General features: G+C 38.5%; 5 protein-coding genes across 5 annotated transcripts; 4 read left to right on the top strand and 1 right to left on the bottom strand.

Moving 5' to 3' along the window:
* Positions 1-3,274: 3,274 nt before the first annotated feature.
* LOC139730354 (syntaxin-17-like) lies at positions 3,275-17,874 on the bottom strand. Its single transcript, XM_071641219.1, has 7 exons — positions 17,803-17,874; positions 15,072-15,252; positions 14,165-14,230; positions 12,419-12,659; positions 6,577-6,800; positions 4,463-4,549; positions 3,275-3,523 (listed from the first exon to the last, which is right to left on the bottom strand). The coding sequence occupies exons 2-7, from the start codon at positions 15,228-15,230 to the stop codon at positions 3,275-3,277; spliced, it is 1,026 nt and encodes a 341-aa protein (XP_071497320.1). The 5' UTR covers positions 15,231-15,252; positions 17,803-17,874.
* Positions 17,875-19,023: 1,149 nt separating this feature from the next.
* Positions 19,024-40,719, top strand: LOC139730361 (uncharacterized). The gene is made up of 10 exons (XM_071641230.1): positions 19,024-19,225; positions 25,800-25,819; positions 28,002-28,245; positions 30,384-30,527; positions 31,309-31,380; positions 37,086-37,212; positions 37,684-37,817; positions 38,406-38,632; positions 39,413-39,559; positions 40,540-40,719. The coding sequence occupies exons 1-10, from the start codon at positions 19,024-19,026 to the stop codon at positions 40,717-40,719; spliced, it is 1,497 nt and encodes a 498-aa protein (XP_071497331.1).
* A 7,224-nt stretch (positions 40,720-47,943) lies between these two features.
* On the top strand, positions 47,944-49,269 carry LOC139730360 (probable G-protein coupled receptor 21). The gene has a single exon (XM_071641229.1). It carries the CDS (start codon positions 47,944-47,946, stop codon positions 49,267-49,269), a length of 1,326 nt encoding a protein of 441 aa, XP_071497330.1.
* A 7,070-nt stretch (positions 49,270-56,339) lies between these two features.
* On the top strand, positions 56,340-65,818 carry LOC139730352 (peptidyl-prolyl cis-trans isomerase FKBP14-like). The gene is made up of 5 exons (XM_071641218.1): positions 56,340-56,590; positions 58,406-58,557; positions 61,716-61,849; positions 63,925-64,088; positions 65,678-65,818. Exons 1-4 carry the CDS (start codon positions 56,382-56,384, stop codon positions 64,084-64,086), a joined length of 657 nt encoding a protein of 218 aa, XP_071497319.1. The 5' UTR covers positions 56,340-56,381; the 3' UTR covers positions 64,087-64,088; positions 65,678-65,818.
* A 35,311-nt stretch (positions 65,819-101,129) lies between these two features.
* Positions 101,130-119,988, top strand: LOC139730359 (uncharacterized). Its single transcript, XM_071641228.1, has 2 exons — positions 101,130-101,328; positions 119,708-119,988. Exons 1-2 carry the CDS (start codon positions 101,130-101,132, stop codon positions 119,986-119,988), a joined length of 480 nt encoding a protein of 159 aa, XP_071497329.1.
* The last annotated feature ends 1,717 nt before the right edge of the window (positions 119,989-121,705 follow it).

Below are 121,705 nucleotides of genomic sequence, written 5' to 3'. Positions count from 1 at the left end.
CTGTCAGGCAGAACATACATAAATTCAGCATGTACTAAGTTTCAAGATAACTTGAGCCACTTCCGAGATATGGAGAAAAAAGTAAGTTCAGCACTTTCACTTGATCTTTGACCTTTTGACCTTTGACCTTCTTGGCAAAAAAAAATCCCAGAGAATCTCTATTGGGTTAGACATGCATACATCAAGTTTTAAAAAAAATATATCCTGCTGGCATTGCATAAATATAAGGAAAATAGTAAGATTTTGAAGTATTGCCCTTGACCTTTGACCCCTGACCTTTCACCCCATGAACCCTAAATTCCCTAGATAACCACTGCCAGTCAGTAGATGCATATACACTATGTTCCATGAAGATACCTTGAACAATTTCCAAGATACAGAGAAAAAAGTGAAATTTTAACATTTTACTTGACCTTTTGACCTTTGACCTTTTGACCTCATGACCCCAAACTTTCACCAGAGAATCTTAATTGGGTAGTACATGTATACACTAAGTTTCAAGAAAATATCTTCAGGCATTGCATAGATATGGGGGAAATAGTAAAATTTTAAGCATTTGACCTTGACCTTTTGACCTTTGACCTTGAGCATGTGCACCCAAAAGTTGATAGGCACAACTTCACCCCCTAATACACATACATGCCAAGTTTCATTAGGATACCTCAAAAGGTTTTGGTAGTTACCCTGTCCACAAAATTCATTACGGACGGACGGAAGGACGGACGGACGGACGGACGGACGGACAACCCGAAAACATAATGCCTCCGGCACCACTTCGTGGCGGAGGCATAAAAACAGATACTGCGACATCTCATAGGAATTATATCATCACAAAATCAAGCTTGTATAATTTAATGCATTCAAGAATTTCTGAATGAGGACGGTTTCACGGCAGAACTGTGGGCTGTGAATGGTTTTGCTTTCCACTTGATATTAAAAACCTACGAAGATACAGATTCATGTCATAAATAACTCTTATCATTCTTTCCTTCACTATCTCTCTCCCCCTCTCTTTCCACTTATTTCCCTTTCAAATACAGTAAGCTGTGTTCTCATCAGGCATGAATACATCTTTATATATCACTAGAAGACATCAGGGCATTGCCAAAAATCACGCTGTCCTGAAAAGACTGAAACAGTCCAACACACGTGTGGTAGAAGCCACTACCCTGTATGTTTACGACGGTTCCCGATTCACCACCACTACAGAGCTCCTTCTATTAATGCCTTTGCTCATGTGTAGCATCAGTGTCCAGTATTGTCAGACCCATTTCAACAGCACCGTTCATTTACACGTACAGCACCTGGTTCTTTAGTGTACATAAATGTAATGAATGTACACTTTGGATCTACAGGGTGTAAGAGCCACTTTCAAATGAATGTCTTTTTAATTACCTTGATGACAAAAACATTCCAGAGAATTTGCCTACATTTTCAAACAAGAAACAGAAAATAACTTTTTCCAGACCCAATTTCCTGAGCTTGAATTGACAAACTATCCTTTACTTTTGGGTTCAAGAAATCAGGCTAGTAAAAAGTTAATGATTGCATATTCAATTGGTACAAATCATAATACAACAAGAGCTACCTCACAATGGTAGCTACAATTACAAAATAAAAAGCAACCCAAGAACAAATTACACAGTATGATAATATGTAGTTACTCTGAGATGAATATAAAACTGAAATACAGGGATGGTTTGAGCACAATAGCACTTGGAATATTTGGTGTAATAACTTACTATTTGCTTTAAAATATTCATGGATGTACACCAAACAATGCTGTTTTGCAATGTTTATGAGCAAAATACTACGTTATGATCAGGGTCGGGAGTTTTGGGAGGTTGGCAATTTCTTTGGAGAGCGTTAACAACTCCTGATTTCCACTTCTGTCTGACGTCTTAATGATATCTCAGATTTGAACCACTAACTGTGATATTTCAGTCCTGCACTGTCATCATCACTACCAATGGATTTGGAGTCCCAAAACAAATGATATTTAATAAATATGAATAATTTTTTACTCCTAAACATAAAGTCTTGCATTAATACAATGTTCTTCACATCACAACACACACATGAGGAGAAACATGTGAAAACTTCAGAACACATTTGCTCTGACAACGAAATTACAACGGAATTGATCTTGCTTGAAGCTGATGACTGGGTAACTTGAAACAATGCAGCCTCTACCTTCCAGCTTAAAGGGACAACGATGCCAGTACATGTTGATATTTGTTGAGTCATGATACCCTCAACATCATCTATGTTGTGAAATGAATACCTAGATACAGTCCACATATTTTGAAATAATTTTCCTACTATTTTGCAATAATTTTGTTTAAAATGACATTGGAATGTGTCTTCCACTAGAATGAGTTTAGTTACATGTTTTGAAGTTACTAATATGACTAACAATAGACATTGTAGGGGAACATGCATGCTACATGCATGCTCGGTCTTGGGGAAGGTTCATTCCAGTGTCTTTTGATTCAAAATCATACCAATACTTTAGCAATGATTGACAGATGAGATCACAAGCAGAATATTGGTTTGGAAGGTTTTTAAGTGGCATATCCAAGTAATCTGAAGAAAATAGCAGGAAATTTATTATAAAATATATGGAACGTATTTAGATATTTGTTTTGCCGCATGAAGTGATGTTAAGGGTAACATGAATCGACACAGGTCAGCATACATTTTGCACAACGTAGGTCCTTTAATGTCATGCACTTAATTTCCTTCCCTTGGTCTTTTTTCATGCTCTAGCAAAAGTTGCATTGCAATTCACTGCAATTTACTTGGCACCATATGGTTGGGTAAACATTATTCATGATATATATTCATGGGGCCAGACTGGATGCAGAAGAGGGGCATGCATTTCCCCATGTGGATCTTCTACTGCACTGGACCAAGTTTGGTCTCACCATTAGTCCTGGCAACAACCTGTTTGACTGCAGTACTGCTGCTCTGAACTCCACCTGCAAGTGATGCAATCATGCAAGGCAATAACCACGCCTTGTGTGAAATTTCCAACAGTAGTGAAGAATGTGATGAGAAATAGTTCTTTTTTTTCCTCTTTCTCTCTCTCTATTCGGTCTGTAGGACTATATCCTTTTGCCTGATGTAAACAAAAAGTACGCATTGCACGATCACTGTTATGCTCCGTATCATTCCTCCATTTTCCATGCTTACTTGCCGGCAGACACATCTCGCGGCATAAATCATGCGACAATTCAGGGTCCTATCTGTAATTGTTCGCTCCCACACCCGGTCACTTGTCCTTTCTCGATTCAACCAGACTGTCGGTCGTCGAACCGTTCGTCAGGACCGACATCTCCATCTGGATCTTTTGGTCCTTGCGTTTCTTGATGGCGCGGCCGCTGAGGAAGCCTATGGCACCACCCCCGAGGGCTGCTGCCGCGCCCACCTTGATACCCGCAACCAATCCAACAGGACCGCCGACGATTCCCCCCAAGAGCGCCCCTCCCAGTGGAAGCATGGCAGTTTTGAGACGGGATGCCTGAAATGGAAATAACAAAACACACTCAGAAGTCCTTTCAATTTCATGTCACATACACATTTTGACTTTGTTTCCCCATAGATCTTCCCCAAAACATTGTTTTTCTGCCAAATGTAAAACAGAAGAAACAAAATCTACTTCTCTTCTTCACTAAAACACATGATAGACATTAGCACATCTTTTTATAATTTTCACATCAATGCTCTTGGAGCTTTTGTAATATGAGGCAGCATTAACTACCAACGACAAGCAGTAGATAACTTAGTTTCATATCCAGCAAGTGAAGATCTTTTTTCTTTTCTTTTTATTGCTTTTTCAGCTAAATTCAAAATTAACAACTACCAAATTTATTGCTGTACATGTTGTATGAATTTAAATCAACAAATTCCTGGGAGGGGTTGAATAATCATATTTTCTTTAACTCTCTATGTGCCATGGTGGCAACCCCCTGTGTGTCACGTTATTCTAGGACACGAAGGTAGACATGCTTTGAGAAAGAATTCTGTTTTTCCAAAGTTAATAACTTCTACAAATTTCTGTTAAGCTGGGCATAATAGTGAGCAAAGTTTAAAGGAAAGCCAAACTTTGCTTCGATATAAATTGTATGACAAATCTATTTTCAATTTTTCTTTCGAATGACCAGTTTGCTACATTACTGTGAAGGCATGACTTTTGCACATAAAACCGTGACAGAAACTTAGAATGTACACGCAAATCTGGTTGGGAACATCGCTTGATAGTCAATCACCACATAGAATGCAAGCCGCATGTGAGAGGAACAAAAGCTCGAGAAACACTTTCATTGTACCGCGGGATTAGCGATTTATCGATTGGTTTTGGTGGCTTTGTTTGTTGAGCAGAATATGCGAAGATGGCACGCCGTCGACTGAGTCAGACGTGCGAACGTGGCACATAAAGATTTAATGGTTTCAAATTCACCTGTAGTAGATTCCTCACTCCAGCAGCCACATTCATGTTGGCGACCTCAATGTTGTTCTGGATGTGGTCCAGGGTCTCTTGCTGTGACTGAAGGAAAGAGCGAATGTAAACGATGTCGTCAGTATTGTTCTAGGGGCTCTGCCCAAAGCTATGAATACGTGTGAAGTCACCAAGTACTTCTACTGTATATCTAGTGAGTCGTAGTCGTAGTTAAGCACCGTGTGGACTCAAAAATCAATGAGCTCAAAGGGGCAAGAGTTTAACCTCGAGGTTAAGCTTTGTCATGCGGACGCGCGTCGAAGTTAGGGGGCAAGAGCTTAACCTCGAGGTTAGGGTTTGTCGTCTGAACGTAACTAATAATGTTATTATTTGTTATCAGGGATTAAAAGGTCCCCTCTTGATCTTGGCAGCAAACTCAAGAATGAGAAACTCAAGCTAGACTACAGACAACTCTCCTGATAACAAAGTCCTTGGGACAGGCAGTTTACTTTCTATATCAAAATCTTGTTGTAAATGAATGAATGGTAAAGTACATGTTGATAAATTGTTTACATGCAGTTGATAGTCTTGGGACCTGAATTTTCATTTCTTTGTAACAAGAATTTTATTATAACCGTGTTTGTCATAACTGGAGTGCACTGCAGCATTTGTTTCATTGAGGATACACACCTCACCTTATGTTCAGCAAAGTCTAGAGGATATAAACCCTGATAACAACCCTGCAATCACCACTGTCACTTCTTGTTTGCATACACAGCATATTTTGCAGCAATTTTATTCTTATGAATAAAGCAACTCAAGTTACATTTGCATAGGTAATGATGTGACAATTTGTTGTTTCCTATAACACTGCAAGGTATATCAGCTACGTAAGCCTCCAAAGGTTGGTAATCAGTACTTTTGCTTACAAAAAGGGATACAAACTTCGATGACATACAAATTTCACTTTAAAGAAGATGAAAATGTGAAATTTGGTCTCATATTTGATCCACATCACCCTCCCCCCCCCCCCCCATCCCACAAAAAAAGAAATAATAACAATACATCAGGCCCCTGGATCTGCTGCGAATAAACTTGAAACTACACATACCAACACACCCATAGTATTGACATAGCATCCCTTCCAACTGCATAGGTTTTTACCTCCGCCAAGGGGGGAGGTTATGTTTTCGTTACCGTTGGTTTGTTTTTTAGTTCGATAGTTAGTTCGTTTGTCTGTGTGCAAAATAACTTAAAAAGTAGTTAACAGATTGGGATGAAACTTGCAGGAAAGGTTGAGAATGACGCAAGTAACAAACGATTAACTTTTGGTAATGATCCGAGAAATTTTGGAGAATTTATGAAGGATTTTTGATATTTTGGCAGGTAGGGTCAATGAACTTGAGAGTTCAGGCTGCGCGTATTTGAGGTTTGCATGCGCGTATTTGAGGTTTGCATGCGCGCACTAAAGTGCGTGCTCTAGTTTCTGCAAGGATGAGGCGCGCCGTGCAGCTGAGGGTTTATGGCGTAACAAAGGCTTCTATATTGGGAAATCGGGCAACTTTCAGCACACATTGATATATATGTACGTATCGGTGGAAATCATTGATATCACTGACATCTCTATGGAAGAACAAGATCAATGGTGGAAATGAGTTGCATGCTTGCCGGAGGTTTGCGCTCTCAAGAGTGCTTTTCTAGTTTTGTTTTGTTTTGTTTGCTTTTTTTAGTAAAGACTGCTTATTTTGGGGGTGACAATTTGACAATGTATGGGTAAGGTCTTATTTAACCCAGCAGAACTCTCTATCCCAAAAACTCCTTCATACCAAGAATCACCAAAGACTGGAACAGATGACCCCAGGAGGTGGTCAAGGCCAATATCATGGACACATGATATTTGTGTCAAGAGCCTCTGCCAAAGATTAGTTGCTTAGTGCCAATTTTTCACTATTATTTTTATTGTTATTTATGAACTTTCCAGTTTATTGATTATTTATCTACTTACTTAATTGGGTAATGATTATTTGTGCAACTTGAACGCTTGGAAGATTCATACAACTTAGACCCCCTAAAAGTGACGGAATAATCAGCAAATTGACTGGAGTCACTCTCCCAGAAGAAGAAGGAGAACCCACCTTGACCTGGGCAGCAAACTCGTGGGTGAGGCTGTTGAGTTGGACCAGCTCTTCCTTGAGGTGGACCCAAGACTCCTGGGCCTCTTGGGAGGAGGAGTCCTCCTCATCCACTGTCTGTTGGGCCTGCTGCTGGAGGGCCCCACCACCTTGACGCTCACTCTCGTCGTGAGACAGGTGGTCTGAGATGTCTTCACTAGTGTCGCCGGACAAGAGAGGGCTCTTTGCTGCTGAGATGAAAGAAAAATATAACTTAGTACAGTGCACTCCTGTTATAGCGAACACGTTTATAATGAAATTCCGGTTACAACGAAGTAAAAATTCAGGCCAGGACATTATCCCTCTATGTTTTTTATTGTTTATTTGTTCCTTCTTGCCTTGGGCAATCACAGCTCACCACTGGGAAGACATATTATGAGGACACTCATCATCAGGCCTGCAAACCATTTCTTCTTTTGTGCAATGACTTCCTCTATTATATGCATTGGACAGTTTTTGCCAAAAATTAGCATAACAGGCAGTGACATACAATTGATTACTATCAGTTGCACAAGGATTGAGACAAAAAAAAAGAAATACATATATATATATATATATATATATATATATATATATATATATATATATAGATAAGTAACAAAGCTGCAACAAAGTTCATGCTGTATTCACCAACGGTTTATTTCTTCACACAAATTTTCGGGCGTCTCGCCGCCCTTTCTCAAGTGTTGATACTGAGAGAACAATAACAAAATTAAGCCATAACAATATATTGCAACCGTGTTACTAAGGATGCGCGCTTTAACGCATCCATGCTAGGCATCCTAACACCCAGCGCGCATCCTGGCAACAGTACAATGTTACGTCATAATGAAATTACAATGAGTATAAAGCATACATGAAAAAACTTGGCACGACTGATACAGAAGTAATTCCTCTGAATACGCAGCTGCGGTGGTAATGTAAAAGCAGTGCATTATTTCTTTCAAAATTCAACATACACATAAATTAACTTTAATTCTAGTGTATAGATAATCTTTACATAATCTGAAATTATCATGATCAATATAAACATTCGATTTTTTTAAATCAAACTGAATCGTCACACTGATGGTTAAATCAAAATGCAAAATATGTGCAAGCAGTTTACCATTCCTTTCAAACTTCAGCATACACATACATTAACTTCCAAATTCTGGTGAGTAGATAGTCTTTAAATAATCTGAGACTATAGCATGAATATGAAATACGTGAAAAATCATATTTTTCTTCTTTTGATTAAATAGATACGTCACAATACGTCTCGGAGTGGAAAAAAGACTGGTTCCAAGAAATGGTTAAAAGGAGCGTCAGCATTATATCACTCAAGCAATATAATGATAAGATCTATTGCAGCGGGGTAAACGGGAGAACATACAACAATAAGCGGCGCACCTACTTGTAAAAAGTGTAGTTCGTGAGCCATGATAGATCTATGTTCATGCCCTGTCCCTGGAAGCTTCGTGTGCGGATGATTGTTTTTAGTTCTTTCACGTGTCTTTCTTCAAATGCTTCCATGTCCTTGTATAAAATGCAACATTGCAGATCTGTTAGTGTGTGATTTGGTTTGTTGAAGTGTTGTGCGACTGGATGTTGTGTTTGACTTCTAATGATTGTGCTTTTGTGATTGTTGAAACGTTGTCTAAAATTTGTTGTTTCTCCGATGTAGACAGCCAGGGGACATTGCTTGCATGTAAGGCTGTATACTACATTCTTGCTGTTGCAGTCCCCTGACGTCGGATGGAGGGTGTGGCCGGAGCCAAGTGTGATATCTGTATCTGTGATTAGGTGAGCGCATATTTGACATCGTTTGTTTCCACATTTATGATTTCCAGTAGGATTGATTGTTCTGTTGACTCGAGATCGTGTAAGCAAACTCTTCAGGTTGCGTGGCTGTCGTTGTGCATGTAAGGGACGTGCTGTTAACTCGGGAGCTACCGATTGGACTTGTTTGAGAGTAGGCCATTCTTTCCTCACTTCCTTCATGAACTGTTGTGATGTGGGATGATATGTTGTTACAAAGACTTTGCGTGTGTGTGAGTCTTTGGGTTTCAGATTATCATGATGTAGTAAGGATGAGCGTCTTTTTGCTATCGCGCGGTCCCTACCTGCTTGCACAATGTCTAACGGGTACCCCGCTGCAACGAATTTTTGCCCCAGCTTCAAAGACGCATCCAGAAATTCCTTGTGATCAGAAATGATTCGTCTGTAGCGGAGCATTTGACTGTACACAATTGACCTCTTAATATGATTAGGATGGAAGCTGTTGTACTTAAGATACGTCTGTCTGTCTGTAGGTTTGTGGTAAACAGACGTGTTCAACTTCCCTCCTTCTTTGCGGATAGTCACATCAAGAAAGTGTACTTCTGACCTAGAGCTGTCCATAGTAAATTTGATGTCGGGATGAACCATGTTGAGCTTGGAGTGGAACTCCGACAGCTGTTCGTCAGAATGGGGCCAAATGAGAAAAATGTCGTCAATGTAGCGGACGAACATGCTAGGTTTTAGAGTTTCTTTCGAGAGGAATTCTTTCTCGAGTACGGCCATAAAAATACTGGCATACGCTGGCGCAAATTTAGTACCCATGGCAGTACCCTGAGTTTGTAGAAAGCATTCATCATCAAATGTGAAGTAATTATGTTTCAAGATGAACTGGGCAAGACGACAAATGTCTTCTATGGGCATGTCAGAAGAAGGGTCGTGTTTGGTCAAAAATCTACGCAATGCATTAACCCCATCGGAGTGAGGAATTTTCGTGTACAGACTGACGACATCCAAAGTGACTAGAGTGCAATTTGGAGGAAGCTGAATGTTGTCGAGTCTATTAAGAAAATCATTGGTATCTTTTACATAGCTCTCTCAGGGTACTGCCATGGGTACTAAATTTGCGCCAGCGTATGCCAGTATTTTTATGGCCGTACTCGAGGAAGAATTCCTCTCGAAAGAAACTCTAAAACCTAGCATGTTTGTCCGCTACATTGACGACATTTTTCTCATTTGGCCCCATTCTGACGAACAGCTGTCGGAGTTCCACTCCAAGCTCAACATGGTTCATCCCGACATCAAATTTACTATGGACAGCTCTAGGTAAGAAGTACACTTTCTTGATGTGACTATCCGCAAAGAAGGAGGGAAGCTGAACACGTCTGTTTACCACAAACCTACAGACAGACAGACGTATCTTAAGTACAACAGCTTCCATCCTAATCATATTAAGAGGTCAATTGTGTACAGTCAAATGCTCCGCTACAGACGAATCATTTCTGATCACAAGGAATTTCTGGATGCGTCTTTGAAGCTGGGGCAAAAATTTGTTGCAGCGGGGTACCCGTTAGACATTGTGCAAGCAGGTAGGGACCGCGCGATAGCAAAAAGACGCTCATCCTTACTACATCATGATAATCTGAAACCCAAAGACTCACACACACGCAAAGTCTTTGTAACAACATATCATCCCACATCACAACAGTTCATGAAGGAAGTGAGGAAAGAATGGCCTACTCTCAAACAAGTCCAATCGGTAGCTCCCGAGTTAACAGCACGTCCCTTACATGCACAACGACAGCCACGCAACCTGAAGAGTTTGCTTACACGATCTCGAGTCAACAGAACAATCAATCCTACTGGAAATCATAAATGTGGAAACAAACGATGTCAAATATGCGCTCACCTAATCACAGATACAGATATCACACTTGGCTCCGGCCACACCCTCCATCCGACGTCAGGGGACTGCAACAGCAAGAATGTAGTATACAGCCTTACATGCAAGCAATGTCCCCTGGCTGTCTACATCGGAGAAACAACAAATTTTAGACAACGTTTCAACAATCACAAAAGCACAATCATTAGAAGTCAAACACAACATCCAGTCGCACAACACTTCAACAAACCAAATCACACACTAACAGATCTGCAATGTTGCATTTTATACAAGGACATGGAAGCATTTGAAGAAAGACATGTGAAAGAACTAAAAACAATCATCCGCACACGAAGCTTCCAGGGACAGGGCATGAACATAGATCTATCATGGCTCACGAACTACACTTTTTACAAGTAGGTGCGCCGCTTATTGTTGTATGTTCTCCCGTTTACCCCGCTGCAATAGATCTTATCATTATATTGCTTGAGTGATATAATGCTGACGCTCCTTTTAACCATTTCTTGGAACCAGTCTTTTTTCCACTCCGAGACGTATTGTGACGTATCTATTTAATCAAAAGAAGAAAAATATGATTTTTCACGTATTTCATATTCATGCTATAGTCTCAGATTATTTAAAGACTATCTACTCACCAGAATTTGGAAGTTAATGTATGTGTATGCTGAAGTTTGAAAGGAATGGTAAACTGCTTGCACATATTTTGCATAACCATCAGTGTGACGATTCAGTTTGATTTAAAAAAATCGAATGTTTATATTGATCATGATAATTTCAGATTATGTAAAGATTATCTATACACTAGAATTAAAGTTAATTTATGTGTATGTTGAATTTTGAAAGAAATAATGCACTGCTTTTACATTACCACCGCAGCTGCGTATTCAGAGGAATTACTTCTGTATCAGTCGTGCCAAGTTTTTTCATGTATGCTTTATACTCATTGTAATTTCATTATGACGTAACATTGTACTGTTGCCAGGATGCGCGCTGGGTGTTAGGATGCCTAGCATGGATGCGTTAAAGCGCGCATCCTTAGTAACACGGTTGCAATATATTGTTATGGCTTAATTTTGTTATTGTTCTCTCAGTATCAACACTTGAGAAAGGGCGGCGAGAGGCCCGAAAATTTGTGTGAAGAAATAAACCGTTGGTGAATACAGCATGAACTTTGTTGCAGCTTTGTTACTTATCTTTTTATCTTGCCAACACGTGGACTACCTTATCAACATATATATATATATATATATATATATAGATAGATATATATAGATATATATAATAACATGCAAAACAGTATTATATTGACCATGATCAAAATCAGTATTGAAAACTGCAACTATATATGACTACCTGAATTGACATAATTGACATATTAGTATGTATGACATAACAGAACCTGTATTTGTGACCCACTACAACAAAAGGATCCTAAAGTCGTGGGAGGTAGATTTTCTGAAAATGGCATGATATTATTCCCTTAATGTTCTGCTTTAATTTCATATATCACACGACTCACACAAGTACTTGGTTGCAGAGATATCCATAATTTTATGAGAGCATGTTGAGTGGTCTAGGAAATCAGCATTTCGAGAGAACCGCCATTAACTTTTTCCTTCCGACACAATTGTGATGAAGGGGAGGCAAGACAGTTTTCACCTCTTGACAACAGAAGGTATATTTGCTCCTTGCAACCTCCACAATGTTCACTCAAGCCTAGTGCCAGCGGTCCATGCACAACCAATCAGTAACCAGGATGCCCCACACCAACCAATAAGATCACTCCCTTATTGCTAGGGGTGGAGTCTATCTGCAGCGCTAAATCCAAATCTTTGTACATGTTTTTGTTCTGTTGAAAACCGGAAAATCATGGCCCAGAAAAACGCTGATTTCTTGCTTTTCCTCTGATCATTATTCCAGCAGATGACAGCGGAAACATTAGACTACAAAATTATGCCAAAAGCAGAAACTCGATGGTTTTGATAAATTTTGATGAGTGACTTTCGGATCCTTTTGTCATGGCGGGTCATATTTTAGCACCATAAGCTGAAGAATACAATGTGGTAGCTATCTGAGAGCAAAGAGTTATAAATGCACTCACAAACTTCTCTGGTTACCCACTTGTGTGGTATGATAATACTATACCTTCACTGGAGCTGTTGAGACGAAATCTTGACCTCGTCTTCTCATCGGCATTTAGGAGGGATTGGGTCATAAGAGGTGGGTCCAGCGGTGAGCTCTCCACCCCGCATAGTTCGATGACCTCCACCACAGCATGGATGACGTCGTCCTTGACCGGCGCCATCTGGCCGTCAAACTCCTCTAGGTCTGCCTCGCACACCTGGAGCCGCACTTTCTCCATCTCCCGTACATTGGCCTTCAGTTGCTGTGATAACAACGACACAAAAATCTTATTACGACCAAAGCGACGATGAGCTTTCACCGACCTACAAAATTTGCAAGAAATTTTCACATGCCCTATGTGATACATCATGTACACTTGTAATTAGTTTGTTGATCACTGTATACTGTAAACGTCGATATTTTCGTGTGATTAATTTTTTGTACTGAGCTGCTCAAAAATATATTCGCGGGTCCTTGAATACACGTTGCACAATTGTCAACCTATTCACAATGTGCAGAGAAAATTGTGAAGATATTTTTGCTGATTTTAGAATTCACGCAAGACAGAAGTTGCACCAAATAAGCGAAAATCAATGTACCGCAAAAATTTCTGCCTGTAATACAGTACATGCATTGAACATTCTCCTTGATTACCATTTATGTATTCATGTGACTGATAGATCTGGTTCTGTATTTGCGAATCATATTGAACTGAGCTGAACCAAACAGAACTGCATACTGCACATCTAGTCTTAGAAAAGCAAAGTAAAATCTGATTGAAAAATCTTACAGAAAAATGTTCACATAAGTCTAGCTTGAGTTTAGGAGCTCCTGTTACCCTAAATGAGCCAATGTTGTACACTGTAGCTGTCACATGCTAAGCATTGCTTTTTGCATAAATTTAGGTTCAATGCCCTGTAATGTGCTCAAGCTAAACCTACTTTGGAAAATGATGCAACAGTCTAACATCATAGCCCATGAGATTAACCTGTGAGGATGGGCTGATTTTGCTACAACATGCATTTCCCATAGACACATTTCCGATTACAGTTCGACCTCGATTATCCGGCCATGTCGGGACCGGCGCTCATCCGGATAAGCGAATTGGCCGGATATGGGAGACACAATGTTAATGTACTGAGTATATAGCTGCCATCCAAGCTGCCGTCCCAGTGCACTGGCAGCAAGGCAGGTAGAGTACCCCGCAACGGTGGTGTAATCTATGCTAGCCTGCGCAAAATTTATAGATCACGACTACTTAATTTTACGATGATAATGTGGTGTGAATTTATGTTAGTTCTGTCGGGAATATTGTAGGTAAGTCGTGTGAGTTTTGTAGAAATTTTAATTGAGTTTAAAGTCACTGTTTTTTTCTCAATTTTTGGATGAAAAAAAAAAGTCCTTCACTGCGTGAACGCGTCCGGATAATAGAGATTTCCGGATAAAGGGAGGCCAGATAATCGAGGTCGAATATTCTGTATACTCGGAATAAATCTTCAACGGGTTAAACAAAGGAACAGAGAAGCAAAGAGAAACTTTGATCCTTGCTTTACCACAAAAATGATAAAATCTAGCTATTGTCTACTTGCTGCAACAGATCAGAAGTCTATGACATACAGCATTTGTATTTTCCCCTTTTTCTTTCATCTGGATTTCTTTTCACATAGCGAGTGGCATATCAAATATCACACAGTTTTCACATCAATATATTTGTGGTATGATACTCACATCAAATCCCTCAAAGATTACAAGGCTTAATTCACTCACTTGTACTGTCCTCCTGGCATTTATCTGCTCTGCTCTCAGCTTATCCCATTGTTGTTGTTGCTGCAACTTTTGGGGTAAAGAAAAAGGTCGAAAATCAACATGAGCATCGGTAAAAGGGAAAAGACACTATCACGAGGAAATTCACACCAAGACCAATACAAATACTATGCCTATCCAGTTCTGAATACTATAAACAGCCAAAAGATACACAAAATACGGATACCAGATACTCAAAGTTAGACAAATATATAAATAAACTACAAAAGCACTTTAAAGCGCAGACCTCAGCCAACCAGCTAATTTCTAGCCATGCTCACATGCTGAAAGTTGTCCAGTTTTCCAATACAGAAGCCTGTTCTTTACATCATCAGCTTCCAGCTGCGCAGCATCTCGCCCGAACAGAACTCGCTCTTAATAAGAGCATGTATGCAAACCTCAAATACGCACAGCTTGAACTCCCTAAATGATTTACCTTATCTGCAAAAAGATGAAAAGAATTCCTAAAAAATCCATAAATCCTCTGCTCAAGGCTTCATTATCAACTTTTCCTGCAAGTTTCGTTCAAATCCGTTCATAACCTTTTGAGTTATCTTGTACACAGCAAACAAACAAACAAATTAAATGCCAATGAATACATTTTAATAACCTCCATCCTTGGCCGAGGTACATGTAATATGTGGCAGTGGAGTCCTTCTCTGCCTACATAAATGTACTTTAAAAGCAGGTCAGATTGCCAAGGAAAAATGCTTCTTTTGGAAATGTATGATGCCACTCTCTCTTGTCAGTGTTAGGTATATTGACTTGATGTTTATTTTGATTGGCACAATGGCTTTGTCATGTGTTTGCTTGTTTGTTTGTTTTTTTTTTTGTTTTTTTGTATAGAATGGAGTGACATAAAGGTTGGTACCTTTTGAATATTCCTACAGTGGTTGCTGAGCCTGTCAAGATCCAGTGGAATGACGATCTTGGTGTATCGGTTGATCGCAGGTTCCAGCTTCTTAATCGGCTGCTTCATTATGTCATCGGGGTCGGGCACACTTGTAGGAGTCTCACCAAAATCTGCCATACCTCAGCAAGCCTTTGATTTCCTTGAAGACAACAAAATAAAGTGGTTGTGTAAAGAAGATATCAATCTACATTCCATGTATAATTAACTCTTTATGTGCCATGTTCGCACGTCCCACTCAGTCGACAGCGTGCCAACTTCGCATATTCCACTCAAAAGCACTAATCCGCTTAAATTGATCGATAAAGAGCCTAATCCCGCATTACAATGAAAGCTTTTCTCGCGCTTTTGTTCCTTTTACATACAACTTGCATTCTATGTGGTGATTGACTATCAAGCGCTGTTCAAAACTTACTTTGCGTGTAAATTCTAAGTTTCTCTCACGGTTTCATGTGCAAAAGTCAAGCTTTTACAGTAATGTAGCAACTGGTCATTAAACAAATAAATAGAAATGGATTTGTCATACAATTTATATCAAAGCAATGCTTGGTATTCTTCTTCAACTTTGCTCACTATTATTTCCAGCTTAACGGAAATGTATAGAAGTTATATAGATTGGAAAAACAAAATTCTTTCTCAAAGCATGACTACCTTCGTGTCTCAGAACATGGCACACAGGGGGTTTCAACCATGGCAAATAAAGAGTTAAGGAATGGAATATGAAATTGCTGTTACATTGCATGTGGCTAAACTATTTTACAAGAATTGTAAGTGGTCACTAATGCGATGTACAAGATTTTGCAGGATACTGAGATGAAATGATGAGGTAGGCTATTCCTCATGTGTGGGTTGTGACTCTCTCACACACAGGACCAACAGAAAAGCTTTATCCTAATAAAAGGTGGGTCCCACCTTTTATTGGGATCTCTTTGTTTTACTTTGTTTTTGGATATCTCAGCCATTCCAAAACCGATTTTCATCAAATAAACTGTGAATTCCTCTTAAAATGGTATGCTTGCCCTGTACTGTTTCACAAAGTGCTTCTTGGTGTCTTGCAAAATGTTAAAAGCCCAAACTTCATTTCCACCAAAGAAAAGGAACTGGACATCTCCTATAGAGATCAATGTCATGTCGTAATATCTGAGAGGGGTAGCATCTTTGGCCTGTTACTGAATCAGGAAGGCATGGTAGCAGATAACCGCAGCGGCGACCCCAACACGTACTGAGCTGTTACTGGTTACAGCGCCCCACTCTGGGGTTAGGTAGCAGACAACACTGCTCATCTGGAGTGCGAGTACCAACTGGTACTGGACTCACAGCGTCAAGTCACGACTAGCCTGACCAGACCGCTGTGCAAAGCACAGCAGTCTGACATCTACTAGTGTTTTACGTTGTATCAGCTACGACCGTCGCTTTAAAATGTCTTTTATTTTGTTTGATTTTACCAATAAGATGATTTTTACCACTCACCTACATCGTATTTTGCTGATGGTTGAGCTGAATTTGGTGTTTTGTTGGCATCCAGACCTTATAGTTGAATTTTTCGGAGTAAATTGTGCAACGATTTACAAAATCAACGAACTACCACGAATGCTCAACCGGAAGTACCGTGGTAGCATTTTACATATGCCCGTGCGTCTTGTGTGTTATGTAAAGTTTGTGGTTTGCTAGTAATGCTACATACATTGTACATATATCTATCAGCGTGTGCTGCTCTCATGATTTGACCTTTTCATGGGTCACTTCCGCTCTGACAAGGTCATGAACTTTTCCGACTCGCTACGTTGTAGTATACGAGAGTGATTGCCATTCAAATAACAAGCAGAAGATGAGGAGTGAAGCAATATGGACACTTACAGACCTGATTTTAATTACGGATTTCGGTGGGTTTTTGACGTAATTTTAAACAAAATCACATTACGGATTATTGAATGAAGACTATGGGGATCCCTTATATTTTAGTTTTCTACAATTAATAAAGATATTCAGGAAGGAAACGTACATCCACCGCTGAAAATGACAATTGCCTTAGCATAGCTATGTAAAAAGTGTCAGACACAAAAATTTGATAACGGGAATGATCGTCCATTCCCTCACAAGCACAGGTCCAGAAATCTAGAGCTTTCAGGGTTAGATCTATCTAGAGACTAGCCTGACCAGACACTGGTGTCGCTTCGCGACAGCGGCTGCGTGTAGTTATCTAGAGACCAGAGTCTAAGTTAGTGACAATCTTGACCGAAAGATTGGTCTGTATCTGGTTGTCGCGGATATGTTCCGCGGAGACTGCGTTTGGCTTCACGGATCACCTCCTATCTATAGATCGGAGCACGATAACAGAACGTCAAAAAAATAAGACTTCTCCGGACAGACAGATCTGTCTGTCTACAAGGGCAAGATACCTTTCTTTCGGCTCATGCGATTAAAGGATTGCTTACATTATAGTTCATACGTGAAGTTTATACTATGCTTGATCGTGTGATGTGCATTGTAGTATTGCAGAGGGTATTGCTACGTAACGATATCGACCATTCGACGACCATCAACCCCACGGCCGCGGCTACAGTACTGCCGAAATGTCCGATCAATGACCGGCAATCCGTATGGACCGCACCGGCGTAAAACACGGTGACGATACACGTCATGAGTGCACAGCAGTTCATTATTAGAAAGGGTTCCTAGAAAGTTCACTTACCATAAAAACATTGCAGGGTTGTCTGTGAATAACTGTTCATCCATCCTAGTCTACCTCACATTCAAATCGTGTAACGGTGTATTAACACCTAACACAATGCTTGTGCTACGAAGGTCGAGCCCGTTTCTCCAGCTCCATACGCCATTATTGCCTTCTGCATTGTTTACCAACCTATGTACATGTACTGTACACCGAGTATACTATGGGAAATCCCGTGTTGACATCGTACCACTCCAAGAATTATCTGCTGCCCGCTGTTGTCGGGTGACGAGAATTACTTCTGCTCACCACAGAGCTTCATGAGATTATACGAAAAAATAACAGGGCCTAATAAAATAAACGAATATATAGGCCTACAATGCGAGTTTTTAAAAAAAAAATCTGATTATATTCCAGCATCAGCAACAGAGGAATAACAAAAAGTTGATAAAAAACAAACTCGTATTGTTAATCTGGACCTCTTGCCAAAGGTTTATTAACACTCCATCAACAGCTTCGCTCTTATGGCCTGTAAGCTATCATTTTATAATCACATGTCAGCTCTACTAGAATTTGACAACAACAACAACAACAACAACAACAACAACAACAAAGAGAAGCAAAAAACAAAGAAAAAACGGCTGCTTTCGAGTCTCATTTTGAATCACGATTGCAATAATGATGAAAAAAATGTTGTCTGACAAAATCTAACATTTTTTGTCTCTTTACTGCCAGGGTGTAAGTATCACTGTTCTTCGAGAGGGCCCTCTCGATATCAGTGCCCGGACGCATTATCTTTAAGGCTGTTTTTATGGATTGTAGGCCTTCTCATGAGTGAAAAGGGACATAATGAGTCAATTATGACATGATTTTGACCCGGGATGAACAATCCAGAAAAGTAACGTGTCGCGAGAATATCCCACCGCAAAGCAAGAGGAGCGCGCACATAGTGATGCGCGTATTATGACATCATGCTTATTTGCATATCTAGGTAAGGGTCATCTGCGCTACGTCTTACCGTTTTTGTATTGCGTTTATATAAGGGGGGAATGTAAACATAAGGATGCTAAAGTACAGCGACGAATTGGCAAGCTGGGTAGCAGTGAAAGAAATCATGTACATAACACCGAGGTAATTCAGCCAAAAATGACACCCATAAGGTGATAAAAACTATAGACCATACATCATCTGTGGTCTATCTTACTTGATATAGACGCAAAAAGTGAACATAATTATTACATCATGTCTGGAACGAATCGCCGAGGGGCAATATACCTCCATCGCAGCGACATGGAAACGTTGAAGAACTCGACGAGCAAGGAGAAGTCGACAGCGAATGGCGCCATGCCCACGGCCAACAGTTCGGGAAGGTTGAGAAGTAGACCACAAAGAGAAGATATAGCACAGCGTCGAGCCAAGAGCACCACCCCTCCAACTGTAGTGAGTATGATTTTTGTTATCACGATGACTTTATTTCTCGCAATCTTGGATGATGATAGAGTCTTTTTGGCACCATTTTTATACTGTATTATGATTGAAGTGTTTACAATCAAAGAGATTGTTTGTTTTTTTTCACAGGAAACCCCCTATACAACCGACAGGTGTATAGTAATGTCTGATGAGCACAGTCAGACTCATGGGTTTAGTGGCATTTTAGTGCATCTCAAAAGTTAAAACGCAAACCTGTATTCAACAGAGACCAGCTGTAATACAACCAATCAAGTATTATGAAATGAAAAAAAAATGGCGTCACTCCCAGATATGAAGTGAATTATTATGTGATGTATTCATCTCAACTCCCGTCACCACCCCCCCCCCCCCCCCAAAAAAAAAAAAAAAAACAGGCTACAGGAAAGACATTTGATTTTTGGCAATTTTTCGTATATTCAATAATTACATCAGGCTCCACTCTGTCCCGTAAAATAAATTAGAAAAAAAAAACAATCACGAACGCGTCACGTGAATACCATTGTGTTTAGGGCATTATCCCTACTCAAAAGTTCGGTGGTTGCTGCCAGTGTATGGTAGCGTGATTGTAAATCTCACCATATGTCATGCTTCAGACATGACTTGCACACCTAGAACCTATACAAAAAGCAACCTATGTAATGTTAGACCATTATAGTAGGCCTAGCCTATAACGCTTGTCACGTCAAACAAGGAGTAGGTCGAATTCCTTTGCAGATATTTATGTTTTGTAGAGCCAAAGTCCCTTTACACAACCACGTATAGACCCTGTATCAATATTGCCCTATAACCGAAAATAAGTAAGGAAAATGAATGTCAAAGAACCAGTTTAGAAATCACAAACTAAATGAAGTCAGGATTTCGTAGAAAAATTGTCATGTGTGTCACTTCAAAGAATGTCTGGCATAGATTTGCGGTTGGGTTAGCCATTATTGTTAAATTATAATGTCGTGAAATATGAAAAAATACATTCGATTCAATTCAAATTCAACATAATTAATTACAATCTTTATGCTATGCTCGCAAGAATTTATACGCAGTAACTTCTTTCAATTGGCTTATGTTTTACACACAGAGTTGTTATTCCAAGACCATTATGACCATGACAATTTACATTGGTATAATACTGTTATAATAAGTGGTATGTGTCACAATCATGGGCGTAAATCCCGGGGGGGGGGGATGGGGGATATATCCCCCCTGAAATGGAGGAGGGGGGGATGGCCTGTACAATCATCCCCCCCCCCCCTGAAATTTGAGGGAAAAAATGAAGGAAGCAGAAATGTGATCGTATCAATTTTGGCATATTGCATGACGTTCGTACGCCCGCCTCCAGACAGGTAACAGAGCTGAACAGTCTTGTAGGATAATGTATACATAATTTTCTCAAGCGCTCGCTCGCTTCGCTCGCTCGCAAAGACAGTAATATTGAAATAAGGTACGGCCCAGACGTTGACAACGTCAAATAGTATAGGCCTACATGTAAACATGTAAATCCACAATTTCACCAAAAGTGTGCACCAAATCGCTTAATTTCAGGTCTGAAAATGCAAAATCTTCCTCGTCTGAGAGGGGGATATCACACCCTCCCCCCACTCGGTATTCCAACTCCAAGTCCCTCCCCCACCCACCATCATTAAAACAGAACGATGCCCCTGGGATGATTGCTTTATTGACTTAAATCAAGAAAATAGAAAAATACAATACCTACAGGAAGATAATACCGGTACGTTATTACATACAAAGAAATGGAGATCCATATTACCATTTTATTGAATATATTCGGGCATTATTCAGGACTATGCTACGTTTTTAAAGGGGTGGGGGGGGGGGGTCAAAATCACCTGTCAGTCAAGAAGAAAGAAAATCAAAAGATAAGAGAAACAACAACAAAAATTCTTCGTTCTTTCAAGGTCTGATTTTCCGCCAAAAGTCGGCTGACAAGCAAAAGAAAAAAAAAACCAAAAAAAAAAAAACCCAAACAAACAAAAACAAAAACAAAAAGTCTTCATATTTTTGCAGCCACTTCCCTCATACTTTATATTTCATGCAAAAGAGTGGTACATTCGATCTCTGTTAAGTGTGTGTGGGGGGGGGGGGGGGGCGCCAAGCTTCCCCCCCCCCCCCCCCATCCGCTGGTAAAAAAAAAAGAATAAAAAACTTACCAAAATGGTAATTCAAGGGTTAGTAAACTGCTCTTGAAATCGGCATGAAAGGGGGATCAAGAAATAAGATATTTTTCTAAGATTTCTTTTAACCATAATTAAAGAGGTATATATATAGCGTGAAACATTGTTCAAAAAGTCCGGAGCCGACAAAATATTGCGATTCAGAGTGATTCCTGGTTGGCATTCTGAATATAAGCAGGATGTGCGCAGTGTACTCAGAACATCCGAACGACAAAAAGAGTCGCTGCAATGTTGCGCAATGTGATGTAGAATGTACACCTTTGTACCTTACGCTTCGTTATATCAAAGCTAGATCATTAATGATTTTGCAGTGTTGCTTTACATACTATAGCCTATATCAAAATGCCTTGCATTGCCAATAATAAGACTTGACCTAGGCTATTTCCTAACTTTTTCATGTATATAAAACACACACACACACACAAACACAAACAATGATATCAGAGGATGTTCTAAAGTGCAGATTTTGGATATCCTTCCCCCATTTGGTCACTTCGACGCCCCCTCGATGGTCATACCTCCCCAAATCATGAACATAAACCGACACCCTTGTCTACCAGTGGCGGATCCGCCCCCCCCCCCCCCCTCTTAATATCCAAAGCGAAAAAATATAGCTACAAAAGGCAGTTTTGGGACTGCAAAATGTCAAAATTTTCAAGCTCGCTCGCTCCGCTCGATCGCATTTAATCGCTATGCCAATCTCCTGATATTGCTGCCAGTAATTGCCAGCAGTTGCGCCCGGTGCGTCCCCCTTATTCCAAAGTATAGCTAAAAACGGCAGTTTTGAGACTGGAAAATGTCGATTTTCAAGCTCGCACGCTCGCATTTAATCGTTATGCTATTCTCCTGATGCCACTGCCAGCATGCGCCCGTTGCACCCCCCCCCCCTTAATTTCCAAAGACAAAAAAGTATAGCTACAAACGGCAGTTTGGGGACTGTAAAATGTCAAAATTTTCAAGCTCACTCGCATTTAATGGCTATGCCATTCTCCTGATGTTGGTACCAGTAATTGCCAGCAGTTGCGCCCGGTGCGCCCCCCCCCCCCCCCCTTAATTTCCAAAGTGAAAAAATACAGCTACACAAACGGCAGTTTTTGGACTGTAAAATGTCAACATTTTCAAGCTCACTAGCTGCGCTCGCTCGCATATACTCTTTATGCAATTCTCCTACACTGTAAAAACATCGGTGTTAGATTTAACACCACGGGTGTTAAATCTAACACCGATCAAACTTCAATAAAGGACCACACCCACAGGTGTTAAAAATGCACTGTGATGGTGTTGAAAAGTGTTCACCTGACACTTCGTGGTGTTAATTTGACACTGTACCTGGTGTTATTTTGACACTGTACTGGTGTTAATTCAAAAATGACACCACATGGTGTTGATTTGATACTTGCTGGTGTTAATATCAATGGTTTAACACCCGTCCAGCTTCAATAAGGGACCACACCAGCTGGTGTTACTTTGGTGTAAATTTATTTTCACATTTTTTCAAAAATGTAGTATTTTAATGTAAAATTCTTGATCGTCTTGTTTAAATTAAAAATCAACAAGAAGTGCAGTTACTAAGAAACTCTTCAAAAAACAGTTTAAAATTTGGAAATGACACCCGTAGGTGTTAATTTAACACCATAAATGAGCACCGAAAATTTAACACCAGCTCGGTGTTCACTATTTAACACCGGACTTTTTGCAGTGTAATGTTGCTGCCAGTAATTGCCAGCAGTTGCACCCGGTGCGCCCCCCCCCCCCCTTAATTTTCAAAGCGAAAAAATATAGCTACAACCGGCGGTTTTTGGACTGTAAAATGTCAAAATTTTCAAGCTCGCTCGCTTCGCTCGCTCATAATTCGTATGCCATTCTCCTGATGTCGCTGCCAGTAATTGCCAGCAGTTGCGTCCGGTGCGCCCCCCCCCCCCCTAATTTCCAAGGCGAAAAAATATAGCTACACAAACGGCAGTTTGGGGACAGTAAAATGTCAACATTTTCATGCTCGCTCGCTTCGCCCGCTCGCATTAATCGTGATGCCATTCTCCTGATGTTGCTGTCAGTAATTGCCAGCAGTTGCTCCCGGTGCGCCCCCCTTAATTTCCAAAGCGAAAAAATATATCTACAAAAGGCAGTTTTTGGACTGTAAAATGTCAAAATTTTCAAGCTCGCTCTCATTTAATCGTGATGCCATTCTCCTGATGTTGCTGCCAGTAATTGCCAGCAGTTGCGCCCGGTGCGCCCCCTTAATTTCCAAAGCGAAAAAATATAGCTACATACGGCAGTTTGGGGACTGTAAAATGTCAAAATTTTCAAGCTCGCTCGCTTCGCTCGCTCGCATACACTGGCATATAATCGTTTTGTCATTCTCCTGATGTCGCTGCCAGTAATTGTCAGCAGTTGCGTCCGGTGCGCCCCCCTTAATTTCCAAAGCGAAAAAATATAGCTACAAACGGCAGTTTTGGGACTGTAAAATGTCAAAATTTTGAAGCTCGCTCGCATTTAATCGTTATGCCATTCTCCTGATGTTGCTGCCAGTATTGTCAGCAGCAGTTGCGCCCTGTGCGTCCCCAACCCCCCCCCCTTCATTTTCAAAGCGAAAAAATATAGCTACAAACGGCAGTTTTGGAATTGTAAAATGTCAAAATTTTCAAGCTCGCTCGTTTCGCTCGCTCGCATTTAATCGTTATGCCATTCTACTAGGATGTTGCTGCCAGTAATTGCCAGCAGTTGCGCCCGGTGCGCCCCCTTAATTTCCAAAGCGAAAAAATATAGCGACAACCGGCAGTTTGGGGACTGTAAAATGTCAAAATTTTCAAGCTCGCTCGCTTCGCTCGCTCGCATATAATCGTTATGTCATTCTCCTGATGTCGCTGCCAGTAATTGCCAGCAGTTGCGTCCGGTGCGCCCCCTTCATTTCCAAAGAGAAAAATATAGCTACAAACGGCAGTTTGGGGACTGTAAAATGTCAAAATTGTCAAGCTCGCTCGCTCCGCTCGCTCGCATTTAATTGTTATGCAATTCTCCTGATGTTGCTGCCAGTAATTTGTCGTTTCACACCGTCATTCCATAACCCATAAGGAAAAAATGACTGCGCAGTGGAATGTATCACATTCCGTTATGTATTGCAGTCCCCATTACAGTTTCCAGACAGCACACGCATATACGCGCACACACACATACACACGCACGCACGCACAAGCATGCATACACACCCTCAAAATTACTTTTCCACGAGGTGCCCCCCCCCCCATGTCTTGACCAACCCGCCACGGTACGCCACTGGCTGCATCCGTCCGGTTATGGGCTTGTTATGGTGATGGTGACTATCGCCGATCATCCCCCCCCCCCCCCACTCCTCAGCACGGATTTACGCCGTTAGTCACAATGTGATAATATACATAAATATTACCGCCATCAGTATCACTTGTGATGTCGCCACGATAATAAGTGCTAGAGAAGGTGTTAAAGTATCACAGAAAATGCAATGATGATGATTTTATCAGAAACACCAATGTTGATTTTCAGAATTATTCTAGACAGAAAAAAACCCAAAAGTAAAATAGATAAAGAGTTCTCTAGACACATCCAAAAGTTGCATTTACCTGTGACAGTTTCGACGACGGGCTGTCATCTTTCTCAAACGATGGCTAATCGGCAACTGATGATTTGGATATGTGTCTAGAAAACTCTTTATCTATATTTATCAACCATCATTACGAACTTATTTCGCAATACAAAGTAATGTTTTCAAGATTTTGTTTGCTCGCTAAATTGGCCCTGCCTGATAAATCGATTATGTAATGTCAATGTGCATAATGATTGTTTAAGAGTAACACTCTATAGATGTTTTATTGTCGATTTTTTTTCTTTTGTCCGTTTAGTCTGAATAAACTTTGTTATTTTGAGTTATGTGAGGGAAACCAGTGTCTCTTAAGATTTTTCGGGACAGATTGTCGTCACTTGCAATCATTTTTTTTTTTTCATTTGTAATTTATTCGGCTAAGGAAGAACCAAAGTGGGGATGTCAAAATTCATTGTTTTGACATAATTCAATTTTAATTTTTGACCCAATGTTTATAATAGGTTGAGGCCACTGGATTAATTGTGTATTGGATTGATATTCGGGAGGACTTGATGTCGGGCATGAGTTTTTCTGAGACGGGCTATCATTATAACATATAATTATGAAGTATAGTTGAGATGTGTGTAGGGTTTGCATTTAGTCGAGTTCATTGCTCTATGTGATGGGTGTGTTATGCCGTCGGGTGGGCTCTGGCTTGAGGTTTGGAAAGGGCTTTTTTTTTGTCCATTTAGTCTGAATACATTTTGTTATTTTGAGTTATGTGAGGGAAACCAGTGTCTTTTAAGACTTATCGGGACAGATTGCCGTCACTTGCAATCATTTCTTTATTTGTAATTTATTCGGCTAAGGAAGAATTAAAATGGCAATGTCAAAATTCATTGTTTTGACATGATTTTATATTAATCCGTGGCCCTTTGTTTAGGTTGAGGCCACTGGATTAATTGTGTATCGGATTGATATTCGGGAGGGTTTGTTGTCGGGCATGAGTTTTTGTGAGACGGGTTATCATTATAACACATTTATATATATATATATTTTTTTTTAATGTATATGAATATAAATTAAAGGTTTATAATAATGGTGTGTCCCCATCCGGGTCTGGGCTTTTCCAGGGTTTTTCCGGTTCCCCGGGGCTGAGTTGTCTCATGTGATATTAATAATTTATGTAATTTATTGTTATTGTTATGTTAATGTGCGCGGAATGAATGACCGTGTCTCATTGTGAATAATTTATGTATGCGGAATCGCCCCACTTTATTATATAGGACTCACTGGAATACAAAATAATGCAAATGTTTGTTAAAATTCAATAGGTATGTTAAATGCCGTGAAGAGAAAAGTGTATCATGTATGTACTACACTTGGCCGAGTTTTCTTCTTCTTCTTCTTCGTCTTCTTCTTAATGCTATTTTACTTTTCTCCTGTTTTCTTTCTATGTCTCCATTTTCTCTACTCCTAATCTTTCTGGTCTCATTTCTTATCCTTTTGCCTGCTTATACAATATTTTTCACACTTTGAATATGTGTAGGATTCTGTCAAAGTTATGTGTATTTATGTTCGTAAATCTTCTGTAACATTGTGTGATATTTATGTATATGCCCTGCTTATTCTGTTCATCCAGTTATGTCCTGGGCTTTTATGTTTTGTATTTATGTATTCCTTTGTTCGATTTGTATATCAATAAAGTGATGAAATATATAATATAAAATACATGTACCGTCATACCTCAGTTCAATGAAGTAAATTTCTGAAGTGCTGAAATCTTTCTTTTTTGGAAAAAAAAAAGCATTTTCACATTGTTTAATAAAAGGGCACGTGACTGTTGAACCTAACTGTAGATTTACACCAAGATACCTGTGGTATACTTCTGGTTATTTTGTCCAAACCTTTTACTATCAGGACTGAAAAGATGTGGAATGTTATTAAATTTGTATAAGCGGAAATGATAATATTATGAAAAATAAAACAATAACCTGTTGATAATTGATGATTATTCCCTTCTTGCAGTAATTATTATTGGCTGCATCATCTATACATCGCATAACTAGAAAAGCACTCTGAGAGCGCAGACCTCCGCCAAGCATGCAGCTCATTTCCACCACTGATCTTGTTCTTCCACAGAGATCAGTGATTTCCACCCATACGTACTTATAGCATTGTGTGCTGAAAGCCGCCCGATTTCCCAATATAGTATAGCCTCTGTTACGCGCAGCCTGAACTCCCAAGTTCATTGACCCTACCTGCTAAAATATCAAAAATCCTTCATAAATTCTCCCAAAATTCTCGGATCACTACCAAAATTTAATCATCCTTTACATGTATCATTCTAAATATTTCCTGCAAGTTTTTTGAATTATTTTGCACACGGACAAACTAACTGACTAACTAAAATAACTAACGAACGAACAGACAAACAAACAAACAAACCAACGGTAACGAAAGCATTCTCTAGTTGTATTAGCGATTAGAAAAGCATCATTAAAGAAAGATTATTAGAGGTTTCGGACAAGATTTACATGACAAACTGTCTGAATCCATGCTTGTTGTTGTTGTTGTTGTTGTTGTTGCTGTTGTTGTTGTTGTTGTTGTTGTTGAATCCTCATAAAGAACCACAAGGATGATTGACGCACGTCGTTGTTGTTGTTAAAGAAACACTCCTTATATGTAAACAATTATTACTCTAGAGGCTTTGTTTGAAAAAGAAATACATAGTAACCATGATGCAACCAGTGGTTATCAGCAACGTTAATCTAGTTAGTGGTTTGATGTGTGAGGTTCATGCATAATTTGCATGCCTGTACTACCGATGCACGACAATGAGCTCTCTTTACCCGAGTACAATATCTGTGCATTTGTAAAGTTGTCTTGTCGTCGTCGTCGTCGTCGTCGTTGTCGTTGTTGTTGATGTTGTTGTAGAGGATTGGAGCGAGTAATGGATTGAGGTGAAATCATAGTTATGTCTGGCTTCTGTACAGTCTTACCAGGAGATTCCGATGCGGCGCAGCAGTACGGTCCACGACAATTACCCACGACGCGGCAGCATACTCACCGACTACGGAGGTCCGCGACGCGGAAGTATGTTACCGGACTTTGCGCGCCGCGGTAGCAACTTTCCTGGAGACGGCCCCTATAACCGACGCGGTAGTCGGATGGTGGGCGACAGCCAAAGCATGAAGAGAAAGCCGAAACCACCGGAACCGGAACCCGCGCTCACCAAGGAGCAGGTCGAAGGTCAGTACAAGGAATCCTCACGGACGGCAAACTGCAGCTCGTGATATAGGCCCCTATATATTATGTATATTATTATTATTATATGTATATATATATATATATATATATATATATATATATACATTGTTATTATTAATATTATTATTATTATTATTATTATCATTTAATATCATCATTATTATCATGATGGAGATTGAGCTCTTTGATCGTAATTCCGGGTCAAAACGGTTACTTGGCACATGTGGAATATAAAGAAAATAGATTTCTAGCATAATCAATGAGCACTTGACTTACCTCTTTCAGGAGGTAGGAGAATTGATAGGCCTATTACTCTTTACATAATGATGCAGGGCAGGTAGAGGAAATGTGTACTTTGTATCTAAAAGAACATTATGGAATCCTTGCACATTATATTTTTTTTCTTTCATGTCAATATCATCACTTCCCTACACAACTGTGACGTCTTTAATTCTACTGTTGAAGCCTTCTTCTATCCAGCGACGCGCGATGACACATTTTGGTTTAACCAAAACGTTAAAAGGTTGCATACTATGATATCCCTACTGTCAACGAAACGAAATTTTGCATGAATGAAGAATAATTTCTCCTAACATTGGGTATGAGATCTTAATAAAAAATAAAAAATAAAAAATAACGGAATGTCATTCGAGAATACACTCCCCTTTTGTGCCGAGAATAACGGTTTGATTTTTTTTCCCGGGTCCGAAGAAATCCATGAAATTTATAATATTGTTTCCCCCTCTACAGTGAAGAAGTTTCTATCAAAGTGTTATTATTGTGTGGAAATGTCTTAATTACCTACCTCTACAAATTACCAGCCTATGAAAGGGATCTAATTGTCATCATCTGCTGGGTTGCAAAAAGGAAACACAAACTTTAAAAGCCATGATTCACGAGTTCTGTTTATTTGTTGGTTGATTTCAACTTTTGTAATGTTATCGGTCCTCCGCGGGATGGAGAAGAGGGGTGGGGATTCGATGAAGAAATGCTTTGCGTTTTTGTTCACACAACCACAGAATTGTCGAGTTTAACTTTTCCACAGTAATTAGAGTCTTCTCATGCAGGTGTCTGGACCACGTGTCTCTCACAATGATATAAACAAAGTGCAACGAAAGTACAGGAACCTTTGCTTGTTAGCCTGTCTCGTTGCTATTATAGTCCTTCCGACAGGTCGAACTAAATTTGACTTGCGCTTTTAAAATGTACAACGCCATCTTCCGGCACTTCCTTCTTCTTCTTCTTCTTCTTCTTCTTCTTCTTCTTCTTCTTCTTCTTCTTCTTCTCCTCCTCCTCCTCCTCCTCCTCCTCCTTCTTCTCCTTCTTCTTTCTCTTCTCCTTTATTCCCTCCTGCTCTTCTTCTTCTTAATTTTCTTCATTTTACAACAGAAATGACTGTTTCTGAAATCCTTTTTTACTTTCCCTTCCGCCTCAACTGCATGAGGCAGAAGAGCCCATGTATGAGAGCCCCATCTACGTCAAGCTCTGCTTATGATGACGGTCATCTGTATTGATTTCTCCCTTGTTCACGTACGATTAAAGTGTGCATTATTTATACGATGTTGCTATTTCATATACATGTGATGAGAGACAGTGTGGTTAAAAAAATAACAATTCCTATAACTGATTTCTATGGTTATTTGTTATACTCTGTACTCTCTAAAAAAATCGAGTGAAAATATTCACTCTTAAAGGAGTGAATACAAAAAAGAGTGAATTTTGAGTAAAATTAGAGTGAATTTTGAGTGAAATGTTCATTTTCACTCATTTTGGAGTGACGTCAGGGATCACTCGAAGATTTTGGATTGATCCCTGAGGTCACTCTAAAACGAGTGAAAATGAACATTTTCACACAAAATTCACTTGAAATTCACTCTTTTTTGTATTCACCCCTTTAAGAGTGAATATTTTTACTCGATTTTTTTTAGAGAGTACCAATTTGTACTGATTTGTTTCCTTATAATTATGCATTTGGAGAAAAAGATAGAGAAATAAAACCAAATCGAACTTGTTTTATATCTTGCCTTTATATAACCACATGAGAGGGAGAATGGGTGCTTAGTTGACATTAGATTGTGTTATAGTTTCATTGTACTGTATACTGCATTATATGTGAACAGCCTTCCAAGAGGTTTTCGACCTGTTCGACAGCAACGGTGGCGGAACCATCGACGCCGATGAGCTCCAGTCTGCACTCAGCTCCGTCGACATCCATCTCCCGGCACAGGACATCCGCGACGTCCTCGAAACCATCGACAAGGATGGTGAGCACGGGTTCGATGCACGCGACTATGCAATCGAGAGATATTTCTTTCACTTCCTCCGTGGATATTATCAGATTATAGCAAATATTAATTATACAATGGTTATCCGTGTTTTGTGAGCTCGAATGGCTACAAAATATATAGGCCCATACTTGTCCAAAATTTATCTGAATTTCTCCATCGTCATATTTGCAGAGTAGTTTTAAATCTAGGTGATAATCAATCGAATTTTGAAAGGCAATCCTCTGTCGCAAAGTTGTCCCTTGTTTTGGAATTTACGAGACTAGGTATCAATGCTAAAATGAGGACATTTTCGTAAAACTTCATTATATTAACATTTTGTTATAATCAACATATTAGTAAAACGGTTTCATTACATAGATACAATTTTATCATCAATGTACGACCTAGGCGTTGCTCACGGCTGCCACTCGATGCTAACACTTTGTTGTCGACTTTGCAGCATTCTTTAAAAAAAAAACCCTGATATTTGAAGGATTATTTTACGAAACAATAAGGGCGAGGTTTAGTTTATTGCTGTAAAACCGTCATATAATCAAAGTTAGATTGAACGTCGCAAGGCACGCGACGAACCTACAACACAAGTTAGATCTTCCGCTCTGTACCGAAGTTCTTGTAAATTAAAATGTTTCGACCGTTATGAATCTAAATACTCATATATGAAATTTCCCGGCAAGTGAACCAGGAAACAGTCTGAGGACACTTTCAAACAAACAATCCCTTGAGATCATCTTAATATGACACTTTCGTCCTTTACCAGGAAGTGGAGAAATTGACTTCGAGGAGTTCCTCCAACTGATGACCAGCACAGAGAAGTTCTTGGAGACATTTGGTAAGTCCTCTGAAAACTACTATATACCATAGCAAACCTAACACAGCCGTTTCCATGGTAACCATAACAGGTGCATCATGATAGCGAGCAAAGCGATAATCTATTATTAGCTTTTACGTATGCTATAACTATACTTTTCATGGTTGACTTTCAACCAGCCTCGCTTTTACGTAACTTTTCAGGAATAGGATTAAAAAAAACTATATAAATGGTGTATCCCGGTCTTTTCATGCAGTTGGTGAAGAAACTTATGCTATTTTTATTGAGATGACGTTGTAATATAAATTTTACCCTTCACATATCAAAACTGAATTCATGGCAAGATGTCGATAATTCGTAACAAGCTATCTTTGTCTGATGCGGCTCGGGCTGGATCTGTTTCGGATACTAAGATTTGACTAAGCTTAGTCGAGTAGCACACTGTGATCACTGGTGTAGTGTTGCCTCTCAAAAATGTTCTAACATCTGCAGAATCATTATGACGGTTAACACCCGAACTGTTTTGTGCTATATTGTTATTAGTCTGCATTTCCACTATGCGTAAATGTTCAATTATTTCAATCAATCAATCAATTGATCGCTTTATTCATTTTGTAAAATCACATTCAAAATATTCACAGAGATGTGTAAGAAAGGAAACATGGAATCACGCCACAGCGTGCCGTGGTTTTGAAATTGACATGAAATCAGAGTTTTAAATTAACATACAGTATTCATGTCAAAATATAGGCTTACATAGAAAACAACTGAATACAGATATCTACCAAAAAGACATTAATTTCAACATAAGACAAAAAATAAACTAAAATCTGAAGAGGACAAAACTAAACAAAACAAAAACAAACAAGCATACAGGATAATTGTAAAAAGTTTGTATGATTATTGCACAATTTCTTTATTATTCATGAGTATATAGCATGTATAGTAAACAACGCTTTAAACATGCTGCTTGTTTGTTATTAAAGATTTATTGTTTTAGTCGGTTTCTTGCTTGATAAAATTCCACAATTTAGCCCCTCTGTGCTTTATCGAGTTGGACTTACTATGTTAAAGAGGATATAATGGTAAAGTAAAACATTGATTGTTTCTAGTATTAAAAGGATGTTTTGTGGCATGAAAAGAAAAATGATAATTGAACATGCAGGCGAGACTGAGCGAATTATACATGAAAATACCAAGTTTGAATGATATGTTTTGTTTTGTTTTTTTTTGTCCAGAAGATGTAACGTTTTCGATTCCTCAAATAATGGAGGCGTGTTGGCAAGTTTGAGGGAATTTGTACAGAGGCGAATGGCTTTCTTTTTAAGGATCGTTCAACGGTCTAATTGTCGTTTGCTAGTCCCAGACCAGAAAAGATACAATAGTCGTAGTACGACAAGACAGAGGCATTGTTTTTCGGGATTAACGAGCGAAGCTTATACATCATACCAATTACAACACTAGTTCCATGGTTATGATTCTAACTGTTCCAGGATGACTTTTAATCAATATAAACCCCTAAAAAGTTAAATGTGGCATCCCTTTCAATTTCATGATTACAATTTTCTAAAGGAAAATTTGGAAAACGTTATTGTCTTCTGGAGGAGTGAAAAATCATTTTTTGCTTTACTAAAAAAAAAAATATATATATATATATATATATATATATATATATATCAATTTGTAATTTGTTCGCCTTGGAGCAGTCGCACAAGGACTGGGCTTTTTGATTGACGTTTAAATTAAGCTTTTTCTGATCGGGATGTGAGAATATGATATTGATGTCATCGGCATACATGACAAACCGAAAAAAAAAAGTTCACATGAATATGATTACATTGTTGGCACGTTTGAACTGCACGTGGAGATGGATGCCAAGCCGGCTTCTTTGTTAGTTTTATTTTATATCGTTCATGGTGTATCATATTAATTTGATTCCGTGTGAGATTGCATTCCCGACTCAATTTTCAAATATTATAGTCGTGGCGACCTTTCAAAGTGTAATTCAACGAAGTAGTTAGAGTTTGTTTGAGTTTTGTTTCGTTTTGTATGACACGCTGGAAGGCCACGACGAACACGTGGTACTGTGTCAACTTATTTATAAATTTTATTTTCCTTCTGTTAACCTTGAGGTTGTGACGAACACGTGTAGTGTGTTGTGACGAGCACGAGCACGTGTCGTGTAATGTGCCCATACATCTTACACTTGCTCTTTGTCGAATGTGAAGCTACGAGTAATGTTGTTAGGCATTGTCTATCAAAATAGTAGTAGTAATAGTAACATGTGGCTATGTTCCTCTCGCTTTTGATACGTGCGAATCATGACTCGACACTGAAAAGACTGAACTCTAGTATTAATGACCTTTTCGTCTCATGTGTGTCGAATAAGATGTAATTAAGCCATATCCGACTCTCTCTTTCTCTCCCCTGTGTGTCGACTACGAGTCACCATGATGAGCAATCGTAGAACAGTAAACTTAAACTTAAAGGGATTTTAAATTTGAAGAGTTCAAACGTTTGGAAACGCGGATGGCTGACAATGACTGAAAAATTAATTTTGATACAACTATTTGTATGTTATTTGGTACAAATAATAATATGCTTAAAATGCAACAGTACCTGAACGTTAAACTTAAAGGGATGGTGTAGTTTTGGTAGAGATGGGCTTCTGGTTTTAACTTCTTTTTTTAACTTCTTTGTGAGATAATGAGAGGCCTGTTACAAAATATGAAAAAGCATATGATTTTGAGATTAATTCACCGTTTATTTGATGAAAATGGGTTTTGAAATGGCTGAGATATCCAAAACAAAGCTGTCCTAAGAAAAGGTAGGACCGACCTGTTATTAGGATAGCTTTGTTTTACTTTGTTTTTTGGATATCTCAGCCATTTCAAAACCGATTTTGATTAAACAAATTTTGAATTCCTGTTAGAATATTGCATGTTCTTTAACATTTCATGAAGTGGTTTCAAAGTATTTCGCAAAAAGTTAAAAGCTGAATCTTCATCTCAACTAACACCAAACTATCCCTTTAATCTGACTTTTTTCATTTTTCTCGGATGTCTGATACGAATTACAATGGACAATCACAAAGTAATGAACTCGGGTATGACTCTCTCACTTTCTCGGATGTGAAGAAATGAGTTGTGGACAATCCTAGAATAACCTCAATCCTGTTCTACTACCCTCTCACTTTCTCGGATGTGAAGATACGATTTACAATGAACAATCGAAGAGTAGTGAACTCGAGTCTGACTCTCTCACTTTCTCGGTTGTGAAGAATCGAGTTGCCGTGGATAATCCTAGAGTGCAGTAACCTCAATCCTATACTACCATCTCACTTTCTCGAATATGAAGATACTATTTACAATGAAAAATCGGAGAGCATAGTTAACTCAAATTTGACTATCTTGAATGTGAAACCACGAGTCACCATGAACAATTGTCTTGGTTGTAGAGTGGTAGACTCAAGTTTGACTATCTTGCATGTGAAACCGCGAGTCACCTTGAACAATTGTAGAGTGGCAAACTCAGGTCTGACTATCTTGAATGTGGAACCACGAGTCACCATAAACAATAGTAAAGTGGTAAACTCAAGTCTGACTATCTTAAATGTGAAACCGCGTGTCACCATCAACAATTGTAGAGTGGTAAACTCAAGTCTGACTGTCTTAAATGTGGAACCACGAGTCACCTCGAACAATATTGTAGAGTGGTAAACTCAAGACTGACTATCTTGAATGTGGAGCCACGAGTCACCATGAACAATTGTAGAGTGGTAAACTCAAGTCTGACTATCTTGAATGTGGAACCACGAGTCACCACGAACAATATTGTAGAGTGGTAAACTCAAGTCTGACTATCTTGAATGTGGAACGAGTCACCATAAACAATAGTAAAGTGGTAAACTCAAGTCTGACTATCTTGAATGCGAAACCGCGTGTAACTATCAACAATTGTAGAGTGGTAAACTCAAGTCTGACTGTTTTAAATGTGAAACCACGAGTCACCACGAACAATATTGTAGAGGGGTAAACTCAAGACTGACTATTTTGAAAGTGGAGCCACGAGTCACCATGAACAACTGTAGAGTGGTTATCTCAAGTCTGACTATTTTGAATGTGGAACCATGAGTCACCACGAACAATTGTAGAGTGGTAAACTCAAGTCTGACTATCTTAAATGTGAAACCACGAGTCACCACGAACAATATTGTAGAGTGGTAAACTCAAGACTGGCTATCTTGAATGTGGAGCCACGAGTCACCATGAACAATTGTAGAGTGGTAAACTCAAGACTGACTATCTTGAATGTGAAACCACGAGTCACCATGAACAATTGATTGTAGAGTGGGGAAACTCAAGTCTGACTATCTTGAATGTGAAACCACGAGTCACCATGAACAATTGTAGAGTGGTAAACTCAAGTCTGACTATTTTGAATGTGAAACCATGAGTCACCATGGACAATTGTAGAGTGGTAAACTCAAGTCTGACTATCTTAAATGTGGAACCACCTGTCACCATGAACAACTGTAGAGTGGTAAACTCAAGTCTGACGATCCTGAATGTGAAACCATGATTCACCATGAACAATTGTAGAGAGGTAAACTCAAGTCTGGCTATCTTGAATATGGAACCACGAGTCACCATGAACAATTGTAGAAAGGTAAACTCAAGTCTGACTATCTTAAATGTGAAACCACGAGTCACCATGAACAATATTGTAGAGTGGTAAACTCAAGACTGGCTATCTTGAATGTGGAGCCACGAGTCACAATGAACAATTGTAGAGCGGTAAACTCAAGTCTGACTATCTTGCATGTGAAACCACGAGTCACCTTGAACAATTGTAGAGTGGTAAACTTCAGTCTGACTATCTTGAATGTGGAACCACGAGTCACCATGAACAATAGTAAAGTGGTAAACTCAAGTCTGACTATCTTAAATGTAAAACCGCGTGTCACCATCAACAATTGTAGAGTGGTAAACTCAAGTCTGATTGTCTTAAATGTGAAACCACGAGTCACCACGAACAATATTGTAGAGGGGTAAACTCAAGACTGACTATCTTGAATGTGGAGCCACGAGTCACCACGAACAATTGTAGAGTGGTAAACTCAAGTCTGACTATCTTGAATATGAAACCCCGAGTCACCATGAACAATTGTAGAGTTGTAAACTCAAGTCTGACTATCCAGAAATGTGAAACCATGATTCACCATGAACAATTGTAGAGAGGTAAACTCAAGTCTGGCTATCTTGAATATGAAACCACGAGTCACCATGAACAATTAGAGAGGTAAACTCAAGTCTGACTATATCTGGATTATGAAACTACCCGTCACCATGAACAATTGTAGGGTGGTAAACTCAAGTCTAACTATCCTGAATGTGAAACCACGAGTCACCATGACCAATTGTCGAGAGGTAAACTCAAGTCTGACTATCTTGAATATGAAATACAAGTCACCATGAACAATTGTAGAGTGGTAAACTCAAGTCTGACTATCTTGAATGTGAAACCATGATTCACCATGAACAATTATAGAGAGGTAAACTCAAGTCTGACTATATCTTGAATATGAAACTACCAGTCACAATGAACAATTGTAGAGTGGTAACTCAAGTCTGAATATCTTGAATATGAAACCACGAGTCACCATGAACAACTGTAGAGTGGTGGACTCAAGTCTGTCTCTCTCACTCTTCCTTGTGTCTGTCAAGCCGCGAGTCATGACGAACACGCGGCTGGAGAGGAGGAGACGCCAGGCGGACGGGAGACTGTGCTCTTCGACGCCCTCACCAAGTTCATGAAGACATCGGCCCTGAAACAGATGGATGTATTAGAACGGTATTTTACGTCTTCAGACTATCGTATGACTGGAGGTGTTGAAGAGACACCTCCTTGATTTTGGAAAGAGATTATAGTACATGACGTGGAAAAGCTCTGTGAAGGACCTCTAAAACATTAATTTTGATAATCATGCTGTGATATTATCATTTTGTATGTAATGTGTTTTGAATTTGTCCAATATTGTACTGTTCTCATTCTTCAACACCGAAATTCGTTGGTAATCCACCAACCAACACACCCAGAAAAGATATACAGTATGTATATATAATAATTATATCCATGATCTTCGAGGATACGGGCCCAGAGATTTTTCCAATCCAAGGGGGGGGGGGGGAAGAAAGCCATAACCTTTGACCCAACAACCCCCCCCCCCAACACACACACACACACACACACATAAAAGTTTACCGCGCCCTGTGACATTATGATATTAATTACTTCTCGGTGTCGTTTCTCTGCGTTGAACAGATACTTCAACACCAAGTACAAGCGGGCGCAGGCTCCTCATGTTGTCATGCACTATGCGGCTGGAGCAAGACTAATCGGGTTGACCGAGAAACAATTGGTTCAGCATCTCGACCGCCTCCAGGCAAGCAACGAAGGTAAGAAGAACTTGACAGATTTTGTGGAAATTTTGACGACTTCCGGCAAAATTGCTTTCTCCCAACCTTCCGCTTCCAGTGTTACCATGGTTACTTAAAATAAAGCGAGAAGATCATTGCTCTTAAATTTCGTCATCATTGTCTCTTGTCTACAAGGATAAGAGGTACCTTAGTTTTATTTAACGAGTTTTTACATTTGCGTGTATCTGGAAATAAAAACAACAACAACTGCTCAGGTGAATGTCATTCTTTCTACACGAGTTATCTGTAAACTTCTATATAGCCGGAAAACCTTTTGAAGTGTTTATCATGTTTTTAATATGACATCGTGTGATTACAAAGGAACTTTTATAGCTTTGTCTTCGCCATAATCATGGTAAAAGAAAATGGTGGAAATGATCATACGTACAAATGCTGGTCAGCGGTTATCTTACTCACATAAAAATGCGAAATTTGCGGAAAATGTTTTGCATTTAAAGAGTTCAAACGTTTAGAAACGCAATTGGCTGACAATGATTAGTCATATGAGTCGCTGAAACATGAATATTAACCCTTGATTTTCCTTTAACGAACGTGATCCATGCACAGGTTACGATTACAAATCGCCTTACGCGGAGCCTCTCCGCATCATGCTCACCCCGCAACGCACGCCCCGCAAGAAAAAGAAGAAGCCGAAGAAAGCGGTGGAGGAGGAAGCGATAACGGAAGTCCGGCCAAGACTGACCGGAAAGATCCGTATACGGGTTCACTTCCGGGAGGAGGATGAAACCAAGAAGCCAGAAGAGGTCAAGAAAGAGAATGACGCGTTAGCAGAGGTGGGTATAATGAATCCATGCACACCCAGGGCCCTGTTACATGTGAGTTGATGATGACGATGATGTCGAAACAGCATTTATAATATAGCTCCATTTATCTGTAGAAACATTCTCAAAGAGTTGAGATCAATAAAGGTCAGGATAACAAATATTGAGTTTCTGACTACGCGATTCTCATTGGCTGGTAACTGACTTTTTGGTTTACTGCATCTTATAATAATTTTCTTACGTCTTTTTATCAAATAGAGCCGCGGTCACATTTCTGAAAAAAATCTAATAAAGGATAAAGAGCACTTCACATACAATAACGTAATTGTAGATTGAATCCTCACCTCAACCAATACTATATCATCCAACTGAATGACGAAGTAGGCCTACTACAGGTTACACACACACACACACACACACACACACACACACACACTCACACACGAACCCACACGCGACAAACATTTGACAATGGTGAAGTTTACAAAATCAGTTTCGATTGGTCTTTTAGTCATTTTCCCATTCTGCTTATTAAAACAAAAATCAATAAAGCGATTTCATGTATGAGTTTCTTCAATTTAATTGTCTCCCTCTAAAAATTAAATTTGTTTAAGATCGCAACTGCTCATCTGTTCAACAAATATGTCAAACAAGAAAAAAAAAGAAGAACCAATTGGATTCGAACCTGTGATGTACTGCTTAAATTTAAACTTTCCCCCTCTCAATAATATCTCTCTTTCAAGAGATTTTATGTTGGTAATTGTTGATTTTTTTTTTTTTATCGTTTTGCAGGTGAAGGAAACGGACAAGAAGAGAGAAAAGGCGCCAACAGTTCCCCGTCTGGGCTGGGTCAAGTGCCGCGTCAAGAGTATAGCTGACAGACTGCCTAAAGTCAACACCACTTACACTATGGACGATTTGATGAAAATTCGAAAAGGAGTGAGTATACAGGCCTGGAGTATATAACTATGTATTCGCATCTCTTGTTCATGTGATGAGAGAGAGGGAGAGAGAGAGAGAGAATGAGTAAAATCACTTGTACATGGTATAGATATCATTACTATACAGTCAAATGGCTCAACGTGTATTCTGAGTCTCCGAAATTGTTGATTTTTGTTTGATTGGTTGCTTGCTTGTCTATTAATTCGACTTATTTGTTGTTCTTTTAGCAACTACCCGTTAGTTGTTGCTGGTAGACAGTACACTGGTACACATTAGTAAGAAGGCTTTTATGGCCGTTGTTTACAATTCTCCCTCGTTTAGGACAAGATAATAAGGTGGTTCGCTGTGGTTTTCTGCCTATGATATCCCACTTTTAATATAAAGTATCCGGAGAAAAATCCATACCTTCTATTGCACGTATAACCAAAGATGCTAGGTCTACCTCTATACGCTTTGAAGGTATGTATAGTTGGTTGAGATGAGGATTCAGGTGTTTACTTTTTGCGAGATACTTAGAAACCACTGTATGTTAAAGAGCATACAATTCTAAGAGGAATTCAATTTATTTGATGGAAATCGGTTTTGAAATAGCTGAGATATCCAAAAAGAAAGTAAAGTGAAGCTGTCCTTATAAAATATGGGTCCCATCCTTTATTATGATCGCTTTTTTGAATATCTAAGCCAATCTAAAACCAAGTTTCATCAAATAGACTTAAATTCCTCTGAGAAATATATGTTCTTTTATATATTTTCATAAAAGGTTTTTCATTATCTAACAAAAAAAAATCCAAATAAAACATAAACTATACTGTATTATACACGTGTATGTCATCCCTTTCCATCACTGAAGTATTACTAACACAACCAAAGAGTTGCGCAACACCAGATTCAAAGCAAGGTACCATTCCTTTTCGTTCCGTTTCAACTGAGAAACATTCCTTTAATGCTTTAATGTCATATACGTCCTCTTTGGGCAGATCCAGTACGCCACAATGGAATACCATCGGGACTTGGTTATCAGTCGGAGAGAAGACAACATGAGCTACTGGAAGACCCTAAAATGTCACCGGATGACTCCGGCGCAGCGGATGCGATTCAAGTCCGTGTTTCACTCGTATAGCAAAGCGGGACAGCGCTACATTGCTAAGGGTCTTTAATTGCCCTATACCCGAGTCAAGAATCGTGTGCATCTTTTTAGCTCTTAATCATCAAAAATATAATGGTTTAAATACATATTAGGAGCATTACAGTGATGAACCTGAGACCATGGCTTCTTTTATCAATTCTTTAACCGTGGTAATGAAATTCACATAGAGATGCACAATGCCTTTTAATGATACTCAGCTACAGTACGTTAAGAAATCAGAATCGTTTTGTAATGCAAACTTAAAGCGCCAGAAAATTATTTTGAAGCATAAAGTCATCTCAATGAAATCAAATATCAAAATCCCATCAGTTGGTAATTTCAAAAGGCAGAAGCGTGAGAGAACAGTAGAAGCATCCTCTATGATATTTTATGCACAAATGCATTAGAAGATGTGTTACGCAGTTCGTTTGCTTTTTCTCTCGAAATTAATGGCAATATTAAGAATAACCCCAAGTAAGATATCGAAATGAGCTGTTATAAATCTACACGTTGGACGCATTGCATACGTTACTTCATGCAAACAATAAAGTACATTTTGAAATTGTCTGAGAAAATTACAAAAACTGTTCGCTGCCCAAGTTGTTTGGTGTCGACTTCACCTTATGCAATACACAAGCTTATGAATATAAGATTATTTAAAGTAGAATTTCATACGATGCTCAAGTTCGCTCTTATGAATTGAAATACTTTAAGTGTTTTGAGTGCCGATGACACAGCAGAAACCCATATTAACCCGTAAAATTATGTCCAAAGTCCATGACACAAAAAAAGGTCCGCCCAGGTAAATCAGGCTGGCTTCGTGGTAATCGTGGTAATTGGACTGAAATAAAACTACCGAGCTTTTAAGTTCCAAATGTTTCCGTGGAAGAGTGAAATCAGTACAATAACAACCACATGATACGAATTGAAGGAGATTATGACGTCATACTCATGTGTGCAAACTGGCGAGTCTTTTTTTTTTTAAGGTGATGACGCCATCGTCTCTGTTAATATGAGTACCATAGCAGCCAATATCTTTACTCTCTAAAAAAAAAAATCGAGTGAAAATATTCACTCTTAAAGGAGTGAATACAAAAGAGAATGAATTTAGAGTGAAATTGGAGTGAATTTTGAGTGGAAATGTTCATCATCACTCGTTTTAGAGTGACGTCAAGGATCACTCCAAAATCTTCGAGTGATCCCGAGGTCACTCCAAAATGAGTGAAAATGAACATTTTCACTCAAAATTCACTCCAATTTCACTCTGAATTCACTCTTATTTGTATTCACTCTTTTTTGTATTCACTCTTTTAAAAGTAAATATTTTCACTCGATTTTCTTTAGAGAGTATGTGGTGGGGAGCTTTCAAACGTAACTTATTTTGTACGTCCGATTTTAAAACTTTTTCTCTGTTTGTCCGATACGACGTTCGGTGGTATTTGTAACTCGACTTAGAAAAATGTCATTAAATAACTGTAGTCATGGTAAGTAAAAACTGATCGTGTTAAGCGTGAAATTATAATGAAATAAATTTGTTATCCAGTGGAAACACCGTCACTGAGTTCTGACCAACTCAATGATATCGGTCTGATAGCACAGTCGCGAACGTCTCCACGCAGACAGACTGAAGCTTCGACAGTCCTGTCCAGACATTACATTAGAGCATAATTATCTTATGGAAGATGGACATTGTCTTCTTTGCTCTTTCTTGAGCAATGTCATGAAGATTCATCTCCCTCCCCATCCCCTCTCTGTATCCTCGCCTCCCCATCATTATTTTTTTTTCTCTCTAAAATTTTGGTGGCGTATTGTAATATTATACTGATAGTTAAGTCCGGTCACATGATTTGCCAGAGATGTGCATGCGCATTAAAGGGCCTCTTGCTTTCACCTCACAGTAATAATCCCCGCAGGCTTGGACGCCATGAATTACCCTGGGACTCTCCCACCGAACTACATGTACGATATACTACGAGTATAGAACAAAAGTGACGTAGTTCATCGAGCTACCTGGGGGTTTTACCTTTTAAAGCCCAGGGTATCATGTTGATTTGTCAACTCGTGGAGGTACCACACCTCCTTGTTGTCAAACTCTGGCAGTAAACACAGGTTCGTTATTGCTATGGCTGGCTTTGTACTTTTGAAAGTGCAAACTACAAAATAATAAAACAAAAAAAAAGAACGCGATTTCTGCAGGTTGTAATCTTAATATACATACCCCAAACACACACACATACACACACACACACACACACACACACACACACACACACACACACACACACACACATGTTATTAGGTCCGTGTATTGGCAGTAATAGTCACGATAGCAATGTCACGATAGAGGAATGTGTATAAAATGCCAATTGCTACTTGTTAAAATTTTCGGGGGCTCCCCTTCGTCAGGGATGAATGTGTAATTCTTTACATTCACAGTGATAATAACAATGATGTTTAAATCCTGTTAGCTTGCGCGATCTATCTTTATAATTATATTACATAATTAAGAATAGACAGATAGTATTCATACATAAACAGATAAATGAATTAATATTATTATGGATATACAACTACAGAATCGAAGACCGTAAGTCCAATATGAATGACTAATCGACAAAGAGAATAAAGAGGCCTATTAGAGGCCTATTAACTAGGGGCACAACTGCAGCAGCCATGCAGAGGACTCGAACCACGGACCTCGTAATTCGTGATCTCATCCACTGAACCACTACAGGTCCTCTAAGTGGAAAAAACAACCAAAACAAATACCGTGGAAAACTCTGCTGGATAGAACACAGTACACCCACACAATGTGTTCACATCTGTAGTCGACTATGTGAAAGCGCGCGAATTGAACAGTGTGAAGATTATTTCACACTGTGGAGTGGCTTTTCACATACGTAGGCCTATAATGTTCTATTTGACACCGCGAATTAGTGATTCACAATATGTTCATAATGTTAAAACGTTCGATTTTAACATTGTGAAGAGATTTCACACCGTGTTGACAATGTGTTCACACTCCGTTTCACATTGTGTTTCACATTGTGAGACACTGTCTTCTTTCCACCAGGGAAGATGACTTTGCACGAAAATTGCATCATGGTCAAGTAATCATACCAGTAGAATGGAAAAGTTAAAAGATTTGCATTCGAGACAAAATAGTATTAAAATTCAAAATGCTAATAAAAATCATTTTGTTTTTATATCTCTCTCTTCTGATTTTTAAATACTCTTCAACAGTTTTATGCTCGTCACGTTGGGGCATGTTGCCCTGTAATAAGGTAAAAACATGCGTCAATCATCTTTGTGGTTCTTTATGAGGATTAAACAGCAACAAGAACAACAGCAAATATGATGGTATACTCTTCATCCTCCAAAACATCCTTGAAAACTTGCGGGTTATAACGAACAACACCAGCTAGGCAGGGGAGGTTATCAACGGGTCTTGTTTTATTTTTGTTTTCGCGTTTTTTGTTGTGTTTTGTTGATAGTATATGCTCTTGTTAGAAGAAAAAAAAACGTGGGCACATACAATGTACAGGGCTATGACCTGACTGATGTACCCGCACGAATTCGAAGTTCATGATGTGCATGGTTGCGTTGATATTGTGATCTCAACCGGAACCTGCATGGAAAATGTGTGTGTGGTGTAATACGATTGCTGCAGATACTTGAAATGCTGACATGTCACAAGCAAGACGTGATGAAACATTATGACATAGTAAAAAAACAAAAACAGAACAACAACAGCAACAACAACAACAACAACAACAACAACAACAACAACAAACAATCCCGAAGACACGAAGGCCCTATTATACGAGAGAAATCTGACAAAATTTAATACAAAAAGTTATAGATGTTGTTCAGGCCTTGCTACTATAATATTCATGTTTCCTTTTCTTGCTCTTTTTTTTTAAGGGGGCGGAGTGGTGGGAGGGGGCTGGTTTACATCACATCACCCCTCCCCCCTTTTCTCCTATGAAACAAAATATCATCTGTGTAATTAATTCTACCCACACACATCCTATCATAACCCTACATAATCTTCGCATCACACTCTAAACCTAAAGCCTTATCACAACAGTCTTACCGGCAAGAATGTATTTTCCCTTTTGTTTTGCTTTCCAAAAGAGGTTGGGCGAGTATGGGATTGTGGGTGCATATGACACGGCATTTTGCTCCTCAATTACTCCGCCCTACTTTCTTTTTTTTCCCGGGGCTTAGGGTTAGGGTAAGATTAATGCAAAGATGGAACCATGAATGTTTTTGTATTGTCCTGTACAAGAAAAGTGGAGGCTAGTTCAGCAGACGACATTCAGCGCCAGGACCAACATGGTATACGTCATGACTCCGAGGTCAATTTGTTGCTAGCTCTGACTGATCTCAAGTTCGGGATTATCGCTGAATACTAGTATGTAAATAGTGCTGAGATAGCACTAACACCATCACATCACAAGCATAGAACTTAAAGTCCCCCAGAGTGGCAAAATATCCTGTCCAGCAATGAAAGTACGGGACAGGATTTGAAACCCTGACCTCTGATGTTTGTCGATTCAGAACCTTCCATTACATCAGTATGATGGTACAACGATCGTTTTTTCTATTGCTCAAAGATTTTAATGAGCCCATTGTGTAACGCATGCGCAGATAATGTAAATTTGTACGTAAACGTTAACATGATTGAAGCAAAGGGTTGACGGGTAGACAATGTTTATGCTTTCCTGTCCATTTTTTGGAGAATACCGTCATAACCTTTTTTTTTCTTGGGATAAGCTTAGATTTTTCTGTTCTTATGGCAAGAATTTAAGCAATATTTATTAGTTTTAATGGTTGCTCTCCCGAGTTTATGTGTAGAGAATTCTAAGTTTTCTTTAGGAGTGAAAATGAACAATAATGATTTTATCAAACAGTCACTCTCCTCATGTCTTTTCATGGGGAAGTGTATTTCCGTGAAACCTAAACAACTCTCAGACAGATTGCTACCTTGTTTCCATAACTCTACACCCATCATTGAAAATGTATTGTAACAGCTCCCGTTCGCAATCTCTGTATTTCTTCTCTCTCATTCTACCTCCCTCTCTCTTTATATAATATTTTCCTTTTTTGTTTGTTTATTTTCCCTCACTTACTCAAAGCCAATACGCTTTATATTCCTCGAGGTCGCCATCGAAATCAATCATCAGATAGAGGCGGGGGTGTCCTGCATTTTTCAATTATCATTTCCCAAGCATTAATTAAATGATTACAAGATTTGTATGATTATTATCTGCATTATTATAGTAAGGCATATTATGCTTGCTTGTCATTTCGCAAAATTATATTGTTTTACATATCATGCTTTTTATTGCGGTGTGTATCCAATGTACGTCACGTTACTTAAGTGTTTTGGTCGTGTTTTTAAATATGCAGAAATAATAAAATAAACCCAACCAAGCTAGTTCAGCTCGCTGTAGCAAAAACAGGATTGACGCATCTTCCTCCATCTTCTCACTTCTACCCCCTTCCCCATCTCCCCCCCCCCCTCTCTCTCTCTCTCTCTCTCTCTCCCGCTGCCATTTCTATGATCAAATTTCAGCCATTTTGCAACCGTATACATTACTGCGGTCCCAAGGCATGCAAGGTGTAAACGTGCATATACCACCATACCGACTATTATTTTTTTTTTCTGGGCCAATAATGACATTATCCCGGATGTGTACGCCCTGCATAGTGTGTAGTCACACACTCGACAATTAAAGCAATTCAGAAAGGTTGTAGGAAGAGTTTCTAAGGACACTGGGAAATTCCCTCTCTTCTATATCTTCTTTGTTTGCGATTAAGTGAGTTGATGATAAAAATAAATATTTTACTTACGCGTGGAGTAGTCACGGACCGTTGCCAAGGAGACTGGAGAAGAGAATAATGATTGGTCCTAATAATTTCTTTGCAGACGACGCTTACACTCAGTTTGATTTAGACACTTCGCGGTGTGCCATTTGATAACAACAGCTGTGCATTTGCGATACACTGTGAATTAGAACAAGAAGTCGGAACATTTCAGTTATACTTTATTGTAGACCATGCCACCTGCAAAGACCACTTCACACTGACGCCGTGCCATGAAAATATAGTAAGTATATTTGACTGAGGCTTTTGCATCATTTTTCCATCATATCTTTTTTTATAGAGTATTCAAATTATATTGAATGCTCTCCTATCGATGATTCATTAAATAGATATTCAGTGTATGTTGAACTTTGCATTTACTATGTATTATATATAAAAAAGGGAAGAAAACTGTTGCAGTTTATCAACAGGTCCACTTTCGGTACCTCTGGCCATTATGTCACAGGCGAACCTATACTTCACAAGCTATGCGTTTAAGGTCTCTGTCGATATCAATTTATCATACTCTTTTACCAGTTCAAGATAAACTTTTGATTATCATGCATGTGTTATCTATTCATACTGTGTTGTTTACATATTTTGTTCACTTTTTCTAATGTGTAATTTGTATATCAGGACTATTTCAGAAAAATGAGAATAAAATTTATTGAATTATTTTTTGAGACTTGATTCAGTACAATAGTTTGACTTATAATATTAATAGTTAAAGCGTTAAAACATCTAACTTAGTGAATGTCATCATTGTTGGTCGCACTTTCGTGTGCTACTAAAAAATCATTATTGAATCTTGAGAATTTCATAACTTTCTTGATTTATCTTCGATTCTGGTGACAGTCTTAGGAAAGTATAAAGTTTTGAATTAAGGTCAATTTAACAATGAAATGGCGTGTGGGTTAGCTAAGCTTGATTACACAGACTCACAAGAAAAATGTTAAGATACAACGAAATTGTTGTGATCAATTTATAGGTGTAAATGCAACATTGAAAGAAAATGTATCTCTCTCTAGCCATTTCATGAGGGGAAAATCATTTTGATCAAGCTGTTATCTACCTGCTAATGTTTTTACGGCGTTGTAAAGTGCCGGATACGAGTGTAACCACACTCGTTTGAGAGCGTCACAAAGGAGGTTGTCGAACGCACGAGACTCGATGACTCGAGTCATCGAGTTGCAGTACAGACAACGAAAATTGAAATACATTGTGGGTGATACAATCCGGCAGATCACTTTTTAACTGCTGTCGGACAGAAAGATACATACTATCTAAGCTTCTATATCAACATTCTTCATGTTTTATTTTGTTTTTCCTCTAAGGAATATTTTGAACATCCGATGAGGACAAGAGGAAGGGATTTCCTAACAACATGGATCCCTTTGTCGTTCCCGATGACAAGCATGACGAAGAATCAAAACCTTTGATCACATGTATCGCTGAGGTTGGGTTCCTATTTATCATAGCCTCGCTGGCTGTCATTGGAAACATCGTCAACTTCGTCGTGATCGGGAGCTCGAAATCACTAAAAACTTGTCAGGGATATTTCCTGCTGTCTCTCGCGACAGCCGACTTTGGAATGGGCCTCGTCACCCTAAGTGCCATCGTCCCGGCAGTCATACACCGTTGGCCGTACGGCGACACCTGTTGTCTGATCATTGCCTACATGTCGGAGGTCTGTTCAAGAGTATCGCTCATCACGATCATCAGCCTCAGCATCGAACGATATATCGCCGTCATACATCCCTTCCGCTATCAACGTTACGTCACAAAGCGCAAAATTGCGGTCATTATCGTTTCCACATGGCTCTTTTGTATTGCCTTCTTCTCCCAATTGTTCACGCGGTTATATGGCTTGAATTATGAATTTGACGTGGATAAGTTGGTTTGCTCCGCCGACTATGAAGATAACATGACATATTTCATAGTTGCCTTATCATTGCTCCTTGTCCCGAGTTTCGTGGTGATCACCTTTACATCTATTAGTGTTCACATCAGAGTCCTCAAAAGTTCGCATAGACGCGAAGTTCTCTTTGGCAGATCGTCTTCCGTGGCCATGGTGCCCCATCGATTGCCGACACATTTCAGACGCAATTTCAAGGCGTTCAAACTCCTTGTTATAATTGCCGGTGTATACTACATTACCTGGCTGCCGTACACAATTCTTGCCAGTCTTCTCACAACAGTCATCTCCCATACAACGTTGCCAACGTTTGTGGAATTTCTAACTTACTGGCTAACAATTTCCAGTAGCGGATTCAACGTTTTCGTGTACTTTGTGATGAACCAAAACTACCGAAGGAGGGCAAAGGATCTGTGGCTCAGATTCAGAGTTTCGTGTAGGCAGTGGTGTTGCCCAACCAAATGGGATTGCAACACACTGCCGAAGAGATTAGCCGATGCTCATTCGTTTCCTTCGACAGCTTCCGCCAATCATCGTTTCTATATCGGCATTCGCCGATCGGACGGTAACGTGATGCCGACTGACGTTCGGGTGGACTCGGGAAGGTTTAGTGACGAGTGCCTAAACGACTTCGTGCTGATTCCGACGGACGAGCACCTGTTCAGCATAAAGTCATTGAAAAGGATGAGGAGTGAACCGATGCGAAAGAGATCAGTCGGACAACCGACATTTTCCCTAAAGATAGATGCTCTTGTGCCGAGTGTTCAGCCTTCATTTGAACCTACTACGGCATAGGACCTCTTCCTGTTTATCATTTGGAGTCTTTACAAAGCCATGACATATTATTGTCCGAGTACTGTAGGTCGAAAGAGAGACATTGTATACTTCAGAATCAAAGCTCGTTTAACAACATAATCAGGCCTGAGGAGGGGCGGCCATATACTCTTCTGATACTGATGGTATAACATGTAAATGAATTAGAAGCAGCGGGTAATAGCTGAGCTATATATTGAATTTTTTCCCCTGTGCGGCATAGGCCTATCCATTAAGTTACTGCTCAAGATTAAAAAAGTAAGAACATTATATATACCGAGTACTGGAAGTCAGTTCCCGAACACATACTGAAGTAAGTTAGTTATTTCATCCGACGTGTACAACATGCACTTATAAAGTATATTCATAGTGACAATGGGTCTCAATTTCAAGAACCTGCTTCTCGGACATGGGAGAAAGAGGCTCACTTATTGACCCGTGTAAAGAACCTCCATGCGTTATAGGTTAATTGTAATTATAACCAAGATATTGCCATGCGTTATTATTTGTATACGGTAACAATTTTACGTGTGAAAATAACATTTTCAAGTTTCTTTATTTCACCAAAGCAAGGAACATATTAAAAACAAATACATACATCAATATTCAGATACAATTACAAACATATCAGTAAGACAGTGAAAAGGGAAAAAATGCAAAATTCTATTGACAACTATATGTACATAGGTTAACAGTTATGCTATATGGTATAACTGTATAGGAAGCAGCCAGAAAGGAGATGTCCCTTATTTTTAGCTGACCTAAAATTATTCATTCAATTTCAATTATCTATAATGTGTTCAAATAGAAGTAAAACGTAAGAATAGGACAAGACAAGGACAAAACAAAACACACAATGACAAATGACAAAATACTGGACGTCTCGAAACATAAGGGATAAAAGATTATACTCTTGACCTCAATGAGTTTGGCTGTAATAATAGAGGAGAACTTTTTTGTAACCAAATTTAAACGTATTCAAAGAGTTAGCATTACGAATTGCACAGGGAAGAGAATTCCACAGGGTAGGACCAATGTATGATATAATAGATCGTTGATAAAAAGGAGTACGAGATAGAGGTAGGTGAAATTCATTCGCGGATCGCGTGCTATAATTATGAATTTGATTATTAACAGTGAACGAATCTAAGAGAGTCTTTGGTAATAAATGATTTCTACACAAATACATAAAAATTCCAACTTGATATTTGTACATATCATTCAACTGTAATATCTTCAGGGGAAAAAAGTGATGGGTTATGGGCAAAAAAGCAGCATGGGAAATGATTCGTATGGCACGTTTTTGAAGCACTAAAAGTCTTTGAATATAACATTCGTGAGCATTGCCCCAAACAGTTATTCCATAATACAAATGAGGTAAAATTATAGCATTACAAATTGATTTTGAAACAGACTTTGGGAGAAAACTAAGTTTATACATTACACAACTTTTTTTGATAATTTATTATAAACAAAATTAATATGATTTGACCAATTCAATTTATCACCTACATGAACTCCAAGGAATTTCAGTGAAGACGTCTGCATGATTTGAGAACCACACATGTTAATGAATACAGAGTCAATGTTACATTTTTTCTTTGTAAATATCATAAAATTAGTTTTTGATATGTTGATTGATAATTTGTTAACTTGCAGCCAAAATGTAACATATTACAATTCCTTATTAAAAACCTCTTGCAGAGAATCAATATTATCATGAGACAAAAATATACTTGTACGGTGGATCGTCTGCAAATAAGATACACTGTAAAATATTAGAAACGTTAGGTAAATCATTTATATACAAAAGAAATAAAATAGACCCGAGGGTCGATCCCTGGGGCACTCCACATCTTATGTTTTTGTAATCTGATATATTCTTATCAATGGATATAAACTGCTTACGATTGCTCAAATAACTTTTCAAAAGTTTTAAAACGACTCCACGAAATCCATACAGACTTAATTTAGCTAAAAGAATATTCTGATCAAGCGTGTCAAATGCTTTGCTGAGGTCTAAAAGTAAACCAAGTAAAATTTTCCCGCTATCTATTGCACAGATCACCTTATGAATAGAATCAAACACATCTCCACAAGGTATTATAATATTTTTTCTTATTATTCTTTTTTATTTATATATTTTATCTATTTCAACAATTGATGATACTACTGGAATATTTTGCATTTCAACAGTACAAGGAAAAATTAAGAGAGCATTTCGTTCTGTTTTGTTTGTTATTGTTCTGGATATCGTTGTCCCATACGAGCATGGTGAGATTGTCAATGCTTAATGAGATAAGTGGAAATAATGATGGATGCAGTCGAGAAATAATGTATAGAGCCATTTCCTACATAATTCTGTTTTGACTGTACACATTTTTATAAACGCAATCACAGTTACGCTGATACAATGTATACATTTAGCTGAAAGTGTTGACTTGTATAAAATACGCGGAGAAAATGATCTATTCTATCGTTTCGTGTTCGCAGATCAAAAGAAAAGAATGCACGTTATGGCTTTTATTTCCGAGAATCACACAATTTCACTATATGGTGCCCCAGTATACCTTTACCTGTCTTCTAACTCTCTTATCATACAGTCTATACAGGATCTCATAAACACAAGTTAAGGATTTCATATTGCCTATGTACATAATTATATCCTGATATCACATCTAAGATTCCTTTACCATTTTCGATGCTGAAATACTCATTAAATGCGATTTCAATATTCGGTATATTATCTGTCAATGTTAACGGTAGGCGTGAGATGGTATCACTCCAGACAAATTTGCCACTTTCCAGCCAAGCGTGGTGCACACAACAAATAAATCATGATTGACCTTATACAAGCATCAGACGATTTGTTCTTTTTTTGTCGAATAAAGAATTTGCTTGAACACTACCTACGTCTTTGCGATATAGTTTATGTACCTACTTATAATAATTGCTGTACGTGCAAGATGTGATAAAATACTTGATTTGATTTGACTTGATTTGGTTTGGTTTGATTGGATTGGATTTCATTTGTGAGTTTAACATAATGCTTCATAATGCACATGATGACTTACATAATATCACGTACTAAACTATTTATCTAAAAACGTATAATTAGCCCTATGTACAAGATATCAAGAACACGTCAGGACCAAAATTTGTTATATAATTATTTTATCATGTAATCGAAGAACAAAAATTGGAAATAAAAAGACATAAAATTACACGCTTGATGTAACATATACACCTATACATGATATCATAATACTATAGGTGCCTATCCATACATTGTATGAGACATGCACATACATCATTACTTATGTATATGTAATATATTATATATATATATATATATATATATATATATCATATCATTAGATATGATATGTATATATATATATCATATCATTAGATATTCACTGAAATCGGTATCTGTAGGATAACTGTAAGAGGAGAAATATGTGCGTCTGTCACAGACGCAAACTGTAATCAGTAATGCATGAACCAAGTTCCAATATCTTTGATTACCGTGAATATGAAACAGTAATCCTCTAAATTCATGCCATAAATTCCACAGTAAATTTAGCATACAAAATAATTCAAGTTTCGTCGGCTTAACTAAGGTACGTTTAATGATCGAGTAGTCAACATTATGGAAATTACCCGTCTTGGACGCTAATAACGAGCTATGAATTCACTTCTTGATATTATACCAAGGTATATGCTTCAGGTGTAAATCCCTCAAGGAGTGCTGTTGAGATTTGTGGTTTATCGGCAAATTTGACGCAGTTGACAGACGAAAAGCTGGCATCGGTTCGATATGATGTATGACTGGGCTATATAATATTTCTTCAAGATTCAGAAGACCAGCATGCACTGATGATCAGTGGTTTGTGGTGGATCCAGGGGGAGTGTACCGGCAGCGCGCCCCTCCCCACCTCCTTTATTTTTTTTAGCTAAAACAAAAGAAATAAAAAGAAAAAAAGGGGCGTGCGCCCCTCCCTTTAATTTTGTAAAGGCACCCCCTCTGTACCGAATTCCTGGATCCGCCCCTGATGATGGAGCCATGCAAGCAGTAGTCCTTTTTTGAACAATTTCTTGACTTAGAACGGGGCGTAATAGTTAAAGGATCCTTTTGGACGAATATGCTAGACAAATTACAGGGGGGGTGACTGAAACCTACGTTACAATGTAAATAGTGTGCATTCAGTAAATGCAGCAATAGCACACATCAGCAAAGTTTAACGAAAATCGGAAAGTTCGTTGAAAAGTCAAATATTTTCAAAGTTTTTTAAAATTTGAAAGTGCAGCCATCACTGGAAGAGAAAAGTATCATACATGTATACGTCATATTTTTATATGGAAAACGATATAAAAAATATTGAGAGAATCCAGCTAAATACAATTTCTGACAAAAAGTACATTTCCTCGACGTATCAACTAACATCTTATGATAATGTAAAGGGTAATATCATTCCACTTGCTTTATGAAATAGGTATTTTAGTCAAGTGCGTTTCATCATGTTACAAAAGTCAACAATGACGATTCCTACTGTCGTCGTTCATTCGACTCGTGACTTTATAAAAATATTTAAATCTTCTGATCTAGCATTGACGGCACCGGGAAACATACAAATTTACAACTCTTGTTCAATTTTTCCTCAGATTTTGCTGATGCCTGCACTATTGCTGAATTCCCTCTATGCACATAATGTATCTAAGTTTCATATTTAAAGGGATGGTACAGTATTGGTAGAGATGAAAATTGGGCTTTAACTTTTTTTTTTTGCGAGATACCAAGAAATTATGAAATATTGCAGAGCATACCATTTTAAGAGGAATTCAAAGTTTATCTTGTAAAAATCGTTTTTGGAATAGCTGAAACATCCATAAACAAAGTAAAACAAAACGATCGTAATAGCAGTGGATCCCACACTTTAATAAGATGGCTCTATTTTGGATATACATATGTATCTCGGCCATTTCAAAAGCAATTTTCATCAAATAAACATTGAATCCCTCTTGGAATTACACGCTCTTTCATATTGCATAAGAGGTTTCTCATTATCTCACCAAAAAAATGATAAAAACCTGAAGTTAAGTCTCAACCAAAACTATATATCCCTTTAAGCCCAACAAGCTTGCCACAAATACTGCAGTCCGCATGGTGTGCTCGGTTTCTCCTGTCGTACCTTTTTTTCGGAGGGTTAATTGAAGTCGGGTGCTATAATGGTTTTTTTTTATTTGTTTGTTTTGTTTGTTTGTTTTTAGTGGCAATTGGCACTCAAAGCATACAAAGGGTTAATGACAGTGGCGGACCCAGAGGGGGCGTGCCAGGCGCGCCCCTCTTTATTTGTTGTTAAAGCAAAAGAAAAAAAAAAAGGGGGGGAAATGAGATCAAACCCGAAAGTAGCACTAGAAATCTTGTTGCCCCCCCCCCCCCCCCTTTTTTTTTTAACGGAATTCCTGGATCCGCCCCTGAATGATAATTCAAACACTATACTGTTATCGGGTATGGCGTCTTACATTTCCGGATTTTCAGCAATTAGATGCGAGTTTACGGTCATTAACCCTTTCATCTGTGCCAATGAGTCAAATTTGTATTATGTTTCACACACATATACTTACGGATAGGAAGTTAATGTGGCTCGCAGAGGGTTAAACAGTTTACTCCCCAACAATATTTCAATTTCAATTCATTCATTTTCATTCTCCTTTTTCCAACAAAACATAACACAACATAACACAAAACATAACACAAAAACACAAGAAGATAAAGATGCAAACAACAATGCAATCTATTACCGGTAAATGGTCGATCCCCTTCGATTCATTTTATTTTATCAATCACATTCACAGCAAAAGGAACGTACAAAACTTTATAAGATCCATGTATGTCAATGTCAACAACAATTATATAGACATATAAATGATTATAGGGCCTATAGGAGTATTTGATACAAAAACAAAATTGTGAATAAAAATGACACATTCTGCAATATTACCATGACTACTAGCTGAGATAAATGAGACATAATATAATTCTCCATGCCTTCTAAAAGTAAGAGAAGTCTTATTTCGATGAAGTAGAAAATTAGATCAAAACATAATCTCGATATTGTAATCAAGCTATATATTTTCGGGTTACTTGTGCAGTATTTTCCTAACGAGCAAACGACTCGTTATTAAACCGGCCAACAAACTTTAACTGTGCTGAATTCCATTAAGAAACATCTACGACCTAACACAAGTTAAGTAGGGCCTGCTGTGTAGGCCTAGATGTAAACCCTATTTAATAAGCAAGCACACTCAATTGCATCATTGTTTTCACAATGCATGCGGGAGTTCATGAAACACTAAGATGATGAAATTTCCCCCTATTCCTCAAGAATGTTTCGGTTGACACTAGGCGTTTTCACATCAGCCCGATGAAAATCCAAGCTCGAGATATTTTCTAATTTCCCAAGTCAGGAAATAGCGCGCTATTTCGAAACATCGGCCTGATGTGAAGACGCCTATTGAAGAAATCTCCCAACGCATGGATATTAGCTAATTTTCTTTTGTTTTTATCGAGGAGAATTTTACAGGGGCATGGCTCACTACAAAATGCATTACAATAATGGACACGGGATGCCACAGTCTGTGAGAGCATTTATATGTTAAAAAAAAAAAAAATGGGTATATGATGCATATGAAAACCGCCTATTGTGTTCTCAGTTCATGGTCTGAAGAAATAATGTGAGGCCCTTTGTACTAACCCTTCCCTTCCGATCCTTGATTTGAAGATTGAACACGTGTACAAACATTCCTGAGCCAGTGTTTGCCACTTGCATTGTTCCTTATCCGACACGCCCCAGTGCAGTGCCAGTGTGTAAAATAATCCTATGGGGTAAGAATGATGACAAGTTGATGGGTTGCACTGGTTGCCCACAGGTGCGGTGTGTGCACGATAGGTTATACCGGTGGGGGAGACGAAGCGAAGAAGAGCCAGGTGCTGTCGCATGTGTTTTAATAGAGCGTGAGCTAGCTACCGCTCACCAGTCCAGGCCACATTATACAGTCAACTCAAGTTGTGATAAAAACTCAAGGGAGAAATGACGAGACAGTGGGTATACAGCGTTCTTCTATTACTAACACTTGGCGAATTGTCTTCCCAAGAAGAGACAGGACAAGAAGACATTAATATCAATGTCCTATACAAGCCAGAAATGTGTTCGCGACAGGCCAATGCCGGCGACTATGTCACCGTCACCTACACGGGTTTCTTGCCCGACGCAGCGGGTGCCGAGGAGTTCGACAGCACGTACGTATCCGCCAAATCTTTTCACATGTCATCATGACCATGCTAATTTTTATGCTTCGGTATGACCATACTTCGAAACAGTTTTCTAGATAGTTTTTCAGAAACACCCATGATATGATATGGCACGTTAAATGATCTCAGCCAATGGCACAATTTACTGCGTGGGTGAAGACGACCAGTTTTAAAATGACATAAAATTTAACTTTTATTGAATTTGACAGCGTATCGACCATGTCGACTGCCAGCATTGCATTGCATGGCATTCCGAGTGAACTCGGACTTTTTTAACAGTGGGTCGCCGGCCGCGATATGCTAGGCGTACAATGTACGTTTAATATACGGGGCCGACTTATCAGTCACGAACTAAACTTTACCAATGTTTCTGTGGCCCAGTTGCTATGCCCCTTTGAGATTTTAACCCTAATGAAATTTGAAAAATGGAATGTTTTGTGAAATAAATTGAAATTAAATTGAATAGTGTTCAATGATAATTTTGAAGATAATCTGTAGCTTTTTTTTTAGGTTAAATGTTGTAAAAATTACATTTCAGATAAACTCCCCACAGAGTTCACAATGATGCCGATTGGCATCACTAGTGGTCAGACATGGTCAGTCATGGGTGGGATTTGTCACACTTGACTTGTCAACTGTACTGGAGGCCTGGCCTTTCAGGAGACAGAATGGGGAAGGTGCAGCTAGAGAACTTTTCATATAAATCAGTAGATCTACACAATTGTAACTGTTCTGCAGAATGATGCTGCAGTATACTCTTGTAAACTTTAGTATTATGGCAGTGCTGTTAGAGCTTACATGATATGAATTGGTTCAAGTAATCAAACATGAGTTATAATGCTCCCTAAGCATCATACTGACTAGCAGTTATATCCAGATACTTTGAATCATGGTTTCACTCGGTGAAATGCACCTTAACAGGAACTCCATTTTATCTTTAAAATTATGTCCTGCAATGGTACCAGTAACTGGTATGATCTTTACTTGGAATGTCAGTTGGCTGCCTCAGATGTACAGGTGTGTTGAATGAATGTTGATGGTCAAACCAGCAATGATGGATAGCGTAAATGTTGAAATGATGAGACAGCAAGTAGTCAAATGTTGTATAGTTCAGAGTGATGGATATTACTGTAACCCGCTGAGGACCAATCCCAAGTACTATGTACTCGATCAAGTGTCTATGGGAAATGCGCATGTTTTACAAAATCAGTCCGTCCTCTACAAGTTAATTCAAGTACCGTATATGTCATTTCCGCTGAGCAGCAAAGATTCAATAATATACAAAGAGCTATGAAAGCATAGTTTTCGAAGTGGATGGATGAGCTGGATATTAATTTAACAGATTATGATCTATTCTAAGATCTGGAACTATTGTATGATTGTTGATTATTCTGGAATGGCTAGAAGCAGTGTCGAATAGTTGAAAGTGACTATAATCCTTAAATAAAAGATCATTTTTACCCGTAGTGCTAGTTACTAGTGTTAGGTGAGGAAACAATGAGCTGATACACACAATGGTTACACTACCTCAAAACACTTGATTACTGAACAGTGTTATCTTTCAAAATGTACCAGGGCCCCATTTTATCAAAAGATAAAATCAATTATGAATTTCCTCACCACACAGGTTGCCATAGACCTGCAGTCAAAATCAACTATAAATAATCAATTTTAACTCTTCATAAAACAGGGCCCAGGCGAGTTTTGTGTGCAAGTAAAGTTTACACTGCATTTGCAACATTATTGCCTATGAAGTGGAAACTAAATCACATTACCGGTACCTTGGTATCATATCATTCACAGAATGAACAAGGGCCCAGTCTACTTTCGGCTCCACGATGATGCAAGTACGGCCATGAAGGGCTGGCACCTAGCAGTGGAGGGGATGTGTCTCAAGGAGAAGAGGGAGGTCCTGATACCGGCCGGAGAACTGACTGCCAACCACGCCCTTCCAAGTATGCCACACCCTCAGTATAACCCCCTTTTCAGATGCATGCCATTTTATACCAAAAACTCGATAACGAAACGACGTATAAAGAATCATCGTATAGCCGACAGACCGTTCAGACACTAATTTCGACCGTTCTGGGCAACGGCGTAGCCAGGATTTCATCTTGGGGGGGGGGGGCGGTTAGTCTGCGAGGGAGCGAAGCGACCGAGCGAGGGGGGGAGGGTGTGGGAGGGGTAAGAACTTTTTGCATTTTGATGTTGTAAATGGTGCAATTTGATGCATGTTTTTGCGCGTTTTATCGACGTGAAACAGTCCCACTTGTTTAAGATAGCAGTTTATTTTGATGTAGATTATTATTGAACAATTTGCCTATAAAATGGTATAATTTAAATACACTTCTTGTATTAATTCTTTTCACTGAACATCATGAACGCGACTGAACCCGAGCGAGCAGAGCGAGCGAGGGGGGAGGGGAGGGTGTGGGAGGGGGGTGTCCCCCCTCCCACGTTAAGAACTTTTTGCATTTTGATGTTGCAAATGGTGCAATTTGATGCATGTTTTTGCGCGTTTTATCGACGTGAAACAGTCCCACTTGTTTATTGGTAGCAGTATATTTTAGTGTAGATTATTATTGAACAATTTGCCTATAAAATGGTATGATTTAAATACACTTCTTGTATTAATTCTTTTCACTGAATACATTAACTCGACTGAACCCGAGCGAGCGGAGCGAGCGAAGGGGGAGGGGAGGGTGTGGGAAGGGCGTGTTCCCCCCTCCCACGGTGAGAACTTTTTGCATTTTGATGTTGCAAATGGTGCAATTTGATGCAGGTTTTTGCGTGTTTTAACGAGTTGAAACAGTCCCACTTGTTCAAGGTTGCAGTATATTTTGATGTAGATTATCATTGAACAATTTGCCTATAATATGGTATGATTTAAATACACTTCTTGTATCAATTCCTTTCACTGAATATCATGAACGCGACTGAACCCGAGCGAGCGGAGTGAGCGAGGGGGGAGGGGAGGGTGTGGGAGGGAGGTGTCCCCCCTCCCACGGTGAGAATTTTTTGCATTTTGATGTTGCAAATGGTGCAATTTGATGCATGTTTTGCGTGTATTAACGAGTTGAAACAGTCCCACTTGTTTAAGGTTGTAGTATATTTAGTATAGATTATTATTGAACAATTTGCCTATAAAATGGTATCATTTAAATAATCTTCTTGTATTAATTCTTACATTGAATATCATGAACGCTGTCTGTTCAGCAATCAAACAGAATAAGCATGCACACGAGGGTGTAGATAGGGGCATATCCCCTCCCACACAGAGGTGACTATGCGTTTTCAGACCTGAAATTCAGCGATCTGGTGCAAATTTTTGGTGCAATACTTTTTCATCGAAGTGTTAAAATCACAGAATTTAGCTCTTATTCCGAATGTGCACCATCTGTGTGTATAAAGTCTAGTGAGGTAGAGCTTAGTGGAAGGGGGATTCCCCCTCCCGCTCGCGGAGCTTTTGCATTTTTATTGAAATAAAGCGATCTGGGTATAGCCACAATCTACTTCTATGCATGGCGGAAGGGGGGGGGAGGGGCGGGCGAGCAGGGAGAAGGCGTGGGCGAGTGTAATCTCCACCCTTCCCTTTCGATGGAGCTTTTGCCTTTTTAAGGTTGAAATTGAGATATCTCGTATACGCATATTTGATGGAATCAACATTTGGGAAATCACACACAAAAAAAGAAAACTGATGGGGGGGGGGACTGAGGGAGGAAAGGGTCGATTAAAAGGGGAAATTCCCCTTATACATGAGGGAACCTCGAGTTTTCGGAATATAAGTGATAAGTCTTGTGCACTCAGAATTATTCATAATTTTTTTTTGTAAATCTAAAAAGTGTAATAAGCTAGGGAAAGAGGCACAGAGCGGGAGGGTTTGGGAGGGGGATACCCCCTCCCAAGCATGAGAGATTTTGCATATTTTGAATTGAAATTCAACGATCTGGTGCACACTTTGAGTGAAATATTCAAAAAAATATCTTGATGAAAGGTTGCAAAGGAGACCCGCTTCATGTGCATGCATACAGTATACACGCATTTTTTTTTTCCGCCTCCCAAATTCCCGGTCCAAATCTTAGGGGGGGCGACTGCCCCCCCCCCCCCCGGCTACGCCAGTGGTTCTGGGAAACGCCGTATTGTAGATGTGCAGTTTCCCACTGCACATGCTGATATAGTCATGAGTGTCATCTGTGGGGTCACCTTCCGTGCGCGCTCCCATTAGGCCCCGCCTAGTTATACCATTCTATGGTTGCCATACCTTCAGACGCACACGGAATGCTGATTCGTTACAGAGTTCTAGTTCGAAACGATGCTCTGACCGTCGTTTTGCTATACGTCGTTTCTTTGTACGTTGTTTCGTTAGTCAGCATTCAGACGTATAAATTCATCGTATAGCTATACCGTTTTGGTATAGCTATACAGTTCTAGTATAAATTTTTTGCGTCTGAATGCCCTGTATATCTCTCGCTCTAACCTTGACATGAGCTCTACTGATAACAAGTAAACACACACTGATGGAAACTTAGCAATTCATAACCTTACAGTGGTCCCCACTTAATCAGGAGGGGTGAGGAGACACATTTTTCTCCCATCGCGAGGCTACCACTTTAATACAATCTGTATAAGCGGTGCCTGGTATAGGCCTGTGCAAATCACCCACCATGAAATCCAGAATGTATGCCATCATGCATGATGTGTGATGTGTGATGTTGCGCAGAATTACTGCCATAAGCGCACATGTGTTTTGGCAGTCCACAATACCAGGTGAGCAAAGAAATCTTGCTTTCTGTTCATGGCAAACAAATGAATATTGAACTGCTCAAGATTAAAGTGAATATTTTTTAAAAGTATAAATTGATTTCATGAAAATTTCAACGGTACTATCTCCAAATGCTATATTCGACAGAGCACACTGAGAAGTTGGCGAATGAATTCCAGGTATACATTTGTTTTTGCTGCTTTACAGGTAGTTGTGCAGAAGTTAGTTTTTGTATGATTTGTAACTTTACTGTCACTCTCATAGTATCAAATTGGTGCGTAATTTCTCGAGTGCAATCATATCAATAATCATCTCTTTTTATTGGTCATTTTTGTTTCACTGTTTCCGTAGACACCAAGGCCCCTCCCCCTGACCGTGATGTCGGCTACCGCTTTGAGCTGCACCAGCTAAATGACGAGCCACCTGTCACAAATCTCTTCAAACAAATTGATACTAATGATGACAAGGAGATTACAAAAGATGAGGTTTGTACAACTGATTTTAGACTTGGATGAACATGCCAATACCATCCTTCTTGATATACACAATGTTATCCTTTTGTTCCTTCCAAAGTACAGTGGATTCCCATTATAACAAAGTCCTCGGGACTGGCGGTTTTCTTTTGTTATATCGAAATTTCAGTATAACTGAACAAAAAAAAAAAAAAAAGCGCGGATATTGTTGCGGCCTGAATTTTTACTTCGTTGTAACCATAACTTTGTTATAATCATGTTCATTATAATGGGAGTGCACATGGCAATGAATCAATACAATGGTGTCATATATTGCCTCTTGTCAAAAGAAGAAGACCACAAAAGCCCTCTTTCTCACTAACCAACTCTTCGAACATCCCCACACATTTTTCAGTATGTAATTGAGCTAAATAATATGACATAACATGCACACCCAGGCACTCAGACAAACACACACATACACACACACACACACACACACACAAAAGAGGACTACATTGTGCTAGAGTTGGGGGGTTTTAACCTGTAATCATTCTCCAATTTCTCGCAGTGGCAACCTTTTTTTTTCCGGAAAGGAACCAATTAATTACAGACTATTATTAGAGATCAGAGTGCAGAGCATTATGATATAGCCTTTTTACAAGGCTCTGTGACATCTGTTTGGAATACAAGCCCATTAGATTGAACAGAATATATTGAAAAGAGCCGAAACAAACAGAGCTCCTACAGATATCTTGCAAGCGAAGAGAGACAAAATTTACTTGGTAGTTGCGAAATGTAATGCACAATGCTCCATGATCCAAACCAACATCAGAGGGCCTTGTGGAAAGACTAGTTAACCAATACAGAGATGATAAGAACCAAGCAAAATGCAGCCAGCAGCTCAGTGAGTTTTTATCCCATTGAGTATGAGTCCCGAGTATACCTGGGCAAGTGTCTGTGGGAAATGCGTGTTGTAGCAAAATCAGCCCGTCCTCAACCGGTTAATGGGGCATCTTCAGGCTGGACCAGATGCTACTGGGATTCAGGCCAAATAACTTTTCTGAAATAAGATTGCTTTTAGGAAAATGGTGTATTTATAAGAGTTGATTATCATTGGTGAAAAGGCTCCCCATTTCCTACTTTTGTATCAATCTTTGCCTATAGATACTTTTGTATCTTGTCAATAACCATACCTTCTTTCTCACAAAATTAGTCATAAGTTTCTTAAACCTCTGAATGAAAACGATTTTGAGCAATGTGCTATATATGCTAGTGTCTGTTGCAACTGATTGACAAATTGCCCTACCTACATGCTAGTGTCTATTTGGTCATTGCAGTTAATGTTGACAGGAATTTAACTGGTCACTTTCCAAGATCTATTTGCAGTGCTTTTCAAAAGCTTTACCTTGCTTGTATCATACTATTCATCTTGCTCACATCACAAAGTGAAACTTCTGGAACGTGCACCTGCTTGCCAAGTGCAACTGTTGGCACAAATGCATGTGCAACTTGCACAGTGTTCTTTCTCCTGCTTTGTTGTGCACATTGTATGCATTGCAACACATGATCAGCTGTCAGTATTATAGTGCAAGAGGTTTAGGCAGATGTGATAGACCTGGCTGGGACTATCTCACATGGGTGGTATTTTTTTTTTTTCCATATAATTATGTCTTGCCTAACTGTTTATTCTACATGTAGGTTTTCTGCATATAATGTACAAACTGTATTAATGTGACCAACAAAAATGTGTTATCCCTAATCCGCTTCATAGAAAAGACTGAAAATATGTACAGTTATACCCATGAATCAGAAATCCAGTATTGTAACTTCAGGTGTGATGGCTCAACAGTGAATAAAACAAAATTATAGCACTTTAAAATGTTGGTTAAATATAATTACATGTGAGCAGAGGCTATGGACTGCCTGTCTGTAGAACTCTTTTACCATTAGAATGATGACCCCCCAAAAAAAAAAAATAAAAAAACCAACAACAACAACAACAACAACAATGCATAGAAAATTCACATGCACACTGCACACTGCACACCAAACTGTGTTACTGCAAACCACTCATATTTGGCATCTTCTCTGGTTGGTGGTTTTAGATGAGGGTCTTCCTCTCTGGGCAGGGGATGGGCGATGCCCTCGGTCAGGAGGACGCCCTCAACCAGGCTGTCCAAAACATTTTTGCCAGCAAAGACTTTGACAGGAGCAATACAATCTCGTCGCGCGAATTTTTCGGCCACGCCAGACACGAAGAGTTATAGGGGTACGTAAAGCTTTGATGCGTGCCATAAATCATTAATTTGTAGGATGTAAATATGCACACTATGTGATTTTGTATCTTTTTATAAACACGGTCGAAAAGTGTAGTGGAGTGTCTTCACGTTTTTTTAAAGGGCTGACAAGTTGGAAGGCTCATCAAGTGATTGCCATTTAATCCTCCCATTGTCTTGGTGGCTTTGGTCAGAATGTGACCATTGTGCCATTAGACTTTTCTTTTTTACTGAATTTTTCATATTTTAATACTTTCTTTGTTTTATTAGTGTTCTTTGTGGACAAATATAGGAATTTCTTCCATGAAATGCACCTGTATCACATCATATTCACATGATCTAATAATTTTGGATTGTGCATGCACATGATTTTTTTTTCCACTTGTTGGAGCAGTTTCAAGGTTAATCCGAGTCCCTGAGAACTCAAATCTCAATGGGCAGATCCAGAAATGAATGTTTTCACAACGCAACGCCTGTGAGGTCATCACTTTGAGGAGCTATTATCACTCAGTGAATAAGACCATGGACTGTCAATTGTGACATATTGTCATATTGTTGATTGTAAATTGACTAGAAATTGAAAAAAAAAAATGTTGCCTCCACCTTCTCAACAATAATTCTGGTGGTCTATGTGGGGAAAAAAACATGTCATGTGGTTGCTGTCTAACTAACAAGCATTCACTCTTTCTTTACTAACCTTGAAAAATAAATCTTATGTTTAAGCAGATTGAAAAAATTATCATTGAAGCTGCATTAATTTGTAATTACCGAAAATCGTGCCATCGTTACGGGAGAATTCAGTTGCAGGCTGCCACCAGCATATAACTTTTTTCTCTCTCTTTTCTTCCTTTTAGAAAATTCCCATTATTAGCACAATACTGGTGTACTTTGTAGTAATTAGTGCCATTTCTGCAGCCAATTGGAAGGAGGAAGAAATTTGAATGAGTTTTGATAGCACTGCTTCACATGAAGTGTGAGGGACCTCTTCCACTTTTTGTTCCAAAATAAATTGAGGAATGCTGTGTTTACACTCATATCATAAGACAGTGATTTCATTCTTGCAGTGGAAATCAAGGAAGACATTCATACTGAAGTTGCCTCTCTGTACAAGGGTGTAACGATTATAGTCCCATGAAAAACATGCCCATTTACAATGTTGCACCATACCTGAAATGTCAACATTGCACCAGTATGAGTAAACATATTTTTCATAGTGTTTTCTTATGAATTTTTGCCCCACATTTTTGCAGTGTGTTTATTTCAAGTTTTTTTCCTGAACATGACTATATGGGCTAACCTCCCATACACCAGCATGAAGAAAAAGAAGAAGAAGAAGAAGAAGAAGAAGAAAAAAAAAAAAAAAGGTGACATGGCTTATAAATCCAGTGAACAATTATTTTTGTGTTTATGAAATCTATTTATCTATTTATCTATGAAATCTATTCAATTTAATCAATTTCTATATGATTATGAGTATAAAATCCAAATAAATGACATAATATATATAATTTTATATATTTGTTTGTTTTTTTTAATGCAAAAGTGACTATGACTACAATGCTTATTATTCCATCACCTACAGATGCTAAATTACATCCAGGATCAGGGTATGGGAGGAATCGAAGACTTTCCGGACCGCGACCAGGCCATCAAGCACATGTTCAGCTCCATGGACCAGGACAAGGATGGCACGATTAGCCACAAGGAGTTCCCCGGACCCAAGCATGACGAGTTCTAGTCTCACCGGCAGGCTGTACTCCGAAAGATTCCGTGGCTGCATCACTGTTGTCGTATGAGTTTCAGTTGGAAGTTTTTTTGTTTGTTTGGTTTGTTTGTTTTCTTGTTTGTTTTTGAAGATTAGGGCCTATAGTGACCTGACCAATACAGACTCTGTAGCGTGGGGATACCATGGTGTGGGAAGGCTGGCCAGGCTTGGATATATTCGAGAATCCACGTTGGGAATTGTGTACAGTTTTATCACTGATTTCTGTGTACTGTACGAGTTGAAATTTTCGCGTACAGATATTTTCGCGAATTGCTACTTGGAGGACATTTTTGCGTGTTGTTAATTTCACGGTTGCAAGGGTCTAACTGAACTTAGTTATTCGTGCATTGTTATTTTCGCGCGTTGTTATTTTTGCGGTTCAAAGGCGATTCGCGAAATTCGCGAAAATAAACCACCGCGAAAATTTCAGCTCGTACAGTAAGTACACACACAGTTGAAGAATCTTGACTGTAGTCGACCATTACCGATGAGCGTACAATGAGCGATGCACATATTTGCTGACCAATGCTATTCATGATTTGCAAATGTACATTGTACACTGTACCCTGATGGGCAGTGAATGAATCAGGCAACCCATGAATCCGAGAGCTGAGAGTATTGGGGCTACACCGAGTACCGGTATATACATCCTGTAGATAATAATAATGATTACGATCGATAGCAATTTGGTGGGTTGTTTTTTTTTTTTTTGCTTTTTGTTAATTCTGGGAACTGTATCTGAGTTTCAGCATGAACTCACTCCTTGCCTGTCGTCGGCAATTAAAAAAAAGGCTGAAATTTTTTTAGAAAGAAATACATTATGGTGAGATACAGTGTACTCAATGGAAATCATTTATATTTTTATCTTTAAATGTCTGCTCAAATGATGAAAAGGTTGAATATTTGTTGCTTGACCAAATTTTGGTTATTAATCATCAGTAACATTAATCAGTGGTTTTCTCCGTAGGCCTATATTCAGTTCTGTCGTAAATTTTCAGTGAACTAATATTTTGTCTCCCGTGACCTAGATCATTTCCCTGCACACCTCCCTGTTTGGAAGGACACTAACTCTTTGAGTGCCAAACAAGCCAGGTTCAGGAGGGAATTAATGTGTTATTTATGCAGAATTGTTACATCTGGCAATTAAGGAAGTATTTTCAAAGAGCGTTTGCACCTGTCACAGGTAGCCGTTTTTCTCTCCTGCTTACTGTGGTATATGGGAGGGGAGGTGTATGTGACCGTTTCTGTAATGTATTAAAGTTCATGGACGTTTCTTTTCCTCCAGCCTAGTAACAGATCATTTCATCCACCTACACATTTACTCCCTCGGGTCTAGGGCAATAACCCCCTGGGTAATTTACCCCAGACTCTTACCCTGACCCTACTGCTAATCCTAAATCCTGAACCTAAACCTAACCCTTACCCGAACTCTAACCCTAAACTTAACCCTAGATCTAATCTTTACTCTAGCCTTATCACTAACCAGTATTTAGCCAGAGGGTAATTGCCCTGATACGACTCCCTCCCATTAAATTTCCTAAGCCCTGTGTTAGCAGACCTTACTGTGACAATGATGTGACAACGTCCAGTGAACAAAAATCCTGTAAAATTCCGATAATGCCAAGGGAGACAGTGAGGGGTACCGTTTTAACAAATACACACTGAAAAACCTCACCTGGGTAGGTTTTCTCGAAGGTTGTGTGTCCACTGATGCAACTAGCAAGCTTGTCAGCCAGCACTGCCTACTTTTCTAGATTGTGCACATGCAGTCACTAATCTAATTACTGTACATAGAGATGAGTGCTTACAATGAATGCACATGATTAGTGTGTGGCGTGTCAATCATTCTCTGCCTGCAATTTTGTGCATGCGGGTTGAGTGTGTCACAGGAATGTTATCGCAGTTGCATTCTAATACAAGGGTCGTCCGGGTAGTGTCGTGATAATGTCAGAGTAATGCCAGGGAAGAATTTGGCTAAATTTACCGCGACAATGTCCGATTGACATTCTACCGACGTTGCCATGATATGGTAACTGTAGTTCGAAAGGCTTTGTTAAAACGGGGCTTTAGACAGGAATTCATCAAGTACCGTATTCATCAGTTGTTGCTAGGTAGGGCAAGGCTCTAGCAAGCTTTCTGGTTATTAACGCAATCTTTTGTGAACAAAGCATGCATATAATTTGAGTACATGTACATTACAGAAATGGTCTATTCCTAGGTGGCAAAGAATCTTGTGCAGGACAATGTAGAGTATTTTTCTATATTTTTTATTTTTTTACCTGATTAGCATTTTCTGCATTTTTCTCAGATTCACAGAAGTTTGATACCACAGACAATTGAATTGTCATATGTGATGTTTACATTAATTTGGATTGTGTTCTGTGAGTGATGGTATGATAATGTATTCATAAATTCATGATTGGCCTTATTATTGTGATAGATTGTCCGTTATTGGGCTCAATGATTGTGCTCATTATTTTCATATCAAATGCTGTATGGTCAAGGAAAAAATGATAATGAAAGTAACAGACCAGTCATCAGTTTTTAACTCGCACAATGAGCAAGAGAACTCAACGCTGATGTATTTTGTAATTAGCAGGTGAGACCTGATGGTGATTTTGTTGAATGTGTAGTGGACTCCTGCAAAATTATGATTTTTTTAGTATTATCTGCAGAGAAGCAAGGGTAGACTTTTTGTTAAGAATAGATTTTGGATAGAACATGTTGGCAACAGAAAATATGTTTAGGAAGAATGTTCGAGAAACAGAAAATGCTTACTGTGATATTTCATGGTACATGGTGCTTTGTGTATAATGGTGCATACAAAAAAAAATAGCAAAGTGTTATGTCAAGACAGAAAGATCTGTCCCAAGACAGAACTGAAAATGGAACAATTGATGAACTAGTTATGCAGCTTCTCTTTTTCTTTTTCAGTACTTTTGTAGCATCTTTTTCAACACTTTTGTAGCATACCCAAGCGTCTTTCACAATTGCATCAGTGCTTTCTGTCTTTGAAGTATTTTGTTAATCACTCTAATGCTGAAATAGTAGTTGGTAAAAAAAGCATGCTGTGCACAATCGTTCCAAACAAGTAATTCTTCACGTCCAGAGTCTGTAGCAGATAAGCAAGTCTGCAGTACTTTTGATCACGTGCCCCTCAGAAATACAAAGCTTGAATTACTGAGATAACAAATTTTACTTGTTACAAGTGTCCTTGCTGTATGGAAATGGTGGTCAGGCAGTGGAATGGTGCGCTCAGTGATGTGTGTACTTCCAGATGTGGACCATATTACAATAATAATCCAGCCCCTTTTTCTTTAAAGGGATTGTATAGTTTTGGTTGAGACCTAACTTCCGCCTTTGAGCATTTTTGGTGAGATAATGAGAAACCTCTTATGAAATGTTAAAGAGGATGTAATTCCAAAAGGAATTCAAGTTTATCTGATGAAAACTGTTTTTAAATGGCCGAGATATCCAAAATAGAGCAATCCTAATAAAAGTTGGGACCCACCTTTTATTACGGCTGCTTTGTTTTACTTTGTTTTTTAATGTTTCAGTTATTTCAAAACCGATTTTCATCAAATAAACTTTGAATTCTTCTTAGAATGGTATGCTCAGTAATATTTCATAAAGTGGTTTCTTGGTAGGGCCTACATGTATCTCACAAAAAGTTTAAAGCCCAATCCTCATCTCCACCAATTCTATACCATCCCTTCAAGAAAAGCAAGCCATAATGACCTTGGATGTCTCTGCTACAGAATACTAAACCTTCACAAGGCGGTCGTCTTGATGTCGCTTCTTCTAAGCGTCTAATCCTCTGAGGCATAGATAGTTTGTCGGCAACATCTGAAACCCAGTTGGAGAAGTTCCACCAGCGTGCTATACGCTCCATCCTTTGGCGTTGATGGCAGGAGGTCCACCAGAATAGAAGCCTTCATGGAAACCAAAGTCCAAGGCGTGACTTCAGTGGTCAGGCCTTGCTATCACAGCAGAGAACTTCTGCTTCTGAAAACAACCACCCTTTCGTGAACTGGGCTTGGGTTCTGGGAAACAAGTTTAGCCCTTGAATTCAGTTGAAAGCAAGATATTATTCATAGGGGTGAAGGTTCAGGTGCGAGTTTCTTCAATTCATCTCCCTCTACAAATGAGATTTTGTTCAGATCTCAACTGCTGATCTGTAAATTAACTATAAATGTCGGAAAAAAAGGAACCAGTGGGACTCGAACCTGTCATCTATGGATCTATGGCTTTCGCCCTTTTAGTCTAGCCCTTCTTCGCTACAAGGACACCATGAATCTATGGATAGCCTCTAGTAGGGGTGCAACATCTACCCTCTCTCCCTCTTCTCTGAATTTGTTCGTACAGCATGAGGTGTGTCAGCGCACCCTCCCCAAGTAGCGATGATTCTTTGCAACTATAGGCACAGGCTGCCAAGAGACTGTTGCCAAAGAGCAGTGGTCCTTACCGCAACACTTCAAAATGAAGTTCCAGCGCCCTATCTGTTCCTATTTCTGCAGATCGAGTACATGTATAAGCCTGCCGAGCCATTTCCATGTCCGTGTGGAGCTGCACAGTTACTCTAAAAGTGGATACATGTATTTTCGCGCGAGTAATTTTTGCGCTCTACCAAATGCAATGAATTTTGCATGTTTTTAATTCCCCATAGTTAAAATAGACAGTGCTACAATTTTAACTTCGACGAACAGAAGAATGAATAGATCTTTATTTCAATATGCTGAAGTTAGAAGTAGAAAGACAAATATACAAAGACAGCCGGAGAGATAGGATGGTATACAATTCGTTATTAATCAACCAATGTTAAAAAGGAAGAGGAAGAGGGATGGAAGAGAATGATTTAATAAATATGTATTTTATTTATTTTTTTAGATTTCTTTACCCAGGGTAGCCCCATCAGTTGACTATACACTGGTATTCTTGGGGGCCTTGCAATAGAATAACACAAGTTATTTCAACAATTAATTCAAAACATACACACGCACACACACACACACACACAGTAACAAATCAAGGACATCCCGTTATACATCGCAATATCAAAACAATATCAATGCTGTATATAAAATACAAATTAATAAGTCTTTGATGATAACAATACACAAATTCACTTTATTTGAAATATGATGATACTTTTGCATAATACATGTATAGGGATTTCAAAATGACCGAGTTCTACCCCAAGTGTGTATATGCTCTTACAAACGTGTGAAGGGAAGTGGCATTTCAGACTTCAGCGGAGAGCTGATTCCAAAGACAGGAAGCATAGTGTGAAAATGATTTTTTTTTTCCCGCTCAAGATCTAACTTATGAGACCATTATTACTTGGGTTTCGTGTACTCTTATGAGTGTGCGTTACCAAGGGATGTAATTAGTTCTCGCACATACATTGTATTCAGTCATGTTGCCATGAAGTGTTCAAACGCCACCTCTCTTCAAGCGTCTAGCCTTCCCAGCACCTGGCTGGTTGGCACTGTGTGATCCACTCTCCTTACCACTCTGGCCATTTCCTTGTGCTGCTTGATAGGCACATCTTCAGGACTTTGTGAGCAGTTTGACTATGCACAAGAACAATAATCAAAATACGGTATTATTAAGGAGTTTGCAAAAATTTAGCGCTGCTTTCGGTTAGATACTTCCGCAGGCGTCTCGGCAATGCTAGTTGTGTATAGCATTTTTTTACTACATTCTTCAACTTGTTTTTGCCATCTCATAGATTCATCAATCTGAACTCCTAGATAGTATTCCGTTACTCTCTCCAATTCATTACCATCAATTTCAAGTTTCAACCGATCTGCCAGTCGGTAACAGTTTTCTTGGTGCTCCAATTAACATAAACTGAGTTTTCTTAGCATTCAATATTAGACAATTTTGTCCCAACCACCGGGCCACATTATGCAATTGTCGTTGCACGGTTTTCAATCTTCTGGGCATCATTTCCACTATGGAACAGAACCGTGTCATCTGCATACAAGATTACTTCACACTTGTTTACTGAATTGGGCAGATCATTTAACATAACTGAAAACATGCAGATTTGAAGTGGCGTGCCACTTCATGGAATTAATGAAACAACGATTTGCGCGTACGATTTCGTTCACGAAATGACACAAATGTTTGCAACTTAATTGTTTTAATATATCGTCTCCTCGATTTGAAAAAGAAAATCATAGTAGTTGTTGAAAAAAAAATGCCCTTCTTGGTTTGCTGGACAAACTGGTCCAGCAAACCAAGCTGGTTTGCTGGACAATAAATCATAAATACATGTATCATATACACGACCCACTGTGCCATTTCGTGGAAAAAATCGAACTGCGGTTTACGCGTATGATTTCGTCCACGAAGTGACAATCATTTTCTGCCTCGCAATCGGTATATTGCACTTTCAATATTTGAAATTGGCATGTGACTATAAAGAAGAAGTTCTCCTCTTTCCGTTCATGTACAATTTATCATGTTTAATTACAGAAACCCACTCGAGTTGATGATTTAAAAAATTGTAAAACTGCGTTTTTCTCGAACGCGGTTTTCTTCACGAGCCAAAGTGCCATTTCGTGGTGTCAGCGACGAATAATTTTACAAATGGGCAAGAGCTTTCTTGGTACATGTATACGCTTTCAGGTCAAATCAAAAGGTAATGCAAAGTTTGCAGCATATTTTCACTCCATAAAGAGCACACAGTCAACACGCGCCTCTAACATCATGTGGGTGCCCAAGGAACACGCTTCTGAAAGGAAAACTCTGCGGAGATGACAGCTGCAAATAGGTTCTATACATATAGAACCTCTTTGGATGACAGGCATTTCCTTAGTCTGATATCCAGTCGTTGCGGTACATTTCTTTCACTTCCAGGTGCTTCCTGAAGAAGTTGATGATCTTCCTCCAAGCAAACTCCTGGTCTTTGGCACCTTGCTGGATGTCCTCACCACCGTAGTCTGTGTAGTACACTGCAAGGAAGCAAACAAACAGCCGAAAGTTACAACTCCACAGCCTTACCACTCCTTGTCTTAGAGGAAATAATATGTTCCTGGAGTTACGCTCTCCCTGACTAGGCTCTGATACACAGGCGTAAGATGAACGTATGGGAAAACACAGATTATTGTGGTATAAAAGTAGTTGATACAAACTCTAAAAAGAAGTTGACGCAAAGTGTAAAAAGAGGTTTGTACAAAGTGTAGCCTTTCCCTGATTCTTGAGGACGAGTGAGTCACGCGTGTATACTCGGGCAGGTGTCTATGGGAAATGCGTGTTTAAGCAAAATCAGCCTGTCCTCAACGGGTTAACTCACATCTCGTCTGACCAATGGTCACCTCACGCGGGTCATATAGGCCAGAGGTAGTATTGATTGCATGGTACGGACATTCCAGGAAGTGGCCAGTCCCAGGGAGTGAATGCAAGTCCACCAAATGACCTTTACCAGCCTCTTCCATCTGCTTCACGATCTACACAAAAAAAATGACAATTCAAAGGATATCATGGGAAGGCAACTGCTCATCACATGCAAAAATAAGAAATACATAAACTCACATATTGATAGTAAATAAGGAGAATTGTTAATGTAGTCCATGATTGTCTGCGAAGCGTAAACGCCCAAGTATTCAAAAGAAGAAATATGAAACTATCGTGAAACGGAGGTTTTTTTAAAGACTGTTACGTAAATGTATGCATAAAATAATGCCTGTTTGTTTTCATTTTGAATTGTGTTAGAAAAAATGTTGGATATTTCAATTAATCTCTTTTCTGTTTTAACTCTCAGATTCAAATGATACTGTGCTCAATTAGTTCGTTCAATTGACTTTGTATTTCATTTATATGAAAAAGAAATTCAGAAATAAAATAAGATAAAATCAATCACCTTATTTATTTATTTATTTATTTATTTATTTATTTATTTATATGTTTTATTTTCACAGGGTGGCTCCGTCAGTGGGTTAAACACTGTTGTTCTTGGAGGCCCTGCATGAACACATGCATACAAATAAACACAAAAATGTATGATAATCATACAATACCAACAACAAAATCGTATTTGCAGTATCAAATCTGTATATATCTTAATATACTGTATACTGATATATATTAAACTCAAAATTTAACAAATATTATGCAACACATTACATCCTCATATCCTTAAATTTCCCCTACCTCAGAAAGAAAAAAAAAACAAACAGAAAAAAAAAAGAAACGACAACAACAGAACTATACTTGGGCACAGTGGAGTGCCCTCCAAAATTGGGGTGAGAACGAATGTTTAGATGGAGCATGCCTTAAGTTTATTGGTAAACTGTTCCATTCGAGTGCGCCGGTGTATGAAAAAGACTGTTTCCCAGCATTCGTTCGAGCTCTAGTTACTATTAGCCCGTCAGAGACTGCTGATCTAGTCTGGCAGTTGTGTGTATTACAAACTTTCTGAAACAAGAGTGACAGGTACTCTGGAGCGTCCCCATTTAGTGCCCTATAAACCAGTTTGCACCTTTGAAGCTTCCACCTATCCTCTATCGTGGTCCAGTTTAGTTGACTAAGTACGTAGTCAGTAGATGTACATGTGTCTACCCCTAAGACTATTCTGGCCATTCGTTTGTGTTATCTCACAATAATATCTTTCGTAGTAGAGGGACATTTTGACCAGGCGATGCTGCAGTAGTCAAACAATGTGAGAACTAAAGAGTTTGCAAGAAGTTTTAGTGAATTCAGAGGTAGGGATTTTTTCAGACGACTCATCAGACTTAATCTGGAACTTATTTTCTTACTTGTATGATATACATGTTCCTTCCAGTTAAGAGCCGGGTCTAAGTGTACCCCAAGATATTCCTCCCCCTTACGGGGGAGGAATCAGGTTAGTGCAAAAGATTTCGGAGAAACAGCCTGACACTATTTAAAATTATTGCCCTCTATTCTATTTTTTCTTTTCTTTTATATTTTTCATTTGTCTATTTATGTATATTTTTCAGTTCTAGTCAATCAGTAGTGAATATGTGAGGCTGGCCAGTTTGTAGAAAGGTATAAAGGTCACCCCCTCCCATCCCCCACCCTCCCACCCCCACCCCCCCTCCCCTATAACGCACCGGCGTAGCCTGATGGATAATGATCTTGTTATCTTTGGAGGGTGGCGGTTACTATGCAAGGAAGCCAAGCGACCAAACCCGAGAGTGCGGAGGGAACGGGGGGGGGGGGGGAGGGTGTGGGAGGGGGTGTTCCCCCTCCCACTGTGAGAACTTTTTGCATTTGTATGTTGTAAATGGTGCAATTTGATGCATGTATTTCCGTCTTTTATCGACTTGAAACGGCCCCACTTGTTTAAGGTAGCAGGATATTTTGATGTGGATTATTATTGAACAATTTGTCTATAAAGAGGTAACATTTAAATAAACTTCTTGTATTAATCTATTGTTACAATTAATTTCATGAACGTTGTCTGTTAAGCAATCAAACAGAAAAGGCATGCTCACGAGGGTGCTACAAAAGGGATATTATTTTCTCCTCCCACACGAAGGTGATTTTACATTTTCAGACCTGAAATTCAGCGATCTGGTGCAAACTTTTGGTTCAATACTTGGATTTTTTTCTAGCTCCCCCCCCCCAAAAAAAAAAAAAGTATTTCTGGAAATAATTTGGACTTTTTTCAGAAAAGTGTTAATGGCAAAATCACGGCATTTAGCTCATATTCCGCGTGTATATCATCTATGTGTATACAAAGTCTAATGAGGTAGAGGGGGATGTTGTGGGAGGGGGATGTCCCCTCCCACTCGACGGAGCTTTTGCGTTTTTAAAATCAAGATAAAGCGATCTGAAGAACACTTTTTGTGAGAAATTCGGGCAGTGTGATTTTCCCCCGATTTTTCCCCTTTCTTTCTTTTTTCCCGCCCCCCCCCCCCCCCCCCGTTCCGCGGCCCCTGGTTGTTGTTGTTGTTGTTGTTGTTGTTGTTGTTGTTGTTGTTGTTGTTGTTTTGCTTTGTTTTGTGTCTAGAATAAATAGAGCTTTGGATTGACCTATAGAGCATTGTGCCCGTTTAACTAAAATATGGAGGGCATCCTCTATCACTCATCAAGCCTGGTGAAAATTGTACCTTTTGACTCGTGTGAAATGAACATGAATTATTATTTCAACGGAGGTTTAGCGACTGTGATATTGCAGGAGCAGAAGCATTATATTGCTCGTACGTACGGCGCTGTACCACAGGCTGTGCACTGTACCATACCAGAGAGGTGCGCCCTCAATCTTGATGTACTGAAAGGACCGTAGGATACTTACTTCAGTAGTCATACGTGCAGTGGGCATGAACCTGTCATCTTCGTGACGGAACGCCAGGATGGGACAATTCAAATTCCCCACCTATAAAAAGGAGTTAGAAAAGATGTATAGATTATTCATCGTAAAATATCATACTTCGTGATCTCTGACGTGCAATTTCTTTGGGAAATTGTCATCGGGGTTCGTTATCTATAAATTACATGTCCTGCATGTTATTCGTTATCTATTACGGGTTCATTATCTATAAATTACATGTCCTGCCACCCCCCCCCCCCCCCACGTGTCTATATCATCAGTGTTTCCCTGTCGGCTAATTCATGCCCAGTATCTTGTGCAATGCAATATATTTAAGATAATATACCTCAGAGATCTTTCCATCTCTGCCAGCAGGGTAGTCTTGGAGAAATTACATGAGACAGTGACCAGCAAATCGTGTCCTATACTGTATATGACAATGTACGACAAGCGACAATAACATTGAATAGAAGAAATGGATGGGATATCTAAAAGATCTACTGTTTCGTTTTGTGCTCTCTCCGATTATATTCTGCACTCTCATAAGAAGCCGGATGTATGTGTCATCGTGCCTTTTCATGGTTCATGTCTCAGATCCGTATAAGAGTATATTATGCTCTCAACACAAGTTCTCAAAGTGAACAATATATAATAGAGATACAGGCCTAACCTGTGTCATAAAGCAAAAATAAAAGTATGCCCTACTTCTCCTAGGTGCGCCTGCATTGCATTATTGTAAGATTATGAGCATTTTTATCATCATTATTATTTTTTGGTTTCAAGTTCCCCTTTTCTCCAGTTGTCAGGAATTAAAGTATATTTTTGTTATCTTTTTAAGTACATATCGTGAAAGTGTTATTCAGGGCTTGATATTAGCGGTGGCCTGGGGCCACTCTAGAAATTAATGTTGGGCCACCAAATTTCCAAAAAGATTATCTTTTGGTCGCCCGGTCGGGCACTTCAGATTCAAAATGAATATGTCTTAGTTTACATCGGGGCACTACGGAGTTATTTTTCGGATCAACGAAATTTCAGATTTAAAGATATTAGAGGCCCGACCATTGCCGATCGGCCTTGTGTTATGTGGCTCCTGTGGTATACAACAAGTGCATTAGCCGTGGTGTGTATAGAGCGTAAAGATCCGAGGACCACATATTCTCACCTGAGCCAATGACTCTAATTAGCTATTAATATGATCATTCATAGTCCGGCGTTCGGATTTCGTTATAATTTTTTTTTAATTTATTTACTTATGTATTTATTCATTTATTCATTTATTTATTTATCTATTCATTCATTTGTTTACGTATTTATTTATTCATTCATTCATATATTTTTTAACATTTACAGCGTCGTCTTGAAAACTATAAGGACGGATTTCATCAGGTTAGCAGATAGCGCTCCTCTGCCGAAATGAAGGAATCTTTACAAAAACCTTCTCTAGTTCTGGAAGTGAGAGCGCTATTAGTTTGAGCAGTAACATGAGTAAGTTATCGTAAGTCGGTAACACTATGGAGCTGTTGTAGCTCCATGGTAGCTTCAAGTTTCACCCACGACATTCTACCTGCTAAGCCTGGTGGAAATCTGTCGCGGAGTCTTGAAGAAGAAGGTAGAACTAGCTGATTTTTTTTTTTTTTTTTTTAAGTTTACGCACGACCAAAGACGAACGTCGGAATATGAATAATTGCAAAAGCTCATTTGAGCCATCGCCTCCGGTGAGCTGATAATAAGAACAACAACAAATAATTATCATGTAAGACAATGACTCACACAAGCTTTTCCCACTTCCCCATATCTTTCTCTCTCTATTTACCAAAAAAAACAAACAAACCCAACTTTGTTTATAAGGAGAAGAGCCCGGGAAGAAGGAAGATAGCAATAAAGGGATGGTATAGTTTTGGTTGAGACCTAATTTCACGTTTCTAACATTTTTGGTGAGATAATGAGAAACCTCTTATGAAATAATTATGAAAGAGCATAACTATGAGGAATTCGACGTTTATCTAATGAAAATTGGTTTTGAAATGGCTGAGATATCCAGAAAAAAGCGATTCCAATAAAGTGTGCGACCCACATTTTATTACGATCGCTTTGTTTTACTTTGTTTTTGGATGTTTCAGTCATTCCAAACCTGATTTTTATCAAATAAACTTTGAATTCCTCTTAAAATCGTATGTTCTGTACTATATCATAAGTGTTTTCTTGGTATCTAGCAAAACAAAAGCCCAATTCTCATCTCCACCAATACTCTACCATCCCTTTAACAAAGTAACATCTACTCCAGAGAGGTTTCGTCTCGTCTCCCTGCATATACTCACAGGTGGTAAGGCATCATTGAAACCTTTCACGCTGTCAAAGACGCCCTGAAAATTGAAAGTGAGCCACCAGTCATCCATCTCGTCCTTCCATCTTTTGACCAACGCTGACATGGGTCTAGGAACCATAGGAAATGGCAGATACACAGATAGAGAGGTCGAGAGCAAGAACGTAAGGAAAGTCCTGCCTTAAAGGGGCTGTACAGTACTGGTTGAGGTGGGGATTCATTGCTTTAACATTCCTAAGTGAGATAATGAGAAACCTCTCATGAAATATGACAGAGCATATAATTTCAAGAAGGATTCAACGTTTATTTGATGAAAATTGGTTTTCAAATGGCTGAGATATCCCAAAAAGTGATAATAATAAAAGACTACATGCCCCAACTTTATTAGAATCTCTTTGTTTCACCTTGTTTTTTGATATCTCGGCCACTTCAAAACCGATTTTCATCAATAAACTTTTGATATCCCTTAGAATTGTATGCTCTGTGACATCTCATAGAGTGGTTTTTGAATATCTCGTAAAGTGTTAAAAGCTAAATCCTCACCTCGACCAGGACTGTACACACCCTTTAATGGGTCTCTATGCAGAAGCCCGGTGGATCGTCTACGTATAGCATACACAGTAATCAAAACCAGCGAAAGGGTCATGAGAAGTCACCATTTCTTACGATGGATGAGTGCATTGAGATTACCTGCATCATGTAGGACGTATACCTTCATCTTGAATATTCCGCAGCTACTGTTCCGTGGTAACCGCAGCCTTGGCATCACCGACGGCAATGTCGTATTATTGGCGTTGTTATTATCGGGGTATTTTATCAATAATCTTTAACTGTATGGTACTCAATTGACCAATCCATACAATTCCAAAAAATGTGTATAATGTTCTATATACAATCCATAAATATATGAATATGAATAATGAAATATATATATACATGTATATATACTTAGCATATGATTATATTCTCTGTTGTCAAAAGAAGTGTAACATATGTTTTGTCGAAAAATGAAATAAACTTTGAACTGAATTGAATTGAATTGAATATATATATATATATATATATATATATATGTATATAGTTAGCATATGATTTCATATATATATATATATATATATATACTTAGTATATGATTATGTATATATATATATACGAAGAGTTTGTTTGCAAAAACCGATAAGTCCATTTTTGAAGATACTGAAGTACGGTCTCTGTCATAAAGTACAAAATAATACCTTTTAAATGATATGTTGGTCACTACATATAAAGGTACATTCTTGAAGTTATGGTCAAAAGAAGCAAAAATTTTCTTATTATTCTCTATATTTTTCTTGACCTTTAATCGCAAATATCCCCATTTGGCAAATATGGACTTATCGGTTTTTGCAAACAAACTCCAGTTAGTATTCCGAAGATTCGTGTCGTCTTTTGTTTAGAACTGATGAGTGAGTATAATCCTTTTCCTATCTTTTGTAGAGTTTTCTTTTTCCTTGTCTTAGGACAAGAAATTGTTTACCTCCTGTCTCTGTGGATTTTGTGCAAATATCCCATGGGAGCTGGTGAAGTGGGGCACCGCAGCGGCGGTGTGCAGGAAATATCATAATATGGGCAGAAAACTCGTTTAAATCTGCTTTTGATGATCATTTTAAAGCTTAGTGCATTGTCTTTCAGACACTGACTTCAGGTAAAGAAGAAAAAATCTTGGAAATTGTTGGTCCGTTTTACATAATGTTGTACGTTATATTATATATAATATATATATATATATATATATATATATTTGCCTGAAGCCCACAATAGGGAGACAAATGGGGGTTATAATGTGGATATTAAGGAGACAATTTCTCAAAGGAGACAATTTGATGTCTCCGTAATTATTTTACACCTTGTACCATCTTGCTGTAAGGATGTTGGCGTCTTTTGCACTCTTTTTCGTTTAGAGGGAACCAACCTAAGTCTGCAATGCCACTCGGTCTTGTATTATGATTTAAAGGTGGAAGACGGGATAGGTTAGTTGTTCTCATCGTGTATATCTGTAGGGGTTATAAAGCGACATAAAGGAGACTTTTAGTTTTTGGCCTATTGTGGGAAGAGGAAACTGTATATCTTTATTACAAAGGTGGCAGCAACAAATATATCTTTTCTATACATTCTGGTACTGGTATCATCAAATATACATCCGAGTTGTTCATTAAACATGCACTTAACTGAAAAACGGCCCCCGAAATTGCACGTTTTGACCCTTACGCACTGTTCGCTTTCGATCGGCTTTTCGTCCGCTTGCGCGCTACGTACGCCTCCCCCGCGCGCGCCGTTGCATGATAATGTCGCGGCAGTACCAAAACACTTGCACCCAGAACGTGTGAAGAAGAAAAGAAAGAAAGAAAGGAAACACCTAAAATATTGACAGTTACAAACGTTATTCTGTACATTGTACCAACGGCGTAAATCTGTACTGACGAGTGGGGGGGGGGGGGGGGAGGGAATCGATGATCGGCGATAGTCACCATCACCACGATTGCAAGCCCGTAACCGGACCGGCGCAGCCTTGGTGGTGGGGGTGGGGGGGGGGGGGGGGGGGAGAGGGGAGAGAGAAAGAGAGAGAGAGAGAGAGAGAGAGAGAGAAGCTTGGTGCCCCCTCCCCCCCCCCCCACACACACTTTACAGGGATTGAATGTCCCACTCTTTTGTATGAAATAAAAAGTGGGAGGAAAGTGGCAGCAAAAATATGAATACTTTTGTTGTTGTTGTTGTTGTTGTTGTTGTTGGGTTTTTTTTTTTTTGCTTGTCAGATGACTTTCGGCGGAAAATCAGACCTTAAAAGTATGAAGACCTTTTCTGTGTTTGAAATATCTGTGCGAGGAAGAGGAGCGACCAAGCGGGAGGAGGGTGTGGGAGGGGGTATCCCACAAGAGGAACCTTTGCATTTTCAGACCCGAATTCCAGCGATATGGTGCACACTTTTGGTGAAATTGTGCATTTTTCTGTCAAAAAAAAATACAAAAAAGAAAAGAAAATGAATATAACTGAATGACTAAATCGGGGGTATTTCAGCTCTTGCTCCGCCTGTGCGACATAACTGTGAAGGCCTATCACCGGCGTAGCCGGGGGATGCGAGGGAGCGAAGCGAGCGAGGGGGGAGGGTGTAGGGAGGGCTTCCGCTTCCCACGGTGAGAACTTTTTGCATTTTCAATCTGTAAATGGTGCAATTTGATGCAATTTTTGCGTGTTTTATCGATTTGAAACAGTCCCACATCATTAAGGTAGCACTTAATTGTGATTTAGTGAGGGGTCCCCTCCCACGATGAAAACTTTTTGCATTATGATGTTGTGCATGGTGCAATTTGAGGCATTTTTGTTTAAGGTAGCAGTACATTTTGATGTAGATTATCATTGAACAACTTTAACTACAAAATTGTATCATTTGAATAAACTTCTTGTACATTTGTATTAATCATCACCGTGGGAGGGGCTAACTCCCCTCCCATGGTGAGAAGTTTTTGCATTTTGATTTTGAACATGGTGCAATTTGATGCATGTTTTTGCGTGTTTTATCGACTTCAAATAGTCCCAATTGTTTAAGGTGACAATGAATTTTGATGTAGTATTATTGAACAATTAACCTTTAATAGCATCATTTAAATAAACTTCTTGTATTAATTCTTCAATTGAATATCATGAACGCAACCGAGCCCGAGCGAGCGGAAGCGAGCGAAGGTGGGTGGGGTGAGGGGGGGGGGGGGTGGGGAGGGCGTTACACTGAATATCATGAACACGAGCGAGCGGAGGGAGCGAGGGGGCGGGGGCGGTGGTGGGTGGGAGGGAGAGGGGTGTCCTCCTCCCACGGTGAAAACTTTTTGCATTTTGATGTTGTAAGTTGTGCAATTTTATGCATATTTGCGTGTTTTATCGACTTGAAAAAGTCCAAGCACGCGAACGATTCGCGAAGGACAAGAATGGAAACATCCAATATTCGGAAAAGTTTTTCTCCGAGTGTGAAGCTGAAAACCATTCTTGCGCAATTTTATTTTGTGCGAAGTTCTCACGACGTACTATGTGCGAATGTCGTGTGTATCATTGCTATAAAGTACAGCATGTTACGTGCACGAAGAACGCACGAAGGAAATGCGAACAACCCCAATTTTTCAATAATCATGGGAGAATTTAATGTACCCAAGGGTTGGTGGGAGCTGTCTTGAGTTTTTTTTTTCTTTCCTGAAATTTTCTTTTCTTTTTCTCTTATTTCTCTATTGTGTGCTGGCCTAGAGTTTTTTCATGGGACCTATCTCCACTAGTAAACCATTTGATTTTTTTGGGGGGGGCAGTTTCTCCAACACATAATCTCTTGTTTCAGATGTAGTTTTGGCATACTTTAGATTCTGCGACTTTTTGTACATCAAACATTTCTTTCTCTTTGGTGGTCTTTAATTTCTTTTTTACTATAAAGTTGTTAATAGTTGTTCAGATATATGCTACAATTCTGATTTGTAGAAAAAGTAGGTCATCCAAACAAGCGCTAAACGTGCGTGAGAATGCCTCAGAAAGTACGCGAACAGTTTGCGGTTTGAAGTAAAAACTACATTCGCGAACGATTAACGACGCTTCCGAACCTTCACGCTCGTTTGGCGATCTACGGAAGCTTATAAGCGCCAACCAGATGACGAGATAAGAAGACGAGAAGACAAGTTAAATACCGAGAAGCCGAGTTATTGGAACTCGGCAAGTCGACTTGTTTGGATCAAGAGGACAAGAAGCCGAGTTGTTGAGTCGATTTGCTTGGGACGAATAGACGAGATGATGAGCTGTCGAAACTCGGCAAGTCGACTTGCTTTGGACAAAAATACAAGATGACGGGTTGTTGGAACTCGGCAAGTCGACTTGTTTGGGTCAAGAAGACAAGCAGCCGAGTTGTTGGAACTCGGCAAGTTGACTTGTTTGGGACAAGATTTCAAGATGACAAGTTGTTTGGGATAAGAGGCCGAGTTGAAAAAGATAACGAGTTGTTGAAACTCGGAAATTAACTTTTGGGGGATAAGAAGACAAGATGATGAGCTGTTGGAACTCTCCAAGTCGACATGTTTAGGACAAGAAAACAAGATGACAAGTTGTTTGGACAAGGGGACAAGGAGCCGTGTTGTTGAAACTCGGCAAGTCAATATACATATTTCTCTGCGACATTTGCAACCTCATTGCGTCGTGGATTTGCATACTGAGTTTCTCTTCCACACGACAGCAATATCTGGGAAAATTGACATTCTTCCTGATTTTTAAGCTATTTGCCATATTCCACAAATTGTTATCATGGAAAGAATAGTACTGGAATACGTATTTGACAGACGGAAGGCAGCAACTTGCTCTTTAAAACATCTGAAACTATCTGAAATTATATTAAACTATAGGAATAAATTGCGACAGTAAATAAGCCTCTTCATTTGATATTTTGAAATTTTGTGGAAAAACTGAAAATAAATTATGCAATTAATTGGGATTAAAACCAAATCAAAGACATGGACTATTGAGCCATTCACTCTGGAATTTAAAATAGAATCATTAAATAAGCGTTGACAATTGACACACGTATTATCATAAGCATTTCTCAACAAAATGTGATATCAACACATAGCATTGATTTACCAAGGGCGGAATGGGGAGAGGGCATAGATTTTATCTACGGCCACTAGCACTAACTTTTTTGACAAGCTGCAAGAACTAGAAAAAAAAAATGATACAAGAGTCAAGCTTATAGATCGATTTACGGAGGTGGGGGGGGGGGGGAGAAGGCAGCTCAGTTCATAAACCTGTCATTTATGTATATTATGGTCGTTCCTTTACTTCTACAGCAATATCATATTTCGCAAACATATTGTTCCCATCTCCCAGAGCACCCCTCTCCACCAAGCAGGGGCGTAGATAGCAGGGGGGGGGGGGTGGTATGCACAATCATTCCCTGCAGGTTTCAGAGATACTTTAGTAAAATATACGTGTTCCTAATAAATCGCCTGATTTTTCCTCGTGAAGGGTGGGGGCAGTTGGCAATGAAAATATTGGGGGGGGGGGGGAATATTGTCCCCGGCCCCCATAGTCAGGTCGCTTAATGTCAAAATTTGGGCTTACCGTTACAGGGCGGATACAATCACCAAATTTGGAGAGGTGATCCCCTAGGACCTACTCATTGATATTAGAGCAGGAGCCCTCTGGATTTTTTGTTTGTTTGTTTTTTAGGGTGAAAATGCTGAATTTCAATATTTCTCTATTTATGATAGATATATACCGTATTTGCGTAATATATAGGGGAATATGGTGACATATAGGTTCAGATCTGTTGTGAATTGATTTATGTTTTCATGGATTGAAAATATCTAACGTAAACTTGAAACCCTGATCAACATCAAACCATATGAAACATGGAGTTGGTGGAATTAATTACCGATCAAATATGATATACATATATTACATACCAATCAAATATATGTATACAGTTTAAAAAGAAAACAGTTTCTGACATAAGCGGTTTTCCTATACTCAATAGTGGATCCAGGTGGGGGCGCACCGGCCCCTCTTCTTTGTTGAAATAAAAGAAATAAATAGAAAAAAAAAACATAGCGGGGGAGCACGTACCCCCCCCCCTTTTTTTTTTTGATTTTTGTAAAGGCGCCCCTCCCCCTCATGGAATTCCTGCATCTGTCCCTGCTTCTCCCATAATCTGAGACTTGTTTTACACTGAAATTATTGTGCAGTAAGATTTTGAAGTGTTTTCAGGTACAGTGCACCCTTGTAATAACGAACGTGGTAATAATTTTCGTCATTATAAACGTTTTCGTTTAAAGTTAAAAACCAGGTCCCAAAGCTATCATATATCCTTCAATTAATACTTTACTGTTCGGTTGTAACGAAATTTCGATATTACGGGAAGAAAACTGCTGGTCCCGACGACGTTTGTTATAATGGGGGTGCATTGTACTGCAGTCTTTTGGAAAACATTATTTTGACTCCCATCGTAAATCTAGCAAGCTCTAAATTGCATGAAATTGAATGGTCATCGATTAACTAATTACTTAAACCACGAACAACTTCCTGTTGTGCTACGGAAGGTCATGCTGAGATAAGTTATTCATCTAGAAACAGCCAAAGATAGACATCTTAGAAACCACTGGTGAGGATGTTTGACTACATTCAGCTACTGCATTATTCTTCTTGTGCCACCGAAACGTGTCTCAGCAACCGAAAACTTCCCTTCTGAGATTATGGGTGAACTTTATCTTTTACCAAGAATTTCACTGAATCAGATAATCATACCAAATGAGGACAGAAAAATATACACGATGTCTTGTCATAGTTGTGTTGGCCATAATCTATATTTGTGTTTACAGATGTTTGAAGTTTTGTGGGATGAGGGAGGTTTGTTTTGCAGAATGTTTCATCAGACGAAAGAAACTAGCTGACTGGCATAGTCGCTTTGTCCTTTTTCCCCCCAGAGGATTACCTTTATCATGTACATGTGTTTTCTGCTGTAACAGCCCAAGGCATCATAAATGTACATACCTAGAGATCAATTTTCACCAGAAAATGTCTTTGCTGCCAAATACATGACAATATTACTCCAATCCACCTTAAGTGAAATGATTGAATGGAATTCAAAGGTTTATACGATAATTGGATTAAATTCCAATACTTTTGCTTTTCAGAATGTAATCCATCATGGTAATTAAGTGGGATCGTTGCGTGATTTGCCAGCAAGACACCGCTCAACCCTTAAAGTGTCTCTTGAAGAGTTCAAGGGCAAGTGGTGACAAGACAGATCCCTACAAGTCTTTCCTGTCGAATGTCGAACAGTTCCGAGTCATTAATGCTGTTCCAGTTTAACTCTGTTTTGGAACGAAGAAAGTGTTGAAAGCTTTCTTACAACTAAACTCTGCTCAATGGCACAGAGCTTACCATTTGCAATTCAATAAATCTAAAGTGGAGAAGCCAAAGAAAAGAGCGTTCACACCCCAAATAAAGACCAAAAAAGGCTCACCAAGCGCAGAGATGTTTAAAAATGTTTCTTCTGTGAGAAAGGAGCAGAGGGTGGAGGATGTCCTCCATGAAGTGTCAACATCCGACGCTGATAAGAATATCATTGACATGATCACAGAGCTCAATGACACCTTACTAATGGCCAGAATAGTCGTAGGAGATGTCATTACAATGGAAGCAAAATATCATTTGACCTGTCTCCTCAAGCTTAGAAATCAATATCGCAGTCACACTCGCAAGACAGGCCAGTCGCCAGAAACATATACAGTGAAACCCCGTTATAACGAGGTCCGTGGGACCGCCGAATTATAACTGGTTCCTCGTTATCAACGTACGCGCTAAAAACAAAGAAAAACATAAGCATGGAGTCGCATACCAAGGAATCAAACTTATGAGCAGTCTTTGTGTTGTTATTACACAATTAAATGTATCATTATTATTGAGAAAGAATAAAAAGGAATCATTTGTGAGTTGATACCGTAGCCAAAAGAATAAAAAAGAAGGGGTTGAAAACGTGTTCTTTGTTTTTCTTCCGAAAAATCTCTTCGCGTGTGTTGTGCATGCGTTCTTGAAAAGTGCACGGCAGGGTTGAACTCTTAATCCTTTCTACACCTATCTCTTCCTCGTGTTTTGAACCATTCTGAAAGAATAAAAATATCATTTGTAAAACACAGTATAAAATTTTAATAAGCAAAGTCATATTGTATTAAAAACGTTTGTTACTTTTTTTCTGAACATGGGTGCAAGCAGAGTAACATGCATTATTCAAAATCATTTTACGCTGTGTGCGCCCAGCGGGATCGCGATGATTACATTAATTATTTAGGCTGTATTCCAAGTCTGCACTTTGCGTTATTACATTACACAAGTAAATGTATCATTATTATTGAGAAAGAATAAGAAGGAATCATTCGTGAGTTGATACCAAAAGAATAAAAAAGAAGGGGTTGAAAACGCGTTCTTTGTTTTTCTTCCGAAAAATCTCTTCGCGTGTGTTGTGCATGCGTTCTAGAAAAGTGCACGGCAGGGTTGAACTCGTAATCCTTTCTACACTGACACCTATCTCTTCCTCTTGTTTTGAACCATTCTGAAAGAATAGAAATATCGTTTGTGAAACACAGTATAAAATTTTAACAAACAAAATCATATTGTATTAAAAACGTTTGTTACTTTTTTTCTGAACATGGGTGCAAGCAGAGTAACATGCATTATTCACAATTATTTTACGCTGTGTGCGCCCAGCGGGATCGCGATGATTACATTAAATATTTAGGCTGTATTCCATGTCTGCATCAGCAGGGGTTGAAAATGCGTTTTGTATTTTTCTCCCCAAAATCCTTCGCATTTTATACATGCGTTCTGGAAAGGTAGGCGACATGGTTGAATTCGTGATCCTTTTTACGCCTATCTCTTCCTCATTATAACGGACCATTCTGAAAGAATGAAATTATTCATTTGTAAAAATACAGTGTCAAATGATAATGGACATCACGATAATTTCATAAATTATTTCGGCTGTAATCTTTTACGTATAGTGTACACATCAATGTTTCCTAACCAGCAAAACAACTGGAAGTCGGAACTAATATGGAAAGGATTATGATAAGCTGCACATGCATTCCAAAAATATATCTCTCAATGTTCTGTCACCAGTTTGTTTTACTGGATGAAACAATTTTGAATGAGTTTTTTTTTTTTTTTTTTTTTTGGTCACATGCAACAGGCTCAGGAAAGGGACACAGAGCGGGAGGGTTTAGGAGGGGTACGATCCCCCTCGTAAGCACAAGAGATTTTACATTGCATGCATTCTGGTGCATACTTTGGAAAAGATATTTAGACAAACGCAAGAAAATTTTCCTCATTTCGGGAATTATTTGGCGACAAAATGACATGTTTACCCCCACCCCGTCGTCCAGAATCTACGTCCCTGCATACGAACTGGGCTTTTTCGTTCTTAGAATACAGATACAAATGAAAAAATTTCGATGGAAAATTTGGAAAGCTGTCAATCCCCAGAATGTACTATAAGGTTTTTAATGGGAAACAAAGCGGGGAAAAGGTGGATTCAAAGAAGATATCCCCTCCCACCGCGATGGATCTGTCGTGTTCTCTCTTGTAACTGAAGTGAGAGACCTGGTGCACTCTTAAGATAAAACTTTTGGGAATCTTGCAATCTAAAAAGAAAAAAAAGAAAAGGACGGAAAGGGGAGGGGGTATCCCCCTCCCACGCGAGATATTTTTTTTTCGCATTTTCAGAATTGAAATTCTGCAATGTGTTGCACACTTTGGATAAGATGTTTGGACAGTTTTCTATCCAAAAACGCAAGAAAAGTTTCCTCATTTCGGGAATCATTGGGGATCAAAATTATATGTTTGGTACCCCCTTGCATTTTTAGAATTCAGATGAAAATATGTCGCAAACACATTTATAAGGTAATCTGGGAAAATTTCAATCCCAGAAGTGTATACTTTTTTTTTGAGGGGGGGGGGGGGACCCTTCAAAAATTGAAAGCATCTAGATATCTCCTCCCACCCACTGAACTTTTGCATTTTCTTTTAATTGAAGTAACAGACCTGGTGCACACTTTAGATGAAACATTTTAAAATCTGTCAATCTGAAGTGTACGGGGAGGGTATGGGAGGGGGTAGGCCTAGGCCTATCCCCCTCTTACTCGAAGGAGATTTTGTATTTTCAGAATTGAAATTCCGCCATCTTTTGGTGAAATATTAAAACAGTTTTTTGTATTTAAAAAAAAGGTAAGAACATTTCTACATCTCGGGAGTTACGAGGAGGAGCAAAATGATATGTTTGTCCACGATACTTTTATTGGGGAACCCCCCCCCCCCCCCACACCGACCCCTCTGCATATGAGGGAGCTTTTGTAAGTGAAAGATCTGCTGCACACTCTGTGATAAATTATTTGGAAATATACGTCAATCTCAAAAGTGTACAAAGTATATTGTAAGGGATCCAGTATATAGCGGAGCTTTTGCAGGTTTATGAGTGCAATTCAACGATCTGGGGCATAGCTCTGGCGGCATTTGGTCAATTTTCCATGAAGAAAGTTCGAGATTTGTCCTCATCTTGAAAATTCGTGGGGGACAAATGATTTGTCTGCCCAAACACTCCCATAGGGGCGGGGCAAATGCCCCTTTGCCTCCCCCCAGATAGATTCGACGCCCCTAATCATCCCTTAGTATACCCATAGATGTATCCTGACTGAGTCAGCAGAGTCATCATCGTTTCTCAGGAATGATTCAGGAATTAATGGAGAGGGTTCAATTATGGCGGTATAGTTTTTGTTATTGTTTGTTTGTTTTTCGTACATATTTTGCAGATGGTCCCGAGTTGCTCGCGTCATAGCATGTTTACATGTAGGTCTATATCTATTGACGTTGTTAACGTCTGGGCCATTCCTTACAGTGTATGTCGATTATTACTTTCTTCAGCGCTTGAGAAAAATATGTATTTACACAACATCCTACAAGATAGAATACTGTTCAGTTCTGTTACCTGTATTTCGGGGGGGGGGGGGGGAGGGATTCATACCCCCCATCCCCTAGTATTTACGCCCATGCCTTGTACTCGTGGTAGGGTCATTGTCATGCTACTTAAATTCTGAAACATTGAATCGTGAGATTTTGCAAATTGTATAAGCTTGCGTACTGATCATGGAAGAATAGTCAAAAAATACTACAAATACAAATGTGCGAGCTTTTTTTTCTTACGATTGACACCCATGACACTATGTGACCGTGCACCACAAAACGAACAAAAAGTCGTACACACTGATTTTGTGTGAGGACTGAAAATAATTGAAATGGGCCAACTTAACCGATCTTGAGTTTTTCATATTTTCTGAAAGAGCAAGTCTTCTTCTACATTATGCTAAAATTTGGGATCATAAAACGGGTAGAAAAGTGTGTTTTTTAGCAGTTTATCTTGAACATGTTTTGGTAGAATAGTGTGATAATCTCTTCATCATTGTTACTTTTGTGGTTTACATCCTGTTTTTTGTCCCATTCATTGCACAGCCAGCGCGGCTTGGTAAAGATTTAGTTAGTGCTTGAATAGACACTGCACTTCAGAGCCTCTTTTCTCAGTTCACACTTTTCCTGAGTGTGTGTTTTCATTTCAATATTTAGATAAAAATATGTTAGGAGAGTCCATTTGATTTGAGTTATACATCATTTTAAAACTTAAAGTCTGCTATTTTAGATTATGCTCTTAACTAAAATTTCATGTCTGGCGACTTTCTGTGCGTTTTGTGATGCAGGGTCACCTATAGTCTGTGGCAACATCTGACAGATTTTAGGATTTATTAGGATTTAGCCCCCCCCCCCCCCCCCCCCAAAAAAAAAAAGCCCAAGCTATTTTGACCCTTCCCAAGCCCGGGGGGGGGGGGGGGCTAACTTTTTATTTCAATCATTTTATATATCACCGTCATATTTGGCACATGGATAGAGCAACTCACATGCTGCATGACCGTACATTTGAATTTTCTCATGGTCACCCATGGAGGGCGCTATTTACGAGAAACGATAAAGAAATACATAAGAAATATGCTAAAAACATGATTTTCCTGTGTAATATCTTCATCTCGGTATACATGTCTTATTATAGACCAATCATTCTCATATTTGCCACAAATGATAAGTAAGTAGAATCGCATTATTGGTTATGGTGGAAATTTCTCAAGATCATCACATGGAGCGCTATTCATATGACATAAAAAATACATTTTGAGACCTGTGACCTGGGATAGGTAGGCGTACGTGTATACTTATCACATTTCACATTTGCATGATATTGGAATTTTGAGTTTGTAGATAGATAATAATTGATTATGACAATGTAATGATATTACAGGCATAACTAGAGTGAAAGAATCAAAATGATACATTATAGAAGGGCAATCGTTGTAAAAAGCGGGTTTTTTTATTTTCGCTATCAACGTTTGATGCTTTTGTCACATACAAACAATGGACATGATAAGAAAAACATTTTTAGGACCATAATCACTTCACATGTCGCTTCTCCAGCAAATTTCAGTCCAGAAACGCCCATTCCATTCATTGTAATTTTGTTAATTGAAAGTGGAACAGAAAAAAAAAAATGAATCTGACTGACATGGTTATCAGTTTATGGTTGCCATGGTAGCCAGCAATATCAAATAGAACTAAATGTATATCGAAATGTTTGCAATAAGATGTTAGGATAAGTCACTTAATCTGGTTGAAATTGGATAGAGGGCAAAGGAAAGGCAAATGAAAATCTGGTACGGGCTCAATGCCCCCCTCCCCTTAATGGGCTTTAAAGGATTAAGCTTACGGGGAAGGGTATGAAACTTTAAGTTACGAGTACTTAATCATTAAAACAACATAAGAATTGAATATTTCCTTGTGAACAAGAGCAATAGCATAGCAACAGAAATGCTATTAAAATAATAAGAAAAAGAAGGAAGAAAAAAATAATGTACGTATTGCTGTCAATATGTATATGAATACGTGTGTACTTAAACTCTGTCTCCCTAATAATTATGTGATACATAAAAATTAATATGAAATTTGATATTGGCACATTATGGAAAAAGGTCTCCCTAAGATACTTATTTTTCAAAGTGTCTCCCTAAGGTGGACTCTTGGGTTAGAAAACCTAAAGGAGACAAAACTTTTAGAATAAATATCTGAAATGAATTTTCTTGGCTCCAATTTATATTTCGGATTAAAAAGAGATCTTCATTTCCAATGTTTTAACGTAATATGCAAAAATAGAAACTATGACAAAATCACTCTTTTCAGAGTTTACCATATTGTCGCTGTAAGGTATGTATTTCACGAACGTCTCCCTAAGGTTTCTTCCAGGAGTATATATATATATATATATATATATATATATATATTAATTAAAAAAAAATCACACCATCATACTCAGAACTTTTGCCATGAGCTAAACTACAAACAATATCATTTGGAAATGATGGGTTTGACAAATGCAGTTAAATAATTTTCTTTCATATGTGTTTTATGTTCATTTGTTCTTTCGACAAAACCATCCTCGTACTAATGAGACAGATTAACCGATATTTACACAAAAAGAGAAATTTAAAGAATCACGTATTTTTATTCATGAATTACCAATCGATTACTACATAAAAACATATCAAACAATGTCTATTTCAATGTCCAAGTATACTTTACTTTACACTTTACTTTTTAATATTACCTGCAGCATCTTCGAATTTTCTCACATAATAACTTTATCTTGACGCGTTTTACTTCACGCCTTACCATACTTCTACATGCTCACTCAGGCAGATTATACGGAAAATAGCGGTTTAGCATTAAATTGAGGCCTTATATGAAACTATGTATCATACTACGTTTTTTTTTTTTTTTTTTTTTTTTTTAAATGCCTTCGCCACAAAGCGACGCCTGGATGGAAGCGGTTATGTTTTGGGGTTGTCTACCCGTCCATCTTTCCGTTCTTCCACCAGTCTGTCTGTTCGCCTGTCTGTTCATCTGTTCGTATCAAATATACATTACTAATTCAAGACTAGGCCCTATTATAACATTAATGTTGCTCACCTGCACATAACAAAATAAAGGGCAGTGAATCGAACGTTTACCAATATCACGATAATATTTTGTGTATTCTCCCGACAAGATAGACATTTAGGAGTAATTAACAAATAGAAAGAAAAAAAAAGAACACCCATGAATTCTAAAATGTTGATTGACATCTGATATACTAGTAATGGTCAAATTGTAAGAAAATCTAATATCCCAGACAAGAAAAAAGGGGGGGGGGGATTTGGGGCACAACTTTTGAGTTCAGGTCAGTACCACATCAATGGCGTGTACACACACACACACACACACACACACACACACACACACACACACACACACACACACACACACACACACACACACACACGATGCGCGCGCGCCCGCCCGCGCGCATCACATGAAAAACACATGAAAAAAAAAATGCCATTTTAGTCCACAACTCACACAGAAGTTCCCCCAGTCGTGAAGTACCTGCGAGCGGTTTACACCTTGGATTGTTACATGACAGTTGAAATCATAGTGGGAATTTTCCATTACGCTTGTTGGAAATAATTTTGGTAACTCTCGACAGCAAAACCAAACCTACTTCGTTTGCTCCGTTGGTGTGATACTTGCTTGATACACCTATTTTCTTTTCCTTGTACAATTCTATCAGAGTGTGAGAAAACAACTTCACTTTGCGTCAGATAAGTGGATTTTACCAGTAGCTATGACAGGAATTCTTTACAAACTCACAGTGATGCTCATTTTCTGCGGTAAGTTTGCTATTCAAAGCAACTTTTTTTTTCTTCAATGTAATCAAATCTGTTTTCATGATACTCAGAAAAATGATACCGACACTAAAGTAGGGACAGCAGGAATTCCGGAAAGAGGAGGCGCCTCTTTTTTTTTTCTTTTTTTTGATTAAAGGGGGACGCATGCGCCCCCATTTTTTTTTTTGTTTTTATTTCTTTTGTTTTAATAAAAAAAAAACCCGGATCCGCCGCTGGACAGGGCCTCTGTGACTTAAATACATTTTGACTTGATACCCTAAACGTCACGTATGTGGCGAGAAGAATATCGTAGTATGTGCTATATATCATGTATATTGTATACTAATTTCCCGCTACATCTTCGGATTACTTGGAATGGATCACGAAAGAAGAGAAAAGAAAAGAAAATTCCAAAGGATTATTTTATCAATGACATAATGCAGGGTGTGACATCGAAGATAAAGTACAGTTTCTGTTGATAAGGGGCTTGGCTTTTCCAACGTTTTTTGTGATTTTTTTGGCAATGAGAAATCTCGTATGAAATTTGAAAATGCATATACAATTTTAAAAGGAATTCAAGGTTTATTTGATGTAAGCTGGTGTTGAAATGGCTGAGATGTGCAATATAAAGCGATCCTAATAAACGGTGGCACCCACGTTTTATTAGGATTGTTTTGTTTGATTTCTTTTTAGTTTATTTATTCATTTATTTATTAAAACATCTTTATTCAGGATTACATGGTCAGCAAATGTACTGATTTTCATCAAGGTCCTGAGATACAAATGTTATATAAAATCATTTACGATATATACAGATACATATCAGTTGTTTCACAGTTGTTTCACTGTTTCACTTTTCACTTTATATATCAGTTGTTTCACTGAATCCGATTTTCATCAAATAAACTTTTAAGTCCTCTTAGAATTGTATGCTTTTTTACATTTCATATAAAGTGGGGTCTAGGTAAGTCTATGTAAAGCTGAATTCTCATGTCAGCCAATACTATACTGTTCCTTTAAAGGTGGTGCGATGTTCCGAGGCTGCTACAGATTGGTGTTGGGTAAAACCATGAATACTTCATGTTCAAAACTTCATCATTTGTAAGAAAAAAAAATAGATTGGATTTCAGTTTAAGGTAGAGATATTAGAGGGCAATCTTTGGACTTCTCAAAAGGCCTAAGGATGCAAGAATACCGTCTTAACGGACATAGATGGACATTCAGATTTTTGTAGCCATCTTCAATATGTCAGAATCATAAAGTATCATATTCAAGTATGGTATCATCAAGATTCCGATTCAGCACCTTCGAAATGTAGCACGCCCGTAGTGGCCAAAAAGCGAGTAACACATACACACACACACACACACACACACACACACACGCAAATCTCTCGGCGGACGTTAAAGTAAGTACAAGCTCTAATAGGCGCAAGAGTTGGTCAGCTGGGGGATGTGGGTTGATGCGGTTGTCCAGGGCGCGTTTTGTTGCTAGGATACCCTCATAGTGAGGGATGTTGGTGTACAAACTACATACGTCGGCTGACACTAGAATGCTACGCAGTGAAAATGGGGCATGCTTGGTGTTTATTTCCTGTATGTTCTTAAGAAGTGTGTCGTGTCTTGACTGAAAGAGGGCAATTTTTGAACAAGCGGTCTTAGGTGTAAATCGACGAGTCTGAATATTTCTACATTTGGACATGCGCATCCGGATATCATCGGTCTCCCAGGGTTGTTCTCTTTGTGGATTTTGGGTAGGAAATAAATGTTAGGGCAGGTTGGGTGAGGTGGGGTCAGTACCCTCTTTACCTTGGGATCAATATCTAGTGGTTCAATGGCTTCCTTTACTTGTTCTAGATAAGTTTGTGTGGGGTCTTTGTCTAGTAGTGTGTAGGTGTTGGAATCTGATAGTTGTCGTTCGCCTTCAGCGATGTAGTCAGCGGTTGACATTAAAACAGTTGATGAGCCTTTGACCGCTGGTTTGATTACAATGTCCCTATTTTTGCATAGGCTTTGTAGTGCTTGTTTTTCTGGTTGGGAGGGATTGTCAGTGCGCTTATTGTATCTTTGCAACACGTTGTCGATGTCACACTAGACGTTTTCCAAAAAAGACCTCTAAATGTGCATTGTGAACAGGTGGGTTCCACTTGCTATTGGAGCGGAAGCGTCGTTGTGTCTTTAACACAATGGAATTGTCAGCATTTTCATTGGTGGCTCCTAATTAGGGCGTGGGTTCAAGAGGCGATTCATCTTGAGGTTGATCATTTTCACTGAAAAATACTTTCAATTTCAAAGTTAAGAATATCTGTGTGTACTTGCAAATGATCAATATTGGGAGGGGTTGGGCGGAAGGTAAGACCTTTTGAAAGGATACTGACCTCTGCAGGGCTTAGTACATGGTCAGAAAGATTGACAATTATTGGCACATTTCCCAATTCTTCTCCTTCTCTACTCGTTTCATTATTGTTGGAGTCAGTTGTATTGCTTAGATTACTGATTCTTCTTCTTTTCGTATATGATCTCTTATTGTATCGCCTATTTCTCTGTTTGTTCCGGGGTTGTGTTGGCTTAGAGGAGCTGGCAGGTAGACTGTCCAGTGGACCACAGTTCTGGTCGTGTTTGATTGACGCCTTGATTTCCTCACATAGTTTTTCATCCCGTTTCAGTTTACGTTCCTGCTGTTTCTTTTCTTCGTGGTTTTGCTTTGCTAATTTCCCATTGATTGTGTTAAGTGTTTCATGGCACACTCTCGGGGTTGTGTTTTGAAAGAGTTCAGCTCTGGCCGTTTCTATGTTCGATTGAGTGCTTGTTATTTTCCGCGTGATTTCTGAGGAGACGATGTCTAGAAGTTTGCGAGATGCAAGCCAAAGTGTAGTCCGCCATTCGCTGGTTGTGTCATCGTCGCAGTTGAGGGCTCACACGGGTAAATAAATCCCCATATAGAGACGTGTGTTAAAATTCAAAATTCGTAAAATAGCTGGGAGAAATGAGATGTTTCATTTTCACTAACCTGGATAAGTGAGCTATAACCTGTCATCCATGAAATTTTCAAGGCAGGTTCTTCGGCTCAAACTCTGTCCAAGGATCCGCAAAGCCAAACTACGAGTTCTTGTCACTCAAAAAATCACATATTTTCCGTACACGTACCCAATGAAATATAGTCCCTCCAAATTCCATGAGAAAAGCTTTCATCTTCAAACCAAAATGCAGTTTGTAGAGGAATTCATATATACTCAATATCTGCAACTATTCAGTTTTATGCAAAACTGCATTAATGACTTTTAATGAATTTTTTTCTTCATTTATTTTGGTATCTTTGGTACGAATTTGTGAAGGGGTCTGGGACATTCCATTTTATTAACAGGTGTGAGCCCTTGAGCGCGTATGATTTCCTCAGGTTAGGGATGATGTCTCTTTCTTTACATTCAAGTAGGTAATCTTGTTGTGCGCATAAATGGTTGAGAAATTTCTCCTTATTGTGTTGTAGTGAGCCATTGTCGTATCCTTTTGTCGTGACCTAGATGTTCTGGTTCCGGACGTTGCACTGCCATCCTCACTGGACTGGATCCACTCGAGTGTGACTCCCGGAAACAGGCCGATGACCGTTTATATTTATGTATTTATATATATATATATACACACACACACACACACACATATATATATATATATATATATATATATATATATATATATATAAATCATTGCTAAAGGATGATTAGCAAAGGCATAAAAGAACAGAGTATGGTATTATTGAAGTTGATGTGGTTGGCCATGAAAATGTAATTTCCCTATCAATCGTGCTGATAATCTATTTGTTTTCTTTGTTAGTTTTTTTTTCCGAGTATTTGTGTCTCCAAAATTATAACGAGCTCTCGCTCTCACAAGGCAATTTCAATTTGGTGTATTGCTAGAATTGTTAACAGTCATAAAGGTAAGTGCCTTGATCACTTGCGCATCAGCGGGTAATTTCAATAAATCGTCTGGTCGATGTATGGCTGGCCGGGGGGGGGGGGGGGGGGGTGGGGGTGGGACGGCAATGTGCAATGTGCTGTGGCAAGAACATAAAAAACAACCGTATCACTCTTCACTCCCTCGCCACACGCATTAATGATGATGATGATGATGATGATGATGATGATGATGAAACAGCATTTATATAGCGCCATTTATCTGCAGAAACATTCAAAGGTGCCATGCTCCCAAAATATGTCACACATCATTCACAAAGTTGCTGGAAAATATAAGTCTTCAGTTCAGACTTGAAGGTATTGAGGCTGTTGCAATTCCGAAGCTGGACTGGTAGAGAGTTCCACAGACGTGGTGCAACAGAAGAGAAGGCTCTACCCCCTTACATTTTTAGGCGGGTATTGTTGGTCGCCGCTGTCGTACACTGATAAGTGCAGACACGTAGCCGGGAGACAAGTTATGGAGAACCTTATAAGTAAGCAGTAAGATCTTATAATGCACTCTGCTTTGCACAGGCAGCCAATTAAAGGGAGGCAGTCCTGAGGATTTTCACTGTATGATAATTAAGAAGAGTAAAAGATATAACCTTTCACCAATTTATACACGCGGAAAGCAAACACTGTCTCTGTACGCAATTTAAGAAAAATAATTCCTGCAAGCGATCGTGTAAGAGCCTGCACAAAGGTGCAACGTCATTGATTCCCAACTCACTAAGTTGACAGCCGTGCCTCAGAAAACCAATTTAAGTGTTCAAAATGATCATATCTGATTTTGTCATAAAATGTGACAATATGTGGTTTTGTTATTTCAAACAAGATATTTCAAGCTTATTTATATATGTAATTGATATAAAAATAAATAGTAAACATGTATCTATAAATAATTAGGGAGCGTACGTATGACGAGCAGAACACGGCTGGGAAGAGTTGTGCCTCGGTGACGTCTGACTCTCCGCCAAGACTTGCTCATTAGCATATTCACCATGCAGATTCACACTTTTTCAATCAAAATTCACGAGCTTATTTGATGATTTGAAAGTTTGTTTTTGGTGAAAGTAGTTCATTGGAGGTACCAATAACAACATTTTTTTTTTTTTGAAAATTCGTGAGGACTGTCTCACTTTAAGCTCACAAAGTATTGGAGAGATATATGTTATTATGATTATTATTCATAATGACAAAGAGAGGGAGAGAGAGAGAGAGAGAGAGAGAGATACAGACCGACAAACATACAGACGGGGATGGGGTGGAAGCATAATGAGATGATAACCATTTCCGTTCCTGTCTGGTCTATTAACTTGGAGAGTTGAAATGAACGACATTATTGCCTCTCATTTAGCAATATCACCGTTAAAAATCATTTTACAGGCCCAATGGAGCCGGTAGAGTGCGGGAAGTACAGCTGTAGCAACCAAAATTATATGTGCACATGCAATATACTATAATTAGCTATCTATATAAATATGTGTAATAAAATGATAAGTTTGTGTTTGTGTAATATATTAGCTATTTATATTCCACATACTAAGAATCTTGCTATAGGATTGGTCAAGAGCTGATCACGTGATAAAGCGTAGTTTTGTCCATCACATCACCTGAGAAGAACTAGGTCACTTGATAGCACACAGTGCAACGCACTTTCCCTTCAGTGTCGCGCGATGCGTGCAGCAAATTCATTGTTTTGTCATCTACGCGCACACATAGCTTAAGCCCTAAGGATACCTAAACACAGCTAAAACGGTTTCAGATGTGGAATAAAATGGGAATTTCTAGGACCCTAGATGTGGAATATAAAACAAATAATCAACTTTTAGTTTCAGGCAATGAGACAAACTATCACTTCCTCGGCGATCTGAATGTGTACGCTATCTTTCCTCAACTGCGCTTCGGAAAGATAGCTACATCCAGATCGCCTCGGAAGTGATAGTTTGTCCCATCACCTTCACCAACGTTGATTATTTGCTTACTATATAAAAACATGTGTTGTAAAATCATTAGTATGTGTTTCCCTCTGGTGGTTGTTGTTTAATACACCCCTAAGATGTACAAGTTTTCAATTTAATTCAATTCAATTCAAAATGATTTTATTTCCAAAACAACATGATACAAAGTAATATACATAACGCTTACATGAGTACATAATATTTAAAGGAACTTTGAATCACGTAAGTTTCAACAGAACATGAATACAATTATTATGATAATATTAGCTCTGGTTTGGATAAATAAAAGTATGTCATTTATGCTTATCAATTTATGGAAAAAATGCATTCTAGTGTCCTTCGTTAATAACATGCCAGTATTATACCAGTAAAGGACATATGATGTCCTCGACAGAATCTTGGATTGGAGAAATATGTTGTTTTTTCACATATATATGTGATACACCAGGATAATACAAGTCAACAGACGCCAAAACGAGTCATTTACATTTGCATTTACATTGCATTGCATAAGGCTTTTACCTTTTCGGTGGCGAGGAGTCAAATAATGTGCACAAATTTTACACACGTAACTAAGAACAGAGAATCAATTTGGCACGCAAAAGGTAGAAGTCGAAATGTCTTTACAATAGAGAGATATCCTAGCTGGTGACAGGGGGTATGTTCTCTTCCTAGGGCAAAATCTTTGGCGACACTTGCGTATCATGATCGAATTTTCGTGCACTAATTTTGTTTTTAAAATCGCAGTTAAATAAACAATCATTCTTACTTTTATCCTCCAGAACATTTCTATCAAAAACAGACAAAGAATATAAAAGGCACGTGTTATTAGGTATATAGGATGAAGACGAAAATGGTCAAGGTGAAACTTAGACTCTGTGAAAATATTATAGCTGTAACAAAGTAGGACTAAGTACGAATTTCTCCACACAATCAAAAGCTGAAAATTCTATTCTATTGTAAAAGTTGAAAGTCTATCAGGTGAGTGTCAGACATATCGCGCTTGATCCTCATCAGACGATCTTGCCTCATCGGATCTCGCACCCGCCCGACATGTCTGACACTGACCTGACATACCTGATAGTCGACCAACACTAGTCGAATTCATCGCACTGCGATCCGATGTAGCCTACTTCATGGGTGGCCGGCTTTGCTCCGATGAGTCACCGATGAGAGAATATCTCAGGAATGGGGGTACATGATTGTATTAGGCTATCATTTTGATATTATGATATTACATACAATTTTATGACCAGTGTTCTATGTCCAAGTTTTGCGGCTTTCCTCTCATATCCCCTCATAAGCAATTTGATGTTACTTGTCACCTTTTGTCTCCAACGCATCTTAATCATGATAATAACTTTCCATTAACTTTGGGGTATTGTTTTTTTCTCTCTTATGATAGACGTGGCCATGGCCCTCCTGCAGCAAGAAAATGAACAGGAAACCTGCCCACCTGCGTTTGGAATGATTTGCGGCACCCGGACAGTGACATTGGGCAACGGAGAAACGGTTGCCATGGTACCCAAACTAATGACGGAGGATGAAATAGCACGAGCGGGAAATCATCCGATGCTGAAAGGGAAGACAAGGTTTACCTGTAGGAATCCAGGTGTGTATACTGACAACTCAGTTCCATTTAACGTAATGATCTTGCGTTTGTGATAATTCTTTATTTTTCGGTTGTTTTTTTTTTAAGTATAATACCAGATGCATATCAGTACTGGGTTAAAAAAGAAATAGTGCTTTAAGGGGAAAAATTCTATATTTTATTCTTTAGTGCTGTTTTGGGGTATGCTGATATAAAATATTCTTATATTGCAAGAAAACTTAGAAGAAAAGGAAAAATGAAATGGTATTTTATATATAAAGGTATATGTTTCAGGGGGCACACTCGTCAAAAGAAGCGAAGCTACCATCTATACACTAAATTTACTTGTAAGTGTATAGTTGCCCCGGTAGGGGCGAAAATTTCGCATTTGTCAGTCATGAAATTGACGATTTTTAAACAAGAAAAATGCCTTTATTGTTCAGTTTGGTCTTTAAATCATTGATTATTATTTATTAAAGGGGCACATTCGGGGAGGGGGAAACCAGTTTCCCCCCCCCCCTGAAAAAAAAATGTGTGTGGGGGGGGGGGGGGGGGGGAGGGGGGGGGGGAGAGGGTGGCAAGTGCCCCCTCTTCCCTCTGCCAGCACGATCTGTATAACAGTGTTACCATGGAAACATAACAGTATAGGATCCGGCTATCCCGAAGCTGCATAATCACGGTAATGGGTTATTGTCATTGCTTTTCGTCGGCACGGGTCGTTTATTTCTTCTTTCAGTAATGAAATGACATGGTGACAGGACAAAAAATAGCATATCCTTATCTTCTTTTTTTTATTGCTGCCCTTTCACAGTTTTGAATTCTAATGTACAACGCTTTCACTGATGACCCTGAGACTTCAGAATGATCATTCAAGTCATGAATAACTCATAATAAGGCTGGAAAACGCTGTGTTTCACACCGCCCATGTAATGTTTTATACAGTAGAAACGTTTTCCCATATGCTAAACAAGCAATGAGCTAAAGTTGTTGAGAGAAATTTATGCTAATGTACAAGGCTTTTATTGATGACCCTGAGACTTCAAGTGATCATACAACTTACAAGTCATGAATAATTCAATAAGACTGGAAAACGCTGTGTTTCACACAGCCCATGCAATGTGTTATAGAAACGTTTTCCCACATGCTGTGATGTAAATTCTATGGCCAATCTACGATTATTACATTTTCTTCTTGACGCTTAATGGCCAGTTGCTATACGTTATTTTCAAGGCCTGGGAGGCATCTCCTTTGCAGACACAACCACGACAGAGAATTTGAATTTACTCGGAAAAAAACCCCTACGGAAAGCTACTATTCAATCATCTGCCAACGCAAGTTATCTGTTTGAAGAAACGGAATCAGGAGTGAAGATCTCATTGTGCGGTGGTATTTTTTTTTAGGGTGGGGGGTGGGGTGGGGTGCGCCTTTGAGCATAATATGCAAAACCTAGTTCAGGCAATAGATTATTGTCATTTCATCAACGAACCAAATGTTCATTTCGTTTCGAAGTGACTGTATTTCGCTACGAAATTAACATTTCGTCAACGGAATGATTTCATAACGAAATGAACATTCGTCGATCCCCGTAATAGATTGGGTGGGGCATGCAAAAGTGGCACATAATGAGGTAATGACATTACCATCATGAATTTTGCGATTATCAATTAATTAAGAAAAAAATTCTTCTGTGTCCACCGGCAATTATTCCATTCAGATTCGTTGCTTTTTCAAACGCTGTTTCTTACTGATATTTTTTTCTTTTTTTTGTTATGCAAACTCTATTTCCACGATGATAATACAAAAGCAAATCACATTTCTGCTATACTTTCCATTAAGTAATAATAGGCGTTATAATGTTATAAACTAGAAATGGATGGGGTGTGTTTCCCTTGAGGACCTTCTTCCCTGTTCGATTTTGATGAGACATGAGCTCAAGTTATTCACTGCAACTGGTTTTTATAGACCAGTTCGTTATTCCACTTTGCACATTAGCAGAAAAAGGTCATCTGTAATAACATGCATCTTGGTTTGTTAATTCACTGAGATAAGGTATTAAGCATCTACGATGGGATGATTATTCATGTGATCCTTATCTAAATGGTGCTTGCCAGCACATCCACATGGCAGCAAGTCTGGTATTTGGTAATATCAATAGAACAGGGTTGTTATTGCATTCAATACAAAACAATGAAATGGACACCTGTTACAATGTTAACTGATGGACTATTCTTGTCAACTTGTCTTAATGCTAGTTCATTCATAGTTTGAACGCAAATTCCACAAATTACTACGTCGGGCAAGCTTATGCAATATGCAGCTTTGAAAAAGAGTGAAAAAGAAGGTAATTCATAATAATGTGTACATGAGCTAATTACGAAACTTGCGTCATTATCCACCCAAACTCGGGTTTGGGTAGAACTAAAGTTGCACTACTTTATGTCATTTCAACGGTACAAACTCCAATAATGTAGCATAACATTCTACTTACAACTCGTATTCAATATTCGTCAAAAAGAAAACTCAAGATGACTTTCACGTATCATGAGATGAAAACACAACCACAACATAATCAAGCACACATGCGCTTGATATTTTCCTCAAACTATAGTTACAGGACTAGGTTTATATACAATGTAATAGATAATGTTTCTTCTCCCACCTTGTGGTTTTGTTTTGTTTAACCGGGAAAGCATCATGTAATCACGACGGTTCCATGACATTATTTTGCTCCAGGGACAATTTATTGTTCCCATGAAATATCTGTATGTTAAAGCCAAACATAGATTCCACCCACAAACATAACCATTACCCTTATCTTAATCCTCACATCAAAGTTAACCTAAAACCCTAGCACAATCCTGACCCATACGCTAAATTCTTTGAGAAAATAAGACCGAAACAATTTTATTGTCACAGGAGCAAATGTCGTGTCACCAATCACAAAAGGCTTTCTTGGACTTGACTTTACAGTAAAATTTCCCGTAGCCCTGAAAGAAAAAAAAAAGTCAGCCGAGATAGATTTATTGGGATAGACTCGCTGAGAGTGAAATGCAAATGTACCCATTTTTTTTTTATTTGTATTTCTTATTTAGGGTAAAACAAAACCATAGTCATAGGGTACATGCACATAATCATGAGTAGGCCCATTATAAGTCTAGAGTGCGTATATATAAAAAAAAGTAATCCAACTTTAGAGGGCTACTTTTCGATGATGTCAACTATGGAGAGCGCAATGCTGGTTGTGAGAAAAGGGACACTCTTGATTTTTCCATTGATACCTATCGGTAAAAGATCCACATGACTGAGCACATTATCAATGACAACATTAACAATGACAAGTTTTTTTTTTTTTCAAAGTTTAAGCACTATCATGATGGAACATGTGTCTCTATAAAATTGATGAGATTTGTAATTCTTTTTTATGCCTCCTCCACGAAGTTTCGCATTATGGTTTCGAGATGTCCGTCCGTCCGTAATCAACTTTGTGGCCAGCGTAACTAAATAAAACGTTTGAGGTATCCTAATGAAACTTGGCATGTAGAGATGAGTGGGCGCTATGGCATAGTGGATAGGACTCCCGACAACCAATCGGACTGGACACTGGGACTCGGGTTCGATTCCCGCCTAGTGCTTACGTCCTTTGATGAGATGTTTTTACCTACCACGTTACCTCTAGACCAAGGTGTATAAATGGGTACCTGGCAACGCTATAGGGTAATGATAATGTCAGGACCTTCATAGAGCAGTGGCAACACTTAAGAGGCTATACCCTAGATAAAGAAGTCGTTAATTATTATCATTATTATTATCATTATTATTATTCCTACTACTATTACTATCATCATTTTGTATAATCATTGTGGACCACATTTTGTTTTTCAGCAGGTAACATTTAGACCAATTTTCACGTCATTTTCTTCTACTTGCGCTTTTAAATCTAAAAATTAAAAATTCAAAGTCCCTAATGATTACAACACAGGCATTAGATTGTTTCTAGAAATAGCTCAGACAGGACATGTTCGTTTTACAGATTGTGCTTCTTCACCATGTGACAATGGAGGAATCTGTACGGAGACATACACAGGATACAAGTGCTCCTGCGGTGAAGAATTTTTTGGCCCAACCTGTTGTAAGTAATAAATCTGAACCATTTCAAGCATAATTATGTGTGTTTTGTGCTCATCTGAAACAGACCAGTTGTCATGGCTAGACCGGCAACTTGTAGTTCTATACATTATTTCAATTGTTATCAAAAATATGCTTCCAATACACATTCACCATCTGTAGAAATTGTTTGAATCATACAAAATGCATCAAAAAGCCCTCCCCCCCCCAAAAAAAAAAAAAAATAGGAAAAAGCGAAGAAGACATAATTTCTTTTCCTATAAATAGGGAATCTCATAGATAATGAAACAAAAATGTCTTCACCTCGGTAGGATACCGAGGTTTTGATCGTGCATCAGTAGCATGAACTGTTAAGGTCCACTTAAAACAATCGTTTTCATCCTTTTCCACTTTTTCAAATGTATTCCGAAAGAAAAAAAAATCATTTTCCCATACGTGGCAAGTTTGAAAGTGGGGTTAAAGGAGAAGATGTTCTGAGGTAGTAATTTCGGAAACTGAATACTGTACATGCTGTATGATGTCTTGAAAATGTGTGTTATGAAAAATTTCAGTGTTAAAGACGTTCAATTAAACATTCTTACAACTTATCTCTTATCTACTCACAAGCAACTAATTATACACGAACGCAATATCAAATATTTCGTTCATAGCCGTTTTTTAAAGAATGTTAGTTTTCTAAGCGTAAACTTTTTTTTTTTTACTCTTGCTGTGTATGTGACTGTGCATCACAAGACTAACAAAAAGTCGCGCACACTGCTTTTGTGTGAGGAATCTAAAATAGGTGAAATGGGTAAACCTATAGTCATCTTGAGTTTTGATATCTTCCAAAAAGGCAAGTCTTTTTCTACATTATGGTAATGTTTGGGGTTCTTTTGGCAATATTCTATAACACTTTTGTTTTTGTACAATAATGTGATTAGGTGTATCTTAAGGGCTTTTTTACACTTGTAAATTTTTGCTTAGCCCCCGGACCAACGGTGGGGCTAAGGGGGGGGGGGGGGGGCCTTAGCCCCACCGTTGGTACGGGACTATCCTTAGCCCACTTTCTGTTTACACTCGTTTTTGCCAAAGTGGGCTAGCCCCACCGATAGTACGGTACTATCTGGCCCTGCAAAATAGCAGGGGTTAGCACCGCAATTGCGGTGCCAAGCAAGTGAGTGTAAACAGAACGAAAAAAATAATCCTGGGCTAAGCGACGGAGACGAAGTCCGACCCTCACTGACCAATCAGAAACGAGGTAATCAAGTGCTGCCGGGTGCGTGCGTGTACGTGTACAGTACACAGCGTAATTGTGAATATTCATGTGGTTTGGAAAGTCCGGGGCTAAGAAATACGAGTGTAAAAAGGTCAGTTTTCTCCTTAGCCCCGGACAAGAGATAGTACGGGACTAATTGGCGAGTGTAAAAAAGCTGAAAAAATTGGTACGGGACTAACGATAGTCCTGGGTCAGAGAAAGTCCGGGGTTAAGAAACACAAGTGTAAAAAGCCCTATAGAGTCCTCTTTTCATTTCTTATAGCTCCTTTACATACTCTTTACTTTCAACTGTAATAACTTTTGAAAAGATGATGCCATACTGCTTTGAAAATTGTTCTTAATCTTTAACGGATAGAATGCGGTGATAGAACGTGATGAATTTCGCCGTAATCTGATAATCCCTTCATTCTTATCGCTATGGTGTTTACATCCTTGCTTTTATTTTTGTCCGTATCAATTGCAACAGATAGCACAGCTGGTAAGAGAAAGGGCTTGAATAGAATTTTCCAGAGTATGCGTTTTCCTTTTAATGTCAAGATATTAAGTCCGTTTTGAATTGAGTTATTGCTCTTTCAGAATGTGTCTTTAACTAAATCCCACTTTTTGTTCGTTTTGTGGTACAAGGTTATATAGATATGCTATGACTACATGTGCACATGATATATCTATATTACGTGCATATTCGTAATGAATATGAATACATGAAGAAATACACTATATATATGTATATATATATAAATATAAATGTGTGTAATATATATATATATATATGAATAAATCTATATGAATTATCTGTCAATGCAAATGTCTGTTTTGGTCCATTATAGAGAATTCTAATCTTTTACTTGGTTTTGACCTAGACAGTCACAGTATGAAATTATGTCCTTTACCAGACGGATGTACGGTCTCGGAAGGAATTGTCTTAATGAAAAGGCCCGTTTGTTTGTTTTGTTTGTTGTTTTTAAATTTGGACCCTCCCCTCTCCCTGAAAAAAAAGAGATAAAAACAAAAAAAAGAAATGCAAAACGAAATAACATCCCTACAAGTATACGTAACGAGCCTGCCTCCCCAACACAGCACCCTTACACTTACGCATACAACAGACATTCAGGCCAAATTGCTCAAGAGTCAGTCAGTTTCGTATTTCTTAAGGCCTTTCAATATAATGTGAAGTTAATGCGCACTATGATTTTATTCGATTCAGATTTTGCCCTCGCATGAATCTTAAATAACATCTAATGCACTCTTTCTCTGTAGCGGGAAACCATTTAACTGTCATGAAATGTACATTAACTATACCGGGTGTCCCCAAAAAAGCGGGAACGGTGGATTTTCAGTACCTTGCGCTCTAAAAGTGATATTTTTTTGACATCATTAGAAAGAGCATCTTCCGCAAAAGACAATGATACCAAAGTCATTAAATTTGGTTCAGCACTGTTTATTCACGCCAATTTCTATAAATGCAGTCATTTTCAAATTTCGACGGATTTTTGCGACGTATGAGATAATAATTTGGGTGTGACACGCGTTCCATACGGTGAATATTGTGCAAGCTCGTTGATCCATGTCAACAAAAGATACAGCTTTCACATTGGGCGCGCGCACACACACACACACACACACTGTTTTTTTTTTTCCTGGCCCGCGCCCAATGATGAAGGCCTGGTGACTGGCCGAAAGCTCGACTGATTAAAAGGGAGACTCAAGATCGAGAGCAACGTCCGCTTCAGTCTAATTTCTTTCAGTATGCTACCCACAATGAGGCACCGCGTACGTTTTGGGAAGGGAACTATTATATATATAATATATATATATATATATATATATATATATACACACATACACATATACAAATATTACACATGCAATACTACATAAGCAGTTAACATGCATTTTTTTCTTAAAGCATGCAACGTAATCCACACACCAAACAGCGGCCGCAAGTTAGTCTTCAACTTTTATGGGCTGAACCTAACAACGGATATGACGTCACTGGATTTTGAAGTCAGTACTGACAAGGCCCCTCACATTGCCCTGACAATGAACCCTTCCCAGACGAATATCCACGAATATGTGATCGGTGAGTGTCCTTCCTGTCGAAAGAAATGTTCTTAACGTATGATTCTCAAGGATTTAAAATTGTACTTGCTATATTTCATTTTGTTTCATCTATATGTCTATCCTATATTTGCTTGATTACACAAAAACTTGGATGTACAGGTATGTATTTATGATTACTGTTTAGAATATGTTCATATGTATATGTGTTTGTATATATGATATACGTGTATACATTATATATATATATATATATATATATATATATATCATTTCATTTTCATTTCATTTCATTTATTTCCACTTTTATAATTGGTTTACAAACTTTGCATTAAAGACAAACAGACAGACAAACAAACAAACAAAAATACAGGGTGTCAAATATAGTGGCGGAATCATGAGAAGCACAAAGTAGGCTTATTGAAAATGATCCCTTAAGAAATATTATGATGTAAATACATGTAATCATTTATAATCATTGGTTTGTAACTGAATTGAAACAAACATGAATACAAAATACGATAAGATTTACAACTTGAATCAATAAAAAACCGGATACGTTTAGATATGAAAGTAGAGAAGAAAAGAAGAAAACTCCATATTCAACTATTCGTCAACTTGTAACTTAATTGCATCAAAAAGATGTTGTTTATATAATCTTTTAAATTGTCTTACGGTCTTACTGATCCTGAAAACTATATTCAAATTATTCCACAAAATAGTACCTTTGTAAAATATTGATGACTGCGTACAAGATGTGCGATTTAATGGGGGATGAATACTCTGAGCATTTCTGGTATTATAATCATGAATTGAACTACTGAGGGTAAAATAATCAGAGAATACATCAGGGAGAAAAACTATTATAAAGTTAAAACATGAATATTGCAGACTCTAATGAAATTAAAATAAGTAATATTTGAGTTTTCGAAAACAGAGGTAAACTGGGGGAAGCATATGTTGAATTGGTTATTAAAAGCACTCCCCGTTTTTGTAATTTATGTATTCGATCAATATTTTTATTAAAAGTGAATCCCCATACAATATTGCAGTAATTAATTTGTAGTGAAATCAAAGCATGGTATAACATTTTAAGGACATTCCTAAGAAGATACTGTAATTTACACAAAACCCCTATGTTTCTTTATATAATACTGGCTATGTAATCAATATGATAATTCCAAGATAATCTTTCATCTATAATTACTCCTAAGAATTTTGTGCTTACAACTCTATCTATTTTCATATTCTTAAAATACAACTGCAAATTGTGGTCTGTTATGATTCGCATACCAAATAAAATATAATGATTTTTATCTATATTCAAAATCAACTTATTGGCTTCCATCCAATCACTAATATTGCGCAATTGTCTATTAACAATATCAAATAGTTTACATGGATCTGAGCCTTTACAAAATACACTGGTATCATCAGCAAATAAAACATAACTTAAATGTTGAGTTTATAATGGTAAATCATTTATATATATAAGAAAAAGAAGAGGGCCTAAAATCGATCCTTGTGGAACACCACAATTAATTGTTCTGATATCAGATTCAATTTCATTAACTACAGTTAACTCTTGACGATCTTTAAGATAACTACTTAAAAGTTTAAATGGGGGGCCACGTATACCATAATATAATTTTTGTAATAAAACAAAATTATCTATAACATAAAAAGCCTTAGTAAGGTCAATAAATATTGTTACAGCATATTCTTTATTATCAATATCTTTGAAAATATAGTTAACACCGATATTGGTCTGTAATTATTAATGTCATTACGGTTACCCTTTGTATGAATAGGTGTTACACGTGCAATTTTCATTTTTGATGGAAAAAACCAACAGACATACAGTCATTGAAAAAAAAAACTTAATGGTTCACATATAACAGAAATTACAAGCTTTATTACTTTTATATCTATACCATCTACACCTGAACTTACATTACTTTTTATTTCCTCTACAATCGTTATTATTTCTTTTTTTGATATTGGCTTACAAAATATGCTATTTTTATTAGGAAATTTCAAATATTTATCATATGAATTTTCATTTCTCTTATCATTACAGATCTGCAGTTTCTCCCCAATACTAACAAAAAAATCATTAAAACAATCAGCTATATCTTTATTATTTGTTATTTTTTCATTCCCAATCTCAGCACTTTCTATTAAACTACTTTGGGTATTTCTTGTACCCTTTAAAAGATTATTGATGATTTTCCATGTTGATTTAATATCATTTTTCACTTGATAAAATTTTTCATTAAGATATTTCTTTTTTGGTTGCCTTAATCGAAGTGTAACATAATTTCGAAATTTATTATACACCTCTTTTCTATAAGGGGTTGGTTTCTTAACATATTTTTTATACATACTTGATTTTTTACGACAAAGCTTAATCAAATCCTTAGTCAACCATGGATTCTTATTCTTCTTCTTAAAATCATATGATTTATAAGGAAAACATTCTTCATAAATATCTTTAAATACTTGCAAAAAACTATTATACTTGAAATCAACACTTCCTACATCAATGTAATTTTCCCATTCAACATTTTTCAATGTGTTAAAAAAAGCAATCATATTTGACTGAGTAATATTACGCTTTACATAAATGAGAGGTGATTTGTTTGTACAATGGGCAATGGATGAAGACATACAAAAAATTGGCAGGTGATCACTTACATCACTAATCAAAATTCCTGAGTGAGTACAAATATTAACATTTGTAAATATATTGTCCAACAAAGTGGCAGAGGTTGCAGTTATCCGAATGGGACTGCTAATCAAAGGTTCCAAATAAAATCCATACAAAATATCCATAAATAAATCAATTTTGGAATTTAAACCTATTTTCACTAAATCTAAATTGAAGTCACCCATTATGAAACAATTATATACACGCGGATTTACCTTATGTAAAAAATTTACAAATTCATTCAAAACATATAAATATTACAATTCGGGGGACGATCTACCACACCAACAATTGTTTTTTTTTTTTTTTTACATTTGGTGTTGTTATTTGCTAACTCAACAAAAATACTTTCAAACGACTCAGATATAACTGTCAACTCTTGTCTAATAAATACATGTAAGGAATTATGAACATATACACCTGTTCCACCACCTCGTTTGTTAATTCTATTATTACAAAATAAATTATATTCATCGAAATTATAAGCTTCAACTGAAGAAGATTCATTTAACCAAGTTTCAGTAAGTCCTATTACCTTAAAATTATGATCAATGCTGCTTATATACATATTCAAATTATCGAAATTTTTCGAAAAACTTATACGATTGAAATGAACTAACGAAAATGAATCAGAAAACTTGGCATCTTTATATTTTGAGTTAAAGGCGGGCACATCAAAATAAGATTCAGGTAAGTTTTGTTCGTCATGGATCGTATCATACATATACATATTTTTCATATAAGAATATACAACGGAAAGACAAAATATTCACATTATTGAACACAAGCAATTTGACATAGCTGTTGGAGTTTCGTGAAGCAGGAATAGAACAGAAGATATCGGAGACAAGGTAATGTATATATATATGTATATATATACGCATAATGTTTTCCCGGTCAATTTCATACTTTTGTCATTCAAGTTCCTATTCCGAGCATTCGATTTCACGCATTCCACGCTCGCAGCACTAAATCAGTAATCAAATTCAAAATCCGGTCATTCGAATTCACTATCCGAGCATTCAAATTTACTGTCGGAGCATTCTAATTCACTATCGGAACATTCAAATTCACTATCGGAGCATTCAAATTTAAGAGAGGAGCACGCATTTCACCAATGAGCATTCAAATTCATGTCAAGCTGGCGACGGAATCTCGTCGGTCATTCAAATTCGTGAATAGGCAACCATGTTCCAAATAACTGCATTCAATTTAAAAGAAGTCCTGAATTTAGTTAGTTTGGGCCGTGTATGCATGTGTTTCTCATTTGGATTTGAATATATTGGGATTTATGATAATTATTTAATTTGCAGTAGAGGTCCACCTGTTCATTGACTATTTTGAACTCGCGCCAAGCAAAAAGGAATATACAGGCACATGTCCCTCGGATTGGACATGAAATGGAGGTCCCATGTGTGAGAGAGTCACAACTCATGTACGTAAAAGATCCCACTTCATTTATTCATCGCAGAGAGCAGAACATCCAACTGGACCCCATATTTAAGACCAACTATTGCAGTTGAATATGATGATGATTATGATGATGATGATGATGAAGTCTTGTATAGCGCCGGTATCCGCCAAGTCAGGCGCTCATGGCGCTTGCTCCAAAATAAATACATAATTCAGCTTAAATTTCATGGGTGCACCGCTTGTGATATGACAGTTAAAACAAAAAGAAATAGTTCCAGGAAGTCATTGTCTCCAAATGTGTAAACATACATTCTTACACATTGGCTAGTTTTTCAATTTGAAGAGATGGGTCTTGAGGGTTGTTTTAAAAGATTCTGTGGTAAGAGCTCTGCGGATTGACTGTGGAAGGCCATTCCATATCTTTGCAGCAGCCACGCGGAATGAACGAGCTCCCCAAGAGTTGTGTGCTCTGTGTTCCACCAGCAGGTACTTGTCTGCAGAACGTAGATTTTCTCTTGCTGGGACATATGGCTCTAGTAGATCACATATATAATGATGGAGAACTGCCATTCAGTGCCTTGTACACAACCAAACTAATCTTATACTCAATCCTCTGTTCAACACATAGCCAATGTAGCTTTTTCAGAAGAGAGTTGATGCTTGTACTCTTCCTGGAAATGGTGACAACTCTAGCTGCGCTATTCTGCAGGCGCTGAAGTCTGTGTATTTGTGACTTATTCAGATAATACAATACTGAATTTCCCATGTCAAGCCTCGATGTGATGTATGCATGCACCAGAAGTTCTGCAACATGGTTATTGATGTACTTGCGGATCAAGCCAATGTTTCTGAGAGCTAAGAAAGCTGCTCTGGATACAGCCAAGATGTGGCTTTTCATGGAAAGATTAGAGTCAAAAATGATTCCAAGATTCCTGGCAGTATCTGAAGGAGGGATGTTATCTCCACCCACTCTGATCCCAGTGACGTTTACCTTTGGTCTTTGATGCTTAGACCCAATGATCATAAACTCCGTCTTCCCTTCATTAAGCTTCAGAAAGTTTGAAATCATCCACTTATGCAACTCATCAACACAAGTCTCAATACGCTGTATTGCTTGGATTACTTCAGAATGGACAGGATTCACTGATAAATATATCCGGATATCATCAGCGTAGCAATGATAACTAAGGCCATGACTCTTGATGATATCTCCAAGTGGCAAGCAGTACATGCAGAAGAGCACTGGGCCCAGGACAGATCCTTGAGGAAGTCCATATTATTGCAAAGGCAATCTGTCAGAGCTAGCACCATCCATGCTCACAAAGTGTTTTCTCTGAGTGAGATAAGAACGGAACCAGTGAAGCGCAATTTCAGTTACACCAAAGAGGCTTTCCAAGCGAGTAAGAAGAACTCCATAATCTACAGTATCAAAGGCTGCAGACATGTCCAAAAGGACCAGGAGAGATATTTTCCCAACATTCATAGCTTGAAGGAGATCATTCTGAATTCTAAGTACAGCAGTCTCCACACTGTGGTGAGCACGATAAGCCGACTGGAAATCATCATATAAGCTGTTTTCTTGTAAGAATGTTGTGAGCTGCTTGGATACTACTCTCTCTAAGGTTTTGCTAAGAAAACAGAGGTTTGACAGTTATCCAGCCATTTTTTTTTTTTGATGGAAAATGAAACAAACAAACATTAGGCACTGTATAGGCCTACAGACGAGCATAATACGGAGGGTTGGTTGACACTTTCGAAGGAAAAAAAAAACAATTTCGACTATATTGACATTGAAACATGAACATTTTATACGTCTTGTTTGTTATGTATTGCTCTCTTATTGATTTACTTTTGCGGGACTATGTGAGATCATTGTGTGTCAGTTTGTCTTTGATGAATTGTCATTATAGGGCTGGTGTTGGGGCGTTGTCAGCATGCAGTATCATCAAGAAATATGATTATAATTGCCTTTGTGTTGTTTGGATGCACTGCTGATTGGACAATACAATTTGAAATTTATAGAGATGAAAAACAAAGAGTACATGAAAAGAGAACAATGTAGAACCTGTAAACAATCATAATTACACTATATGCAAGCCTTCATTGGTTGTGTTGGCCCTTTTTCCTTTCTTAAAAGTCTACTCCATTTAACTCGTTAAATTGATTGCACGAAGTAGGAACTTGATCGCCTAAAAATGAATTTGAACGCTCCAAACAAGCTCATTGGGACTATCACGTGACTATCGCATGAATTTGAATGCCCGAGTAGGAAAGTCGGTCTCGCATTTTGAAATTGAATGCCCAATCGTGAATTTGATTTCCACGAAAACGAAACAGAACGCCCATAAATGAAATTGATCGCTCGGATTCTGAATTTGAATGCCCGAATATTTTCGCGTGCGTGCGCTGCGTGAATTTGAATGCACATTAATGAATTTGAGTGACAAAGGTATGAAATTGACCGGGAAAACCTATATTATATGAATTAAAAAGAGGGAAAACAAGATTCAACCCCCAATCCTTCAAAAGTACAAAGATAATATTAGTTATCCCCTGCTTGTTCACGAAATACGGGCAAATATCTACGGTCTGGTGCCATATTCCATGAGGCCGAAGGCCGAATGGAATATGGCACCAGACCGTAGATATTTCCCGTATTTCGTAAGAACAAGCAGGGGGTAACGATTTTATCTTTTAGTGTAAGTGCTAACCTTCTTCTCGCTGATTTCCTCTCGTGAATGATGTTGAAATCGCCGGCTGTCAGCCATGACCATGTTGACTTTATAGGCCTACGTCTCGCGAGCGAGCTGATTACTGCATACATGCGATTATATGCGCGCATACTGTACACGTACAGTACAAGCCATAAGATATTATATCCCTCACAAAATGCATCTCGTCCTCTGATTGGTCGAGAGCACTGTAAACAACAAAACATAATTCTACCATACAAGTGCGCGAAAAAGACTATACTCCCTAGGGAAATGGTAAAAACTATACCACGCTGGTGATTTTCGCGCCTTTTTTGCTTCGCGTCGCGACGCGAAATATTTCACGTGTAAATGAATGGGTATCGCAGCACCTTTGCTTCGCGACAGATTTCATGTACAAATGAATGGGTATCGCGGCGCCTTAGATCACTGCACTTCTCGGAAACCACAAGGCACGCATACACTCAATGCGACACGGGTTACGTTAGAGAAACTCAGAGAGACTCTTATAAAGCCCTCATTCTACCTAAAAAGAAAAAATTGTATTACGTTACAACAGAGTAGGCGATATCGTAGATCTATAATTAGACAACAATAAGCAAGATAGCGTTAGGGTTCTTCGACGTACCGTAGGCCTTTGGGGAGTTCATGCTTCGCCGTTTTAAAGTTGGTCTCGCAGTTCACTAACTCGAGCGACCCACCCAAAAGATGTTGACAAACGAAACTGCAGTAGATAGTAGGCCTGCTTTAACGTTAGCGCTAGTTAAGCCTAACGTTAGTTCTACCTGTCTAACAGTAGGCCCTATTTCCCGTAATCTCATTCCTAATAATTATTTTTTAGAGTGTCTAACGAGTCAGTTACCGTACGAACCGTACGAATCACACAAATTTACAGTGGCACTCGATGCTTCAATCGCTAGAATTTTTCCAGTGCCTAATCTAACCTTATACGCTGTTACTGAATGCTACCCAAATTTACAATGTATACTTGCATTTTAACAGGAAGTGATAGTCCATATTCATGTACAGACAGCTAGGTAGAAAGACGACAGAAAACACAATCAACTGCAGCTCACAGTCACATCGTTGATCAGCTCGAGCACGCACATCACCGCACTGTACTGGCAACCGAACGTACTTGTTGACAGATCGGATAGTGAAGCGCGTAGTGAGTTTGCAGTTTGCGCATGTTTACCAGTACGTTGTACAGCAATGCACCGAGTACACTTCAGCGGCTGAGCGCGCAGTTGTCTCTTCATAGTACGTACGCGTACGCGCTGCCCTCCTGCTGAGCTGCTTTCCCGAGCGTAAATGACTAGTCAATCTTCTTGAAAAGTAAAGCAAGATGCCCTTAAAAAAGAGGTAAATTACAGAATACCAGCAGTCGAATACTCTTAAATTCATTGGGAGGGATATAAAACAAATATACCAGGCCAATTTTTCGAGGCACCGGTTGAAACTATGTGCCTTCGGTGACTTCAGTAGCACTATTTTCTTCGGGGCTGCGCCCCTCAGAAAATAGTGCTACTGAAGTCACCTCATGCGCATAGTTTCAACCAGAGCCTCTCAGGCCTGGTATATTTGTATACTACAGTGCAGTAGCCAGATAAGTTGCTGTTGTTTATCAAGCGTCTAGTGGTCTCAGGTCATGTGCGCAATACGCTTGAGGACCGCGCGCTGTCCATTTGTTTTGTACAGGATTAGCGCGCACTTTCCTATAAGCGTCTTTGGTACACGCGCAGCTGGCCGTGTAATACAGGATCATGACGTCATATCACGGAATACGGGATATATTCAGTGGTTGATTGACCAATGAGATTACAGAATTCACCATCACTAAAAGATAAATGACACTGTCGTCAGGAAATGATAGAGTATCCATTTGTCTTTTTTTTTGTGGTACATTGATGTTTTAGGTTGACGATCAAGGATTTTAGTTTTTTTTTAAAGCATATCAAAAATGTCTCCTTGTTAGTCTTAAGTTTATGTAATTTGTTAGGTATATTGATATTTACCGACGTTTGACAACTCAAACAATATATTCGCGTGAAAAAAACGAAACAAAACAAAAAACGAGAAAGAGTTCTCACCATTTTTTTTCTTGAGTACACAGCCTTCAATTTTACATCTGAAATGTCGTTCCACACCCCTTCTCTCTTGCTACACACATAAATCTGCGAATGTCACGGAAAGCGCTTATGGCACCTCCACTATCTGTTCCTTCCAAGGCAAGCAGATAAGCCATATGTTCCGTGGCGAAGTAAATGTGCCTTTTTAACTTCCATAAAAGTGTTTTAAGAATACGATACATTCGTTATTATGCTCTGACACTTCATCAAAAGGACTATGAAATACTATATAGCTCAACTGTAAGACATTCCCTAACATAATCAACTCACCATATAGAAAAACCAACAGCAACTTAATGTTATCTAAATTTCACGGAAAAGCGCAGGTGTGAAACGTAGGCCTACGTTCCTAAAACAACGTTATCATATTCATTTGAAAAACTAACTCCTCGACAACATATTTCTCAGGATTCATCCATTCATTGGGACAATGCATTCATTTGAAGATTTTTTTTCACTCAATAGTTCTGAAGAAAAGTAGGTACATGAGATTTGTCACGTAAATCTTCAAACACGTTATTTCATCATCCTTTGGTTATTAAGATCTAAAGAAAATACCAGGTAAGATTTTTTTTTCGGGTGCATGTAATGAGTTCCACAACCACGAATCATACAGCCCACTATTCATACAGTCCATATGAGTCACTCAGTCCGCGAGTTGTACCGTATGTCCCCCCAAAATTATAAAAGGACCCTGACAAAATATAGTGAATCAATCCAAATACGTTTTCACGGTATGAAACTATAACTTATTATCCACATCTTACAGAAAACCCCATCCGATTTGCTTCAGTGGTCAAAGAGAAATGAAGAGTTTTGTAGAGCATGCCAGGAATCCCTTCCCTCGGAGTTCTGTCCATTGTCTTCACGCAAGATGCATTTCCAAGAGCATCCAAGTGCCTAACTTGGAAGAATCAGACCCATGACATGCATTACAAGGATCCACATTTAGTTTTCTGCATAATATAGCTAAGATGTTATATTTTAAGACCCTGAAGTACAGCATTTACGCGGTTAAATCATATTGGAAGTTATCAACTCGAAATCCGATTGTAAGCGTTTTTTGCTTTGTTTTGTTTGTTGTTTTTTTTTTTTTTTTGGGGGGGAGGGCATACTGTACAGCCGACGAGTCATACAGCCCATGATTTCGATAGTAAGCAAATAAGGCCAATGAGACAGACACTAGGGAAACTGACACGTTAAGCCTCGTTATGTATTCTACGAGGGTTTTTTCCCCCGAAAAATCCATACGTTGCTTCACCCAGCCATTACCTGAATGGCAACAGGGTGAATACACCTTCAATTCATAGTGTTGTATTTGTACAGTGCATTAATATTGTGTACAGTGAACGAGGAGTCTTTCTATTTCTTTCTCTCATGTTCTTTCTCACCATCTCCCATTCTCGATATTGCTTATCATCACCTGTGTACATGACCATGTATGTTTTGATGTGTGAAATAGTTTGTTACTTGCCGTATCAGTAAGTCGGTATACTTATTGTGCATTTTATACAATGAGGCCACTATATAAAGCTCGGCTTACTGGGGATCCTACCATATGGCACTTCGATTTTTTCTTCCTTTTATTATGTCTCCGTTCTCTGTCACAATTATTTGCTTACCTTTCATGTGCAAAATCAGCCATGAATAAAGATGAACAATGTGTATATTTTTGAAAGTGATTTCGTTGATTTCTTGTGCTATGCAGAAACAATCAATGAAATGAAAATTAAATCTGAATTGGATTAACTTGACTTAACTGCGTATGCATAATGAAATAAGCTGACCAAGTGCATATGGTGCTGGTAGTAAAAAGATAAATGTGGTTCAATTTTATGAAAAAATAGAGAAAATTCTCCATTACATGAAGAACTTCCTTGGTTACATGAAATGTCATGGTGTATGCACGATAGAGAATCATGTGTATAAGCATGAAAACATTGCTTGAAAAAAAAAAAGATGTTGATCATTTCTATAGATTCATTATGCTCTCAAACAGGTCTTGGTAGAGATGGTAACAAAAGGACAATAATTGACCGTCTCAATGTCCGGAAGATGGAGAAGCCCCTCTTCAGCGACAGCGTAGGTCGACTCTCTGGACCTCATGTCTACGATCGCTTCTGGCTGAACTTTGACTCGGGAAACTTTTCAGTAGGACGCTATGGCAACCCGGAGCCATTCTTTAATTGGTTGGATCCAAACCCCTTAGAGTTTAGGTCCATTGGGCTTATGACATGGTGGGGATCAACTGGTCGATGGAAGTTTCACTCGTTCTGTTAATGGAAGATACGTATACGATCGTTTTGGAGTCCGAAGGCCACTGACGCGACGCAAATTTAAAGAAACACGAGGTCAAAGGTCACGATACTCAATAGTTCTTTTTGTCTTGCTTTGTAAGAGCTGCTATTGACATTGCATGTATCAGTATGTGATGAGTCTATTTCAAAAACTGAGATGACTTGTGAACGTAATTCATCTTAATGCCGTTAAAACTGTCGACTCTCTGCATGTGGACAGTTTCAGAGGGGTGCTGTTCGTTATTCCGAAGGTTCGCTATTCCGAAGGTTCGTTATTCCGAAGGGTCGTTAATCCGAAACATGCAAATTCCCTATACCTAGAGGTTCGTTAATCCGAAAATGAAAAAGCGTTCGTTAATCCGAAAATTTGTGGAGTTATTCCGAAGGTTCATTATTCCGAAGATTGGTTAATCCGAAAATGAAATTCGGAACAATGAACCTTCGGAATAACGAACCTTATAACCGTTTCAGCATGCCCATATAATTATATCGTGACGTGTTTTATAAAATGAAGTGAATAGGGCAACGCATCTCAGACTCCTTGCAAAAGTTTTCTTGGTAGCACAATGAAATATTTGCCTTCCTTTCCATAAAGGACTTAACAACAACTTGCAACTTAAAAACATGCAGTTAGAGTAGGCAATGACTCATCAGATCGGAGTGTGGATGTAGTAGCTGCAATAATTTTGCTTACCACAATACCGATAATAGTATTACATGTTTAAATAAAAGGGCTCTTGTACCAGAAAGTACAAGTGTATTACCATTCACCATGCTGTGTGGAACGGGATTGGATTGTTTTTAATCCAAATATGCTGGAGAATGCTGTAAAGGATTCAAATAATGACAATGTCGATGTAGTTTAAACACGAATATTTTGGTGTTTTCCATCTCTTTGTAAACATCACCCTACACTCTTTGGTCGTATCTGTCTAGCATTGCATACTGCATGAGAATGAATGTTCGGTATTTTTTCCCCATTTTATTTCGTTTCATTTTATTTCTTCGTTTCTCTTTCACAAACACTGATTACTCGGGACTAACAGCCAAGCAACTTGCTTTCATGTAGGTCCCATCATACTTCTCTTTGTGCAACCCCATTTTGGTTTTGACCAGTTATCATTATATTTAATGTGTTATTATCATGTATGTATTTTTTTTTTTGTAATTGTTGACAAGGTAAATGAACTTGTGCTGTTGTATGCTTTATGTGATATTGATATACGAGAAGTATGAAATAGATTGAAAATTGAATTGAATTTAGTTTCCAACATAATATTACAGTATTTTGAATTTGTAGTACTTTGTAGTACCACAACAATGTAATAAAAAGCAAACTGTAAACTGTAATACAATTTGTTAGTTTCATGACAGATACTAAAAAAAAGCACAGCTTGTAGTTTCTAGAACCTCTCATTTAAAAGAAAAATGATATATATATATATATATATATATATATATATACATATATATATACATATATATTATTTTTCTTTTAAATACATATATATATACATATATATTGTAACGCGAAACCCTCCAAAACCGGTATGCTGCCACCACGTGTCGAGAGAGGGACACGACCTCAATAAATGGTCTCAATGCCATGTGTACATAGAATAACGTGTGCGAGGGAAGTGTCTATAATGTCAGGACCTACGACCATGTGACTACAACAACTTCCACACCGCCTACTCCGT

This window comes from Diadema antillarum, unplaced genomic scaffold (genome assembly GCF_040938485.1).
Source record: "Diadema antillarum isolate AM-2024a unplaced genomic scaffold, OU_Dant_1.0 seq00000303_RagTag, whole genome shotgun sequence".
In the NCBI taxonomy this organism is placed as follows: domain Eukaryota; kingdom Metazoa; phylum Echinodermata; class Echinoidea; order Diadematoida; family Diadematidae; genus Diadema; species Diadema antillarum.
The sequence above is the reverse complement of the archived record's forward strand: the minus strand, read 5'-3'. Positions and strand labels throughout refer to the sequence as shown.

Bases quoted from the DNA above. Each gene is read 5' to 3' on its own strand.
- LOC139730354 (XM_071641219.1), bottom strand. From the start codon at position 15,230: ATGGCAGATTTTGGTGAGACTCCTACAAGTGTGCCCGACCCCGATGAC. The intron at 14,231-15,071 runs GTACCAACCTTT...TTACCCCAAAAG, and splicing joins ACTGTAGGAATATTCAAAAG to TTGCAGCAACAACAACAATG. The intron at 12,660-14,164 runs GTGAGTGAATTA...TTGTTATCACAG, and splicing joins ATGCCAGGAGGACAGTACAA to CAACTGAAGGCCAATGTACG.
- LOC139730361 (XM_071641230.1), top strand. From the start codon at position 19,024: ATGTCTGGAACGAATCGCCGAGGGGCAATATACCTCCATCGCAGCGAC. The intron at 28,246-30,383 runs GTCAGTACAAGG...ATATGTGAACAG, and splicing joins CACCAAGGAGCAGGTCGAAG to CCTTCCAAGAGGTTTTCGAC. The intron at 30,528-31,308 runs GTGAGCACGGGT...GTCCTTTACCAG, and splicing joins CGAAACCATCGACAAGGATG to GAAGTGGAGAAATTGACTTC.
- LOC139730360 (XM_071641229.1), top strand. From the start codon at position 47,944: ATGGATCCCTTTGTCGTTCCCGATGACAAGCATGACGAAGAATCAAAA.
- LOC139730352 (XM_071641218.1), top strand. From the start codon at position 56,382: ATGACGAGACAGTGGGTATACAGCGTTCTTCTATTACTAACACTTGGC. The intron at 56,591-58,405 runs GTACGTATCCGC...TATCATTCACAG, and splicing joins GCCGAGGAGTTCGACAGCAC to AATGAACAAGGGCCCAGTCT. The intron at 61,850-63,924 runs GTTTGTACAACT...TGGTGGTTTTAG, and splicing joins AGGAGATTACAAAAGATGAG to ATGAGGGTCTTCCTCTCTGG.
- LOC139730359 (XM_071641228.1), top strand. From the start codon at position 101,130: ATGGCCCTCCTGCAGCAAGAAAATGAACAGGAAACCTGCCCACCTGCG. The intron at 101,329-119,707 runs GTGTGTATACTG...GCTCTCAAACAG, and splicing joins GTTTACCTGTAGGAATCCAG to GTCTTGGTAGAGATGGTAAC.